Consider the following 120,425-nt stretch of genomic DNA (forward strand, 5'->3'; position numbering starts at 1 on the left):
TACAAGGTGTCAGGATGGTCCGAGGAGGTACCGAATCAGAGGTAAGCCCTCAGGATCAGCCCTAAAAGATGCTACACATTCCACAAGTAAACACGACTGAAAGTTTGCACCTAACATGCTGTTTACAGAGATCTGTGACAAATGCAGGACAGATGTCCTTAATTAGAGGAACAGCACACATTGGCAATATATTGAAGAGAGAGAGAAGGTAATTGACAAGAGGAGGCACCTTTGAGCAATGAAGCTACACACGTCAGCAATACATCACGGTGAGAGAGGATCGAAGCTATGTGCAAGACAGCCCCTCACAGCTACATGCCAAATACTAATCTTCAGCACAGTGAGGGTACCTCCAGCAACATGGTTCCTTAACCACGAGGGAAGGTATGGCCCAAAAAATGACTAGTTTTGTCTAGTTATAAATTTGAAGTCTGATTGGTCCTATTCCTAAGAGAGCCCTGAGTCAGAACTAGTTTGACAGAAGCAGAAGTGAGCATCCTGGAATTTGGGATGTTTCACTCCAAGTCCGGGAGGTAGCTGGGTGGAAATGTTGGGACCGAGACAGGATTGAAATGCTATAGTATTCTTCATAACTGCCAGGCAGGTCTGCAAGTGTACTCAGTGACCTTTGAATTAATTTAGATGCACTAGTCTCTTTTTAGTTTTTTGATGCCATGTGACCTTTACAAAAAGCCAAGTCTTCTTTGCCTCACTTCTGTTGTGGGCAAAGTCTTAGAGAGAATTGTAAGGGATAGGATTTATGAACATCTGGATAGGAATAATGTGATCAAGGATAGTCAGCATGGTTTTGTGAAGTGCAGATCGTGCCTCACAAACCTTATTGAATTCTTTGAGAAGGTGACTAAGGAGGTGGACGAGGGTAAAGCGGTAGATGTGGTGTATAGGATTTTAGTAAGGCGTTTGATAAGGTTCCCCATGGTAGGCTACTGCAAAAAATACAGAGGTATGGCATTGAGGATGAGTTGGAGGTTTGGATTAGGAATTGGCTGGCTGGAAGAAGACAGAGGGTAGTAGTTGATGGTAAAGGTTCATCTTGGAGTGCAGTTACTAATGGTGTTCCGCAAGGATCTGTTTTGGGACTATTGCTGTTTGTCATTTTTATAAATGACCTGGAGGAGGGGCTAGAAGGTTGGGTGAGCAAGTTTGCGAATGATACGAAAGTCGGTGGAGTTGTTGACAGTGAGGAAGGATGTGTCAGGTTACAGCGGGATATAGATAAGCTGCAGAGCTGGGCAGAAAGGTGGCAAATGGAGTTCAATGTGGTTAAGTGTGAGGTGATTCATTTTGGTATGAGTAACAAAAAGATGGGGTACTGGGCTAATGGTCAAATACTTGGTAGTGTGGATGAGCAGAGGGATCTTGGTGTCCATGTACACAGATCTCTGAAAGTTGCCACCCAGGTAAATAGTGTGGTGAAGAAGGCATATGGCGTACTGGCTTTTATTGGTAGAGGAATTGAGTTCCGGAGTCCTGAGGTCGTGTTGTAGTTGTATAAGACTCTGGTGCAGCCGCATCTGGAGTATTGTGTGCAGTTTTGGTCGCCATACTATAGGAAGGATGTGGAGGCACTGGAACGGGTGCAGAGGAGGTTTACCAGGATGTTGCCTGGTATGGTAGGAAGATCGTATGAGGAAAGGCTGAGGCACTTGGGGCTGTTTTCATTGGAGAAAAGAAGGTTTAGGGGTGACTTGATAGAGGTGTACAAGATGATTAGGGGTTTAGATAGGGTTGACCATGAGAACCTTTTTCCGCGTATGGAGTCAGCTATTACGAGGGGGCATAGCTTTAAATTAAGGGGTGGTAGGTATAGGACAGATGTTAGGGGTAGATTCTATACTCAGCGAGTCGTGAGTTCATGGAATGCCCTGCCAGTAGCAGTGGTGGACTCTTCCTCTTTATGGGCATTTAAACGGGCATTGGATAGGCATATGGAGGATAGCGGGCTAGTGTAGGTTAGATGGGCTTGGATCAGAGCAACATCGAGGGCCAAAGGGCCTGTACTGCGCTGTATTGTTCTATGTTGTATGTTCTTGTTCCATTTAAAGAATTGGACTTTCATAAATTAAATTTCTCACACCTGTGGTTCATAGCTTTTATTCTGGTCAAGGCCTAATTTTCATTCTCCTAATGTGTTGTCAGTGGAATATTATTATCTTCTGGATAAGGCCACAGCGAAACCTCACTGAACTTAGATTGTCTTGTTCCTTCTAAAGTGGAGACCAAATCCAAACTCCACATGCCTGGGTTATGGCTGCTAACCTGGAGCTTTTTCCTGGGGCTTGTGTTGACTGACTGCTTGAACTTTTCTTAAAATAACAATGCTCTTTAAAGTGATAAATAGTGCAAATTGGTTCAATCAATTCCTTCGAGTATTCAGGTTTACTTTCATTGTTCATCTCTTCTGGACTTCACACCGTAGTGCCCACTGCTGCCAGCATGTGGTATTAGGCACCGACACCTGCCACGGATAATATTTTGCAATAAGCCTGATGTGTGTGTGTACCAACCACTTGTGACTTGTGGTTGCGATATAATGTTGCCACCAATCCTACTTCCTATCCTGATCCAAAACATTGTTCATGGTACAGGATGGGACACAAATAAGTTTCAGCAGAAGAGGCCCTTATCAGAGATAAGAAGATATAGTTTGTTACATCATAATATCTATGTACAGGCTACATTAACTTGGAGGCCGACTAACTATTATGCATAAGATATAGAGAAGACAATTGTGCTTCCTCATTATTCTTTTTAAAGGCTTGTCCATCATTGAGGTTAAACTGACTGGTGGTTGATAGGTATATCTTTGTACCCATTTTGAATGAGGATGGCACATTTGTAACTCTGTTTTTTGATGGCACCATGTTGATGAATTTAACGAGGATTGAAAATTTCCATCCTATTTCCCTTAATCTCCTTAGATGTGTCCATTAAGAGAATAAATCTGTAATGGATAATGCTCGAGTAAATCTTGATTGTCTTTTTGCAGAGTGAAACATTATGACTGTATTCACCAAATGTCTCTTAAAATGGGCTCAAGAGAAACTCCAGTTAATGCCTACTACCTGCGTACAGCTTTTCTGGTTTGCAAAATGTAATTAATGGGATGCCACGGGATTGCATCCTCGGTCACCAACTGTTGACAATGTATATTGGTGACTTGGATGTGAGGATAGAAGGCACTATAGCCGAATTTGCAGATAGCACTAAAATAGATGGGAAAAGTAAACTGCAATGAAGAAATAAGAAACTTACAAATAGATATGAATAGGTGAGATGAATGGGCAGATGAAGTTTGACATGGCTAAGTGTGAGGTTATTAATTTTGCTCGAAGGATTAGAAATGCAACTTGTTACCCTAATAGAGAGAAACTTCAGAGAGCATCACTGCAGAAGGATCTGGGTGACATGGTGCATGAATTGCAGAAAACTAAAATGCAGGTAAAATAGATAATGAGGAAGGCAAATGGAATTTTGACTTTTATTACATTTATAGATTGTAAAAGTAGGGACATGATACTGCAAGGCATTTCATGAACTGTACAAGGCATTAGTGAGACCACACACAAAGTATTGTGTGGAGTTTTGGTCCCCTTACTTGGGGAGGGATGCAGTTGCATTAGATGAAGTTCAGAGCAGTTGCATTAGATTTATTCCAGAGATGGTGGGTTTGAGAGAGAGGGACAGAGACAGAGTTGAAGTTAAGTTTCTGACCCTTTAGCACCTGAGAAGCAAATGAAGAACAAAACCATTTTGAGTCCATGCCTTTTCTTAAAAATTGGTATAATTCCTGTCTCCACATATCTGATCACACCCCTTTAAACACACATACGATACAACGTTAGCACCATATTCACTACAAATGAAGAGCAGAGACATGGAAAGGGAAAGTGACTCATTGGTTTATTTGTATTCAGTGAGTACGACCTCATTCCTCTTCACATTCAATACGTTCAGTTAAGATTTTAAAATGTGATGCTACCAGAATATCCAGGAATTGATGATTATCAGCTTTAATAATTATTTCTTCCTGTAGATAGTCACAATGCCATCGGCATACTCTTCTGCCAGCCCAGTCGGAAGCATGTCCCTCTGCCACTTCTCCACATAGCGTTCAACAACATTCTCCCATAGCCCCTTGTTCACCAGTTCTTGGATTGAAGTGAGCAGGTTACGTCTGTGATCACTCTCCTCAGCTCTCAGTGTGAAGCAGATAAAACCATCTGTGAGAGAGATGAACATGCCAGAGAGCTACATGTGTAACAAACATTGGTAAGTTAAAAATCACACAACACCTGCACCTCCAGCTTTTTAACTTTGTGATTTTTAACTTTGTCCACCCCAGTCCCACACCGGCACCGACAAGTCTTGGTATGACAAGCAATTCTCCTCAAGAATGCAGTTATACTGCACGATCAGCTCACAGTGTAGCAGGCTTAGGATATGAGAACAGCTGGTAGCACTTGATCATTTGTTCACAGTTCACAAACAATGTTTTTATTCTCTCATGGGACCTGGGCATCACTGGCTGGGCCCAGCATTTATTGCCCGTCCCAAGTTGCTCTTGGGAAGGTGGTGGGGAGCTGCTTTCTTGAACCGCTGCAGTCCGCCAGCTGTGGGTTGACCCACAATGCCACTGGAGAGAGAATTCCAGAATTTTGACCCAGCAACAATGAAGGAACGGTGATACATTTTGGGGTCAGGCTGGTGAGTGGCTTGGAGGGGGACTTGCGCATACTGGTGTTTCCATGTAACTGCTGCTCTTGGCTATCTAAATGGAAGTGATCATGGGCTTTGAATGTCCTGTGAAAGGATCTTTGGTGAATTTCTGCAATGCTTCTTGGGGATAGTACATACTGTGCACCCAGATAAGCATTGGCAATCTCGTATTATCCCTCATTGGCAACATAATGGCTACTTTTTGCTCCTGGCACAAAGTTGGCATGGTAGGTACTCCCTCACTTTCTCCTAGGTACCCCTTAGCACATGCAATCCTATTCTCTCACTCTAGTCATTGTTTAGTTGCCAGGCTGCATGGTTAACCTGTCCTTAGCTCCATCCTGCTCTAAGTCACTGCTTCTCAATCCCAATGCCCACTTGTTGTTGTCCATTGGGGAACATCACATATAGGAAAGCAAGCAGAGAGTTCCAAAGATCGGCTTTAATTGAGGCTGAAGTTCACTCCACAACATGAACCAAATGCTGGTAATTTGACCAATAACTCTGTCACATTCTGGATGGTCTGCTGTACCCTGCTCTCATTGACTGGAACCAGGTGTCAGTCAGCTCGTATCAGTTTGAAGCACCCAATGCTGCTGAGCTCTGTCATGGACAAAGAGAGTTTCCTCTAGATCAGTCCCCTCCCACTTTCTCCTTCTCCTCCTCTGCTTCCTCTCCCTCCTGTTTGGAAGAATGCTCCCATACTGTCACTTCCTCAGCATCTTTCATATTGCTTTGTTGCCTGTTCCAGGGCACAGCACACTCAGTCAATGTGACAAACTCTGTCTGGATGATACTGGACAGACACCCAGACCAGTCCAAGCAGCAGAGCCACATCTTCAGCAGCCCTATTGTCTGCTCCACTATGGCCCTGTTTGAAGCATAGGCAGCATTGTATCTGCATCATTTGGGGGTTACACAGCAGTGGCAACATCCACAACTAAAAATCACTCAACAACAGGTTATAGTCCAACAGGTTTATTTTGAAGTACTAGCTTTCAGACCACTGCTCTTCATTAGGTAAATCGTAGGGCAGGATCATAAGATGCGGAATTTATAGTATCCTGCCCCACTAGTTACCCGATGAAGGATCAGCGCTCTGAAAGATAGTACTTCCAAATAAACCTATTGGACTATAACCTGGTGTTGTGTGATTTTTAACTTCATCCACCCAAGACCAACACTGGCACCTCCACATCATAACATCCATAGTGACAGTAGGTGGTCCTTGTCATCCAGTAACTTGCCTTGCAAGGCCCCTGGACCCTCAAAAGCACCAGGTACACAAGAGTGTTCCAGAATGGAGGAATGGTGGCATCTGCCAGTGTAGTGGGCACACACCTCCAGGAAGTGATAGTGATGATCACAGATCACTTCAACATGAATGGAACAGAAGCCCTTCTTGCTGTTGAATTCCACAGCATTATGTTACTGTCCTCTCAGTGCCATGTGTGTGAAGTCGATGATACCCAGTACCTGGGGGAAGCCAGTTATGTTTCTGAACCCTATTGCCCGGCTGCAACACTAATCCCATCATGATAGATCGAAATGAACTGATATGATCTTGTACAGATGTTATCAGTAATTGTCCTGATGTATTTGTTGGTGCATTACTGAGAGATCCTACGCAGCTCACTATCACTCCCTAGAGGGAGCCAGTCACACAGACATTCAAAGCAGCTGTCCCCTTCACAATCACCAGGAGAGTATGGCCTATCCCTCTTGCAGGTCTCTCTCCAGCATCTGGCACAGTTCCATCACAGTGTCATCGGATGCACAGAACCTGCGTGACACTGCAACTCACTCATTCCCAGAAATAGAGTCAGGGACGAGCAACACTGGGCCTCTTGCAGATCCCAAGCACCCTGGGGACGCTACAGCAGCAATCTCTCCCTGATGTGCGTGCACAGTGAGGCCTGCTGGTGTTGCTGGGCTTGCTGTCAGCTCTGGCCCTCCTGGGTCTGCCTTCACCTCCTAAGGAAGGCAAGCGCAGCATCTCCCAGTGGCTAGGTGCAGGATTCTTGATGGAAATGACTGAGATTGGGAATGTAATTAGTAATTGCTAATTAGTAAACAGGTTCTTAGCTCTGAGAAGAGTCAGTGGTGGCGTACCCTGCAGATGAGGCTGAGCACACTCTTCCACACAGTGAGACATGCTGTGCTCTAATAACAAGGAACACGCCTCTATTATTCATTCAACATCTGCTTCAATGTGAAACAGTGACCATGCAAATGGCAGAATTTAACATTCTGGTTGAGAGGGAGAAACTTGGCTCAGAAGCAATTGCAATAAATTTATTTCTGGGTAATGACAAAGGAATGTGGGCAGAGCCAACTGAAGTAGGTTGGGAAGGGTTTAGCAACAAAAATGGTTGAGGGACAATGGAAGACAATTTACGAAAATAATTCATGGCTTACATCAAAGGCAGGAAAAATTGAGTAAACCAACCATGGTTAACCAGGGGAGTAAAGGATAACATCAAATTTAAAGAAATACATATGCTGTGGCAAACATTAGCCAGAGGATTGGGGAATTTTGAATTAACAACAAAAGGGAACCATAAAACAATAAAGAGAGGGAGGATAAACTTTGAGTGTGAATAGTATAGCTGCCATTGTCTAGAGCTGCTCTATCCATAGAGAGACAGAGACAATTGGTTGTGTTTCAACCTGAGGGCCAGTATATTTTGGGTGAGGGGAGTTTGAGAAGGAGAATTCTTCATGGTAACATGAGCCAGGATAGGTATTGAGCCGAAGCTGTTGGCATCACTCACCAGCCATCCAGCCAACTGAGCTCACCAACCTCCACTTTGACAGTAAACCTGCTAGTAAATCAAGATTGAATGAAAAATATCTTTAAATGTATAAAAAGGAAGAGAACTGGATGATAAACCTCTTAGAGAATGAGACAGAGGAAATAACAATGGGGAACTGGGAAATGGCAGAGGAGTTGAAGAAATACTTCATATCAGTCTTCACAGTAGAAGACAGTATTAACATTCTAAAGTTATTAAATATTCAAAGGGCAAAAAGAAGGAGAGGAAGTAAATCAAACAACTATCACTAGAGAAAAACTTTTCAGAAACTAATGGGGCTAAAGACTGAGAAGTTCCCAAGACTAATAGGGTGTATCCTAGGATATTAAGGGAAGTAGCTAGGAAGACCATGGATACATTGGTAGTAACCTTTCAGGAAACCTAGATTCTAGAGAGAAAACCAAGAAGATTGAAAAGCTGCCAATTGTGGCACTTTTATTATCTGAAAAGGGAAGTAGACAAAAAACAAGTAACTGCCAGCCATTTAACTTAATGCCTGTCATTGGGAAAATACTGGCATTTACTATAAAGCATCTATGGAATAGCAAAGCATTTAGAAATGCATAATATGATCAAGCCAAGTCTGCATTGCTTCACAAAGTGGAGAGCGTGCCTGAAAAATTTACTAAAACCCTTTGAGAAGGTAATTGCAGTGATTGTATTGAGGTCAGCCAGCTGGATCTCATAGAATATGAGTTCCCTGATTGGGGTTGACAGATAAAAAGAGGAATGTCAAAGGTTCTGGAACTTTGACAGCTGACTCTGAATAAGGTAAGAACTCTCCATGTGTAAATAAAGGTGAACTTGGTGACGGGATATTGGCCTTCAGTGGCAAATGGAGTAAAGCACATCTCTTAAAAAAAACTTGCATCTGTTGCCTTGGAGTCAAGGTAAGCATTTCTTACATCATGCCTTTATTTCGAAAGCTTGACTTGTTCGATTTTGCTGTCAAAGACTATGCTCAGTATGTGGAAAGAATGCACTCTTTTTTTCTAGGCAAACGACATTGTGGCAGATGAAAAGCAATGAGAAATCCTCCTGATAGCACGTGGAGCCACTGCTCATTCAGTTATTATGAGCCTAACTTTCCCCGAACCACCATATATTAAAACCTTTCAAGAATTGACAAGTGTATTTAAGAAATATTACAACCCCAACCCTCCTCTAATTCTGAGACATTATTATTTTTACTCAGCAATTCAAGAACCAGGGCAATCCGTTTCTGTACTTTTGACCAGGTTAAGAAGACAGGCAGAAGCATGTGACTTCAGTTTAACCCTCAATGAGATGCTAAGAGATTGCTTGGTATGTGGGATTAATATGTAACCATGCAAAAATGCCGATTAGCTGAAGCCCAACTGGACTTCAAACAGGCGCTACAATTGGCTTTATCATTGGCAAGTGGAGCATGTAAGTTGCAGGGTATTCCGCTCGAAGTGGACACTTTGCCAGGCTGGCTGAGGGGGACACCACTTGAGTGAAGACAATTGCATGGCCTCACTCAGGAATATCCTGATCAGAGTGACTCTAGACTTCCCCACAGCAAAACCCCAAAGCAAAGCAAGCTGCGGCCAAACAGTTAAAACTTTCTTCAGCGTCAGGGCCAGCAAGCCATTGTAGTTGCTGCTGGCATGCGGAATTGAGGCAGCTGAACAGTCCCACTAGACCTAAATTGAGTAATATAACTCACAGTGGGGTATCCAGGAAAGTGTACACCCTGGAAAGTTTACCTACAAAAGGTTTGGAGCAGTTACATTGCTTAGCTGCATCCACATCTGAATCAATTAAAGTAAACATCTGGTTAAATGACCATCCAGTTCTAATGGAGGTTGATGCTGGTACTGCTATTTCAATGATCATGGAACCAGTCTTTAACAAAATTTGCTCTGGACTACAGCCCTTAAGTTTGCGCAAGACTTCAGCTAGGCTGAGAACCTATACCCTGGAACCTTTACAGAATAAGGACACAATTTTGGTTCCTGTCTCTTATGAAAAGCAGCTGGTTCAATGACCACTGATTGGAGTAAAAGGCTCGGGCCCAAGCTTGATGGGGTGAAAGTGATTGCGAGAGATTCATCTAGATTGGTTCAACATTTTTAATTTGGAAAATGGCTGCCTGACAGCCTTACTAAATACCTAGACGATTTTCAGCAAGGACTAAGGGCTATTAGAGGAGCCAAGGCCACCTTGTTTATTGACCAGGAAGCAATTCCATGATTCTGTAAAGCCTACCTCGTGCCATTGGCCTTATGGGAAAAAGTAGAAGCAGAAATCAGAAGGGTGGTCAATGAAGGAATCATCAAACCAGTCCAGTTTGGGGAATTGGCAACACCAGTCATACTGATTGTGAGACCCAATGGGTTGGTTCATCTTTATGGGCCTTTTAGACAAATGGTAAACCACTCTTCAGAGCTGGATAACTGCCCAGTCCCTCATAACGCAGTATGTAGAGTGTCCAACCAGAGGGGAGGCCATATTGGATTTGGTACTTGGTAATGAACCGGGACAAGTGGTGGGCTTGTTAGTGGGTGAACATTTTGGTGATGGTGACCACAATTCTGTGACTTTCACCTTGGTTATGGAGAGAGATAGGTGCGCACAACAAGGTAGATTTTACAATTGGGGGAAGGGAAATTACGATGCTGTAAGACAGGATTTGAGGAGCATACGTTGGGAGCATAGGCTGACAGGGAAGGATGTGGTGGAAATGTGGAACTTTTTCAAGGAGCAGATACGACGTGTCCTTGATATGTATGTACCTATCAGGCAGGAAAGAAATGGTCGTGTGAGGGAGCCTTGGTTGACGAGGGAGGTTGAATGTCTAGTAAAGAGGAAGAAGGAGGCTTACATAAGGTTGAGGAAACAGGGTTCAGACAGAGCAGTGGAGGGATACAGGATAGTCAGAAGGGACCTGAAGAAAGGGATTAGGAGAGCTAAGAGAGGGCATGAAAAATCCTTGGTGGATAGGATCAAGGATAACCCCAAGGCATTTTATGCGTATGTGAGAAACCTGAGAATGACGAGAACGAGGGTAGGTCCGATCAAGGACAGTAGTGGGAGACTGTGTATTGAGTTGGAAGAGATAGGAGAGGTCTTGAACAAGTACTTCTCTTCAGTATTTACGAACGAGAGGGACCGTATTGTTGAAGAGGAGAGTGTGAAACGGACTGTTAAGCTAGAAGAGATACCTGTTAGGAAGGAAGATGTGTTGGACATTTTGAACAACTTGAGGATAGACAAGTCCCCTGGGCCTGACGGGATATATCCTAGGGTTATGTGGGAAGCAAGAGAGGAAATTGCAGTACCGTTGGCAATGATCTTCTCGTCTTCACTGGCAACGGGGGTGGTTCCAGGGGACTGGAGAGTAGCAAATGTTGTGCCCCTGTTCAAAAAAGGGAATAGGGATAACCCTGGGAATTACAGGCCAGTTAGTCTTACTTCTGTGGTTGGCAAAGTAATGGAAAGGGTACTGAGGGATAGGATTTATGAGTATCTGGAAAGACACTGCTTGATTGGGGACAGCCAGCACGGATTTGTGAAGGGTAGGTCTTGCCTTACAAGTCTTATTGAATTCTTCGAGGAGGTGACCAAGCATGTGGATGAGGGTAGAGCAGTGGATGTAGTGTACATGGATTTTAGTAAGGCATTTGATAAGGTTCCCCATGGTAGGCTTATGCGGAAAGTCAGGAGGCATGGGTTAGAGGGAAATTTGGCCAATTGGATAGAAAACTGGCTAACCGGTCGAAGGCAGAGAGTGGTGGTAGATGGTAAATATTCAGCCTGGAGCCCAGTTACAAGTGGAGTTCCGCAGGGTTCAGTTCTGGGTCCTCTGCTGTTTGTAATTTTTATTAATGACTTAGATGAGGGAGTCGAAGGGTGGGTCAGTAAATTTGCAGATGATACGAAGATAGGTGGAGTTGTGGACAGTGAGGAGGGCTGTTGTCGGCTGCAGAGGGACTTAGATATGATGCAGAGCTGGGCTGAGGAGTGGCAGATGGAGTTCAACCCTGCCAAGTGTGAGGTTGTCCATTTTGGAAGAACAAATAAGAATGCGGAATACAGGGTTAATGGTAGGGTTCTTAGTCAGGTGGAGGAACAGAGGGATCTTGGGGTCTATGTACATAGATCTTTGAAGGTTGCCACTCAGGTGGATAGAGTTTGTAAGAAGGCCTATGGAGTATTATCGTTCATTAGCAGAGGGATTGAATTCAAGAGTCGTGAAGTGATGTTGCAGCTGTACAGGACTTTGGTTAGGCCACAGTTGGAGTACTGTGTGCAGTTCTGGTCGCCTCACTTTAGGAAAGATGTGGAAGCTTTGGAGAGGGTGCAGAGAAGATTTACCAGGATGTTGCCTGGAATGGAGAGTAGGTCGTACGAGGATAGGTTGAGAGTTCTCGGCCTTTTCTCGTTGGAACGGCGAAGGATGAGGGGTGACTTGATAGAGGTTTATAAGATGATCAGAGGAATAGATAGAGTAGACAGTCAGAAACTTTTTCCCCGGGTACAACAGAGTGTTACAAGGGGACATAAATTTAAGGTGAAGGGTGGAAGGTATAGGGGAGATATCAGGGGTGGGTTCTTTACCCAGAGAGTAGTGGGGGCATGGAATGCGCTGCCCGTGGGAGTGGTAGAGTCAGAATCATTGGCGACCTTTAAGCGGCATTTGGATAGGTACATGGATGGGTGCTTAATCTAGGTTAGAAGTTCGGCACAACATCGTGGGCTGAAGGGCCTGTTCTGTGCTGTATTGTTCTATGTTCTATGTTCTATGTTCTATATAGAGGATTTATATGCAAAACTGGTGGGAGAAAGGGGTGGGGGAGGTGCTGTACTGCACAAAGCTGGATATGAGCCACGCTTACTTGCAATTGCGTTTACACGAGGATTCGCAGAAGTATGCTACACTTAATACCCATAAGGGTTTGTATCAGTATACAAGACTGTTGCTTGGAGTATCACCAGCTTGTTCACTTTTTCAGGGACAGTGGAGACCAGTTTGCAGGTTGCCATCTACCTTAGGTCACCATTTACCAGGGAAATCTAATTAGGAACAGTTAAAGATCTTGGACATGGTCCTAAGGTGTTTTTCCAAAATGGGTATGCATCTTTGAAGGGCACAATGTGTGTTTCAGGCAGGCCAAATGACCCACTTGCACTACAGAGTTGACAAGACTAGGTTATTCTCTTTGCAAGATAAAGTGAGGGCGATCAAAGGTGTCCAAGGCTCCCACATCTGTCCAGGAGCTGAGGTTATTTCATGGCCTGGTAAATTGTTACAGGAAGTTCATACATAATCTTTTTCCATCGTAGTACCTTTGCATCAACCCCTGGAAAAGGGTCAGCCTTGCAAATGGTCGTATAGTCAAGCCCTCACTTTCAGTGAAGGAAAGAAACATGTATCTTCCTCTCAGGTGTTGGCACGCTATGTTCCCATAAAAGATCTGGTACTGACGTGCGATGTCTCCCCATACGGTATCGGGGTGGTACGAGCTCATATGTGGGCCAATGGAGAGGAACTACCGATAGTGTATGCATGCAGAACCTTGGCTAATGCAGAGTGCAAATAAGCCCAGATAGAGAAGAAATAATTGCCAGTCACATCTGGAGTCAGGAATTTCTTTACGGACAAAAATTTGTGATAATTACAGACCATGAACTGATCAAAGCTGCGGGCCAAATTCAGCAGTGGGCTCTAAGAGTAAGTGCTTATAATTACAAATTGGAACACCGTTTGGAAGGCCAAGTAATGAATGCAGATGCATCGAACTACCTTCTGATAGCAGATATACAACCAGCAGTCTTCCCAATAGAAGAGTTTGTAATGGCATTGCATTTTCTGGACACGCTCCCTGTCACAGCAGACTTTGGACGCAGAAAGATCGAGTCCTTTCAAAACTGAAACAGCTGATGGTGATGGGGGAATCCAAAGGGCCATCACAACCAGAACTGAAACCTTTTTGGATCCGGGGAGACCAGCTCACGGCATATTATTATGGGGACCAAGAATGATAGTCCCGAGCAAAGGTCGCTGCCAGATATTGGCTGAAGAGGGCCATCCGGGGGTCTCCAAAATGACAATGTTGGTGAGATGTTATGTCTAGTGGCCAGGCTTGGACACAGATATTGCCACGTTGGTGGGGCAGTGCGCAAAATGCCAACAAGGACAAGAATTACCACGAGCAGCATCCTCCCATATCCATGGGAATGGCTGGGTAAACTTGGACTCTGAGACTCTGGACTCCAGTTCTAAGGAAGGGTTATTCAACTCAAAACATTCAGTCTCCTTTCTCTCCACAGATGCTGTCAGATCTGCTGAGCTTTTCCAGCAATTTTTGTTTCTGTTTCTGATTTACAACATCCACAGTTCTTTCAGCTTTAAACCCTTGTTTCATTGCCACTGTGCAGATCCTTTCATGGGCTCAATGATCTTAGCCATTGTAGATGCTCACTCAAAGTGGTTGGACATGCATAGAGTCCATTTGTCAAACATGGGGATGACAATAGAAAAACTGCTTGCACCTTTTGCATTACACAGAGTTCCAGATGTGTTGGTCACAGATAACAGTCCATTGTTTACCAGCAAGGAATTTGGGTATTTCCTAAAGTCAAATAGGATTTGACATATAAGAACAGTTCCATACCATCTATCATCCAATGGCCTGGTAGAAAGATCGGTGCAAATGTTAAAGGCTGGATTGAAGAAGTAGCCTACAGCCTTGCTAAATACCAAAGTGTCATAGTTCTTGTTTCATTATAGGACCACCCCATATGCAACTACAGGGATAATGCCAGCAGAGTTGCTCACAGCTAGAAGACTCCATGCCACATTAAATCTGATCCTTCCAGACCCAGGAGCGGGATGGTGAGAGGGGGAGGTGAGGGTGAAACAGTATCAGGAGCACCAGTGCGGGACAGAAGACTCCCCCAAGTGAGTGAGACAGTTTGATACAGGGGAAGATGTTTGGTGTAAGAATCATGGAAATAGCATTGCATGGGGAAGAAACATGGTCGACATGAGGTCAGGACCAGTGATGTATAACGTTCTGTAGGTGAGGTGGTCCTGAACAAGAACATGGACCATTTCAAAGTCACAAATTTGCAAATGGTGTGGGATCAAAATGTGCCCTGTCACTTGGAAAAGTCAGAAAGGCTGCTGGAACCTGTGGGTCCACCCACTCAGTCAAGCCTTGATGAGTCCTCTGAATCGGAGATGGACATGATGAATATAGCCACCATGATGCCTTCGCCATTTGAAGAAGTGAATTTCTAACAAGGTGTTCCGGGGACAAGAGGCAAGCTCCCTTGCATTGAATGTGACCCCTATCAGATGCCAAGCTGGAGGAACCTTTCCCATTGCCAAAATGCCCCATGAGGCTGTCTAAGAAAAAGGCAAAAGTGAGGACAGATGCTGGAAATCAGAATCCAAATTAGAATGGTGCTGGAAAAGCACAGCAGGGCAGACAGTATCCGAGGAGCAGGAAAATCAACGCTTTGGGCAAAAGCCCTTCATCAGACCTGCTGTGCTTTTCTAGCACCACTCTAATCTAGACTCTGTCTAAGAAAAAGGACCAACCTATGTCCATGGACTGGGAGAGAGAGGGATCTAGTGATTGTAATGAGGTCAGCCAGCTGGACCTCAAAGAATATGAGTTCCATGATTGGGGCTTTTAATCTTTTTGCTCGTGTCATTGCAGTTCTCTGATAATATGCGATTCCACTGACTGCTGCTGCCGGCCCGACAGGACTAACTGCTGCCCATTCCCTTGACTGTGTTTGGACATATCAACTGATTGTGACCAGCCCAAGAAAATGACTGACCGTGATCAAGCCCCTGGACTGTGTGTGGACTGTCCCTGTGACTCATGTTACAAGATCACCCTGTAACTAACAGCAATCCCATCCCTATCCTGCTCCCCCCTTGACTGGACTGGGGACTAGCTGACACAATACTTTCCAACACAGAGCCATAGAGATGTACAGCATGGAAACAGACCCTTCAGTCCAAGTAGTCCATGCTGACCAGATATCCCAACCTAATCTAGTCCCATTTGCCAGCAATTGGCCCATATCAATCTAAACCCTTCCTATTCATATACCCATGCAGAGGCCTTGTCAACGTTGTCATTATACCAGCCTCCACCACTTCCTCTGGCGGCTCAGTCTATACACGCACCACCCTCTGCATGAAAACGTTGCGTCGTAGTTCGCTTTTAAATCTTTCGCCTCTCACCCTAAACGTATGCCCTCTGGTTTTGGATTCCCCCACCCCAGAGAAAAGACCTTATCTATTTACCTTATCCATGTCCCTCACAAATTTATAAACCTCTATAAGGTTTATAAAATCTTATAAAACCTCAGCCTCCGATGCTCCAGGGAAAACAGCCCCAGCCTATTCAGTCTCTCCCTGTAGCTCAAACCCTCCAAGCCGGCAACATCCTTGTAAATCTTTTCTGAAACCTTTCAAGTTTCACAACATCCTTCCTATAGCAGGGAGGCCAGAATTGCATGCAGTATTCTGAAAGTGGCCTAACCAATGTCCTGTACATGGTCAAAGCTAGGCAGGGATGCTGTGAGCAGGTAGGTAGGTGCTGAGTGAGTGAGTGTGAACAGAGCAATCAAGCAGCCCTGAGATGTAGTCCAGTGCAATCTTAGAGTAGATGTCCCTGTGTTCAGGGTCCTGGCAGCAGCTTTTTGGTGCTAGTTGCTCTCTTAAGTGTCCAGCAAGCGGATCAGAGAGGAGCCTTAAGGATGCTGAGGGGTTGGCAATTTTCTTTCAGATGCCAATGTCCATGAATGAGGGTGGGTGCATTGTTAGTGCCCTTGGGCTTTATCCTGAGATGTTATTGTCTGGTGACCAACATGGAGACTCTTTGAGACCAGTGGCAGGTTGGCAGGTAACTGATAGGATTCCAATCCTGATTTGCTCATGATGAATGGAATGAAAGGAGACTACATTTCAATGATGCAAAATATGGAGTAAATATGGTGGTTAACAAGCCATTAACCCATTTAATAGTAATCCCAGAATCTCTCCTTAACACCCATGACTCAGTTAAAAGATGCAGTAAGTTCTTCCTGATGTTGAAAAATGCATCACTGAACTTCTCATGGGATTCTGCCGCCATGTTTCTCACCATAGTCCATATTGCTCAGACCCCTATAAGGATCTGTCCCCTCTTCCTTTTTAAGGAGTTACTATTGAGAATTATACCTGCCCCCGAATTTTTCACATTGTAGCAGCCATCTTGTTTAGGTGGTACTTCCTGTGGGATCCCACAAATCTGGACCGATTGGTCGAATAGTGATGGACCTTTCTGCTCACCTGATTTGGTGACCCTCAGCATTTCTGGAAGGATTTCCCAGGGCAGGTGTTGTTGAGCCAGTCCACCGACAATCATCACTAAATCATAGGAATCTACAATAATTCAATCAACAAAGAGTCTGATTAGACTCTGCACAGGCAAATCAAACAAACTGAGAGAAAAACCTTAAAGAAAAATGAGTGGAGTTCCCTTTAAACCCAGTCAGTCAGATTGAACATCCCTTTCTTTCACCAGTGGAGAAACTCACCAAAGATCATTGAAATATTTGGACACAAGCTCCTCAAATGAGCCAAATCTCAGAATGGTGATTGACAGAACAATGGACCCTTTTCCATGGGTTCAATGAGCGCCACTTAGATAAGGGAGATGCGGATGCTTACCTGGTTGTGCAGGCAGTGGGTTATCTGCTGTTACCATGTGATGTGTCAGTCTCTGATACAGACCTTTCGATTCAGCTATTTTCAACATTTGTTTGCTGCCTTCTATCCCATGGAAATGTTTAAATCCCAGCTTCTGCAACTGAAGAAAACACTTTTTTCACATTAGTTGTTGTCTAGCAAGCTGCTAAAATAGTCTACAGGAATTGCCTCTTGAGGATTTTAACAAGATTCATGTTAAAATGCCATACAATTTGAGGCTCTCTGGTGTGTTTAGGAGCAGGATTTTAATCAACTGTACTGAGCTAAAAGCAGATTTGTAAGAAAAAAAGAAGCTTTTAACTCTCTTGCACATCGTATGTTTGATTCTCATTCTCTTTCTCTCTCAGTTAAAAAGCGCTGCTCTAAAAGCTAGTGCTTCCAATTAAACCTGTTGGACGATAACATGATGTTGTGTGATTTTTAACTTTGTACACCCCAGTTCAACACCAGCATTTCCAAATCTTTCTCTCTCTGTCACCATTCTCATGTGCAGTCCAAGAATAAGTCTCACTAATCAAAAGAAACTAGCCTAGTTTGTTTTCCACACAGCCAGTTTCAGAAGCGCGTGCAAGGTGTTAATTGTATAAGTTAAGGAAAAGGATAACCATGGAGAGGGTATTCATTGTTCTAGCACAAATAAAGAAGCACTTCTAAAATCCCTGAATAGGTGGATTGTTGGAGAGGTCAGAGAGGTAGGTTCAGTGGTGGAGATTGGGGAGGAGCCTGTTGGGAATTTACAGGATATTGGATTGGCTCAGGGGCAGTGGGCATGGCGGTCTGAGGCGTAGGCTTGGGGGTGGGGTTAGTTTACTTGTGGTGGGGTGGTCAGGTCAGGTGGATGGTTTGGGAAGTAGTGGCATTCGGGGAAGGGTTATTCAGGGGATTATTGGATGTTACAGAGATTGGAGGTTTTGTTGGGTTGAACAAGGATAATCACGGTGTGCCAGTGAGTTGAGTCTGGAGAAGGGGGAGTCCGTGGGGAAATCAGTTGTATACTAAACCAGGAAGTTGGACACAATTTCTATCATTTTCTGACTATCATTTTCTGGGGAGCTATTTAAGGAACAATTTGGAATCCTCCGAAAAGTCTAAGACTCTAAGTCAGTTTTGGGAATGTTTTCGAGGTTTCCAGATGCAGGTTAATTTCCTACTGGCAGTTTTAACTTCACACACAACTTACGAATGGTCGACGTGTCTTTGGGGAAATCTTTGTTTCTAATCATCTAGAGAATAAAAGATCTGAGCCGTTGTTATCTCTGTGGTATTCACTTACAGTTTCAGCCACTAGCCCTGTTCCACAAGGCACGTCCAGGACCAGAGCACTGTCCCGATCTCCGAGATAGACAGCGTCCAGAGTCTCCACACTGAACCTGGGAGCCTGGTAATCCATCACAGTCATGTGCTAAGGGCAGAAAGAAATTTCAGTTATGTACCCTACCTACTGAAGAGGGTCTGTCCCGTTCATATCTTGGAGCACAGGGTGAGTGGCACTGGCTCTGACGCATTAATTAGACTGGGGGATGTTTATCAACTGGAAGCATCGATTGTGATACTGCAGGTGGACAGTCTCACAGCTCACTCACTGAATCGACAGGTGAAGAATAGCCTGTTGGGTGACCCAACCCTAATCCAAATATGAACTTCTTGCATTGTGTTGATAGCATCAATACCAGCTCCATCTGAGCTCCTTCTTTCACATGCTGGTTCAAATTCTCTTTCCTGTCTTTATGTTCCATCTGATCATACGATTAACCAACCTCATTACTCTGCCTGAAACTGATTACTTCTCTATTCACATAAACACACTTAGTTGTAAGAGGCAAAATGAGCTCAAAGAGCAGAACAGAGATCACCTTAAACAGGAATTTTACTGGCTTGTAAGTGATTTCCAATGGCCTGGTCTTGGGCCTCCTGATTCATTAATATATATTAATAATCCTACCAGATTAGAGTGACAGTTAGAGGCAATGAGGAATTTACAAGAGCTAGGGGGTGCAGTTGCAGGGAGGGAGACAAACTGGAGATTCAGTCAGGTAGAAGGGTTACCTCCAGGAAAGGTAGGAGGGGTTGGCAGGTAGCGCAGGAGTCTTCTGTGGCTATCCCCATTTCAAACAAGTATACTGTTTTGGAAAATGTAGGGGGTGATGGACTCTCAGGGGAATGTAGCATGAACAGCCAAGTTTCTGGTATCAAGACTGGCTCTATTGTGATGAGGGGCACACCGAGTTTCAAGCGATCGATTGTGTCAGGGGAGTCTCTCGTCTGAGGCACAGACAGACGTTTCTGTGGCCAGCAGTCAGAAATCAGAATGGTTTGTTGCTTCCCTGGTGCCAGGATCAATGATATCTCAGAGAGAGTGCAGAATGTTCTGAAGGGGGAGAGAGACCAGCAGGAAGTCATTGTACACATTGGAACGAACGACAAATGAAGGGAAAAGGATGAGATTCTGATGAGAGAATATAGAGAGTTAGGCAGGAATTTAAAAAGGAGATCCCCGAGAGTAGTAATATCTAGGTTATTCTTGGTGCTGTGAACTAGTGAGGGTAGGAATAGGAGGATAGAGCAGATGAATGTGTGGCTGAGGAGCTGGTGTATGGGAGAAAGGTTCACATTTTTCAATCATTGGACTCTTTTTTGGGGGGGTAGAAATGGCGTGTACAAGAAGGACAGAGTGCACCTGAATACTGGCAGGAAGATTTGCTAGAGCTGCTCCAGTTCTACAATCCCTGATATGAGTCGAATGACCCTCTGCTGCACTCCTTGTATATTAAGTTTATTCTTTCTTAAATAGAGAGATCAATAATGTATGCAATACTCTTGGTGTGGTCTAGCAAAAGGGCCTATTTAACTGCAGGACAATGTCTCTACTTCTGACCTCAAATCATCTGGCTATGACAGGCAACATATTATTTGCCTTCAGAATTGTTTGCTGCACCTACCTATCTGCTTTCCTTCCCTAGTGTAAAAGGACACCCAGATCCCTTTGTACAGCTACACTTCACACTATATCACCTGTAAAATAATTCTTCTTTTTGTTTTTCACACTGAAGTTCATAACTCTAAATTTGGCCAAATTGTCCTACATTTGTCATGTGTTTGACCTATGATAATACTGTGATTTTTAAGAGGAATATTGTGTCCTGGACTGTTTTCTGAAGAAGGTTTTAAGTCGGAGGTGTAGACTTGCCTATTGAAAGCTCATAAACACCTTGTGCGACCTTGTCTTCTTCATAAGTTGGAATAATAGAAGCTGCCAGAGAACCAGGACTTTTAGTGTTAGTTTTTCAATAGCAGCTGCCAGGGTTATGAATGTGGAAGCTGTTTTTCCTCTCTCTTGGTTACAGCTTAAAGTTGTAGGTTCTCTTCCTGCTGCTAGTGTTACATGAGAGACAATCTGCTTTACTGAACTTGCCTTTGTCAAGGGTGTGTTTGTGGGATTTTGCTCTTTTGGAACAGTTACTGTTTAGTAGTTAAATAATCTATTATTCTGTAAGTTTTCCAATAGAGTTAGGTTATTCCAATTTGTTTTTTTTTTGTTATACTTTAACAATAGCATAAAAATGAAGTATATTTTGACTTATTCATTTGTGGGATTTGGGCATCGGTGGCTGGCCCAGTATTTATTGTTTGTCCCTAGTTGCCCTTCAGAAAGTGGCAGTGAGCTGCTTCTTGAACTGTTACAGTCTGCCTGCTGTGGGTTGACCCACAATGCCCTTAGGGAGGGAATTCCAGGATTTTGACCCTGGGACAGTGAAGGAACAGCGATATATTTCCAAGTCAGAATGGTGAGAGGCTTGGAGAGGAAATTGAAGGTGGTGATGTTCCCATGTATCTGCTGCACTTGTCCTTCTAGATGGAAGTGGACATGGGTTTGGAAGGTGCTGTCTGAGGATCTTTGGTGAGTTTCTCCTGTGCGTCTTTCAGATAGTATATACTGTTATGACTGAGCACTGCCGGTGGAGGGAGTGGATGCTTGTCCATGTGGTGCCAATCAAGTGCTTTCTCCTGGACCATATCAAGCTTCTTGAGGGTTGTTGGGTCTGCACTGGACCAGGCAACTGGGAAGTATTCCATCACACTCCTAACCTATGCCTTTTGAGGAGTCAGGAGGTGAGTCACCCGCCGCAGTTGTCCTACCTCCTCATCTGTTCTTGTAGCCACTGTGTTTATGTGGTGAGTCCAAATGAGTTTCTGGTCAATGATAACCCCCAGGATGTTGATTGTGGGGAATTCAGTGATGGTAGCACCATTGAATGTCAAAGGGTGGTGGTTAGATTGTCTCTTATTGGTGATGGTCATAGCCTGGCATTTGTGTGGTGTGAATGTCATTTGCCAATTGTCAGCGCAAGCCTGGATATTATCCAGATCTTTTGCATTTGAACATGGACTGCTTCAGTATCTGAGGAGTCATGAATGGTGCTGAACATTATGCAGTCATCAGTGAATGTCCCCAGTTCTGACCTTATGATGAAGAGCAAGTCATTGATGCAGCAGCTGAAGATGGTTGTGCCTAGGGCACTACACTGAGGAACTCCTAGTAACATTGAGAGTTTGCTGTTGATACTCATTAATTCCAGTTGTGCTTGGGCTCCTTGATGCCATACTTGATCGAATGCAGCCTTGATATCAAGGGGCTATCACATTCACCTCATCTTTGCTTAAGGTCAAGTAGTTTGACCAATCAAATTGCATTTGGAACGCAACACATTACACTTCCATTTAAAATAAGAAAATGTTAGGGTCGAGACTATCTTCTAAATATATTTCAAGGGGATGTGGTCTGGTTCATAACAAGGGGACGTGGGCTGGTCCATAACAAGGGAATGTGGGCTGGTCCATAACAAGGGAATGTGGGCTGGTCCATAACAAGGGGACGTGGTCTGGTCCATAACAAGGGGACGTGGGCTGGTCCATAACAAGGGGACGTGGGCTGGTCCATAACAAGGGAATGTGGGCTGGTCCATAACAAGGGGATGTGGTCTGGTCCATAACAAGGGGACGTGGGCTGGTCCATAACAAGGGAATGTGGGCTGGTCCATAACAAGGGGATGTGGTCTGGTCCATAACAAGGGAATGTGGGCTGGTCCATAACAAGGGAATGTGGGCTGGTCCATAACAAGGGGATGTGGTCTGGTCCATAACAAGGGGACGTGGTCTGGTCCATAACAAGGGGATGTGGGCTGAAAATGTGTTGCTGGAAAAGCACAGCAGGTCAGGCAGCATCCAAGGAACAGGAGAATCGACGTTTCGGGCATAAGTCCTTCATCAGGGCTTATGCTGGAAACGTCGATTCTCCTATTCCTTGGATGCTGCCTGACCTGCTGCGCTTTTCCAGCAACACATTTTCAGCTCTGATCTCCAGCATCTGCAGTCCTCACTTTCTCCAACAAGGGGATGTGGTCTGGTACATAAGAAAGGGATGTGGTCTGGTCCATAACAATCTGCACACTCAACTTCTCTAAATCACCACATTGCATTCTCCTCCTAGTTTGTGTCATCAGCAAACTTGGAAATGTTGCATTTGGTTCCCACATTCAGGTCATTTATTTATATTATGAATAGCTGGGGTCTGAGCACTAATCCTGGTTGTACACCACTACCAACATTGACTGGAAACCACAAGTTGACTAGTCATGTAAATACTGTAGCTACTAAAGTAGTTCAGAGCTTAGGAATATTGTAGCTCACCTGCTGTCTCCCCAGAACCTACAAAGCACAAGTCAAGAATGTGATGGAATACTTCCCTGGATGGTGCAGCTCCATCAATATTCAAGAAACTCGATACCATGTGGGACAAAACAGCCAACTTGTATGGCACTCCATCTAATAACTTCAATATTTACTCCCTTCAGCAGCCATACACTGTGACAACAGTATGTACCATCTACAAGATGCACTGTAGAAATTCACTAAAGTTCCTGAGACAATACCTTCGAAATCCATAGCCTTTAGCATCTAGAAGAACAAAAGCAGTAGATACATTTATAAGCTCCCCCTCCAAACCACTTACCATCTTGGTTTGGAAATATACCACTCTTCCTTCACTGAAACTGGGTCAGAATCCTGGAACTCCCTCCCTCAAGGCATTATGGGAATGTAATGGTACAGGAAAGCAGCTCACCACCACCTTCTCAATTATAATACAGGATGAGCAACCAGTGATGCCCACATCCTATGAATGACGAAAACATAAATAAATCTTTGGAAGAATTCTCATTGTGTTGTATAGCAACAAATGCAATGACAAAGCTGCTTTACGTTCATAAACCCTTGCAAAATCCGAGTCAAATTGTAAAATGCTACAGATTTTTAAGAAATTATTTGTCAACCCTCATTCCCAATGCTGCACATATCTGGGATTATCGACCTTTGGGAGGTCATTAATCCTGTTCATAGTGAGTCAAGAAGAAGCTGCATCCAGGGGCTTCTGATATAAACAAAGGAGGTAGGAGTATACTTAAGAGGGAAATCAGGAGACCAAAAAAGGGACATGAGATAGCTTTGGCAAATAGGGTTAAGGAGAATCCAAAGGGATTTTATAAATACATTAAGGACAAAAGGGTAAATAAGGAGAGAATAGGGCCCCTCAAAGATCACCAAGGTGGCCGATGTGTGGAGCAGCAGGAGATGGGGAGATACTAAATGAGTATTTTGCATCAGTGTTTACTGTGGAGGACAACCTGGAGGATGTAGAATGTGTGGGAAAAGATGGTGACATCTTGAAAATTTCCAATATTACAGAGGAGGAGGTGCTGGATGTCTTAAAATACATAAAGGTGGATAAATAACCAGGACCTGATCAGGTGTACTCTGAAACTCTATAGGAAGCTAGAGAAGTCATTGCTGGGCCTCTTACTGAGATATTTGTATCATTGATAGTCACAGTTGAGGTGCTGGAAGATTGGAGGTTGGCTAATGTGGAGCCACTGTTTAAGAAAGATGGTAAGGAAAAGCCATGGAACTATAGACCGGTGAGCCTGACCTTGGTGGTGGACAAGTTGTTGGAGGGAATCCTGAGGGACAGAATGTACATGTATTTGGAAAGGCAAGGACTGATTAGGGATGGTCAACATGGCTTTGTGTGTGGGAAATCATGTCTCACAAACTTGATTGAGTTTTTTGAAGAAGTAACAAAGAGGATTGATGAGGGGAGAACGATTGACGTGATCTATGTGGACTTCAGTAAGGCATTCGACAAGGCTCCTCATGTAGACTAGTTAACAAGGTTAGATCTCATGGAATACAGGGAGAACTAGCCATTTGGATACAGAACTGGCTCAACAGTAGAAAGCAGAGGGTAGTGGTAGTGGGTCGCTTTTTAGACTGGAGGCCTGTGACCGGAGGTGTGCCACGAGGATCAGTGCTGGGTCCATTGCATTTCGTCATTTATATAAATGATTTGGATGTGAACATAGGAGGTATAGTTAGTATGTTTGCAGATGATGCCAAAATTGGAGGTGTAGTGGACAGCAAAGAAGGTTACCTCAGAGTACAATGGGATCTTGATTAGATGGATTAGGGTGGTGCTGGAAAAGCACAGCAGTTTAGGCAGCACCCGAGGAGCAGGAAAATCGACGTTTCGGGCAAAAGCCCTTCATCAGGAATAGAGACAGAGTGCCTGCAGGGTGGAGAGATAAATGAGAAGGGGGTGGGAGTGGGGAGAAAGTAGCATTGAGTACAATAGGTGAATGGGGGTGGGGATGGAAGTGATAGGTCAGAGAGGAGGGTGGAGTGGATAGGTGGAAAGGAAGATAGGCAGGTAAGACAGGTCATGAGGGCAGTGCTGAGCTGGAAGTTTGGAGCTGGGGTGAGGTGGTGGAACATCACCAGCCTTCCTTCCACTATTACCAACCTTCCTTCATTTCCTAAACACCTTGTGAATATTTTAAATTAACCACTTCAGACAAGTTTTGACTCACCAAAGGAATTGAACATGTACCTTCTGGTCTAGAGGTAGGGACGTTATAGGAGTCCTCCAGACACATCAGGATTGTTCCTGATGAAGAGCTTATGCTTGAAACTTCAACTCTCCTGCTCCTTGGATGCTGCCTGACCTGCTGTGTTTTTCCAGAATCACATTTTTTGACTAGAAACTATATTTCCAGATTCTGTCTGAAAGCAGTTCACCTGAGAAAACAGCAATTGAACACTCAGGGAAAATGCTAGAAAATCTCAGCAAGTCTGGCAGCAACCGACAAAGGGTCAGTTAGACTCGAAACATCAGCTCTTTTCTCTCCTTACAGATACTGCCAGATCTGCTGAGATTTTCCAGCATTTTCTCTTTTTTGGTTTCAGATTCCAGCATCCGCAGTAATTTGCTTTTATTTAATTGAACACTCAGTATCCCTTGAGCAAAGTCTCTTCTCACCACAACATCATAACTGCCACATGATAAACTGAGCTTGTAACACCCTAATTTCAGCTACTGTACTCCATACATTTCGTATCTATGCAGTGTGACCCTGACTTAGAATTTCTCCCTTATTCTGAGTCCAGCTATTAACTTATTATTCTGTATTCTAATGCTAGCTGACTCACAGTAATTTGTGACTCACAGAATCCTGTGTATTATCGAGCACTATTGGTGTGAGAAATGCCCAAGCTTGAAAAGATCAATATAACATAAAAACTGGGACTACATCAGGAGACAAAAACTAAAGGTCAGTTTTAAGGAACTTCTTTAAGGAAGAGAAGAGGTTGGGACTAGAGAGGGAATTCCAGGGTTTAGAGTGTAGGCAGCTGGTGCTACGGTCACTAATGGTGGAGCAATTAAAATCAGAGATGTTTAAAACTTCAGAATTAAATGTATGTAGAGGGTAGTGGAGATAGAGTAGGTTACAGAGATAGGGAGGGATTAGCTCAGAGAGATTTGAAAGTAAGGATGAGGATGTTAAATTCAAAACATTGAATGTAGGTCAGGTAGTACAGGGGTGGTAGCTGAATATGATTTGGACTGACTGTATCTGACACTATAAAGGCTTCGGGTTTGTTCAAAATCTTGGTAATTGTATTGAAGAGTTGAGTCTGATCTCCAACATCTGCAGTCCTCACTTTCTCCTAGTTGTATTGAAGACTTGTGCCATGAAATAAGATGTGCCCCAAGCCAATCTGTTCCATTACTACTGCCAGATTGGCGTACTAGATGACAGCAAAGAAATTTGTTTAAGGATGTCTGTCCAAAGAAAGTGATGCCAATCAAAACTGACCAAACACCTTGTTATCAGTATACTCACGACCTATAGTAAAGTGATGGAAGGTATTACCTACATTGCTATCAAGTAGCTCTTAATCATCATAACCTGCTCACTGGCACTTGGGTTGGATTTGGCCAAGACTATTCAGTTCCAACTCAAATTACTCATCATTTAACATCTGCTATTTCTCCAAAAAAGGTAAAAAGAAAACAGAGCTGCATTCCGAGAGTAAGGTGAGAATGATTCAAGATAACATTTGACTGACTGTGGCATTGAAGAGCTTGAGGAAAACTGGAGTCATAGATTCATAGAGAGGTACAGCATGGAAACAGATGCTATGATCCAACTCATACATGCCAAAGAGGTATCCTAAACTAATCTAGTCCCATTTACCAACATTTGGCTTATATCTCTCTAAACCCTTCCTATTCATATACTCATCCTTTTAAAATGTTGCAGTTGTATCAGCCTCCACCACTTCCTCTGGCAGCTCATTCCATACAATCACCACCCTCTGCATGAAAAAGCTGCCCTTTTGGTCCCCTGTATATCTTTTTCCTGTCAGTTTAAACCTATGTCCTCTAGTTTTGGACTCGCTGACTCTGGGGAAAAGACCTTGGCTATTCACCCTATCCATGCCCCTCATGATTTTATAAACCTCGATAAAATAACCCCTTAATCAGTTAGTTAGTTATGTAGAGTTTTTGCTGGTTACTGGAACTGAAAGCTTGAGTTCTCTGCTGCTAGAGTGAAGTCCTACACAGACAGGCTTCCTCTTAAAAATCAAAAAGGGCAGATTGTTACTTTTGATGTTTCTTTCTACTGGACTAGAGAGAGACAGCACATGAGAATAAAACTGTATTACTGAATTGCCTTCACCAAGGATGTATATATGGATGCTGCCTATATTGGAACAGTTGATGATTAGCAGTTAAATAACATATTCACTTATTAAGTAAACCATAGAGTACAGTTATGCCAATTCTTCATTTTGTTGTGTTTTATCTGTGTTTTAAGAGTAAAGTGTGTAAACCAATCAAATCATACCTGGAACACAGCACCTTACATTTGCCATTTATAAAATATAAGAGTTAGGCTATCTCCATAATATACTTTGGGGGGGATGTCTGACATGGTGCATAACAAAGGGAAGTTGATTTCACACAAATGGCAGACAATAGCCATCTCCAATAAGAGGCAATTTAACTCTCTGCTTCACAATAGTTTGCAGTGCTAAATCTTGCGCTACCAACGTCCTGCTCAATGTATGTTCCTATTTTTTTCATGAATATACAGAATGTATTTCACTAACTGTATCAATATTGAGGTGCTGTGCAGCACCATTAGGAGCAAAATTATAGAATATATGGTTTTTAATATTTATTTTTAACAAGTTACATGGAATAAAGATTACTAAAGCAAGGGTTAATTATTGGTATGGTATATTTAAGATGTTAATTTGAATATAAAACCAGCTAACAAGAAAATTAACAGTACAACATTTTCAGTTGCCTTTTAGAATTGTGTATCTTTTATTTCATTGTGACATACCTAAAAATGATACATTTTCTTGACTTAGAAAGTAATATTTTATTAGGGTTGATGCAAATAATGAAATTAGTTTTATGCTTTCCTTATGCTTGAAATTAATAACACTTAGCAACATGAGAAATCTTCACAGCTTATCTCCTGCTCACTGCTTCCTCCCTCCAGGTCACCACCTGAACCCTCCTAAACCCTCCCACTTGCTACATCCATCCTGAACTTTCACCTCACCAAGTGAGAGGGTGGATGAGCCAAGGGGAAGTGACAACCAGATGAGTTCAGGAGGGAAACAGAGAGGCAGGACAAGCAGTAAGCAGGCGGGGTCCCTACAAAGACGTGAGAGAGGTGGCAACCAGGAAGGGAAGTAGTAAGCAAGTCTGGTGGTGAACCATTAGCAGTGATAGCAACAGCAAAGTATGCAATACCTGGAAAACAGGTCAATGGCACTACAAACACACAGCTCAAAAGGAACTTAGATCCTGATTGCTACCACTAACAAGAAACTGAACTGGACTAACCATATAAATACTGTAGCTACTACAGTTTGTCAGAGACTAGGAACATTGCAGTGATTGACTCACTTCCTGACTCCTAAAAGCATACCCACCATCAACAAAGCACAAGTCCTGAGTGTGATAGAATAATCCCCACTTGCCTGGATGAGTGCAGCTCCATCAACACTCAAGAAGGCTGATGACATTGATCAACAAGTGGGTTCTGATATTGAATGTGATACTGTTTCCATCACTGAGACAGGGCTGAGGGAAGGATAGGACTGATAGCTCAACATTCCAGGATACCAACATTTCAGATGTGATGGGGGGGGGGGGGGGAGAGAGAGAGAGAGAGATAGAGAGAGAGACAGCGGTAAGCGTTGGGGGAGCATTATATTATTGGTAAAGGAAACCATTACAAGGAATGAGTGAGGGCATCCAAAAAAGGTCTTCAAATGAGGCAATCATGGTAGAGGTTAGAACTAAAAACGAGGTGACTACCTTGTTGGGATTATACTACGGGTCTCTCAAAAATCAGAGGCAGGTAGAGGAGTGGATAGTAGGCAAATCACAGAAAGGTGTGAGACAAACAGCCAGTCAAGTGGTTGAACTTTCAGTAGGAGAGCACTTTGGGGATAGTGACCACAGTGTTGTAAGCTTCCAAAGAGATAAGGATAGTGCAGAGGTAAGTGTCTAACTCAGGGGAGGGTTGATTTCAGTATCATTTGACAGGATCTGGCAAAGGTAGACTGGGAGCAGCTACTTGCAGATAAGTCTACGTTTGGAAAGTGGGAGTCTTTTAAAAGTAGTATAGTGAGAATTCAGGGACAGTGAGCTCCCCTAAGAGTGAAGGGCAAGGTCCGGGGAATCATTGATATCAAGGGATATAGAGGGTTTGATAAAGATAAAACGCATATGTCAGATGCAGTGCATTCAAAACAGCGGAAGCTTTTGAAAATATGAGGTTACTCAGAAAGGAAATTAAGAGGGAAAAGAAGGGTCCCAAAATATCTTTGGTAGATGGCATCAAGGAGCAGGCTCAAAGGGCTGAATAGTCTACTCTTCCTCCTAATATCCATGATTCTATTCACCCTAAGGTTAGATGCCCCCCAGAGCTGTTCACAGTGCTGTCAGTGTGGTCTAATTCCTTTGTACGAATGAAGGACAACTCCTACCTCCTGGTATTCTATTTCTCAAAATGCAAATGGCTAGCATTCCATTAGACTTGCAAATTTCTTTCACAACTGTTTCTGAAATTTTAATGAGCTATTCAGGTCATTCGGGAGGCTGAGGGGGTAATTGAGAGGAGTGACAGGGAGGTAGTCACACCTCAGGTACAGTCAGGGAACGGAAAGGGGACTGGCAGACAATGCAGGGATCTCCTGCCCTCAATAACAAGTAAACCATTTTGGATACCGTTGAGGGGGATCGACTTATTAGGAATAGTCAGCATGGCTTTGTGCAAAGGAGGTCTTGTCTCACAAATATGATTGTGTTTTTACAGTAAGTGATGAAGATGATTGATGAGGGTAGGGCAGAGGATGTTGTTGACACATACTTTACTATGTCATTTGACAAGACCAGTAGGCCAGTCAGAAGATTAAGTCACATGTGACCCAGTGTGAGTTGGTAAGTTGGATACAAAATTGGCTTGGTCACAGAAGATAGAGGGTTATTGTGGACAGTTTTTTTTGACTGGAGGCCTGTGATCAGTGGTGTTCCAAAGAGATCAATGCTGGGACATCTACTGTTTGTAATATATATATAAATGATTTGGACAAAAATATAAATGGTCTGATTAGTATGTTTGTGGACAAGTAAAAAAGTGGCAGAGTAGTGGACAGTGAGGGTGGTTATCAAGGGAGACATCAGGATATAGATCAATTGGAAAGTTGGGCAGATAAATAACAGATAAGTTTAATCCAAAAATAAAAAGGTGATGTGTTTTGGGAGGTCAAATGCAAGAGGAAAGTAGCCAATGACAGGACCCTTAGAAACATTGATATACAAAGGAATCTTGCGGTCCAAGCCCACAGCTCCCTGAAAGTGGCTACGCAGCAAATAAGGTGGTAAAAAAGGTGTACAGAAGGCTTGCCTTCATCAGTTGGGGCACTGAGTGTAAATGTTGGCAAGTCATGTTGCAGTTATATTCGTCTTTAGTCAGGCCATATTTGAAATCTTGTTTGCAGTTCTGGTTTCCACACTATAGGAGGGATATGAGGCTATGGAGAGGGTCCAAAAGAGGTTTACCAGGATATTGCCTAGATTGGAGTATATTAGCTGTAAGGAGAGATTGAACAAACTTGAATTGTTTTTGGTAAAGCTTAGTTAGAAGTTAGAATCTTCATCAGAGGCTTAGGAGTGTGGTGATTATAATGAGGTCAGCCAGGTGGACCTCGTAGGGGCTGTTAACTTGGTTCAATCAGTGATCCCTGGATGACAGATATAAACAGGAGCGTGTCACCCTGGGCAGGTACTGGGGTGGGCTGCCCTAGAGGTGGTTGAAAGGTGCTGAGGGTGGTTAGCGAAGCCGGAAGGTGGGTAGGCCGTCCTGACTGCTGCCACCCCGGGCGGGTACCGGGGCGGGCTGTCCTACAGGTGGTCGAAAGGTGTGTCAGGGTGGACCGAGAGCTGGAAGGTGCGTAGGGGCGAGCTGCCTTAGAGTGGTCAGAAGGTGGGAGGGACAGGGGTTTGCTGGGTCTGTATTGTCTGCACTTTTGTATGTAACTGGATTGTCCTTTTATGTACAAATGTCATTGTCACTGTCTTTTATATGTGGAACTGGGACTTGAGGTTTGTCCTCATCTCCCTGTAAACTGGTTGAACGGTAGGATTTGGGGCCTGGCTTAGCTGCTCCTCTCTCTTGTAAAATTGCTGTTGTATACAGCTGTAAATGTTAACTGATTTTTGTAAACTGTTTTGTAATTTGTTTAATAAAATATTACAAACAGGAAAAAAAATAAACAGGAGCATAATTTGAGTAAAGATTCATGCACCTTGTGTCTTTCACTGTGTCTCACACCTGCACGCACACACCATGGGTGCTGGGGAAAGAATAAGCACTACCGCAGTTAGACGGTAGTGTGGGGGTTAAATAAAACAAAAGGAGTGTCAGAAAAGAAAAAAAGGAAAATAAGAGAAAAAAATAAACAGGAGTGTCAGGGGAAAAAATAAACAGGAGTGTAATTTGAATAAAGATTCGTGCACCTTGTGTCTCTCACTGTGTCTCACACCTGCACACACACACCATGGGTGCTGGGGGAAAAGAAATAAGCATTACACCGGTTAAGCAGTAGTGTGGGAAAAGAAAAAAAAAACAGGTGTGTCAGAGATGTTCACTCTGTGAGCTGGCTCTGGGGAAGCTGGATCCAGACCAAGGATTTTCATGTGTAAATAAAGGGTGACTTAGTGATAGGCTACCAGCCTCTGTGGAATTATCTTACATCCATTGTCATGTGTGAGAAAAAGAAAAAAAAGATAAAAAAATAAAAAAAATAAAATAAACAGCGTAATTTGAATAAAGATTCGTGCACCTTGAGTCTTTCACTGTGTCTCACACCTGCACACACACAACATGGGTGCTGGGGGAGTAAAAAAAAGAAAAAATAAATAAACAGGAGCATCAGGTGTTCTGCTCACACTGAGAGCTGGCTCTTGAGGAAACAAAAGGAAAAAATATATAAACAAGAGCATAATTTGATTAAAGATTCATGCACCTTGTGTCTTTCACTGTGTCTCACACCTGCACACACACCATGGGTGCTGGGGAAAATATAAGCACTACCGCAGTTAGGTGGTAGTGTGGGGGTTAAATAAACAGGAGCATTTCGCTGTATCTCACAGTTAGGCGATAGTGTGGGGGTTAAGAGGGAAAAAAATAAACAGGACCAAAAAAGAAAAAAAGACAAAAATAAATAAACAGGAGTGTCAGAGGTTAAAACAGATAAACAGGAATGTTTAAAAAAAAGGAATGTTTCACTGTGTCTCACACCTGCACACACACAACATGGGTGCTGGGGAAAATATAAGCACTCCCACTGTTAGGCGGTAGTGTGGGGGTAATAAAATAAAGAAAAAAATAAATAAATAAACAGGAGTGCCAAACTTACTAAAAAAACAGGAGCATCAGAAGTTCTGCTTACTCCGAAAGCCTGCTATAAGGAAGCTGGATTAGTGTCAAAGACTCTTTACGCGCGAATAATGGGTGACTTGGTGGGGATTACTGGCCATTATTGAGTTATTTCAATGGCAGCCTGAGAGATGTATACAACATTATCAGAGGCGTGGAGAGATTGGATAGTTGGAGTCTTTTTTCCAGGATACAAATGTCAAGTAGTAAGGGCACAAGTTTAAGGTGAGAGGGGTAAAACTTAAAGGAGATGTGCGAGGAAGGTTTTTTACTTGGAAGTTGGTAGATGCTTGGAATGTGCATTCCAAGGGGAAGTAGTAGAGGCAGATATGTTAGCAATGTTCACAAGGGATTTAGACAGACCCATGAACAAGCAGGGAATAGAGGCAGAAGCACTATATGCAGGCAGATAAGATTCATTTGGAATGGCATCATGGTCAACGCAGACAGTTGGTTAAAGGGCTTGTTCCTGTCCTGTACTGTTCCATGTATCTATCTATTTATTGTAACAATGTCAGTCTTGGTGCACAGATACAGTCGCGCCTCGACTTACGAACTTAATCCGTTCCGGGACCCGGTTCGTGAACCGAAAAGTTCGCAAACTGAATCAATTTTTCCCATTGTTCGGATAGCATAAGAATGCTTGGACATAGCAACGAACGCTGTTCACAGCGCACACGCCAAAGACGAACTGAATGAGATCACGTGGGGCCTGAGAGCTTTTGCGTTTAACAAGCACGTAGCAAAGCAGGACAATGAAACCATGTGGTCGTACACGGGCTTTTTGCGTTTGTACCTTTGTTCGTACTTTGAATTTCGTGCGTATGTTGAAGCAAAATTTTATGTACAATCCTGTTCGTAAACCGATTTGTTCATGAACAGGGACGTTCGTATGTCGAGGCGCTACTGTAGTGGGGAAATTCTTCCACTCGGGTCAGTTGTATGAACAATAAAATGAAACAGTTTACCTGCTCGTAGTCCTGAGCCCAAGAGTCATAAAAATTAACTTTTTCTTTTGTTTCCATGTTGCTGTATAAAGTGAGGAGACGTGCATTGACCACATCAATTCCAGGCTTTTCCATCTCTGGAGAAAAGGACATGAGGTGTTACAGCAAAATATTTTGGATAAGTTCCTTTATTCTAAATCGAAGGGTTTGAAGTGAGAGAGGGTACAAACACAGAAATTGAAATGGTATAAGTCCATTCACTCAAGGTACAAATTGTGCACTGTCCCATCGTCAGATATTGCTTTAAAATTTAAATGTAACCAAACAAAGTGAAATGGTCACGCTGCTGTGATCAGAAATGTCTCACCTGCTCTTTATATTTATACAACCTCAGTGTAAACCCATACACACCTCACACAGTCTCTCAACAAAGAAACAATGGCACACGTCTTCGGAAGGTGATGACTGACTGTTGAGTTTTCATACTCCAAAGGCATATTATGCGATCTGGAACTGAATCCGTTGATGAGTAACCGATTAATGTGAAGGAAGGCTAGGCAGAGATATCCAGCATATGTGTCCAGATCAACTTGTTCAGCAAACAAATTGGGAAATTGGAGTTTCAGTAGAGTTGTCAACAGTCTAAAAGTATTAAAAATGGATCCCCAAGTCATTACTATTTGCAATTTAACAGGAAACTTTAATCAAATGAAATAAAGTAAAAGTATTTTAAATTTTTTTTTCAATATTTATATTTTTTTAGCACATAAACATTGGAAACTGACTAAATAGTTACTTGAATAACAGTGGAGCTTATGTGATTAAAACTCCGGGAAACATCCTTTTGGTGTTAGCAAGCCAATTCAGAGAGACAGTGACACAATTCACTGCCCAGTGGTGTAATCCCCACAGGGATATAACTGAAAGTCTGCCTGGTTAAACATAGAAACAAAAAGTAGGTGTGTGAGCCGGCTTTTCAAGTCTGCTCCCACATTCAATCTGGTCGTGGGTCAAGTCTAAAAAAAGTTCAAAATCTTAAAAAAAATCCATCTCTTTTTTGAATATATTCAGTGATTTGGCCTCCAGAGCCTTCTGGGATAGAGAATTCTACAAGTTCACTACCCTTTGAGCGAAGAAATATTTCCTCATCTCAATCCTTAATGGCTTTTCCCATATCCTGCGAATGCATCTCCTTGTACTAGACTCCCCACACACGGAAAACACCTTCCTTCTATCGAAACTGAGCACCCTTGTTAGAGTTTTATATATTTCAGTCAGATCCTCTCTCAACCTTCTAAACTCTAGTGAATACAGGGTCAGTCACAACAATCTCTCCTCATGCAGCAGTCCAGCAACTTGGTATCAACTCAGTAAACCTCCTCTGCACTCTCACTATAACAAATGTATCCTTTCTTACGTAGGGTGACCAAAGTTGCACATAATACTCCAGGTGCAGTCTCAGCAATGCCGGATACAATTGCAGTAAAATACCTTTATTTGTGAATTCAGTCCTCTTCCAATGAAGGCCATTTGTCTTCCTAGTTGTTTGCTGCATCTATTCACTTTGATTGGTGTACAAGGACACCAAATCCATATGTACATCCACATTTCCTAATATATCACCATTTAAATAATGTTTTTCTGCTTTTCCCCCCTGAATTATAAAGCCTGGCTTTTACCTACATTGTAGTGTTTTTATTGCCATGTGTTTGCCCACGCACTCAACTTGTCTAAATCACCTTGAAATCTCCTTGCATCATTCTCACAACTCACAATCTCCACTAGTTTAGCGTTGCCAGCAAACTTGGAAATGTTGCATTTGGTTCCTTCATCTCAGACTTTTCTCGATCTAATTAATAGATAGGAGCCAAGCACTGATCCTTCCAATAGTCATGACTTGCCATTTATAAAAAGTCCAATCTATTCCCCTCCATTTCCTGTCTACAAACCAATTCTTGATCAATGCTCACATAAACTAAAATAACTCCACAGAGGCTGGTATTCTGTCACCAAGTCACCCTTGATTTACACGTGGAAAGTCCTTGAACTGATCCAGCTCCCTCAGAGCCGGTTCTCAGAGTGAACAGGATGTCTGACCCTCCTGCTTCTTGTTCTTTTTTGGCCCCTAGACTGAGGAGACCATTGTAACATGCCGTCTTTGACTGTTATCTGGTGTCACTGGGTCCAGAAATGGTTGTGATGGCCCTTTCGTTTCCCCCATCACCACCAGTTGTTTCAGTTTTGCCAGGACCAGATCTTTCCACGTTCAAAATCTGATATTGTCAGCTGCGACTTGAGGCGTGTCCAGAAAATTTAAAAAACCTTTCGGACTTTCCTGTGGCGCTACCATCAGTGGTGTATCTACCACTGGGAGGTGGCTCAATACTTCCCTATTTACTACTTAGACACCTGAATGATTTTCCAATGTGTAATTTTATGTATTTAATGTTACAGCCCACCGCTGAATTTGTCCTGAAGCTATGGGAAGTACTGCCTTGTCCTGTTTAAATGGATCCAGCGGGGGTTTGTTGTCCATTATTATTACAAATATATATGCATAAAAGAATTTTGATTAGATTAGATTGGATTCCCTATAGTGTGTAAACAGGAGCTTCGGCCCAACAAGTCCACACCGACCTTCTGAAGAGTAACCCACCCAGACTCATTTCCCTATATTTCCCCCTGACTAATGCACTTAGCACTATGGGCAATTTGCCATGGCCAATTCACCTGACCTGCACATCTTTTGGACTGTGGGAGGAAACTGGGGCACCCGGAGGAAACCCATGCAGACACGGGGAGGATAAACTACACACAGACACTCGCCTGGGCTGGAATCAAACTCGGGTCCCTGGCGCTGTGAGGCAGCAGTGCTAACCACTGAGTCACTGTGAAGCTCCCTGACTCCAAATATGATCAAGATTAGAGTGGTGCTGGAAATGCACAGCAGGTCATGCAGCATCCCAGGAGCAGGAAAATTGATGTTTCAGGCAGGAGCCCTTCATCAGGAATGAGGCTAGAAGCCTCAGGATCGGAGAGATAAATGGGAGGGGATGAGGCTGGGGAGAAGGTACCTGGGACTGCAATAGGTGGATGGAAGAAGGGGTAAAGGTAATAGGTCCCTATGCAGATTCCCCTGGTTCTGGAATTGCTGAGTAAAACTGATCATGTCTCAGAATTAGAGGAGGCTTGTATGATAATATTCCTTAATTAAAAGGAATATTTAGGCTCCTAATAACTGAAAAAAGCTGTGGGTCCACAAGCTCTCAGAAGAGCTATTCATTGCTTCGCTTCTGCTCCAATGTCATTTGCCCAGAAAAGGTCATGCATATTTTTCCACAGAGTGGGCCCAGCCTTCAGCAGCAGGATTGAAAAAGACAAGCTTTCCAAGTAATGGCATGATGCCAGAGTTGCTAACCCTCAACTGAAAGATAACTGTTGAGGCCAAATTTCTTCAGGAGCGTGCTTTTCTCTCATCGCCACTGAAATACCTCCACAGAGGCAGGTATGCCATCACCAAGTCACCCTTTATTTACACATGGAGAGGCCTTGACAGTGATCCAGCTGCCTCAGAGCCAGCTCTCAGAGTGAACAGGATGTCGGACATTCCTGTTCCTATTTGCCAGTCAGGGATCACTGATTGGACCAGGTTAACAGCCCCAATCAAGGAACTCATATTCTATGCAGTCCACTTGGCTGACCTTGTTTCAGTCACTAGATTAATCCCAGCCTATTGGGGTGATATGTGCCTTTCAGAGACATTTGTTCTTTCCTGTTTCTCTTCAAGAAGAGTGTTGTCAACCTGGTGATGAGGTGTTTGCTCCATGGAAAGCAGAGTAAATAGCTCTGGCAATTTTTAAAAAAAAATTAGACAGAAGAAGCAAAAGTGTTGTCATGCTCACACAGATCCAGAGTTTGAGTTTTGCTTTCACTTGTTGAAGTTGGGCTTTTTTGGAGTTGCCATTGCTAGATGCAGCTCTCTCTGTGCTGCTGCAGAAGTTTCAGTTCTCTCTCTGCTACCAGGTTCATTCTGATGGTGTTCCATCTCCTGGGCTTGACAGCGATAGATATCTACTGTGCTGAATTTGTCTTTGCCAAGGGTTATTTCTAGGATACTGCTATATTACAACAGTTGTTGAGTAGTTGTTAAATAATATATGATTTTGTTAAGTATTTTGAGAGAGTTAAAGTTGTGCAAATTCTTTTCTTTTTTAGTTGCATGTTAACTGTGGTGTAAGAATAAAGCGTGTTTTGCTTAAAGCCTTATAGCTTGACCAGTTGAATCACATCTGGAACATAGCACCTTGCGCTTAGAGTCAAACAGTCATACACCACAGAAAAAGGCCCTTCAGTCCAACACATCCATGCTGATCAGATCTCAATCTGGCCTAGTCCCATTTGCCAGCCTTTAGTCCATATCCTTCTCAATCTTTCCTCCTCATATACCATCCAGATGCCTTTTAAATGTTGTAATTGCACCCGTCACCACTCCTTCCTCTGGGTAGCTTGTTCCATTCATGCACCATCCTCTGCAAGAAAAAGTTACCCTTCAAGCCCTTTTTAAAAATTTCCCCTCTCACTTTAAACCTGTTCCCTTGAGTTTTGGACTCCATCATGCTCGGAAAAATACCTTGGCTATTCACCCTATTCATACACCTTTGTAATGATTTTATAAGCTTCAAAAGGTTAGACTTCAGCCTCTGACACTTTAGGGAAAATAGACCCAACCTACTCAGCCTCTCCCTATAACCTAAAGCTTCCTGTCTCAGCAATATCCTTGTAAATCTTTACTTCACCCTCTCAAATTTAACAATATCCTTCCTATAGAAGAGCAACCAGAATTGTATGCAGTATTCTAAAAGTGGCCACCAATATCCTGAACAACCACTACATTACATCCCAACTCCTGTACTCATTATTCTGACCAATGAAGGTAAGAATGCCATTGCCTTCTTCACCAGCCTGTCTACCTGCAACACCACTTTTAAGGAACTATGAACCTGCACCCCTTGGTAAGTTTTGCTCTGGTTTGCTTTACCAAAATGCAATACCTGACATTTATGTAAATTAAACTCCATCTGCCACTCCTTTGTCCATTAGCCCATCTGATTGAAGTCTGATTGTACTCTGAGATAATCATCTTCACTGACAACTATACCACCTATTTTGGTGTCATCAGCAAACTCACTAACTATACCTTCTATTTTCACATCCAAATCATTTATATAAATGACAAAAATCAGTGGACCCACATGGCACACCACTGGTCACAGACCCCCAGTCTGAATAGCAATCCTCTAATACTACCCTCTATCTCTACCTTCAAGCCAATTTTGGATCCATTTGGTCAAACTCCACCTTGGATCCCATGGTGGACTAACTATACTAACCAGTCTACCATGCAGAATCTTGTCAAATCCTTTGTTGCAGTACATATAGATAGTGTCTACTATTCTGCCTGTATCAATCTTCTTTGTCACTTCTTGAAAAGACTTAATCAAGTGAATGAGACATGATTTCCCAAGCACAAAGCCACATTGACTATCCATAATCAGCCCTTGTTTTTCCAAATGTAAATCCTGTCCTTCAGAATCCCCTCTAACAACTTACCCACTACTTTCATAAGGCTCAACAGTCCATAGTTCCCTGGCTTCTCCTTGTAGCCTTTCTTAAACAATAGCACCACATTCACCCACATCCAGTCTTCCAGCCCTCACCTGTGGCTCTCGATGATACAAATATCTCAGCAAGGGACCCAGTGAAGTCTTCTCTAGCTTTATCTACCTTTATACATTTTAATACCTCCAGCACCTCCTCTTCTGTGATATGAGCTCTTTTCAGGACATCACTATTTATTTCCCCAAATTTCCTGGCTTTCATGTCCTTTTCCACAGTAAATACTGACACAAAATATTTGTTTAATATCTCATCCATCTCAGGTTCTAATCCTGTCAAGGCAGATGGTGAAATTTGAAATCAATAAAAGAAACCTGGAATTAACAGTCTAATCGTGACCATGATCCATTGACGATTGTTAGGGAAAAACCCATCTGGTTCATTCATTTCCTTTAGGAATGGAAACTGGCCTACATGTGACTGCAGACCCACAGCAATGTGGTTGACTCTTAACTGCCCTCTGGGTAATTGGGAGTAGGCAATAAATGCTGGCCTAGCCAATGACGCCCTCATCCTCCAAATGAATAAAATAAATTTATCAGAAGCCTTCTGAAAAATCCAAAAACACCTTGTCCACTAGTTCTGCTTTATCTACTTTACTAGTTGCATCGTCAAGAAACCCCAGTTGATTTTTAAATGTTCTGATACCATGTCTTTTATAACAGACTCTAGCATTTTCCCTAATACTAATGTAGGCTTTTTCTTTACACTTATGCTGGTCATTGGTTTTACTCTGGATATCAATAATCCAAAACAATTCTAACAACAGGATATGCACAATGTTCTTAATTAAAGCAAAATACACTGCAAGAAAATTGCAGAAAATCTTATCCATACAATGCTTACAATCACGCGTTTACCCATGTACATCGACTTGACCGAAGGTCACACCAGAATAGGTGACCAGGCAGTTGTGTCCCAACGTGCAGCTATTGATCAGATGACTCCTATTCCTGAGCTAACTAACTATGCTGTGAGGCAAGCTTTCTTTATATCCTTTCCTTACAAGCTGTCAGTGTTTTCAAACTCTGACACTATCCAGTCTCCAGCAAACGATCAGTTTAGCTGATGGCAAACATCACAAACATGTCATTTACCACTGCCTGTTTCGTTAATTATTTAAGAACACAAAAACTAAGAGCAGGAGAAGGCTTTTCAGCCCCTTAAGTCTGTTCTGTCAATTGACATGATCATGGCTGATCACATCACAGCCTCCACTCCATTTTACTGCCTGTTCACTGTAACCTTTCAACCCATTTCTAATTAAATATCTGTCTAACTCCTCCTCAACCTCCTGGCGTCCATCACACACTAGGATAATGAATTCCACTGATTCACAAAGTAGTGTCTCACCATCTCTGTTTTAAATCTGCTACTGCTTATCCCGAAACTATGACCTCTCATTTTAGATTACCCCACAAGGGGAAACATCCTCTCTACATCTGCTTTGTCAATCTCTTTTCACAATTTATATACTTTAATTAGATCTCCTCTTAGTCTCCTGAACTCAAGAGAGTATATGCCTAAACTGCACCATGACTCTCCAGGAGACATGCCCCTCACCTCTGGAATCAATTGAGTGAACTTCCTTCAACACAATTACATCTTCACCTAAGGGGACCAAAACCTTATGCAATATTCCAGGTTTGGTCAGAATAATGCCTAGTACAGTTGTAGGTGTATACCCTACTTTGATACTCTATTCCCTTAGTAATAAATGCCAGAATTCCATTTGCCTTCCTTATTACTTGCTGCACCTGCAGACTAGTTTACTGCGAACCATGCACAAGGACACCCAGATCCCTCTGCACTGAAGCACTCTGATGTTTCTCTAAAGACATTAGATAATAAATGCCTTTCTATTCCTCCAATCAAAATAGATAACATAATCCACCTTAAACTTCAGCTGTTAAATCTTGGCCTATTCATTTAACTTTTCCATATCCATTTGTAAATTTCTCGTCAAGTTACCTAGTATGGTGACGAAATATCTGAAAAAGAACCTTCCAGCTCAGCGAGCAAACCTACATCCAGAACCTCAACCTGAGCTCCAAATCTTCTCAAAACTCAGTAACCTTTGTTATTTTTATTACTTTTATTTAGTAACACTTTTTTGGTCTTTAAAAAGTTCCCAATTCTCTAGTCTGCAATATGATGCACCTTAGTTTTTGCCCTTGTGTTATCTTTAACTTCTTCCTGAGCCATGGATACCTCCCCCTCATAAACCGCCTTATATTCTTTCTTCTTCTCTGGAACATATTTTATTTGGGAGGAATTGAATACCTCCTTAAATGTCTTCCATTGTTTATCCACTATCCACCCTTTTGGCCTTTCTGCCGAGTCCACTAGGACCAAATCTGTCCTGATGCCATGTGATTACTTATGTTTAACTCGAGAACTCTGTTGTGGAATTTCAGTTTGCTCATCCTCCCAACTAAGTTTGAAATTCCAACCTGCTATGATTGTTTTTCCCTAAAGTATCACGTCCTTTGAGATCCCTAATTAATCCCAATTCTTTACAGAATACCAAATCCAGAATACCTGTTTCCTGGTTGCTTTCTCAACATATTAGTCCAATAAAGAATTTTTAATATGCAACAAACTTTTCCTTGAAGTTACGCTTGCCAATTTGTTCAATCCAGTCTGTATGAATATTAAAATCTCTCATGAGTATTTCTGGAGGAATGATTATTATTGCACTTATCTTACAAGCCCCACTATTTTCTGGTATATAATTAGCCCTACGAAACAACTACCAATAGGAAACCTATAGATGACCCCAACCGGAGACTTCTTTCCCTTGTCACTTCTTATTTCTTAAGCCATAATTGTTTATTTAAACTTGCTTGTGTCTCCCTGGAAAAAAAACCTTGTCTTTTGCTTTTAACAAACTTTGACCTTAGCTTTAGCTTGCTCATCTTTCTGTCATCAAATCAACTATATGAAGTCCTGTAAAATGATTACCTATCCATCCTTCTTCCTTCTCCTTTGTACAGCTGCGTCACCCATTATGCCATGGGCTTGGGCCTGGCTGCATTCCCTTAATGAAACATTACCTTCACCTGTTTCCAGAAAGGAACACCAATAACCAGTCATCATAGACGTAGACCTACAGACCTGCCCGGTTTTGTTAGACTGTCTGGTAGTCACCTATTCTCTCTCTGTCTGTGCGCTCTTAACTTGTGTATGACCACCTCCCTATGTGTACTATCCATGTAGTCCTCTGCCTTGTAATTGCATGACAATGGGTCTAGCTGTCTAGATCTGAAGCTTGTGTAGCTGGTAACATGCGCTGCTGATGTGTTTGGTTACAATGTGAATTATGTCCAAGACTTCACAAATACTCCACTTGGCCCCTCTGACCTGCCATCCCATAGCTCTAAAATCTCTTACAGTAACTATGACCTGACAATGAAAACATTATCAAGTTATTTCTCTCTTGCTCATGTCCTGCTTAAGAGACTTGCAGTAAACCTTAATTAGTTGGCAGAGAGAAGATGGTGGCACTTATGGTGGTGGATTGGAGAAGATTGTCTTCCTGCAATGTTTGGATTCCTCCAGACAGCTGTGACTGCGCTGCCCAGCAAGCAACCTCAGACCAGCCTGGCATGGCCTAGTCATATGGCCTCCACTGCAAGTCCTGGGGAAAGAAGATGTCCTGCCTGTGCACCAGAATTTGAGGGCCCTGCCCAAAAAGTGGGGCACCAAATTTCATCTTGACGAAACTGGCTCATAACCAAAAGAAATTAAGCTTCAGTCAGAGGTATTGTTTCCAATCTAGTCACTTTACTTCAGAACTAAAGGGAGTGCTATTTCTCAGGCTTGCATTGCTCTTTGTTAGAATACTACAACAGGCCCAGGATGGAAAACAGCATCAGAGAAAATGGTTATTTAAATGACAAGCAACTGGAAGGTTGGGGTCCTTTCTCTAAACAGAGTGGAGGTGTTTCACACAGTGATCACCCAGTCTGTGTTTGGTCTCACCAATGTAAAGGAGACCATAGTGTGAGCACCATGTCTCTCTGGGCTCCTCAGTTCAAAATGACTTGCAAAGTTCCTATGCCACCCAGAAGTCAGACCTCCAGTCATCTGTGGACTGCTGAGCAGACATCCCAAAGTGGTGACATGGGAATCATGATTTCTTTCCTGAGGGCGGCGTTGTCAAATCCTGCCTCCCACCAGCACTGACCTTGCAATTACCTGTTAGCCATGCTTCCCAAACTGCTGAACTGTGCAGCCTGGAGCAAGGCCTTTATAAACCATGGTGTCACAGGACAAGCACTGTGCTTTGTGGGAACATCATTGCTCTTCATGGGGAAAGATTTGAAGCGATTGAGTGAAATCTTCTTGGTGGATCTTCTATTCTGGAAGGGAGATGTGAGGCAACAGTACTATAATGCTTGATAGGACAGAATACGCCTCCAAAGCAGTTTGGAGTTAAATGACAACGTGATGCTCCCAGGTTCTTATTTCCTTTCTTCTTGTAGGGCATGTGGATGTCACTGACAAGACCAATGTTTCTTGTCCATCACTCATTGCCCATGAACTGAATGGCTTGCCAGGCCATTTCAGAGAGCACTTAAGAGCCAAGCATATTACTGTAAGTTATATTTAATTGTGAGTTACATTTAGGCCAGACTAGGAAGCAGATTTCATTCCTTAAAGGATATTAGTGAATGGGATAGGTTTTTACAACAATCAATGGTGGTTTAATGATCACCATCCCTGAGACTAGCTTTATGTTTCCGATTCATTAATTGAATGGAAGTTCTGTCAGCTGCCATGATGTCATTTGAACCTATGTCCCCACAGCATTATCTGCAGTCTCTGGATTACCAGCCCAGTGACATTAGCAGAGTGCTCCCATCTCCTCACCTCTCCAGGTGGGAGCTATCTATCTAGATGCTTCAGTGCTTCCAGTGCCCCCCTTTCACTTTCCTCCTGCTTCTCCTCCACTTGTACCCCTTGGAGCTAAACCTCATTATTCAAGAAGAAAGCAGAAGATAAACCAGGAAATTACAGGCTGATTACTTTAACCTCAGTGGTAGGGAAACTATTCAAAGCAACTCTGAGGGACAGAATTAATCTGCATTTGGAGAGGCAGGGATTCAGTCAGCATGGTTTTGTTAAGGGGAGGTCATGTCTGACCAACTTGATTGAATTTTTTTAGAAGAGGTGACCAGGTGTGTAGATCAGGGGTATATTTTTGATCAACAAAGCTTTTGATAAACTCTGCATGACAGTGTAGAATCTATGAGATCCGAGGGAATGTTGCAAATTGGATCCACAGTGGGCTGAGTGTCAGGAAGTAGAGGGTGATGGTTGAAGAGTGATTTTCCAACTTGAACAGTGTCCAATGGGGTCTCATGTGGTCAGTATTGAGGTCCTTGCAGTTTGTGGTTTGTATAAATAATTATGACTTGAATGTTTTAAAGTTGATCAGTAAATTCACAGATGATACAAAAACTGGTGGCGGGTGGGTGGATAGAGTGGTTGGTGGTAAACAGTGAGGAGGATAGCCTTAGACTTGTCTTTATTAGCTGGGTCATAGAGTTTAAGAGCAGGGAGGCTGTGTTGGGACAATGCAAAACATTGGTTAAGCTACAGCAAGACTATTTTATGCAGTTCTGCAATTCTCATTATAGGAGGGATGTGATAGCACTGGAGTGGGTGCAAAGGAGATTTACCAGGATGCTGCCTGGACTGGAGAGTTTCAGTGATGAAGAGAAATTGGACAGAGTGGACAAAGCAGAGATTAAGAAGTACATTTTTGAGATATACAAAATTATGAGGGGCATGGATAGGGAAGACAAGAAGAAAATTTTCCCCTTGGTGGAAGAAATCAATGACCAGGGTTTAAGGAAAGGGGCAGGAGTTTTAGAGGAGATGAGAGGAAAATCATTTCCACCCAGAGGGCGGTGGGAATCAGGAACTCACTGTCTGTAAGGCTAGTAGAGGCAGAAACCCTTTGAACACGGAAGAATAGGATTCTGGGTAATCCAAAATGGAGGACGGAAACAATTTCTTGCTGTAACAGGTTGCTCCTTTTTTGAGGTATTTTACATGTTTGGGCTGATTTACTTGAATTTCAGGAGCAGCAATTACTGTTTTATATGCTGTTGCATTGTTTTCGAACGTCATAGAAAAAAAGTTTAAGCAATGGCACTTTTAAAAGGGTGGGGAACAGACAAAGGCAGCACATGGTCTGTGCAGGAGAGAGAGAGAGAGAAAGAAACCCACACTGCTAACTGTCACAGCAGTGAACCCGCGCAGTTACTGCCTTTGCTGGTGAATTTGTGTATTGCTGGGCATTGGAGTGCGTCTGAGAAAATGAACAAACAGTGAAATTCACAACTGATCTCAGAGGTACTTGTTTGGGAGAGGTCACAGCACAGAAATAGATAAGTGAATAGTATTAAGTGTGGTCTTGCTGTAAGTCTGCAGTAGTGAGTAAAGCGTGTTCTTCCTTGATTATCTGTTTTACTAAAATATGTCTCTTGATTAGACTTAGAATATAAACCATAACTATTAAGTTAGCCTGGAGCAATGTTTTGTAGAGGAATAAGACTGTGCTATTTTCTGGGTCTGCAGATTAGAAGAAGCAAAAATGCCCTTAGTAGAGTAACATGCTCTTCTTGTTGGATGTGAGAGTTTGGGGAGAGTTTACGAGTAACTGAGGATTATATCTGCAATAAATGTCGTTGGTTGTAAATCCTGTCAGATTGAATGGATTGGTTGGAGTGACAGTTAGCGGCAATAAGGAATTTACAAGAGCAAGGAGGTGTGATGGATGGCGTTATAGGAAGGGTGAAAAGCCACAGATACAGTCACATTAATGGGTTAACTCCAGGAAAGGTAGGAGAGACAGGCAGGTAGTGCAGAAGTCTTCTAAGAATATCCCCATTTCAAATAAGTATGCTGTTGTGGAAAATATAGAGAGTGATGGATTCTCAGGGGAATCTAACCCCGAACAGCCAAGTTTCTGATAATGAGACTGGCTCTAATACAATGAGAGGTATGTCAGGTTCCAAGCAATTGATTGTGTTAGGGGACTCTCTAGTCTGAGGCACAGACAGACATTGTGGCCAACAGCGAAAAGTCAGAATGGTGTGTTGCCTTCCTGGTGCCAGGATCAAGGACGTCTCAGAGAGGGTACAGAATGTTCTCAAAAGGGAGAGGGCCCAGCAGGAGGTCATTGTCCACACTGGAACCAACAACATAGGAAGGGAAAAGGATGAGATTCTAAAGGGAGAATATAGAGAGTCAGGCAGGAATTTAAAAAGGAGGTCCTCGAGAGTAGTAATATCTGGATTACTCCCTGTGCTACGAGCTAGTGAGGGCAAGAATAGGAGGATAGAGCAGATGAATGCATGGCTGAGGAGCTGGTGTATGGGAGAAGGATTCACATTTTTGGATCATTGGAATCCCTTCTGGAGTAGAAGTGACCTGTACAAGAAGGACGGATTGCACCTGAATTGGAAGGGAACTAATATACTGGCAGGGAAATTTACTGGAACTGCTTGGGAGGATTTAAACTAGTAAGGTGGGGAGGGAGGGGGGAGGGAGGGGGGAGCAGGACCCAGGAAGATAGTGAGGAAAGAGATCAATCTGAGACTGATGCAGTTGATAAGAGAGTCAAACAGTCAGGGCAGGCAGGGACAAAGCAGAGAACAAGGTGGAACTGATAAATTAAACTGCATTTATTTCAATGCAAGGGGCCTAACAGGGAAGGCAGATGAACTCAGGGCATGGTTAGGAACATGGGACTGGGTTATCATAGCAATTACAGAAATATAGCTCAGGGATGGACAGGACTGGCAACTTAATGTTCCAGGATACAAATGCTACAGGAAGGACAGAAAGGAGAGGCGAGAGAAGGAGTAGTGTTTTTGACTAGGGACAGCATTACAGCTGTACAGAGGGAGGATATTCCCGGAAATACATTCAGGGAAGTTAGTTGGGTGGAACTGAGGAAAAAGAAAGGGATATGGTGCTGGAAAAACACAGCAGGCCAGGCAGCATCCGAGGAGCAGGAGAATCGACCTTTCGGGCATAAGCCCTTCTTCAGGAATTTTTCAACTCTGGTCTCCAGCATCTGCAGTCCTCACTTTCTCCCAATAGGAAAGGGATGATCGCCTTACTGGGATTGTATTGTAGACCCCCTAATAGTAGGCGGAAAATTGGGAAACAAATTTGTAAGGAGATCTCAGTTGTCTGTAAGCATAATAGGGTGGTTATGGTCGGGGATTTTAACTTTCTTAACATAAACTGGGACTGCCATAGTGTTTAGACAGAGAGGAATTTGTCAAGTGTGTACAAGAAAATGTTCTGATTCAGTATGTGGATGTACCTACTGGAGAAGGTGCAAAACTTGATCTACTCTTGGGAAGTAAGGTAGGGCAGGTGACTGAGGTGTCAGTGGGGGAGCACTTTGGGAAGCAATAATTCTTTTAGTTTTAAAATAGTGATGGAAAAGGATAGACCAGATCTAAAAGTTGAAGTTCTAAATTGGAGGAAGGCCTCCAATTTGATGGTATTAGGCAAGAACTTTCGAAAGCTGATTGGGGCAGACGTTCGCAGGTAAAGGGATGACTAGAAAATGGGAAGCCTTCAGAAATAAGATAACAAGAATCCAGAGAAAGTATATTCCTGTCAGGGTGAAAGGGAAGGCTGGTAGGTATAGGGAATGCTGGATGACTAAAGAAATTGAGGGTTTGGTTAAGAAAATGAAAGAAGCATATGTTAGGTATAGACAGGAGGGATTGAGTGAATCCATAGAAGAGTATAAAGGCAGTAGGAGTATACTTAAGAGGCAAAAAGGGAACATGAGATAGCTTTGGCAAATAGAGTTAAGGAGAATCCAAAGGGTTTTTATAAATACATTGAGGACAAAAGGGTAACTCGGGAGAGAATAGGGCCCCTCAAAGATCACCAAGGTGGCCTTTGTGTGGAGCTGCATGAGATGGGGGAGATACTAAACGAGTATTTTGCATCCGTGTTTACTGTGGAAAAGGGCATGGAAGATATAGAATGTAAGGAAATAGATGGTGACATCTTGAAAAATGTCTGTATTACAGAGGAGGAAGTGCTGGATGTCTTGAAATGCATAAAAGTGGATAAATCCCCACAACCTGATCAGATGTTCCCTAGAACTCTGGAGGAAGCTCGGGAAGTGATTGCTGAGATATGTGTAGCATCGATAGTCACATGTGAGGTGCTGGAAGACTGGAGGTTGGCTAACGTGGTGCCACTGTTTAAGAAAAATGGTAAGGACAAGCCAGGGAACTACAGACCAGTGAGCCTGACCTCGGTGGTGGACAAGTTGTTGGGAGGGAATCCTGAGGGACAGAATGTACATGTATTTGGAAAGGCAAGGACTGATTAGGGATGATCAACTGGGTTTTGTGTGTGGGGGAAATCATGTCTCACAAACTTGATTGAGTTTTTTGAAGAAGTAACAAAGAGAATTGATGAGGACAGAGCGGTGGACATGATCTAAATGGACTTCAGTAAGGTATTCAACAAAGGTCCCCATGGGAGACTGGTTAGCAAGGTTAGATCTCATGGAATACAGGGAGAACTAGCCATTTGGATACGGAACTAGCTCGAAGGTAGAAGACACCAAGTGGTGGTAGAGGGTTGTTTTTCAGACTGGAGGCCTGTGACCAGTGGAGTGCCACAAGGATCGGTGCTGGGTCCACTGCTTTTCATAACTTATATAAATGATTTGGTTGTGAGCATAAGTGGTATTGTTTTTAAGTTTGCAGATGACACCAAAATTGGAAGTGTAGTGGACAGCAAAAAAGGTTACCTCAGATTTGTGGGCGGCACGGTGGCACAGCACTGCTGCCTCACAGCGCCAGAGAGCCGGGTTCAATTCCTGCCTCAGGCGACTGACTATGTGGAGTTTGCACATTCTCCCTGTGTCTGTGTGGGTTTCCTCTGGGTGCTCCAGTTTCCTCCCACAGTCCAAAAATGTGCAGGTCAGGTGAATTGGTCATGCTAAATTGCCCGTAGTGTTAGGGGAAGGGGTAAATGTAGGGGAATGGGGCTGGGTGGGTTGCACTTCGGTGGGTCGGTGTGGACTTGTTGGGCCGAAGGGCCTGTTTCCACACTGTAAGTAATCTAATCTAATCTAAAATTACAACAGGATCTTTACCAGATGGGCCAATGGGCCGAGGAGTCACAGATGGAGTTTAATTTAGATAAATGTGAGGTGCTGCATTTTGGGAAAGCAAATTTGGACAGGACTTATACATTTAATGGTAAGGTCCTAGGGAGTGTTCCTGAACAAAGAGACCTTGGAGTGCAGGTTCATAGCTCCTTGAAAGTGGAGTCACAGGTAGATAGGATAGTGAAGAAGGCGTTTGGTATACTTTCCCTTTATTGGACAGAGTACTGAGTATAGGAGTTGGGAGGTCATGTTGTGGCTGTACAGGACATTGGTTAGGCCACCTTTTGAATATCGCATGCAATTCTGGTCTCCCTCCTATCGAAGGACGTTGTGAAACTTGAAAGGCTTCAGAAAAGATTTACAAGGATGTTGCCAGGGTTGGAAGATTTGAGCTTTAGGGAGAGGCTGAATAGGCTGGGGCTGTTTTCCCTGGAGCGTTGGAGGCTGAGGGGTGACCTTATCAAAGTTTATAAAATCATGAGGGGCATGGACAGGATAAATAGACAAAGTCTTTTCCCTGGGGTCGGGAAGACCAGAACTAGAGGGCACAGGTTTAGGGTGAGAGGGGAAAGATATAAAAGAGACCTAAGGGCAACGTTTTCATTCAGAGGGTGGTGCATGTGTGGAAGTGGTGGAGGCTAGTAGAACTACAACATTTAAAAGGCATTTGGATGGGTATATGAATAGGAAGGGTTTGGAGGGATATGGGCCGGGTGCTGGCAGGTGGGATTAGATTGGGTTGGGATATCTGGTCGGCATGGACGGGTTGGATCAAAGGGTCTGTTTCCGTGCTGTACATCTCTATGACTCTTTGACTCTAAGTATTTAGATTATGCACTTGTGATGCCAAAGCATACAACCTGGACTACACCTCCTCCCACCCTCCCTCCTGTAAAAACAGTGTCCCTTGTTCACAATTCCTCTGCCTTCACTGTATCTGCTCCAAGGAGGACCAATTCCACCATAGAACATCCCAGGTGGCCTCCTTCTTTCAAGACTGCAATTTCCTCTCCCATGTGGTCGACAATGCCCTCCAGCACATCTCCCCCACTTCCCGCACCTCTGTCCTCGAACTCCATTCCTCCCAATGCAACAAGGACAGAAACCCCTTCACCTTCCAACTCACCAACCTCCGCATACATTGCATCATCCTCCATCATTTCTGCCACCTACAAACAGACCCCTTTACCAGAGATGTATTTCCCTCCCCACCTCTATCTGCATTTCGGAGAAACCATTCCCTCTGCAGCTCCCTTGTCAGGTCTGCATCCCCCGCCAATCCACCATCCCCTCCTGGCACCTACCCCTGCCACTGCAAACCCTGCGCCCACACTTCCCCTCTCACCTCCGTCCAATGTTCAAAGGGCCTTCCACATCTAACATAAGATTACCTGTATTTCCACTCATGTCATCCACTGTAACCATTGCACCCGATGTGGTCTCCTCTACATTGGGAAGACAGATCGTTTCAGAGAACATCTCTGGGACACCTGCACTAACCAATTCCACCACCCTGTGGTTGAACTTTAACTTCCCCTCCTTCTCAGCCAAGGACATGCAGGTCCTGGGCCTCCTCCATCGCCAAACCTTTACCACACGATACCTGGAGGAAGAATGCCTTATCTTCCGCCTTGGGATCATCCAACCACATGGGATCAACATGGATTTCACCGGTTTCCCCATTTACCCTCCCCCTACTTTATCCCTGTCCCAAACTTCCAACTTGGTACTGCCCTCTTGAATGGTCCTACCTGCCCATCTTCCTGCCCATCTATCCACCCCACCCTCCTCTCCAACCTGTCACCTTCTCCCCCACCTTCATCTACCTATCACATTCCCAGCTACCTTCCTCCCAGCCCCACCCCCTCCCATTTATCTCTCAGCCCCCTTGGCCCATAAGCCTCAATCCTGATGAAGGGCTTATGCCCGAAACGTCAACTCTCCTGCTCCTCAGATGTTGCCTGACCAGCTGTGTTTTTTCCAGCACCACATTCTTCAAATCTCATCTCCAGCATCTGTAGTCCTCACCTTCTCCAAAACATACAAGGTATTGGGTCAAATGGGATAACTCCTCCTCAGCTAGTCACGTGTTAGGAGGCATTCATACTTGTTGACTAACCCAATAAGATGTTGTGCACCCTCTTTGATATGTGTCAAACCAATTGATTTTGTGTTCAGAGTTTTATACATCCTCAGTAAGGGCATTCTTAACTCTTGCTTAAACTTCTTCATCACTTTGGCCCTATGCTTAAGGTGCTGCAGTCCAGAATCCTATGTTGTCCAGCTTGGAATGTTTTGCACCTAAGCCAGCCATATTTCAGTGCGGAAGTCTACTCCTGACATACTTCCCCAGGAAAGCCCTCATTCCAGGCAGTATGCCATGGTTCACAGGCTGGGCATCAATTCACAGGTACCATTTGAGGAACTCTCACTTCCTGTCACCACCTCCAGCTCTTCCATTGTCTTGTTTCACTAGTTCACCAATCAGTCACATTGATCAATGTCTACTGTGCAATCCATCGAACCAGGTTACTTTCCTGGAGTGCTGACAGTAATTATCTTCCACTGAGATCTCTGTGAACTTTGTGTTGCAATTTAACCTATCAAAATGTGCATGTATTTGATTTTTACTTTTGCTAAGATTTGTTGCCTTAAGTTCAATGTTGGCCACTTTCATTTGTCTCTGAGCTTAAAACATAAAACCCATTTCTTAAATGTTTGTAAAATATACACTTCAAGCATACCAGTTTAAACAAGCTGAACGTCGTTTGCAGTAACTGACGTCTGTGCTCCAGTTTCTTCACTGGATTCACAAAAGGAAAGCTCAGGCCGGTGGAATCTTGCCATCATTCCAAATATGTGTCGTCAATGCTAGCACTAAAGTCCGCTTTCAGACACCAGCCCTAACCCCTTCAGAACTAAAAGCTACAGCTCGTGGTGTACGTACAACTGAGCAGCTTGTCTGACTGCATCAATCAGCATAACAAATCGCTCCAGTACAGTTCAAGTAACAGGTAGGCCAATAAACCCCGCTAGGACAGCAGGTTTCCCTCTCTGGATGAATGAAATATATTGATCTTTGTGGAAACTCAGTAAATTAAAAAATTGAGAGAGGGCAGCAGTAAATTATAATATTGGAGATGACAGTTCAACAATATGTTGTAATGAATTTAATCCTGTGTTCCTCTTTGGATTTATTAATGACTATCTTCCATTTGGGGCTCTTTGTTCTGGCTTGGCCACAAATGAAAATATTCTCAACAATGTCCTGAGAAATATTTTCATCATCTTAAAATCTGTAATCGGCCTCTGTGGTAACATGTTCCACAGTTGTTCACCAACTACCTTAAACTGCTGTCTTTTTGCTATTGGGATCAATTTCTCTCTTTCTACTTGGTTCAAAGCCCTCCTGATTGGGGCATCTCTCTCAAATCTCCTCTCACTCTTCTCCCCGTGAAGGAGAATAGTTGCAGCTGTTTCTCATTCCCAGAAACATTCCTGGACACCAGCGATGTGGTAGCCCCAGATGAATACTCCAGTCATGATAAAAGCCAAATTTAATAGCAATTTATCTTAACTTCCTGTCTTTTAGATTATTTGCTTCCATTATAAAGGCCAGGACGCCACACACTGATAGCATTCAGATTATATTTACTTTTGTGCAGAACAGGCAGTAATTTGGAATTCAAATGTCCCTCTACTGAAATGTCAGATGGGAGGGAAGTCAGATGATGCATGTTTTAATGAGTGTGTCTGTAAACAAAGGCTGATGGAAGTGTGCAATTAGAATCCACCTTAGTGATATCGATTTTGTGTAGTTGCTAAATTATACTGTATACAAGTTTACCGTATTGAAAATCTTAAACAGCAAGCTTCCTTTTTGTTTGTTGTAACATGACTTTAAAAGGAAAAATAAAGTCATGGTCAGGAGGAAACCAGGTGTTCCAGAACTTTCTTTCTTAGATGCAAACCACCAAAGCATTCAGAATGGAACAAAATGATTGGCTTTGGGGAAGTGGTCCAATTATCAAATTGTTGTCGAAAACTAGTGCCACCTTTCCTAATAATCAGAAATGGTAAATATTCCATTAAACTCTGTTCCCAGTCTTCAGTCCTGTCACCTTCACGGGGGTCCAGCAATCTGAAATCATTGACCGATACACTTTGAAACTAACCTTCCAAAAAATCTGAATTGCAGGATTTAAAAATTGCAAGAGATATATTCTGGAGTAAAAGGAGAATAGAACAGAATCACTACAGCATGGAAATAGGACTTTTGGCCCAACAAGTCCACGCCAACTTTCCAAAGAGCATCTCACCCAGACCGACCAATTCTCACCTTTTACGTGTCCCTGACTGTGACTGTTCTGACATTGGTAGCCAGGTCTTCGATGTGCAGTGCTTGTGGTTTGTTAATTGTTTAATTTGTCAAAAGGGTGATTTGGTGGTGGGTAGCAAAAAAAAGAACTAGATCCGTCCAACACTATTTGATTTGACCCTTGCCTGGTTTTCCCACCTTTTTGATGGGTGTTATTGTTACACTGTGTTTGTAATTTAATTATTTGGGTGATTTGGTGGCAGGTGGCTACATGGAGCACATGGCGTCTGAGGGCACTATTGAGGATCTTCAGGACCATTGGGCAGCATAGGGATTGACGTACATCCATTTCCCCTCCAATGATATTTTGACTGAATAAGATTTTCTTAGTTTTAAATTGAGCATGTTTCAGTGTCCCCCACCAAAAGTGCTGTATTGCTTCATTTGATTATTTTGTTATGATTTAGTTATTTGGTTTTACTTAAAATGTTTTAAAAAAAAGAGCTGGGACCTTCCACAGTTGGGTGTGGGCTTCTGGACAGAAGGGAGAGGTGGAAACTGGCATCTGTGCTCAACTATAGATATACAAGAAAGCCCTTTAAATCTCTGCAAGTTTTTTTGCAACATATTATTCATAGATCATTAAATCCCTACAGTGTGGAAACAGGCTATTTTGCCTGACAAGTCCACATCAACCCTCCAAAGAGTAACCCATCATAACCCATTTCCCCACCCTATTGCTTTATATAATGCACCTAGCCTACATATTCCTGAACACTATGGGCAATTTAGCAGGGTCACCTAATCTGCACATCTTTGGACTGTGGGAGGAAATGGAGCACCCAGAGGAAACCCACGCAGACATGGGGAGAATGTGCAAACTCTACACAGACAGTCACCTAAGGCTGGAATCAAACCAGAGTCCCTGGCGCTGTGGGGCTGCAGTGCTAACCACTGAGCCACCGTGCGACCCCAACACATATTAAACAGATGGGGTGTCAATGAGGTGGATAGCTTTGTAAAGTTTCTTATGTATTACTACAACTGCACTTATCCAGACAATTAGGGAATATTCCATCACACTCCCAACCTGTGTGGACAGGTTTTGGGGAGTCAGGAGGTGAGTTAATTTGTTGCAGAACTCCGAGACTGACTTGCTCTTGAAGCCACAGCATTAATGTTGCTGATCCTGTTTTTCTTTTGAAAGCTGCGTAATTCAGTGATAGTACTGTGATTGAATGTCTAAAGGAGATTATTAGATTCTTTCTTATTAGAAATGGTCATTGGCTGACACTTGTATGGCAAAATGCTATTGGTCACTTGTCAGCACAAGCCTGCATGTGTTTTGCACTCAGGTACAGATTGCTTCATGATCTGAGGAACTTCGAATGTGTTGAATATCGCACCGTCATTGGTGATCTTCCTCAGCTGTATCCTTATGATGGAGACAAAGTTATTGATAAGGCAGCTGAAGATGGTTGGGCTGAGGACACTACGCTCAGGAACAGCAATGTCCTGGGTTGAAGTGCCCCAACCACAGCCATCTTCCAACCAGTCAAAGGGTTTTCCACCTTTTCTAATGATTCTACTAACTATACCCTTCTGGCAAGTTATTCAGTCAAACTTACTGTTAGTTTTAATCCTTGACTAGGAGAGATCTTAAATCATTGTTATAGCTTAATCAATATTGCTGGTAGAATCTTGAATTAGAAATAGAATTAGCCTTTATTGTTACATATAATCAATGAGTAGGGTAAAATGTTTATATCACAAGTTAAACGCCATCTTAGGTACAAATGTACCCAGGTACAACTTCTTTAGTTACAATATCTGAGACAATAGAGAAATAAAATGCCCAGTATTGCGGAAATAAAAGTTCAAAACAACAGACCACACCAGCAAATTGCATCGGGCACTGGCTGAAGACCCTGCCAGGCTTTACCTTGAGGATATGAGGTCGAGAGATCACTTCAGGCCATCATGCCAGGCTGAGGATGCCACACCAGGAGGCCACTAAAATAGCTGTGCCCTACAATGGGCGGGTCCTACAATGGGCGGGTCCTACAATATCTGGGTCCTACAATATCTGGGCCATCCTATAGCTGGGTTCTACGTAAGGCAAGCCCTCCAGTAGCTAGGTCCTACAATAGGCAGCTCCTATAATAGCTGGGCCCCAAAGTAAATTGTCTTCCCTCCCAGAATTATTCAAGCCAAGCAAAAATACCTCAAAATAAAAGAACCTTTTTAGGTATTATAGCAGAATAAACTCTGAGTTTGCCCTACACCGTATATAAAACTCCCTGCTTAAGAGTTCTAGTGAAAATAGGGTTCTGTGTACCAGTGACTCAATTTTCTCTCCTGTACACATTTATGAAGAGACATCATGAGGGACAACAGGATTTATTCCTGGCCTTCCTTGATCTGGAAAAGGAAGCAGAGTTCACAGTCAGCACTCTCTGCCATCAAAGATTACCACCCTGACCATTGGATGTGCCTGGCACTGTTCTACAGCCCAATTAAGTAGTTTTGATGTGACAGAGAAACAAACTTTGAGGTGGGTTTGCCACGTCTACAGGAGTGTCCAGACCAGTCAATGATAGCATCTAAGAGAACATCAGACTGGGTAAAGTGTCCAATTAGGCCCAGAAGATGAAGGTGGTATAGGGTATGGGTAAGTCAAACAAAGTCCAGAAATCTACCTGATAAGGGGAATATTGGAGGGGTTGTACCTGAAGTGAGAAACAGGGGGCAAATAACATGAACATGCGGAATAGGACCAGGAGTAGACTATTTGGCCTCTTGAGTTTCCTCCTCCATTCAGTAAGACTAAAATTGATCTGGTTACTCCACATTCCTACTACTCCGAAACTTTTCACTCCCTCGCTACCAAGAATCAATGTACCTCTGCCTTAAAACTATTCAAGGGCTTCCACTGTTTTTGAGGAGGAGAGCTCCAAAAACCTCTGTGAAGAACTATTTCTCCCCATCTCTGTCTTAAATGGGCAACTGTGTCTGTTTAAACAGTGACCCCACATTCTAGCTTCACCTGCAGAGGAAATATGTTCACCACATCTGCTCTGTCAAAGTGGTAAATATTTCAAGCAAGTCTTCTTTTACCCTTCTTAAATTCCAGTCACCCCAAGCCTAGCTTATTCAACCTTCCCTCATTTAGGACACCCTTCCCCATTCTGGGTGTTCATCTAGGAACTGCTTCCAGTGCATTTACATCCCTCTTTGAATAAAAAGAAAGAGCCAGGCAAGAGATAGGACCCTGAGGCAAACAATCAGAGACAGAGTTAAATTGATTGGAGCAGATTCAGGAATAATTTGATATTGTTCTTTCTCATCTCCAGTTTAAAGTAAATAGTAATATGTTTAAGGTATGGCAGGACAGCTTGTTTGCTTGGAATGTCTATCCTGTGGCATGTGGGGAGTCATGGACACTTCATGTACCTAGAAGATGACATAAACAAGAAGCATTGACAGCTGCAAAAGTATAGTCTCCGGGCTTTTGGATTCACTGAGTCCATCTGCAAAGCTAAGCGCTGCTGATAGCATGTTTAACAAAATGGTTACATTGTAAATTAAGATTGGGTAGGGAAGAAATGAATAACAACAAAGCAGTTTGAAAAATCCAAACAGGTAGTAGAGGAGTCCCCTGATTGTAATCGTATGTCGTATTGTTATGGACCAGGTCAGACCCCCACAAAACATTTCAAGAAAGTAGCCCGGACCCTAACTTTGATAGTTGTTTTAAGCAGGTGTAGAGTGGATATTCCAGGAGTAATGCAGCTGGCCCGACCACTTTGTTTTAAACAAAACAATGTATTTGCAAGATTACTGAATGAAACACAAACAAAAGAGAACAGAATATAGAATAACTTGACTTATCCAAAAACCCAACAGATTATTCCAAATTAATGATGCTGTTCCAAATTCCTGCAACAATCCCCATAAGCACTCCTTGGCACAAAAGGTAAAATCAAACACAGGGTCTTACAGGAGAGATATCAGAGAGAAAGAGATGGCGGAGAAATTCAGTATGGAACACCTTCTTCCACGGAGATGTTTCTTTGACCAGCAGCCTCAAAACTAACTAGCAGCTCTGAACTCAAACCAAACCAAACCAGAGACAAGCTGGGCTGAAAGAACTGGCTACTCCCCTTTCATTGTACAAGTTTTTTTTAAACTTAAAAGCTTCCTTAAGTAGATCAACCCCAGACATTTCAGAGCCTGTGTCTTTATGGTCTCATGAAAAAAAAGACAACCTAATTTTGTTCAAGGAGTAGCATAATCATAATAGCTAGTAAAGGTTTGAGACTGTTAATTTAAGAATCCTGTGAAAAGTAGGATTTGCTGGAGTTTAATTAAAATCAAATAGTACAGTCTGATAAATAGTCCTTTTCCTTGATAAGGTGTGCAGTACAGTTGTGTTGGATCTTCCCCAGACTCTTGGTCCTTTATCCAGCTCACTACATAATGTGCCTGAGTGAAAAAGGGTCACTGCTAACTTGTCAAGGTTAGTCAGGATACACGTACCCACCTTTCACTTTACAGCATGGGCACTTCTGGTCTGGGACTGTCTGGTTAGGTTGATGGAGGGGTGGACCACAGACTGTCCATCAGGTCTTTCCAAAACTGAGGTGGGGGGGGGGGGGGTGGGCATGGATGCTGCCATGGGAAGGAAATTCAGGAACCTATTGAAGGGCTGCAGGCTTGGGGGAAGTGGGGAATGGGGGAATGGGAAGAAGGTAAAGCATGCAAAGTCCAGGATTTTCAGCTCATAAAGGCTGATGAGCTTAATGCAGTAACTTTTTGTAACTTGTCTCTTTCCACCTGCTATGGCATGTTATTGGAGAGGGTGAATGAGGTGAAAGTGTGTGGCATTTGGTGTTCGTGCATTTGAGTGGAAGGTGGTGAAGTCTCCTGGCAGCTAACAGTTACATTTGACTAATCACTGTGAGACTGAAATAACCAATGATTATTGCTATAGCTTTCTTGTAAGCCTATTCTTAATTAGAGTCATAGAGTCATAGAGATGTACAGCATGGAAACAGACCCTTCGGTCCAACCTGTCCATGCCGACCAGATATCCTAACCTAATCTAGTCCCACCTGCCAGCACCCGGCCCATATCCCTCCAAACCCTTCCAATTCATATACCCCTCCAAATGCCTCTTAAATGTTGCAATTGTACCAGCCTCCACCACTTCCTCTGACAGCTCATTCCATACACGTACCACTCTCTGTGTGAAAAAGTTGCCCCTTCGGTCTCTTTTATATCTTCCCCTCTCACCCTAAACCTATGCCCTCTAGTTCTGCACTCCCCGACCCCGAGGAAAAGACTTTGTCCATTTACCCTATCCATGCCCCTCATAATTTTGTAAACCTCTATAAGGTCACCCCTCAGCCTCCGATGCTCCAGGGAAAACAGCCCCAGCCTGTTCAGCCTATCCCTGTAGCTCAAATCCTCCAACCCTGGCAACATCCTTGTAAACCTTTTCTGAACGCTTTCAAGTTTCACAACATCTTTCCGATAGGAAGGAGACCAGAATTGCATGCAATATTCCAACAGTGGCCTAACCAATGTCCTGTACAGCTGCAACATGACCTCCCAACTCCTGTACTTAATACTCTGACCAATAACGGAAAGCATACCAAATGCCTTCTTCGCTGCAAGGTTTGTGAAGGTTTGTAGCTCAGGTTGAGGGTTAGGGTGTAGGTTTGCTCGCTGAGCTGTAGGTTTGATATCCAGACCTTTCATTACCTGGCTAGGTAACATCATCAGTGGCGACCTCCAAGTGAAGCAAAGCTGTTGTCTCCTGCTTTCTATTTATATGTTTGTCCTGGATGGGGTTCCTGGGGTTTGTGGTGATGTCATTTCCTGTTCGTCGTCTGAGGGGTTGATAGATGGTATCTAGATCTACGTGTTTGTTCCCAACACACACAAACGAAGCTGCATCAGAACACTATTCCAACAAGCCACCACACACTGCAGCACAGACAAACTTTGGAAAACAGAGGAGAACCACCTATACAACGTATTCAAGAAGAACGGATACTCAAAAAATACAGTCCGCAGATTTCTCAGGAACAAACCACAACAAGCAGACCCAACACAGCCAGAAACCCTAACCACCTTACCACACATCAAAGAAGTTTCAGAAATGACAGCCAGACTACTAAGACCCCTTGGAATCCTAGTAGCACACAAACCTACCAACACTCTCAAACAAAAACTAACAAACTTAAAAGACTCAGTACAACCCATGGACAAAACCAACATCATATACAAAATTCCATGCAAGGACTGCCACAAACACTACGTAAGACAAACAGGAAGAAAGTTAACCACCAGGACACACGTACACCAGCTAGTCACAAAAAGACATGACCCTCTCTCCCTCATAGCCCTACACATGGAAGAAAAAAACCCACCATTTTGACTGAGACAACACATCTATCCTGGGACAGGCTAAGCAAAGACATGCCAGAGAATTCCTAGAGGCCTGGTACTCCAACCACAATGCCATAAACAAACACATAGATCTAGATGCCATCTATCAACCCCTCAGAAAACAAACAGAAAATGACATCACCACAAACCCCAGGAACCCCATCCAAGACAAACATATAAATAGAAAGCAGGAGACAACAGCTTCGCTTCACTTGGAGGTCGCCACTGATGATGTTACCTAACCAGGTAATGAAACATCTGGATATCAAACCTACAGCTCAGCGAGCAAACCTACACCCTAAGCCGCCTTCACTATCCTATCTACCTGCGATTCCACTTTCAAGGAGCTATGAACCTGCACTCCAAGGTCTCTCTGTTCAGCAACACTCCCTAGGACCTTATCACTAAGTGTATAAGTCCTGCTAAGATTTGCTTTCCCAAAATGCAGCACCTCGCATTTATCTGAATTAAACTCCATCTGCCACTTCTCAGCCCAATGGTCCATCTGGTCAAGATCCTGTTGTAATCTGAGGTAATCCTCTTCGCTGTCCACTACACCTCCAATTTTTGTGTCATCTACAAACTTAGTAACTGCACCACTTATGCTAGCATCCAAATTATTTATGTAAATGTCAAAAAGTAGAGGACCCAGCACCAATCCTTGTGGCACTCCACTGGTCACAGGCCTCCAGTCTGAAAAACAACCCTCCACCACCACCTTCTGCCTTTGAGCCAGTTCTGTATCCAAATGGCTCGTTCTCCCTGTATTCCATGAGATCTATCCTTGCTAATCAGTCTCCCATGGGGAACCTTGTCGAATGCCTTACTGAAGTCCATATAGATCATGTCCACCACTCTGCCCTCATCAGTCCTCTTTGTTATTTCTTCAAAAAACTCAATCAAGTTTGTGAGACATGATTTCCCACGCACAAAGCCATGTTGACTATCCCTAATCAGTTCTTGTCTTTCCAAATACATGTACATTCTGTCCCTCAGGATTCCCTCCAACAACTTGCCCACCACCAACATCAGGCTCACCGGTCTATAGCTCCCTGGCTTGTCCTTACCACCCTTCTTAAACAGTGGCACCATGTTAGCCAACCTCCAGTCTTTTGGCACCTCACCTGTGACTATCAATGATACAGATACCTCAGCAAGAGGCCCAGCAATCAGTTCTCTAGCTACCCACAGAGTTCTCGGGTACACCTGATCAGGTATACCTGACGTATACTCTTCTCCTATGGTTACTCGAAACAGCTCCCCACAATCACTTCTTTCCTTATCTCCTTCCCTTATTTCTTATCTCTGCCCACGCTGCTTGTATGAGCCGGATCTTATTTATTTTCACTCAGTGACTGTGCTGCCAAGTTTCATGGACAGTTTCTCTAAATGTGGCCTGGCAAGATCTCTTACCTCACCTTACCAAACTCTCCTCATTAAATACTATCCCTCTCATCCAGTTCAAACCCTATCCTATTTCCTGTTGTTCCTGGAAGAATTCGCTACTCAGTGGATATTCCCCAAAACATCAGCATCCCTGCTGCCCAGGCCAGCTTTAAGTCTGCTGTGCTATTACAAAGGTGTGAAGACACATCTAGATAAAGTGGGTTGGATAAATCAGTTAAAAAGGAAGGTACCATAGAGACTGCAGCAGAAACTCATGGACATATTTTAGTAAAATGTATTATGAACAAATTTATGAGCAGAAGTTGGCCATTCGACCCATCGAGCCTGCTCTACCATTCAAACAGATCATGGTTGATCTAGTTGTGGCCTTCATTGTTTTCTTGTCTATTTTCCTTGACTCCCTTGTTAGTCTAATTCAAACTTCCAGAGTACTCAATGATCCTATCTCCACTGCTCTTTAGCGAAGAGAATTTCAAAGGCCAACAACCCTCAGAAACACAAAGATGTTTTTCATTTCTATCTTAAATGGGTGGTGCTGTCTTCATAAACTCTAGTCCTTAGTTCTATTCTCTCCTATGGGGAAATGCCTCTTCATTATGTGCCAACTGTGTTCAGGTTATTAACTAGTTCAATAAGAAAACCTCTCATTTCTCTAAACTTCAAATAGTGCAGGTGCAAACTTATCCAATCGTCCTTCTGAAGATAACCCCTTTATTCCAGGAAATAGTTGAAGAAATCTTCTGTGGACAGTTTCTGACACAATTATGCCCTTTCTTAAATAAAGTGACCAAAACTGGACAAAGTCAGATGTGGGTTCAGCTGCGTTTGTTGACACCACTTACAATTCACACACACTTACTTAAACAGGCTCGGGTTCAGATTTTTAACCAGATGTGGGATGCGAATGGGGATTGATATGGGGTAATGTGGCTGGGTGGAAGGAGAGAGTGTGCTCGGGTGAGGAGTTGGAACAGATGTGGGAACTAGGTAGTAGGGGAAGAGGGAAAGAGAAAGGAATCATCCTTTCCCACCTCCACTATCCCCACCTTTCCCCCACCTCTCCCACGTACACCACAGCCCTCACTCTATTCCTCATCCCTCATCCCCCCCTCTCCCTGACTCCCACATCCCAACCCTCACTCCCTGGCTCTCACTCTCCATCCCCACACTCTGGCCCTCTCATGCCCACTTCCCAGTCCCTACTCCCTGGCTCTTTCACTGTCCCCACCACTGCATTGCTGAACCCTATCTTAATATTGTTCTTCTTCTCTGTGCAATGCAGCCCTTGAGTAGGATGTCATCGAAATTGTACATCATGATGTGAAATTCAGAATTTGAGCACACATGCAGTTGTGGCTGTCAACAGAAATTGCCTTCAATAAAATGCTGGTCTTTTATTCTTCCTGGCAAAGTTCATATTTTCCCACTTCAGTCAAATTTTTCCCCATTCACTTAACCGTCTATATCTCTTTACAGACTTCTCATCTCCCCTTCGCAACCTACCTTCCAATATATCTTTGTGATCAGTAAATATAGCTACTATACATTTAGGAGCTTCATCAAAGTCATTGAGATAAATTAGAAAAGGTTGAGGTCCCAGCACCAATCTCTGTGCCACTCCACTCGTCACATCTTGCCAAACTGGAAACAACACATGCAGACTGTCTGTTTTCTGTAAGCTAACCAATCCTCTGTCCATGTTAAATGTTACCCAGTACACCACTGTTACTCCCTGGAGACTTTAATGTAGCACCCTGTCATCAACATATCTGATGTTGGAAATATCAACACTGACTCCAAGATACGCTGAATATACAGGGCTGGTTTTGCTCATGACCTTTTCTCCAATGGCATTGAAAGAAAATAGTAATAGTGGACATCCTCATCTACAACATTACCACTCAGCTGCAGAGCCACTGTGAGGGCTGGAGAGTGGGGCTTGTAGAATGAGGGAGTGAAGGTTGGGGAGTGGGCATCAGGGGGTGTTGAGGAGTGAGGGTTGGGAACTGAGGTTTGGAGAGTAGGGGAATGTGGGTCATGGAGCGAGGGTTAGGGCGTGAAGATCAGGGAGTGGGGCAGTGAAGATCAGAGAATGAGGATTCAGGAGCAGGGGAGTAAGGGCTGAGAAGGTAATGAATGGGTGTGGTGGAGTGAGGGTTGGAGATTGAGGAGTGGGGCAGTGAGGGTTGGACAACAGAGTGAGGGCTGTGGGTGTGTGAGGAGGAAGTGAGAAAGGGTGACCTCCACCTCCATCCCTCTCCACAAACCTGGCCCCCCACATCTCTTCCTACTGCTCACCCGAGGCCACTCTGCCCCCTCCCACCCTGGCCATGTCACCCCATATCCATCCCTGTTCACATCCGCATCTGGTTAAAAGCCTGAACTTGAACTAGTTTAAATGTGGGTGTGTGAATTCAAAATAGTGCTTAGCACATTTGTGCTGGTGTCAGAAACTGGCTACAAAAGTTTTCTTCAACAGTTTCCTTGAATGAAGGGGTTATCTTCAGAAGGAAGACTGGACAGGTCTACGGCTGCATGCTCTGAACTTTAGTGACATTAGAGGTGATCTTATTGAAATACTTAAAACCCTGGGAGCATTTGGCACTGTGGTATCTTCCTTTTTAACTGATTAACTGATAGCATAGCATTCTCAAAACTGGCCCAGACAGCAGGATGCTGGTGTTTTGGGGAATATCCACTGAGTTGCGAGTCCTTCCAGGAACAACAGGTAATAGGATGTGGCCTGAACTAGGTGGGAAAGATAGGTATTTAATGAGTTGACTTTGGTCAGGTGAGATAAGAGATCTTGCTAGGCCACATGGAGAAAACCTCTCCATGAAACTTGACAGCACAGGCACTCAGCCAAAAAAACATAAAATCCAGCCCGTTCAAACAGTGTGGGCAGAGACAAAAAATAAGATAAGGAAAGAAGTGATTGCGGTGCATTGTTTATAGTAACTACACCATTGAAGAGCATACATCAAGTAAGAATAGACTTCCAAGAAAAGTACAGCAATAATCAGTGGTGATTTCAACCTTCACAGTGATTACACAAATCTAATTGTTAGCTGCCCATTCACTTGGGCTGGAGACTTCACCACCTTTCACCCACATGCACCAGCACTAACAGCTGTGCCACACACTTTCACCTCACTCACTCTCTCTGATAACAGGCCACAGCAGGTGGAAAGAACCAGGATGCGTCCAGTCTTCCTGACATTAAGCTCCTCAGCCTCTATGTGCTGAGAGTCCTGGAGTTCGCATGCTTTATCTTCTTCCAATTCTCCCATTCCCCACTTCCCCCAAGCCTGCAGCCCTTTAATAAGTTCCTGAGTGTCCTTCCCATGGAAGCATCCATCCCCCACCTTGCAACCCCCTCCAGTACCACCCCCACCCCACCCTCAGTTTTGGAAAGACCTGATTGCCAGTCTGTGGTCCACCCCCTCCAACAACCTAACCAGACAGTCCCAGAGAGAAGTGCCATATTGTAAAGTGAAAGGTGTATCCTGACTAACCTTGACTAGTTAGTAGTGACCCTTTTTCACTCAGGCACATTATGTAGTGAGCTGGATAAAGGACCGAGAGTCCAGGGAAGATCCAACACAACTGTACTGCACACCTTCTCAAGGAAAGGGACTACTTCAGCAATCAGGATGTTGGTTTGAAATGTGTACACATCTGAATAAAGATGCACAATAAGGATGTTGTGGCCATTTCAGAGACATAGCTAGAGAAGGGACAGGAATGGTTGTTGTGGATTCTGGGATTTAAGTGTTTCAGTAAGAACAGAGAAGATGGTAAAACTGGGGGAGGTTGCATTGTTAATCAAGGGTAATACTACAGCAGCTGAGATAATGTTTGAGGACTCAACCACACAGGTAGTTTGGGCTGAGGTTAGAAACAGGAAAGGTGAGGTCATCCTGTTGGGAGTTTTCTCTAGGCCTCCAAATTGTCCCAGGAACGTTGAGAAAAGGGTAGCAAAGATGTTTCTCGATAGGAGCGACAGTAACAGGGTAGTTGTCATGGGGGACTTTAACTTCCCCAATATTGACTGGTTCAAGTAGTTTTGATTAGATTAGGTTTTGATTAGATTAGATAGATTGGCCAGTTTTTTGTTCTATGTGTGCAGGAGGCTTTCCTGACACAGTATGTAGATAGACCAACAAGGGGCGATGCCATATTGGATTTGTTACTGGGGAATGAATCCAGCCAGGTGTTAGATTTGGAGGTAGGTGAGCAACTTGGCGATGGTGACCATAATTTGGTTCTGTTTCCAAAAGCAATGGGCAGGGATAGGTATATACTGCAGGGAAAGAGGTATAACAGGGAGAAAGGCAATTATAATGCGATTAGGCAAGATTTAGGATGCATAGGATGGGGAAGGAAACTGCAGGGGATAGACACACTTGAAATGTGAAGCTTATTCAAGGAGTAGCTACTGAGGGACATTGATAAGTACATACTGATCAGGCAGGGAGGTAGTTGTCGAGAGACGGATCCATGGTTTACTAAAGAAGTTGAAGCTCTTTTCAAGAGAAAGAAGAAGGCTTATGTGAGGATGAGACGTGAAGGTTCAGTTAGAGGGTTTGACAGTTATAAGTTAGCCAGAAAAGATCTAAAGAGAGGGCAAAGAAGAGCCAGGAGGGGACATGAAAAGTTGTTGGCAGATAGGATCAAGAAAAATCCTAAGGCCTTCTATCGGTATATCAGGAATAAAAGAATGACTACTAGAGTAAGATTAGGGCCAATCAAAGTTGTGGAAAGTTGTGTGTGGAATCTGGGGACATAGGGGAAGCACTTAATGAATACTTTTCATCAGTATTCACATTGGAAAAGGGAAATATTGGTGAGAATACAGAGATACAGGTGACTAGATTAGATGGGATTGAGGTTGACAAAGAGGAGGTTTTAGCAATTTTGGAAGATCTGAAAATAGATAAGACCTCTGGGCCAGGTAGGATTTATCCATGGATTCTCTGGGAAGCTGGGGAGGAGACGGCAGAGACTTTGGCTTTGATATTTATGTTATTATTGTTGACAGGAGTTATGGGTACAGTGTTGGAAAAGGTTATAAGAGATAGGATTTATAATAATCTGGAAAGGAATAATTTGATTAGGGATAGTCAACATGGTTTTGTGAAGGGTAGGTTGTGCCTAACTAACCTTATTGAGTTCTTCGAGAAGGTGACAAAACAGGTGGATTAAGGTAAAGTGGTTGATGTGGTTTATATGGACTTCAGTAAGGCATTTGGCAAGGTTTCACACAGTAGGCTATTGACAAAATATGGAGTTTCGAGATTGAAGGTGATTTAGCAGTTTGGATCAGAACTTGGATAGCTGAAAGAAGACAATGGGTGGCTTTTGATGGGAAATATTCATCCTGGAGCTCAGTTACTAGTGATGTGTGGCAAGGATCTGTTTTGGAGCCATTGCTGTTTGTTTTTTATAAATGATCTGGATGTGGGCGTAGAAGGATGGGTTAGTAAATTTGCGGATGACTCTAAGGTAAGCAGAATTGTGAATAGTGCCGAAGGATGTTGTGGGTTACAGAAGGACATCAATAAGATGCAGAGCTGGGCTGAGAAGACGCAAATGGAGTTTAATGCAGAAAGGTGTGAGGTAGTTCACTTCGGAAGAAGTAACAGGAATGCAAAGTACCGGGCTAATGGTAAACTTCTTGACAATGTAGATGAACAGAGAGACCTCGGTGTCCAGGTGCATTAACCCCAAAAGTTGCCACCCAGTTTGATAGGATTGTTAAGAAGGCATATAGTATGTTGCCAATTATTGGTAGGGGGATTGAGTTTTGGAGCCATGAGGTCGTGCTGCAGCTGTACAAGGCACTGGTAAGGCTGCACCTGGAGTGTTGCATACAGTTCTGGTCACCGCATTATAGGAAGGATGTGGAAGCTTTGGAAAGGGTTCAGAGGAGATTTAGGGTGGATAGTGAGAGCCTTTTTCCTTGAATGGTGAAAGCTATCATAAGGGTACATAGCTTTAAATTGAGGGGTGATAGATTTAGGACAGGTATCGGGGTAGTTTCTTTACTCAGAGAGTAGTAGGGGCGTGGAACGGCTTGCCTGCAACAGTAGTAGATTCACCGGCGTTAAGGGCATTAAATGGGTATTGGACATATATATGGATTATAATGGAATGGTGAAGGTTAGATAGGCATCAGATTAATTTCATAGGTTGGTGCAACATAGAGGGCTGAAGGGCCTGTACTGACCTGTAACGTTCTATGTTCTATTTATCAGACTTAATAGAGTTTAATTAAAGTACAATAGTAGAGTCTGATAAATATTATTTTTCCTTGATAAAATCTTTCAAGCTCTATCAGTCTTTTCATAGAATGCTTCAATAAACAGTCTCAAATCTTTACTTCTGACATGCACACCCAAGGAGTCACTCCACCCTATTCCATGTGTATTTGAGCTGTTATTCTAAAATGACTGGTAGTAGCCTTTCAGTAAGGCTGGGCAGTGTTCCTTGATCTTTGAGGATTGGCTCATGTTTCAAGATTTGCAGTCATCAGTCATTTGAGGGTGTGTTAAGCTCAGTACCAAGGTTGGCTTCATGTCTCAATCAGGTTGCCTGCCCCCATCCATGCACTGAGGGAGGCTCTCTACCTCAGTGAGAGAGCTCTGGCTACTGGGGCCTTGTTCCTCTACAACATCTCAGCTGGAGTGCTGCAGTAAATGCCTCAGGAAAGGGACTGTCATTTTCCTGGCCTGTGGGCTGGAGCATCACACTGGGCCCTTCAGGGCGATTACTTTTCTCCACCTCTTTCAGGGCAGTTACGCACTGAGGCCTTACTCTCCCGGCCAGGCTGGGGGTGGGGACCAGCCGTGAGTTCAAACCCCTACTAGGATTGGACTTTTCGGAGGTCACAGTTCTTAGCCACAAGAAAACTGTAGAAGCCCTAAACAACAGCAGCTGTCAAAACAGTGAAATGAAAGAAGCAGAGGAAGGTGTATTTTGATGGGAAGGTGAATGTGGTAGTATATGAAGTCGGGTCGTGCAGCAGGTCTGTCAGCCAAAACATTCCTGTCACCCAGGTATTCAGCTCTCCATTATGGTGTGGGTAAGGCAAGCCTGTCAGTATAGAAAGTTATATTGCATTCTGGGAAGACCCGATGATATCACATGAACGAATGAAAGGCAAATGGAGCCCAGAGCCTTAGCCACCAGTTCCATCTGCTTTTCGAGGGAATGGAGGAAGCAGACACCAACCCAATACTGTGGCCCCTGCTGATCCAGTGTCAGCCCTGTCACTGTTCCTGTTTCAATCCTGATCCAGTGTCTGCACCAGTCACCGTTCCCCATCCCGGTGCTGATCCCAGGCGAGCCCCGACACTGTTCCCGATCCTGAGTCAATGCCATCCCTGGTTACTGATCCTGTTTCTGATCTTGGGTATGCCCCAGCCGCTGCTCCTGGTCCTGACACGGTGCCAGTTCCAGTCAGAGATTTGATTTGGTTTGATTAATTATTGTCACATGTCATGAGACACAGTAAAAGGTATTGTTTTGCATCTTATTCAGGCATATTATACCTTGGAGAAGTACATCAGGGTAATAGAACAGAACGCAAAGCACAGTGTTAGAGCTATAGAGAAGAAGCAGAGAGAAAAACTTTAATATTGGAGAGGTTCATTCAGAAGTCTGATAACAGCAGGGAAGAAGCTGTTCTTGAATTTGTTAGTTTTTTTAAAGTTTTGTATCTTCTGCCCAATAGAAGAGGGTGGAAGACAGTATAACCAGGGTGCAAGGGGTCTTTGATGACGTTGGTTGCTTTCCCGAGACAGCAGGAAGTTTAGATGGAGTCAAGGGACGGGAAGCTGCTTTGCATGACGGGCTGGGCTGTGTTCACAACTCTCTGTAATTTCTTGCAGTCTTGGGCAGAGCAGTTGCCATACTGGACTGTGATGCACCTGCATAGGATGTTTCCAGAGTGCATCTATAAAAATTAGTACGAATCTTTGTGGACATGCCAAATTTCCTCAGCCTTCTGAGGAAGTAGTGGTGTTGGTGTGCTTTTTTGAGCGTAACACATATGGACCAGGACAGATTGTCGGTGATATTTACTCCAAGGAACTTGAAGGTCTTGACCATTTCCACCTCAGCACCATTGATACAGACAGGGGCATGACCTACACTCTGCTTCCTGAAGTCAGTTACTAGCTCCTCCATTTTGCTGACATTGAGGGAGAGATTGTTGTCTTCACACCATGTCACTAAGCTGTCTATCTCCTTCCCGTACTTTGTCTCATTGTTGTTTGGGGTCCTATCCACTATGTGGTGGTGTCAGCAGCATGTTTGTAAATGAAGTTAGAGGAGAATTTGCCCACCCAGCTGTGAGTGTGTAAGATGTACAGTAAGGGGCTGAATATGCAGCATTGAGGGGCACCACTGTCAAGGATTATGGTGGAGGAGGTGTTGCTGCCTTTTCTTACTGTTTGTGGTCCAAGAGTCAAGAAGTCAAGGATCCAGTTACAGATTGGGGGAGGAGAGTTCCTAGGTCTTGGAGTTTGGAGATGAGTTTGGTTGGAATTATGGCATTGAAGACAGTGTTGTGGTCAATTAGTAAGAGTCTGTACCCGATCCAAATCCAGATCCCGGCCCTGTCACTGATCCAGGTCCTGGCCGTGACCAGTTCCTTCTGATGCATCGACCTCAGTACAAAGCAGCTTCATTGGAGATGTAAACACTACTCATTCTGAAACAATGTGGCTGTTAGCTCATGGCCAGGCAATTCCAGGCCTGTCTCATTTTGATGGGAAGTTGGTTGTCCACAGCCCGGCTGTATGAATACTCAGTTGGAGACAAAAACAACTACAGGTGCAGGAATCCCAGGTAGACAAGCAAGAGGCTGGAAGAACACAGCAAGCCAGGCAGTATCAGGAGGTGGAGAGGTCAATGTTTCGGGTGTAACCCTTCAGGACTGGGGGTGGGTGTGGGGGGAGCTGCAGATAAATGGGTGGGGGGGCAGGGTGGTGAGGTGTATGAATACTGTTTGCTGCAGCTCTGAGGTTTGCAAATTGCAGAACCCAGCTAGATTTAAACTTGGCTTCTACACTCGCGTTTTCTTTTGTATCCATGCCCCATGAAAAATATATCAATATTTCTGTAACAATCCTGGAGGTTATGGGTCACCTGACCACAGCCAGACCTTTGCTAATGGCAGTATGTATCTCCAACTGGGTCAGCACCAACCCGTCTTACCCCCTGCACCAGTCAAGCCACTATGGCACCACACAGTCCACAGCCCAGACTGCAGATTTAGATTAGATTACATTACAGTGTGAAAACAGGCCCTTCAGCCCAACAAGTCCACACCGACCCGCCAAAGCGCAACCCACCCATACCCCTACATCTACCCCTTACCTAACACTACGGGCAATTTAGCATGGCCAATTCACCTAACCTGCACATCTTTGGACTGTGGGAGGAAACCGGAGCACCCGGAGGAAACCCACTGCAGAGGTACAAAACCCCTGAATGCCCCAACCAGATGCCTGACTGTGACGAATCCCGTGTAACTGGTGAGACAAGGCATACATGCTGTGAGCATGCAGGTAGGTGCTTAATGAACAAGCAAGTGAGCAGCCTGCGAGGGTGCAGCCATGAATTTATGGAATAGTGGAAGAGGGGCCGAATGGCGTACTTCCGCCCTGATCCATATGGTCTCATGTCAAAAGCTAATGGCCAAAGACAGGCATGAGCTATTCAGGATGACCTGAGAGCTGACAAAGTCACGACTGAAGTTTGGGTTGAGCATTACCAACAGCAGGACAGACTCAAGGACAATTCATAGAGAGGGCAACAGGATGATTCAGTCCACAACCATCGCAAACATAGATCCATTTCAATTTCTGTGGATGAAAATGTGCTGTATTGGTATTCAAGCTTGTCATTCCATGAGGATGATGAGAAGGGTACAGTTTTTCAAATGGAACTCAAGTTAAAGTGGCTTAGAATCAGCTGGCCAGAGCAAACAGCCAGTACCTGTGTGTGTAGGAAAATCAGAATCTGAGCATCTGAAGTGAGAATCTGTGTTGACGTTAATAGAAGGTGGAACTTTGAGAAGGACTCAATGGGTAGATATTATGAGAAGGCAAAAGTGAGTATTACAGATGCTGGAGATTAGAATCAAGAGTGTGGTGCTGGAAAAGCACAGCAGGTCAGGCAGCATCTGAGGAGCAAGAAAATCAATGTTTCTGGCAAAAATCCATCATCAGGAATGAGGCTGGGAACCTAGGGGGTGGAGAGCTAAATGGGAGAGGGGTGGGGCTGGGGGGAAAGGTAGGTGGATGGAGGTGAGGGGAAAGGTGATAGTTCGGAGATGAGGGTGGAGCAGATAGGTGGGAAGGAAGATGGACAGGTGGGACAGGCCATGAGGACACTGCTGAGCTTGAAGGTTGGAACTGGGGTAAGGTGGGGGAGGGGAAATGGGGAAACTGGTGTTATCCACATTGATGCCATAGGGTTGAAGGGTCCCAAGGTGGAAGATGAGGCGTTCTTCCTCCAGGTGTCGGGTGGTGAGGGTTTGGTAATGGAGGAGGCCCAGGACCTGCATGTCCTTTGCAGAGTGGGAGGGGGAGTTGACGTGTTCGTCCATAAGGCGGTGGGGTTTGTTGGTGCAGGTGTCCGGGAGACGTTCTCTAAAGCACCCTGTGAGTAGGCTCCTGTCTCCCCAATGTAGAGGAGACCACATTGGGAGCAACAGATACAGTAATTAACGTGTGGAAGTGCAGGTGAAACTTTGATGGATGTGGAAGGCTGCTTTGGGGCCTTGGATGGAAGTGAGGGGGGAGGTGTGGGGCGCAGGTTTTGTAATTCCTGCGGTGACAGGGGAATGTGCCATCAGAAGGTTCATACAAGGAGGAATGACAGGGCCACACAGAATTGAAGGGAACAGAGAGAGTTGTCCATCAGCACCTGTGGGCAATGGTAATTATAGATGGACTGAAACCCTGCCACAAAAGATGGCCGGGAGAGTCGATGGAGACTTGTCGCTTGACAGGAGTAAAGTACTCACCATGGCACCTATGGGAGAAAAACAAATACTCCTCAAATAGCTCAGAACACATGCCTCCATGCTGTTTCTCCACTAGCGCATGTTGATCTGCAAATTTGTCAGTTGAATATTTGAGTTATTCGCATTACCTACTGCTTTATTGGGTTTTTTATTCATTGCATTTGCTCTATGATGTGGGTCTGGACTTGCAAGGGCAAGCCAGACATTCAGCTATTATTCCACGGAGAAGATAAACTGTCTAAACTTTTCTATTTGTGTTTTGCTGTCTTGAGAACAGTACCTCTATTAGCAAACCTTTGGTATGCTTTTATTTCAGACACCGAGCCTTAATCGTGAGAAATTCACAAGAACTAACAAGTACCTTTGAGGCAAGACCTGTCTTAATAATGAGGTTAAAAGTAAGAAAGAAAGAAACATATAGAAAGTGTTCATAAATTGTTAGTGAGGAATATTTTGTCTACCTCAGGTTGCTGCATGTTCAGAAGCATACCCAGGCTAGCCTGTACCTCAGTGCAGAGCAGATTTGCTACACTAGTACGGTTAAGGGACATTAGTTATATGGAGATGTTCAAGAATTAGTCTCTTTAGACCTTGGGTAGGTTAAGGGAGATGTTCAAAATTTCAAAGAAGTTTGAAAGTGTCAATAAGGAGATACAAGTTTACATTAAATATCAAAAAAAATGTGGTGTCAAAAATACAGCAATTAATCGCTGTTATGGCATTTAATGCATGATATGAGAGTGATGGCTACATAGTTAACTGTAACTTTCAGATACTGGATTAGTGGTGCTGGAAGAGCACAGCAGTTCAGGCAGCATCCAACGAGCAGCGAAATCAACGTTTCGGGCAAAAGCCCTTCATCAGGAATGAGGGCTTTTGCCCGAAACGTTGATTTCGCTGCTCGTTGGATGCTGCCTGAACTGCTGTGCTCTTCCAGCACCACTAATCCAGTATTTGATTTTCAGCATCTGCAGTCATTGTTTTTACCTTGTAACTTTCAGAACTGAGTTGAATGAATATTTGAAAACAGAAATATTGCAGGACTATGGGCAAACAGCATGGAATGAGGTGAATTGAGCTTTCAATGAGCTAGTACAGGCAGGATGAACTGTATAGCCTCCATTTGTATCTTTGATGAAATGCAGTCTGAAGAAATGTTGAAATGAGAATGTTCCAAACTCTGATCCCACATAGTCATTGCCTTTGGCTGAAGCTGAGGACCTGCTGAGTTCCATATCCATGTTCAACATCTCCAACCACTAATCCAGTGTTCCCACCTTTTCCCACAAATTGAAATTAGAAACTTATCATAAGTCTTTAGTGTGAGCTGTGAGAATGGAGTGGGTGAGAGCAGGGACCTGTTACAACCTGAGTACAGCTGTTCTAATGCAGCCACTGCTCCATGGCAACCATTGCTGCCTCTGAGTTCCGCAATCCAAAATGTCAGCTCCCCAAATTTGGGAAGCTAATTATTCTGTCTCTTCCACCTTGTGAGTCAGAGGAACAGCATTGACAATAGTTTATCAAGGTCAACATGATGAGAATCTTCCCCAGATCCACATTGTCAAACGAATCATGAAGATAAATACTTCTGATTCATAGCACATGTCCTTTTATGATCACTAATGCATTAGTACACTTTGATCACTAATGCATAAATAGGAATAATGGCAGCAATCTCAATAAGAACCGTTGTGTTGTTTTTATTATACTTTCTCAGTCTTTATGTAGTGTAATAAAATCAAACCTCACACTTTATTATCTTTCCTTATTATCTATAACTGTTCAAACACAAGATATCTGTAGGTTTCTGTCTTATTGTTATTCCTGTATTATACTTGTCTCTGTCCAATATTTATAGACATTATAATCTGAAAAGTTGTAATTGGAACAGTGGATATATGGAGACGACAGCAGATGAGATTAAAGATATAGACCATTATTCAGAGCAGTTGGACTTGTGTCAGGAGATCTCATGATGATCAGTTCTGCAGACACTACTTTTCCATCTAAGTTTTAAACAGTTTGAATAAAGGCTAAGAGAGAATGATGTTAAAATTTTCATGATACCAAAATAGAAACTGAGCGAATTTAGAAAAATACAGAAATGTGTAAACATTGAAATGTAGAAACCTTCAAGCCTGCTCCACTATTCAATACAATCGTGGCTGATCATGCAATCTCAGTATCCCACTCCTGCCCTCCCCCCCCCCCCCCCCGTACCCCTTGATCCCTTTAGCCCCAAGGGCCATGTCCAGCTCCCTCTTGAATCTATGGAATGAACTGACTCCAACAGTTTCCTGTGGGAGAGAATTCCACAGGTTCACAACTCTCTGAGGGAAGAAATTCTTCCTCGTCTCAGTCCTGAATAGCTTACCCCTTATTCTTAGACTGTGACCCCTAGTTCTGGACATCCCAACATCGGAAACATTCTAGCCTGTCCATTCCCGTTAGTATTTTATATGTTACTATGAGAGTTCCCCCTCCGTCTTCTAAATTCTAGTGAATACAAGTCCAGTCAATTCAGTGTTTCCTCATATTTAGTTCTGTCATCCCAGGAATCAGTCTGGTGAATCTTCACTGAACTTCCTCAATAGCAAGAATGCCCTTCTTCAGATTAGGAGACCAAAACTGCACACAATACTCAAGGTGTGGCCTCACCAAGGCCCTGTATATCTGCAGCAAGACACACATACATCAAAATGCAAAACCTCTCGCCATGAAGGCCAGCATGTCCGTGTTCAGCGATTGTTCCGCCATGACACCCAGGTCGCGTTGCACCTCATCTTTTCCTAAATTGACACTGTTAGGGACATTAACAAGATGGGAAGCAGTCGAATGAATGACAGATCAAATTCAATGTCATTAAATGTAAGAAGATAGAGTTTCACAGGAGGGTCCACAAGAGGATGTTTCATGGGAGAAGCAAATAGTAACAACTCCACTCCTCTCAGAGAATTGTGGGCCTTTGGAAATCTGTCTCAGAAAGCAATGAAAAAATGGCCACTGAATATTGGTCAGACAGAAATAGAGAATCAGATAAGGGAACCAAGACAGTTGAGAATGTGGAATTTGAAACAAACAGATTCATCATGATCTTATTGAATGATTGACAGGCTCCAAGGGGCCAAATGACCTACTTACACTGTGAATGCGAGTGTTTATACGCCTGTTCATAAGTAACTCAGGTCCTGCCACTCAATGGGATTGTCTGGCTTCACAAAGATAAGGTGTTATTGATAATAACTCTCATACCTTAAACACATGATTGCCATCTCATCCACAGACATCCACTCCCTCCACCACTGACACTCTGTGGCTGCAGTAATTCACCGAGGATCCTCAGTCAGCACCTTCCAAACCCATGACCACTTCCATCCACAAGGACAAGTGCAGCGGATACGTGGCAACACCACTATCTTCAAGTTCCCCTCGAACTTGGAAATATGTCTCCGTTGCTTTACAGTTACTGGATCAAAAACCTGAAATACTCCCTAACCGCATTGTGGATCAACCTACAACACACGGACTGCAGTGGTTCAAGAAGGCAGCTCACTACCACCTTCTCATGGGTGACTGAGGGTGGGCAACAAATGCTTGGCTAGCTAGTGATGCCCATGTCCCACAAGTGAATTTAAAAAAGGATTACACTTCAAAGTTCCTGTTAGATAAAACATTTGAATTCTGCACTCATGAAATAAAACTAAAGAATGTAAGTATGTTGCTTCTTTAGAAATGTTAAATCTTCAATCAATAGCAGATAGAATGGTTTTTCAAAGATAGTCCTGCCTATTCATCAAAAGCTGTGACAGCCAACTTCAGAACTGCACTACTGAAACGTTTCAGTCAAAACGTCAGTACCAGGTGAAACATGGTTTCGTACAACAGGTTTGCGGACAGGAGGTGTAGCCCTCCATCAGAATAAATGAAACATAGCCTCTAACCAATCATATATTATCTATAATGAATACAGCATTGGGCTGCACAGAGTAAAGGTTTGGATTCTTCTGCACTTTAATAAGTAGTGGAGACAATTCCTGAGATATTTGAATGCGGAGAGTGATATTACAAATACAAGTTGTTGTGAACCTCAATTCTTTTCAGCTTTGACCAGCTGTTCCTAACTGGAGACCATTTCTCTTCAGAATGGCAGAGTCTGGGAGAGATAAAGACAGTTCCATCCAGAACATCCGCACTGTGTACAGTATCAAGAACCCTGAGGAGAAAGTAAAGTTTTATAACACATGGGCAACAAGATATGAAAAGGTGATCTTGTCCTGTCAATCTCTCTCTTTGCTTTAATTCTCTGCTCCTGGCATCATTTTCAGCTTGAATTAGCTCCGTTTGACATATTCATTTCATTTCCTGACAAGTCATAGAATACAAGCTATCATCAGCCGATCACCTATGACAATTGCAAGACTCAGATACATCAGATTGCATTCACAAGTATTTCTAAACAACCTGTTCAGAGACATTATTATTCTGCCTCTGTAGCAGGTGGGACTTGAACCCAGACCTCCTGGCTCAGAGACATGGGCATTATCACCATGCCTCGTGGTCCCTGGATTGATGCTGCTTGTTTGTATGGGAAGTGAAGGTTGTAAACATTAACTTGAAGGTTAACTCCCCTTGTCGGGAGAGAAGAAAAGGGACATAGACAAGTTATGATACATCGATAGGAAAGAAAGCCATAAAGCTAATGCTTATGTTATTACTCACTAAAAGCATAATAATTAATGGCTGTATGTTGGCCTTTAGTGCAAGGGGATTGAAGTGCGAGAAGTAGAGAAGTCTTGTTGCAATTGTACAGAATGGTGAGACCACACCCAGAATACTATGTGAAATTGTGGACCCAATATTTAAGGAAGGATGCTCTGACATTGGAGATGGTACTGTAATGGTCAAGTGGTTGGTCCCCAGGATGTGAGGCTTGTCATGTGATAAGAAGCTGAATAAATTCGACCAATATTCTCTGGAGTTCAGAAGCATTAGAGTTGATCATACAAGAATCATGGCCTTATCAGAATAGACACTGAGAGGTTGTTTCATCCAGCTGGGAATCTAGAACATGGACCCAAATTCCCAGGATGAAAGGACCGTCATTTAGGATTAGGATAAGGAGAAATTTCTTTGCTCAAAAAATTCTGAGCCCACTGAGTTGTGGATGCTTCATCATTGAAGTATCTAAGGCTGAAATAAACAGTTGTTTGGTTTGTTGAGGAAATTGAGGGATATGGGAAGTGGGTGGGAAACTCAGATTGAAGTCTAAGATTAGTTACTGTGGTATTGTTTATTGGAGCAGACTCAATGGGCCAAATGCTTTCTCTGTAATGCAGCTCTGGAGCCACATTAGAACAATTTCTCTAGCACTGTAATATTGTAAGTTAGGAAATAGAACTGAAAAATGCAAGATATTAAAGTTTTACTGAGATTCATGGAAACACTGACTAAGTATTGTTCTGTATGTTCTTACAAACCTGTCAATGAAGGGAGAACAGAAATGAATGCAGTATTCCAAAAGTGGCCTCACCAATGTTCTGTACAGCCACAAGACCTCCCAACTCCTGTACTCCATGTAGTGGCCAGTAAAGGAAAGCATACCAAAGGCCTTCTTCACTATCCTATCTACCTGCGACTCCACTTTTAAGGAAATATGAACCTGCACATCAAAGTATTTTTGCTCAGCAATGCTCCCCAGAACACTACCATTAAGTGTATAAGTCCTGCCCTGATTTGCTTTCCCAAGATGCAGCACCTCGCATTTATCTAAACTAAACTCCATCTGCCACTTCTCAGCCCATTGACCCATCTGCCATACAGTCATAGAGTTGTACAGCACAGAAACAGAACCTTCTGTTCAACTCGTCCATACCGACCAGATATCCTAAATTAATACAGTCCCATTTGTCAGTACTTGGCCCATATCCCTCTTAAACCCTTCCTATTCATATACCCATCCAGATGCCTTTTAAATGTTGTAATTGTACCAGCCTCCACCACTTCCTCTGGCAGTTCGTTCCATACACACACCACTGTCAGCATGAAAAAGTTACCCCTTAGATTCCTTTTAGATCTTTCCCCTTTCACCTTAAATCTGTGCTCCCCTAGTTTTGGACCCTGGGAAAAATTACCTTGTCTATTTATCCTATCCATGCCCCTCATGATTTGATAAACCAATATAAGGTCATCCCTCAGCCTCCGATGCTCCAAGTAAAACATCCCCAGCCTATTCAGCCTCTCCTTATAGCTCAAACCCTCTAACCCCGGAAACATCCTTGTAAAAATTTCTGAACCCTTTCAAGTTCAACAACATCTTTCCAATAGCAGGGAGACCTGAATTGAATGCAGTATTCCTTCTTCACTGTCCTCTCTACCTGCGGCTCCATTTTCAAGGAAACATGAACCTGCACATCAAAGTATTTTTGCTCAGTTATACTCCCCAGGACCCTACCATTGAATGTATAAGTCCTGCCCTGATTTGCTTTCCCAAAATGCAACACCTCACATTTAGCTAAGTTAACCTTCATCTGCTACTCTTTGGCCCTTCAGCCCATCTGATGAAAGTCCTGCTTTCCTCTGAAGCAATCCTCCAGTCTTTGAGCCTCTCACCCCTGGCTGTCAATGATACAAATATCTTAGCAAGGATGCAGCAATCAATTCCCTAGCTTCCCAGAGTTATCTGGGATATAGCTGATAAGATCCCTAGGATTTATTCCACCTTTATGTTTTAAGACATCCAGCATCTCCTCCTCTGTAATATGGACACTGCTTCACTACTTATTTCTGCAAGTTCTCTAGCTTCCATGTCCTTCTCCACAGTAAATATTGACACAAAATACTTGTTTAGTATCTCACTCATCTCCTGTGGTTCCACACATAGATGACCATGTGATCTTTGGGCCCTATTCTCTACCTAGTTACTCTTTTGTCCTTAACATATTCTTGTAATCTCTTTGGATTCCCCTTAAGCCTATTTGCAAAGCTGTCACATGTCCCCTTTGTGCCATCCTGATTTCCCCCTTGGGGATACTCCTGCTGTCTTTATTCTCTTCTAGGGAATCACTTGATCCCAGATGTCTATACCTGACATACAGCTGCTCCTTTTTCTGAATCAGAGCCTCAATTTCTCTTGTCATCCAGAATTCCCTACACCTACCAGCCTTACTCTTTGCACTAACAGGAACCGATTGGCTCTGAATGCTCCTTGTCTCATTCATGAACGCCTCCCACTTTCCAACCATCCCTTTACCTGTGAACAGCCTTTCCAAATCAACTTTTGAAAGTTCTTGCCTAATACCATCAGAACAAAGAATGCATTTGAATCATGTTGAAATGTTTGAGGATTTGGAAATTGAGAAATAGTTGTTGCGAAAGACCAGTCCTCTCAATGAACTTCAAATATGTTGGAAAGATGCCAGATGACACTGAGCGACTGCATTTATAAAAGGAAGATCAACAATTTTTAAGATCGTTTTCAACAGATTCTTGCTAATTTTGTCATGATCAGGGGTCTTAGTGGTCTTGAGTGATTTGATGATTTTCAGTAGGAGTTAAAAACAGTGGGCAGAATTTTGCCTGACTCTGACCGATGCAGACAAGAAAAGTGTGTAAATCAGTGAGACTTCAAGTGAGGCCCTTCTTGATGTCAAGACCAAAAAGTTGCACTTTCCAACCGAGTCCTGCTCGTGAGCAATGAGAGGCTTGTTAACATGAAGTGTCACTTATTATCACAGTCACTATTAACTGATCTTTCCTTATTAATATACACTGTCCCATTCACACCAGTCATTTATCATAGAACCCTCACAGTGTGGAAGCAGGTCATTCGGCCCATTGAGTCCACACCGACCCTCCAAGGATTATCCCTCTCAGACCCACCCTATTCATATAGCCCTACGTTTCCCATGGCTAACCCAGCTAACCTGCACATCATGAGCAATTTAGCATGGCCAATCCATCGAACTCACACGTCTTTGGACTGTGAGAGGAAACCGGAGCATCCGGAGGAAACGCACACAGACATGGGGCAAATGTGCAAACTTCAGATAGACAGTCACCCGAAGGTAGAATCGATCCTGGGTGCCTGGGTCTGTAAGGCAGCATTGCTAACCACTGAGCCACCATGCTACACCCTAAGTCCTATTCTCCCACTCCTTGCAGGGGTAGTCCTCACCTGCTTTTGGGGTGCCATGGAACTTTGACATTGGATCTTGATCTGAGGGACATACAGCAGCAGAGATGGTAAGTGCTGCATGAGAACTGAATCCACAGCATCCCAACTGCATATCACCCCCCTGAAAGGAATCATTACATATAGCAGGCTGGTGAATTCTAACATTTCAAATGGGAAAGAAATCAGTTCCATGCTCCTATGCACTGTTAACAAGACCTTCTATCTCTGATGGGGATAGGTAATTGACTGAGTTTTGCCAGAATATTGTTAGCGTCCGTTGCTTTTGCAGTGTTCAGTGCCCCCAACCATGTCTTAACGTCATGTGGAGTGAATCGGATTGGCTGAAGACTGGTATCTGTAATGCTTGGGAGTATTAGGGGAGGCTGAAATGGATCACCCACTTGGCACTTCTGGCTGAAGATTGTTTGCGAAAGCTTCAGCCTTACTTTTTGTACAGGTGTGCTGGCATCTTCCATCATTGAGAATGGGCATATTTGTGGAGTCTCCTCCAGCAGTGAGTTGTTTAATTATCCACCACTATTCACCACTGGATGTGACAGGAGTGGGGAGTGTACATCTGATCCATGGGCTGTGGGGTCACTTAGCTCTATCTACATGGTATTTGGCATGCAAGTAGTCCTGATGGTATCTTCACCAGGCTGACACCTAATTTTCAGGTACGCCTGAGTAATCTCCTGACTTCCCCTCTTCCTCTCTCCATTGATCCTCTGGCTTGGTGGTAATGATTGAGAGGGGGAATGCTGAGCAATGAGGTACAATTCTGCTGCTGTTGACGATGATGGGTGCCCAGTCTTGAGTTGCTAGGTCGGTTCAAAGTCTGTCTGATTTAGCATGATGATAACACCATACAACATGATGGAGGGTGTTCTCAGTGAGAAAGCAGGACTTCGTCACCACAAGGACTGTGCTGTGGGCAGTACTACCGATATAATTGTAGACAGATGCAAATGCAGCTGGCAGATTAGTGAGGATGTGGTCACATATGTTTTTCCCTCTTGTTGGTTCCCTCACCACCTGCCACAGATTCAGCCTAGCAGCTATATCCTTCAGGACCTGACCAGCTCGATCAGTAGCGGTGCTGCTGAGGTACTCCTGTTGGTGGACATTGAAGTCCCCCACCCAGAGTACAATCTGCACCCTTGTAGTCAGCTGTCAGTGTGACAGGACATAGCCAGAGATGATAATACTCTCTGGGACAAGGTTTGTAAAAGTATGATTCCGTGAGAGAGACTATGATCTGGACTCACGTGAACACACATTTCCTAAAGGACATTAGTAAACTAGATGGCTTTTTATGAAGTTTAAATTGTTTTCATAGTCATCACTAAACTAGTTTTTTTTTACTTTAAAGCTGAAGGCTTTCATTAACTGAACTCAAATTGCACCGTTTGTCACGGTGGGATTTGAACCCAAGCCCCAGATCATTAGCTGGTGCCTCAGTATCGTTCAGTGACAATAGTACTACACCACTGTCTCTCCTCATCTATACCCCGGCACACTCGTGCAACATGACTTGATTCGCTCCCAAGTGCACAAGGAAAACAATTGTGTCCTTCACTATTGAACACTTCTCTGATGGGAATTATCAAATGAAATTAATAAAGATAACTTTTTTCCTTTTTTAAGGATCTTGCATTGATAAATTATCAGGCTCACACCTTTGCTGCTGAGATACTGGATCCTGTATTTCCCAAAAAGCGAGAAGATGCTCTCGTCCTTGACATTGCCTGTGGAACAGGAGGGGTTGCTGAACAGGTATCAGACCAAGCATCAATCAAATCAACACATGTTTATTTCAGGTTCTTTTGTTATATATAGAATTAGAGATAAATGGTAATCTTCCTTCTGACCTGCTCAGTAAGCTTGATCTGTATGCTATGATTGACAGTCCCAGTTAATGTTTGAAGCTATCAGTGATTTCAGATGTTGTCGGCCACATGGAACTGGGGGAGGACAGTTACAATGGAGACCTGCTGAACCATGTGTTATACCAGCTGACATTATTACTGGACAGGTCAGATCCCAGACTAGAACCTGGCTACATCGATCATGCTTTGGTTTGTTTTGGTATTAACAAAGTTATAAGTGCTCAATGCCACAAGATAGTTTCTTATCAAAACAAATGAAGACAAAATAGAATAAACAAAACTATCTACTGATAATACAAATTTGAAGATTTCTAATTGTACAGTAAAAGTATCCTTTCACGACTTCTGAAAACACTCCTTTATAAATTGAAAAGACACAAATAGCTTTTCAACAGTACCAAAAACCTCATTCCTGAAGAAGGGTTTATGCCCGAAACGTCGATTCTCCTGTTCCTTAGATGCTGCCTGACCTGCTGCGCTTTTCCAGCAACACATTTTCAGCTACCAAAAACACATCCCTGGGACAGCACACAAAACACCATTCATGTAGAGTCCTGTTATGAAACATCTCTTTAGGTTTAAGTCTCTTGTGATTTCAGCTTTTAAATGCAAATAACCTCTTCCTGGGGTATTAGATACCTGCTTAAAATTACTAAACTTTAAGTAACCTCTTCAGTGTTTTATCCCAACATTTCTAGTCTGGGATTAACACCCACTGTTCACTCTAAAGTAACTGAGTTCACAATATATCCATTCTTTTTCAGGAGTAGCAGTCTACATAACCATTCTATTTGAAAGGCTTCACAAGAATGTTCTGAACTCAAAGTTAAACTAAAAAAACTTCTCTCCCTGAGCCATGGCTGTTTTCTTTAAACTTTAAAAAAGCAAATTCCAGGTGACTTCAAAAACACTTAAAAATCTGGACACCCCGTTATTTAGTTTGCTTAGTCACAAAACAGTCTAAAATAAATAAAACATTAGAAGTGCAAACAAAACCCATTGATTCTAAACCAGACCTCAACAAGCATATTGAAAGAAATAGCTGCAGAAATACTTACAAGTTAATTAATTCCAGACACACAGAAAACCCATCAGTTGCTGACACAAAAACCAGAAACCCAAACGTACAGTAAATTATTTATATGTAAATATATAGATCACTCAATTTGTATCACACATGCTTCTGCAAATAGTTCAATTAGCTACTATTGTTCATTGCTATGTATCTATGTTCACCAGTGTTATTTCCAGTTCCAGAGGAGCAGAAAGATTTGAGAGATCATGTATAGTGGGCAAATACAAAAAATAATTAAAAGGTCTAATGCAATGTTGGCCCTTTTTTTTTGAGATACAAGAAGTTAGGAAAGGTTTTTCATAGTTTTCTAAAGCATGGTTAGAATCCACCAAACTAACCCCATTCAGCTGTGGGCACCACCACTGAGGAAGGATGCACTGTTCTTAGAGGGTACGCAGCTTCACAGAAAGATTGTAAACTCCTGGCAACCATGTGAGACGAAAGCAGATTGTTTATAACCATAGGATCATAAAGATGAGAACCCAGTGAGATAAAGCTGTCAGCGTTAAGGTTACCTTTACTGGAACATGTTTGCCCTGTACCCTTGCTCCTTGACCCTACTCTGACATTGTTTTATCTGCAATTGGCTGTTCTTTGTCCACATTGGTCAAATCATATTTTCGTAAAGTTTGAGTGAAACCCATTGGAATAGTCAAGAGTAGAAATAACATCAGTGTAGTTAAACATATCAGTATGAAATGAGCTGAAGTAGTGACATAGATTTTCCATGTATCACATTCAAAAGGCAAGAAAAATGATTCCAAGATTTTTATAGAAAACAACATTCTCATGTTTAGATTACTTACAGTGTGGACCAACAAGTCCACACCGACCCGCCAAAGCACACTCACCCATACCCATTCCCCTACATCTAACACTACAGGCAATTTAGCATGGCCAATTCACCTGACCTGCACATTTTTGGACTGTGGGAGGAAACCCACACAGACACGGGGAGAATGTGCAAACTCCACACAGTCAGTCGCCTGAGGCGGGAATTGAACCCGGGTCTCTGGCGCTGTGAGGCAGCAGTGCCAACCACTGTGCCACCATGTCGCCCATTGTTTTAAATTTAAAACAGACGGGCACTGGACTTCAGATTGATTTTATCAACTGCATAATGTGCTTCCCACAAATCTCTGATGGACAAAAGCTAATTCATCATTGTCCTGGATTTTCTTGCATTGCGTAGACATTCCAGTCAAACCAGCGTAAATGCACAATAGATGAAATGTCTACCTCACCCAGTTCAAAACGAAGGGAGGGCTATTATAACTCATTTCACTTGAGGTGTTGCTAACGGCCCCAAGTTATCTCCAGAAACACATATGGTTTACACCAGATACATCAAAACCATCTCAGTACCTGAACTGAATTATCCTGGAAAGCTGGTCCTGTCATTGACTGCTGGTTTTTGAATGACCTTAATTATATAGCTCTGACCTCTTGGCTTGGATTTTTTAACATCTGAACAGACGAAAGCAGCTCAGGATCCAGTAAAAGCTAGCCTTGATTTATTTCAAACCCTGATTGCCAGGAAGAATCATGTATTTCACCTGAAAAGTGAACTAATTCCCAGCCTATAAGAGTCATATTGCTCAACATTTAATAGCATCCACCTGCATCTGAGCTCTACCAAAACAGGTCACTTCAAGAATCACCAGTGGAGTCTAAGTCACAGAAATTGAGAACTACGCCTTCTTCATTTTTAAATGTCAATCAGACGAAAGGAAAGTTGTTGTAGGTTATTTTGAAATTGGACTTCATGGACAAAGGCTGAGGGAAGGATGAGGGTTGGGAGAGGGAATTCATAATGGTGCATTTCAAAAGGGAAAGAAATGAGACAAGAAAATGACATTCAAATCCACCTCTGTTATGGACAGAAGAGGTAGACTGTCAAAAGAAATTTGATTCACTTTCCCTCTCACCTGCGACACAGGTTATAGAGGTGCAAAGTTGGCTCTCTTCATGATGTTCCATCACATCAAAGGAGCTCTCTGAATGTAATTAGTGATCGATGCCAGGTCTAACGAGGCGAGGTTCTGAATATAGGTAACATAGGCTCAATCTTAGTCCCTCTGTGTATAGAAGATTAAGAGATTACCTCGTTGAGATGTTTAAGACGATTAAAGGAGTTGAGAAAGTAAATAGAGAGAGAGAGAGAGAGACTGTTTCCTCTGGTGGGAAAACTCAGGATAAGAATTAAAGTCAGAAAGGAGTGAAGTCAGGAAGAACTCCTTCAAACATAGGCTGGTGAAAATCAGAATCTCTCTCTTCCAAAAAGCTACTGAGGCTGGAACAGTTACAAATTTCATAAACATGTTGCATATTCAACACAGGTATTAAGAGTTAGAGAAGAAAGGTGAGGAAATGAAGTTAAAATATAGATCAGCCATTGAATATTAGATCAGGGCCATAGCAATCTCATGCCCTAAAGAAGACCTGAACTCAAGTGAAACGTCAGCAACATGGATGATGGAGCTCCGGAGTCCTGCAGCACTTTCAATTCATGATTAGGTTGATATAACAAAAGAGTTTATATTTGATTATCTGATACTGATGTAGCTGATGTGACTCTGACAACAGTAAGAGAGATTGAGAGAAGATGTCAGATTACAAGAAACATGTGAAGAGGAGGTCTTCACACCACACTACAGAGCTATACAGAGTAACCCGCAACATACAGCTGGAAATACAGGTGCTGTATAGTACTTGTGGAGAAGCCTTATCTAAAGATTAAATGTGAGTACTCTCTGATACAGTACTTGTAGGTACCCATGTCCCAGGGTTACCAAGGAACAGTACCGAGATGTGGAGGAAGCAGAAATAACATAAAGTCATGGAGGTGCACGGCACAGTAAAAGGCTGTGCCAGCCTGTACCAGTTAAAAGCAAGCATCTAACTATTCTAATCCCATTTTCCAGCACTTGTCCCATAGCCTTGTGTGCCTTGGTATTGCATTGTAATATAAAGCACGCTGTAAAGCACATTTTTGTTTTCTTTAGCTGCAGAAACGGGGATTTAGGAATTTCCACGGAATAGATGGCAGTGAAGGGATGTTGAAAATAGCTGAATCCAAAGGGCTGTATCAGAATCTGAAGAAGTGTCTGATTGTTCCAGGTGAACGACTGCCTGTGTCTTCAGGTAATAAATCTGTCCCAGATTCACAGCCATTCAGCCCAGCTGGTCAATACTGAGATTTACAATAAGAGTCCCAGAACTGACATATTTCTGGAGACTTGATCTTATGACATTTGACTCGATGTCATTCAATCACATGACATTTCATTCACAAGATTCACTGGTTGCAAATATGTTTTTCATTTACCTTGAGAGGTTAAATGTCACCAAGCTATGAACAAAATATCTGTTTTTCAATTTATAAATTGAAGGGACAACGTAAAAGTGAAGAAATATTTAAGATTAAGTGAAATAGCAACTCCTTCTGTGTTTCTACATTATCAGCTACAATGATAACATTGAGTAAATGTAGCAAAAATGTTATCAATAATAGCCACAATTGATTTCTTTCAATTTTACAACTTCTACAATGCTTAATAAATGGTAAAAATCATAAATTAAACCAAAATTGAAAGTAAATTAATCCACTGATTTTCCCACCATCCCCATTCTTCCCCCCCACCTCATTCCTCACTCTGTCCCAACCCACAGTCTGCTCCAACCCCACTTTCCTCAAAACCACAGTTCCTCACTCCCACCTCACTCCCAATCTCCCAAACCCCACACTTACCCCACTCCACCCCACCCCCCACTCTCCCCCACCAGCACTTCCTCAACTCATCCCCTTTAAGCGAAAATGCTTAACCTTAATTCAGCAAAGTTGACCAAATATGATATTGCCTTTACAAAATCAACGAAAACTATTTTTGTGATTAGTTTCTGATTCATGTAGGTGTGGTGATTGGAAAGAGGTCAGCCAGGGTGGACTTCACAGGAAGGTCGATGTTTCGGGCAAAAGCCCTTTCCTGATGAAGGGCTTTTTCCTGAAATGTCGATTTTCCTGCTCCTCGGATGCTGCCTGACCTGCTGTGCTTTTCCAGCACCACTCTTATCTCGACTGATTTCCAGCATCTGCAGTCCTCACTTTTGCCTGGACTTCACAGAAGGTGAGTTCCCCAATTGGGGTTGTTAATCTGGTCCAATCAGGGAGCCCTGGCTGACAGAAATAAACAGGCATGTCATGGGTTCTGTTCACTCAAGAATCTGACTCTGAGGGAGCTGACTCAGTGTCATGTACCATGCACGTGTAAATAAAAGGTGACTTTACTAAGTATTACTCTATTTTCCCACTGCCTATTTCTTATTTCTTATATTTCCTACTAGAATAACTGAGTTATGTTTATTAGCTTTTTTTTGAGTCCACTTTCAAACCAATTAAACAAGGCCTCTGATGTTATTCCACTTTTTGAAGCACATTTCCCTGCGCAATCACTTCCCTATACATCTTTATATCAATCTTTACATCATTACATCCGACGATAATAATGACAACAGCAGAATCTTTATCGGCAGGTCTGACAACCCACAAGAGTTCAACCTGAAAGAACAGAATGAGGCAAGTTCAGAGGGAAATGGGTTAGATGGGGTGAGGGGCACAGTCATATTAAAGAGGAGGAAGTGAGGACTGCAGATGCTGGAGATCAGAGTCGTAGACTGTGGCGCTGGAAAAGCACAGCTGGTCAGGCAGCATTTGAGGAAGTCTCTTCCTGCTTCTGCTGTCATCACCCCAGACTGCCTGCTCCCACTCTCACCACCACCGACCTCCCCAGGCTGCCTGCTCCCACACTCACCACCACCGACCTCCCCAGGCTGCCTGCTCCCACACTCCCCACCCACCCCCCTCCCCAGACTGCCTGCTCCCACACTCCCCACCCACCCCCCTCCCCAGGCTGCCTGCTCCCACTCTCACCACCCACCCCCCTCCCCAGGCTGCCTGCTCCCACTCTCACCACCCACCCCCCTCCCCAGGCTGCCTGCTCCCACACTCCCCACGACCCCCTCCCCAGGCTGCCTGCTCCCACACTCCCCACCCACCCCCCTCCCCAGGCTGCCTGCTCCCACTCTCACCACCACCGACCTCCCCAGGCTGCCTGCTCCCACACTCACCACCCACCCCCCTCCCCAGGCTGCCTGCTCCCACTCTCACCACCACCCCCCTCCCCAGACTGCCTGCTCCCACACTCACCACCCACCCCCCTCCCCAGGCTGCCTGCTCCCACTCTCACCACCCACCCCCCTCCCCAGGCTGCCTGCTCCCACTCTCACCACCCACCCCCCTCCCCAGACTGCCTGCTCCCACTCTCACCACCCACCCCCCTCCCCAGACTGCCTGCTCCCACACTCCCCACCCACCCCCCTCCCCAGGCTGCCTGCTCCCACTCTCACCACCCACCCCCCTCCCCAGACTGCCTGCTCCCACACTCCCCACCCACCCCCCTCCCCAGGCTGCCTGCTCCCACTCTCACCACCCACCCCCCTCCCCAGGCTGCCTGCTCCCACTCTCACCACCCACCCCCCTCCCCAGGCTGCCTGCTCCCACACTCCCCACCCACCCCCCTCCCCAGGCTGCCTGCTCCCACACTCCCCACCACCCCCTCCCCAGGCTGCCTGCTCCCACACTCCCCACGACCCCCTCCCCAGGCTGCCTGCTCCCACACTCACCACCCACCCCCCTCCCCAGGCTGCCTGCTCCCACTCTCACCACCACCCCCTCCCCAGACTGCCTGCTCCCACACTCACCACCCACCCCCCTCCCCAGGCTGCCTGCTCCCACACTCCCCACCCACCCCCCTCCCCAGGCTGCCTGCTCCCACACTCCCCACCCACCCCCCTCCCCAGGCTGCCTGCTCCCACACTCCCCACCCACCCCCCTCCCCAGGCTGCCTGCTCCCACACTCCCCACCCACCCCCCTCCCCAGGCTGCCTGCTCCCACTCTCACCACCCACCCCCCTCCCCAGGCTGCCTGCTCCCACACTCACCACCACCCCCCTCCCCGGCTGCCTGCTCCCACACTCACCACCCCCCTCCCCAGACTGCCTGCTCCCACACTCACCACCCACCCCCCTCCCCGGCTGCCTGCTCCCACACTCACCACCCCCCTCCCCAGACTGCCTGCTCCCACACTCACCACCCCCCTCCCCAGGCTGCCTGCTCCCACACTCACCACCCCCCTCCCCAGACTGCCTGCTCCCACACTCACCACCCCCCTCCCCAGACTGCCTGCTCCCACACTCACCACCCCCCTCCCCAGGCTGCCTGTTCCCACACTTACCACCACCCCCCTCCCCAGGCTGCCTGCTCCCACATTCACCACCCACCCCCCTCCCCAGGCTGCCTGCTCCCACACTTACCACCACCCCCTCCCCAGGCTGCCTGCTCCCACTCTCACCACCACCCCCTCCCCAGGCTGCCTGCTCCCACACTCACCACCCCCCTCCCCAGGCTGCCTGTTCCCACACTTACCACCACCCCCCTCCCCAGGCTGCCTGCTCCCACACTCACCACCCACCCCCCTCCCCAGGCTGCCTGCTCCCACTCTCACCACCCACCCCCCTCCCCAGACTGCCTGCTCCCACTCTCACCACCCACCCCCCTCCCCAGACTGCCTGCTCCCACTCTCACCACCCACCCCCCTCCCCAGACTGCCTGCTCCCACTCTCACCACCCACCCCCTCCCCAGGCTGCCTGCTCCCACACTCCCCACCCACCCCCCTCCCCAGGCTGCCTGCTCCCACTCTCACCACCCACCCCCCTCCCCAGACTGCCTGCTCCCACACTCCCCACCCACCCCCCTCCCCAGGCTGCCTGCTCCCACTCTCACCACCCACCCCCCTCCCCAGGCTGCCTGCTCCCACTCTCACCACCCACCCCCCTCCCCAGGCTGCCTGCTCCCACACTCCCCACCCACCCCCCTCCCCAGGCTGCCTGCTCCCACACTCCCCACCACCCCCTCCCCAGGCTGCCTGCTCCCACACTCCCCACGACCCCCTCCCCAGGCTGCCTGCTCCCACACTCACCACCCACCCCCCTCCCCAGGCTGCCTGCTCCCACTCTCACCACCACCCCCTCCCCAGACTGCCTGCTCCCACACTCACCACCCACCCCCCTCCCCAGGCTGCCTGCTCCCACACTCCCCACCCACCCCCCTCCCCAGGCTGCCTGCTCCCACACTCCCCACCCACCCCCCTCCCCAGGCTGCCTGCTCCCACACTCCCCACCCACCCCCCTCCCCAGGCTGCCTGCTCCCACACTCCCCACCCACCCCCCTCCCCAGGCTGCCTGCTCCCACTCTCACCACCCACCCCCCTCCCCAGGCTGCCTGCTCCCACACTCACCACCACCCCCCTCCCCGGCTGCCTGCTCCCACACTCACCACCCCCCTCCCCAGACTGCCTGCTCCCACACTCACCACCCACCCCCCTCCCCGGCTGCCTGCTCCCACACTCACCACCCCCCTCCCCAGACTGCCTGCTCCCACACTCACCACCCCCCTCCCCAGGCTGCCTGCTCCCACACTCACCACCCCCCTCCCCAGACTGCCTGCTCCCACACTCACCACCCCCCTCCCCAGACTGCCTGCTCCCACACTCACCACCCCCCTCCCCAGGCTGCCTGTTCCCACACTTACCACCACCCCCCTCCCCAGGCTGCCTGCTCCCACATTCACCACCCACCCCCCTCCCCAGGCTGCCTGCTCCCACACTTACCACCACCCCCTCCCCAGGCTGCCTGCTCCCACTCTCACCACCACCCCCTCCCCAGGCTGCCTGCTCCCACACTCACCACCCCCCTCCCCAGGCTGCCTGTTCCCACACTTACCACCACCCCCCTCCCCAGGCTGCCTGCTCCCACACTCACCACCCACCCCCCTCCCCAGGCTGCCTGCTCCCACTCTCACCACCCACCCCCCTCCCCAGACTGCCTGCTCCCACACTCACCACCCCCCTCCCCAGACTGCCTGCTCCCACACTCACCACCCCCCTCCCCAGGCTGCCTGCTCCCACATTCCCCACCCACCCCCCTCCCCAGGCTGCCTGCTCCCACTCTCACCACCCACCCCCCTCCCCAGGCTGCCTGCTCCCATCACTTTGCAGCCTGTTCCTGTTCCCACTCTTGCTGCTTTGGGCCACCTGGTCCCACTGATGCTACCTTGTTTCACTTCAGAAAAGATGAAAACAATGAAGATTAAAGAGAAAAGAAGAAGGAAAAGGAGATGGAAGAATGCGGCTGGCCTGGTGCTGGGGAGAAGCCTACTCTGCCACCCTAGTATCTTGTGGATCTTGTCACACTGTGTGCAAAATACATTGAGGCGGGGGCATAAAGAGATGAAATTGAGTCCTTTGCTGAGTTATGGGTTGTTCAGCATCAGAATGGGAAAGGTCAGTGTATACCTCTCCTTTTCCACATCCCTGTACACGTCAATACCCAATCAGGATGGTCTGAAAATGCTCCACTTCTTCCTTGTGCTGTGTTTCTCCACCATTTTCAGTTTTTGATTTGGATTTCCAGCATCTGCTCTGGTTTGCTTTTACTTCAGACCTGCACATTAGATCAAGAATTTACTCAAAGGTTGCAGTAGAATTCATTCCAAGTATTAGAAACCACAGTGAGAGTTGCATTCATTTCAGTTCTAAATCAAAGCAAGATGAAGGCTATAGCATGTAGCCTCATGTCATGTCGATTAGTTAACCCTTTTTGGGCCAACAGACCAAAAAACGCCTTCCTAGGTAACAGACAGCAATAGCAGTCCATAATTGCTGCAACGTCAAGTTCTTCACTGAGAAATGTATTGAATAGTTTGATTTAGAGTTTGATTATTTTACCATGGGACAATAGTGTGCTGACAGTTTGGAGTTTTACTTTTTAATGTGTTTCAGATGCCTATGATTTAGTGGTAGTTGCTGGTGCTCTGTCCTATGGACTACTGTCTTTGGATGTCCTTCCCGAGTTGCTGAGAGTCACAAAGCCAGGTGAGCAGAAAGCCTTATGTATGTAAGACTCAGCAGCAAATACTGGTGCAGAAACATGTAAACTTCAACACAGAAGGAGGTGAAGGAATGCATAGTCACATGGGTTTGAACAGGTTCAGACAAGGCAAAGTCAGAGATAGGTTTGCCTCTTCATGCTGTAACATGGTGGATCACACATCCTGCTGCAATATCTGTCCTTCAAAAACCTTCTTTGGAGTTGCCCCACTTGTTTCCACTCTCTCTATCCAATTACAATGAGAGAATCCTACATTCAACACCCATTAGCTCTGGAACCATCTAAGGACTAATATCCTCCATATCTACATGCTGGGCCCTGGGTAGCACCTACAAATATGAGATCAGAATTATGTCAAAGAGATTGGGCTGAGGGTCCTCTTTGTCTCCTTCAAGCTCTTTCTTGTATCTGTAATATCTGATAGCCAGTCTTGGGAAGCAGCTCGAATCCAACACTGAAAAGACTACAGACATCCTTCCAAGCTCTGTACTCTTCTCATCATTTTCATATCCACTTAACTATTGTCTCAAACTGAGCAGAAAATAGAATAAAGTAACAGGACTATGTTTGATTTGATCTGAAGCTGAATATCTGACTTCACCTCAGTTCCGTTATAAAGCATACCTACCTCCCATTCCAGACATTGCTTGTGAGATTTCCCAGCTTCCATCCTTCATAAAGTTCCAGTTATTTAAATGTCTGATGTTCATTCTTTAATTTCCAGCAAAATCTGCTCACCTATTAACTCTCTACTCACCAACCTGTGACTGCTCCCAATGCCCCAAAACCTCCTCATTCTCAGGTTCCAAACCCATCGCTCCCTTATTGTCTCCAGTTTTATAATGTCTCTGAACTCTCTGACCTGCTCACTTGGTCATTTTTCATCTTATTGTTACTTTAACTCTCACGTTGGTCAGAAAATTGAGCTGGAAAATAATAACATAAAATTGTTAGTGATACTCAGCAGGTCTGGCAGCATCTGTGCAGAGAAAATAGAGTTAATGTTTCAAGTCCAGTGACCCTTGTTCTTTCCCTTGCTGTTTTTTTTACCTTCTACCCAAATGGACGTTACATCAGCTGAATCTAGGTTGGATCTTACTACTGTCCTCAGCTCTTCTCTTAACGGTGTCACTGCACCACCTTTTCCATTCCTCCTGTCTTTCCAAAATTTCAAGTCTCCCTGAACATTAAGCTCCCAGTTTTGATCCTATTTCCATTGCGCATTTACATCGATTTGTGCCGCTGCATTGTCTACCTTACTCTGAATGCTTCATGTATTAAGATACAAAGCCTTTAACTTTGGTCCATTGTCAAATTTCACTCCACTTTCATGGTTCCTTCACACAATCTGCCCCTTCCTTTTGTTTTCTGACAACAATCAGCCCCGTCCCTAACTTGCAAAGACTATCTCCTCATTTACCTTTGATTTTCTAATCTCCCATGCAACTGAAGAAATCTGAAGTACCTGTGGAGTTGTGAATGGTGCTGGACATTGTGCAATCATCAGAGAACATCCCTGTTACTGACCTTATGATGGAAGGAAGGTCATTGATGAGACAGCTGAAGATTATTTAGCTTTATAATAGCTTACAACAGCAACCACTTAAGTGCATACTTATTTCTAAGAACATGCAGTGGAATTCATATTCCCACTTCAAGGAATCTACAACCAGTTGGAGAAAGGTCTTCTGATACTCCAGATGGCTACCCTGCCTGTAAGCCAAGAGCTTGAGGTTTAAGTCCCATTCCAGGACTTGATAGAATGAAGGTGCATTTTTAATGTAGCCAACAGATTGTATAGCAACTTCTAAGCCCTTCTAATATCCACAATAGCAGACAATAAGATGTTCCTGATCAGCCATGTGTTTGGATGAAAATGGTGCCTATACCATCACTGTCCATAGCTCCAGGCCACAAGTTACACATAAAAGTGTATGTTACCATAGCACCTATGTCTCATGAGCAAATAAAAGACATGGACTGGATGCAGGACATAAGGTGGTGTCACCTTATACTAACCACAGCAGAGATTATTGTGCAGGGCTTGGAATTTGTCATTGGGCTGAGAATTCAAGAAAAAGAATCATCTGGAGTTATCAATTCATAGAACATTACAGCTCAGTACAGGCCCTTCGGCCCACGATGTTGTGTTGTCCTCTGGAACCAATCTGAAGTCCAATCTAACCTATACTATTCCATTCTTGTCCATATGCCTATCCAATGACCATTTAAATGCCCTTAAGTTTGACAAGTCTATTACTGTTGTAGGCAGTGTGTTCCATACTCCTGCTACTCTCTGAGTAAAGAAACTGCCTCTGACATCTGTCCTACATCTATCACCCCTCAAATGAAAGCTATGTCCCCCCGTGCTAGCCATCACCATCCAAGGAAAAAGGCTCTCACTGTCCAACCTGCCAACCCTCTGATTATCTTACATAATTGAGGGTTATTGGGAAATCTAAATCCAATCAAGAAATAGCAGGCACCATATTGTAATATTGAGTACTTGAGAAATCGGTCACCAGCTCCCATTGTGTAATGAAAGCCTTCGGACCAATGTCAACAAACAAGCATTAGCAATGATTTGTTTTAACAATCCTGGCGTAATTTTCAAAGATTTAAAGGGCAGGTTGTTTAAATGGCTTGAAAATTGGAAAGTTTCCCAAAACAGTAGGTTTTGACAGTAGGTTTTGACACTTTTGATCATTACTTTTGGGAATTGCTCTGATTTATATGGGTATCTACATATCCAAAATGCACACGGTGGAAGTGTTCTCTGCCCGTAACTTCACCCCTGACAAAATGATAGGTGTCAGGGTCTACAGAAGGGACTTTAATTTTCAGGCACTTCTGTTATCTGCATCATGTGGGAGATTTCCATTGTGAAAATCTAGGTCCTTGTCTCAGACACTCACCTATTATAACTCTTCCCTCATTCTAACTATTCTTCCTTTCGCTTTCTGTTGCTGAATCTAACCTTCCTTTCCTTCCCTCTTTCTGTTCCAAAGTCAGTATTGAATTCACCCATTCTAATCTCCTGCTTTTCAGTGCTTCTGTTGTTTATCTGTCGTTCTTTATTCTTTCATGGGGTGTGAGTGTTGCTGGCCAGGCCAGTATTATTGACCATCCCGAATTGCCCTTTAACTGAGTAGTTTGTTACGCCATTTCAGAGGGCAGCTAAGGATCAACCACATCATTGTGTAGGCCAGATCAAGTAAGGGCAGTAGATTTCCATCCCTAAAGAACATTGAATGGGATTTTATGATGATGGTTGAGATTCACTTTATATTTCACTGTTAACAATTGAGTTTAAATTTCACCAGTTATTCAGGTGGGATTTGAATCCATATCATTTGTATTTCTAGTTCAGCCATATTACAACTATTATTCACCATCTCCCCTGTTTATTTTCCAATTCTTAAATCTTATTGAAGGTTGAGAAGATCTCCTGTTATTTCCCTCGTTCACTCAGATCCCACGGTCCTAATTTCCTCATTGTGCTGTTGGCAGTTCACTCTGTCAAAACTTCTTTCTGCTGAAGGTGAAGTGAACGATTCTAACAAGTTGTACATTCCATCAGAACATGATGCTATAGAAAAATGTACCCCATTACTAAATACAAATTGAGATGATTCTAACAAACTGCCCTAAACAACTTTCACTACCTAACCTAATGGCAACACCTTGTCCTACAATCAGATCGTCTCGGTTCTTTGCTTGCTAACCTTTCCCATCTCTAGAGGAATCCATCAAACAAATTAGTGGTGAACAACTTTAAACAAGTTCATCTGGTACCACTGCCAGTTATGATGACCTGAAAATAGCAGTTTGAATACATCCTTTACATTTCTCATAGAGGCTGATCAGGCTGGAATGTTTTCCTTTGAATGTTGGAGGCTGAGGGGTGACGTCATAGAGGTTTATAAAATCATGAGGAGGTAGAAAGGGGGAATCGCTAGGTCTCTCTCCCAGGGTAGGGAAGTCTAAAACTAGAGGGCATAGGTTTAAGGTGAGAGGGGAAAGATTTAAAAGGGACCTAAGGGGCAGCTTTTTCACGCAGAGGGTGGTTCGTGTATGGAATGAGCTGCAAGAGGAAGTGGTGGAGGCTGGTACAGTTACAACATTGATGGGCATATGAATAGAGAGGATTTAGAGGGATATGGGCCAAGTGCTGGCAAATGGGACTAGATTAATTTAGGGACATGGATGAATTGGACTGAAGGGTCTCTGACTCTATGACACAATATTTATGTAAATACATTCTTATTTGGGGTTACAGAGTGAGGAACAGTTAATAGTAGAAGTGCTGTCATCTTTGTCAATACACTAAGCCTATGTCACAACGCCAGAAGTAAACTTGAGATGCCTCACAGCCACCTTGGTTGAAATCCCATAACTGAACATAAACAGGCAATCAAATCAGGAGACTTCTGGACTATGATTTTACCAACTGCACCTATGAAAACCTCTTGAGGAAATGGGAAGGATGATTGATCAGGGTAGTGCAGTGGATCTTGGCTGCATAGATTTTAATAAGGTATTTGAAGAGATTCCACATGTCAAACTGACCACAAAATCAAAGCCCACAGGGCAGAGGGGAATGTGGCAAATTGATCCAACATTGTCACAGTGATGGGTGGTTTTCCATTGGTGTTCACAGGCTTAGTTATAGTTGCTTGTTGTTTGTCGTCCATATTAATGACTTTGACTTAAATGTGGGAGGCATGATTGGGAAATATATGGACAACACAAAAATTAGCCACATAGTTGACCATGAAGAGGGTGGCTGTCGATTCAGGATCTTACCAATGGTTCAGTTTAATGGGTAGAAAAGTGGCAAATGGAAATCAGGCTGAAGAAGAGTGAGGTGATACATTTGTGGAGGACAAGCAAAGCAAGAGAATACACAAGACTAAAGAAAGAGACTTGAGAGAGGTGGAGCGAGAGACCATGAAGTTCATGGTTCACAGAGGTCCCTGAAGGTGCAGGACAGGTAGCCAAGGAGATAAAGTCAGTATATACAGTGCTTTCCTTTATTGGATGAAGTATAGAATATAAAAGCAGGCGTGTAAAGCTGGAACCATATAAGACACTGATTAGGCCACAGCTGAGATTATGTGCACAGGTCTTTTCACCACATTACAGAAGGAGATAATCACACTAATGATAGTCCAGAAGAAATTCCCAAGAATATTGCCAGGACTAGATAACTGCAGTTACAAGAAAAGGTTAGGGTTGTTTTCGTTACAAAAGGGATGGCTGAGGGATGACATAATTGAGCTACACAAAATAATGAGGAGAGAGGCCATTTGCCAGATGCCCAGATGTAAGGTGATGGTGGAGGGAACAGGAGGAAAACCTCTTTCATCCAGAGGCTGGTGGGTATCTGGAATTCACGGTCTACTTTGCTGGTGGAGGCAGTAACCATTTAAACACCTGGATTAACACCAAAAACAATGTAATCTATAGGCTACACACCAGCTGCTGAAAGACAGGACTGCGATGGGTGGCAAGTTTTCTTTCAGTCAGCACAGACATGGTAAGTGGGATCTTCCTGTGCTATAAGCTTTCTATGGTCCTAAATTAGATATCTCTTTTGGTTCCTTCATATAATGGGTCAAACAGGCAGGCACTCTCTCCAGTATGTGTTCTTTCAGGAATATGATGTTATGTTTATGAATACTGTCCAGCATAATGTGAATGTGGATTAGAATATAACTGAGGATCGCACTGAGGTGAAGCTGCTTCCTATGAATTCAAATATTTATTTTTCTTTCTCTCAACCCTTCACCTGTTTGAGCTACCCATTGATAAGTCCCATTGGCAAGTTCTGTAATTGATGTAATGTCACAATTTGCTGTTTGGATACTAATGTCTTACTAAAGTAGATTATGTGCCCTTTCTCCCACATTGAGAGGAGGGCACATTTAATTGGAAGAGGACTTTTTGGAAATTTCGACAAAAAAGATGATTGATCAGTGTTTTGCCATTTTCCAGGAGGTTATCTCTGTTTCTCTGCAAAAGATGAAAGGGACAGTGATTACATGCAGCAGCTTCAGGCTTCCATGGATGAACTGGAGAGCAAAGGTCTGTGGACCAAGGTTGTGAAGCAAAATATTGAGAGTTGGCAGAAGGTTGTGCTGGAAACGGAACCAAGCTCAGAGTACATCCCAGGACTTGTGGCCATTTATAGAAAAAGTGGTTAACATTCTGTCAGTTGTATTTTTCAATCAGTGCTATTATCACGTATATTAGGCACACTGGTGCCGATGTACACAACAAAATACAACTATACTTCGGTCAAAACACCAATCTTGTGCCAATGGTTTTGTGTGTGATATTCTTACATGGAGGTTCCCTCCCAATACTGGCAGATAGCCAGTAAATCTCAATACTCTATGCTGGAAATCCAGTCAGACTTTTCAGTCTCCAGGCATACCCTGACAGATACATTGTGGGACTCCTTGCAGGTCCTTAAGCACTCATCATTCAATAAGTGCCCAGGAAGAGTAATAACTAACCAGCAATTACCTGGAACCTACAATCCTCTGAGAAAGAGCCCGGTCTTTGAGTTAGAGTCAAAGGCTTCAGAGGGTTCTGACTGATTTACCTGAATAGTCGCACAGAAAGAGTTTGGACTTTACAGCCTTCTCGAAATCTAGATGAACTTTATATGAACACACAGCACACCTTTACCTGACCCAAACTCTTTGTGGTAAAAACAATGACCGCAGATGCTGGACGCCAGATTCTGGATTAATGGTGCTGGAAGAGCACAGCAGTTCAGGCAGCATCCAAGGAGCAGTGAAATCGACGTTTCGGACAAAAGCCCTTCATCAGGAATTCCCTGCTCCTTGGATGCTGCCTGAACTGCTGTACTCTTCCAGCACCACTAATCCAAACTCTTTGTACCTGACCCACTGACCTTTTACCTGCACCCCTTTACCCACCTACCACCTGACCCCCAGATTCAATGCCATTCTTTACCTTTATTCACCGCTACCTCCCTTCCCCACCCACCTTCTACCCTTTTACCTTCCCAGCACCCTAACCACTCATCAACCCATCCATATTCCACCCCACTCCCTCACCCAATTAACTTCTCTCCTTGTCAAAGGGACCTTAGACCTGTAAATTCTGAGAATACAGCAGTCACTGGGGGCATGGATTGGCCTCTGGCTCTGGGCCTGCACTTTGCCGAGACGTTCCCAGATCAGGTACACTGCATGTTCCTGAAGAGGCCTGAACCACAAGTTCAGGCCAGAAATATGGAACTCAGGACCTGGGAAAGTAAAGAGCAGGCTGGCAATTTGACTATGATTGTACCTTTTTCAGAAGCTCATGGTCTCCCTGGCTGCTGTCAAAATCTTCTCTCAGTACACAGGTCAGGTTATTGATACTAAAAGCAACTCATTTCAAACAAATACAGTTCACTGCAATCTTAGTGATAATTGTAGTTTCTTTGAGAATACTTAGAAATGACGGAGATTTGGGAGAGAATTTCACAACTTTAGCAGCTAGAGGCACAACTGCCGATAAAATACAGAGGATGGAAATAACAAAAGCTTTGTAGTTTTGTAAATTTGAGTGTTTTACAGGAATTGGAGTAGAGTCTAATTTGAATGGGATTTAAAAACAAGTTTGAAAATTTTTTACTTGAAGCATTACTTTTCCAAGGAAGCATTGTAGCGCTGATTGTTTACAGTATATGATATGGAATAGGAGGCCACAGTGGGAAATGTACAATGATATTGAACAATCTGTACAGGTTGACTTCCATCTTGTCATCACACTGTACACATTATTACTACTATCTCAATTTAAACAGCATAAGCTGGCTTTCTGTGACATATTTATCAGAATTTCCTTTGTTCTGGTAATATTAGGATAATGACTGTGGTTAACTAGCGTGTCAATAGGCTTTGCCATTGAGATGGATCAAGAATATTTTGTGTTGTTTAACCATCTGAGCTTTGTGATAATGAACGCCACAGTATGTCCCATTGTCACAAGGACTACAACAGGAGGAGATGGTCCAGGACTGAAAGTAACAGGTTTAGGGTAGACAGCAAGATAAGTGCTTTTACACAGAGGAATCGGAGATTATCGTGCTATAGATTCAACTAAAGTCAAGATCAATGAGGCTTGTCGATTGAAAGGAACATTGTGAGGATAAGTGAACACACTGGATAAGAGTGCACATACAGAGGAGAATGATCAACAAAGAGCTATGTTGGAGGGATGTTGTAATCTGCCTTCTATGTTACATATTAACAGTGATAGAATTTGATAAGAACGGCTGGGTTATTTATTATAGGAACTGAGCTGCTCTAACTGTGCAGTAAACATAAAAAGACAGTTTTCAGAGTTTATGAGAAACGTGACCTGCTATTTGCAATCACAAAAGATGTTAGGCAAGGAATAACTTGTATTACGTAGAGTAACTGTCTATCAAGATAATGGCAAACACTAGAAATCACAATGAAAGTTCAACAGTGCTGAAACATCAGGAATATAACGTCACTGTGCGGAGACAGTGATGGAAACTTGTCAAAACAACTTTGCTGGAAGTCTTTGCAAAATCCTTTGTTGAACAATAATTATGTTACAAAAGCAGAAAATAACCATCTACAATCTATTGATGTGCTCATTATCCCATTTTAAAGAAATTGCACTTATGAGCTCATGACAGTATTTCATTTGTTTTTCAAAATTAACACAGTTGTCATGGAGTAGTGTGTGGCCTGGCAGGAGCTGGATTCAGACAGCAGGAAGCTAATATAAAAACTGCAGGAATGGAGCTGATCATGATTAACAAACCCGAAAATCTTCGTTTAGCGCTGTCATCAACATTTTTCCCTCTTTTGACACCATCAAAAAAACAATTAGATGAGGTAATCATTGAGATGCTCCCCGTGGAACCTTGCTGTACACAAAGAATGCTCTAATGGTCTACACACCACCACTCACTGTGGTTCATTGTAAATTACATCCTTTCCCATGACACAATTCAACAAAATTTTGTTTTTTTTAAAAGCATTAGATTGCTACACTGATATCCCAGATGAACTCTTGTTTCTTCCATACCAATTTACCTAGTATCCATCAATGGCCCAATCTTAAAAGCCACACCTGGATAAAATAAATAGATGTCTTCATGTCTATTTGAGGCCTTACTATAGTAAAATAAATCTTATTCATTAAAGCCCATTTAAAACAACAAAATCCCCTCAAATCCCCATAAAATCAAATAATCACATTCATAACAACACATCAAATACAGTGAATCCTTTAATAACCTCTTTTAGCTGTCAATCAAACTATGAAGATAGGATCCACCTGCTGAGATAACGATAGGTTGTGGAAAACAGCCACCTCTTAATAATGACATTATAATAGCATTTAAGGCAAAAGCCACAACATCTTTTCAACTTTCACTGCCAGCGGCAGTCGAATTTTTTTTTAACAACAGCTGATTTAAATAATTTTACAACTTGAGTGTTTTTTAACTTCTCATTAATCGAATTTTTTAATATTATTTTAACGGGCAATGGATATTTTAAAAAATGTTCGTCGTAGCTTATTCATCATACACAAGTGTTTACACCAACTCTAAAAATGTGTCAAAAATGTTGGGACTTCAAGGTCCGAATCCCACATTTTATAGTTTTGACTTTCACAACTCAATGTGGGAATGACCTGGAATCAAACCTCACCACTCCCAGAGTGATCACAAGCCTGAAAAATTGAGTCAACCTTTCCAAATCCCAAAATTTCCCTGTCTGATGAATGAAAGTTGAAAGGCATAGGAACATAAATAAACAATTAGGCCTATCTGATGGGAGTAATTCACAAGCTTGCACAGGACAGAGTGGGATGATGTTGGATAATTTCCCCCCTAATGAAGGAGCGGCTGCTTTTTCAGTCCAAGGAACTAAAATCGGGTGAGTTCCAAACCTGCTTGACCAAGTTCCACTCAGCACTGTGCAGCTCCAACATCCTCATCATTCACGAAATGGCAGTGATATTCAGGAGGATAAATGCACCCACTCTTGTATTAATGTCCAAATGCGTTGTTTCACACAGAAAATGGAGAACAGTGATTGCTACTCTTTGTTCATTCATTGGCTGGGCCAGCATTTATTGCCTGCCACCAGTGGCCCTTGAGAAGGTGGTGGTGAGCTGCATTGTTGAACAGCAACAGTCCTATACGTTGACCTACAATTCCCTTAGGGAGGGAATTCCAGGGTTTTGACCCTGTGACAGTGAAGGAATGGTGATATATTTCCAAAATTAAAAATCACACAACACCAGGTTATAACCCAACAGGTTTATTTGGAAGCACTAGCTTTCAGAGTCTCCGAAAGCCTGTACAGGTACACAATCCATGATCCGAAACTCTCAGGGCCAGCTGGTTTTGGGAATTCAGAATTTTTCAGATTTCAGAATAAGTGACAGTTTCACAGTGAAATAAAAAAAATCTTATTGAACAGCAGATGCACCTGTGAGCACCACAAGCACTGAGACAGAATTGAGGCCTACCAGTGCTGGACCACGCCCACCCATGTCACATCTGAGTGAAGGGGGTCGAGTGGGTGTGGAGTTGGGTTAACTGTTTATATGCCAAACAACCTTGTTGTGGGGAAAAAAACCCTTCATGAGAAAACTTTGCATTTTAGATTCCGGACTTTTGGATACAGGGTTGTGTATCTGTGCTTCCAAATAAACCTGTTGGACTATGACCTGGCATTGTGTGATTTTCAACTTTGTCCACACCAGTCCAATCTGGCTCCTCCACGTAATGTATTTCCAAGTTAGGGTGGGTGAGTGGCTTGAAGGTGAACTTGCAGCTGGTGATGTTCCCATGTATCTGCTGTCCTTTTCCTTCTAGATGGAGGTAGTCGTGGGTTAGGAAGGTGCTGATTAAGGATTTTTGGTGAGTTTCTGCTGTACATCTTGTAGATGGAACACACTGTTGCTACTGAGAGTCAGGGATGGTCGGGAATGGATGTTTATGGAAATGGTACCAAACAATTGACTGCTTTGTTCCGGATGGTGTCGAGCTTCTTGCCTGTTGTTGGAGCTGCACCTATCCAGGCAGGTGGGGAATATCCCATGACACTCCTGACTTACAATCATAGAAACATAGAATCCCCACAATCTGGAGGCAGGCCATTCGCCCATCAAATCCACACTGACCCTTCAACAAGCATCCCACTCAGACCCAAACCCCTACCCTGTCCCTATAAATTTGCATTTCCCACCCACCTAATTTGTGCTTTGTAGATCATGGGCAGGTGTATGAGGGGTCAGGAGGTGAGTTACTCACTGCAGGATTCCCTGATCTTGTAGAATCGCAAGTCCAGTTCAGTTAATGGTCAATTGTAACCCCTAGGATGTGATGGTGGGGAATCTGGTGACGAGAACACCAGTGAATGCCAAGGGATGATGGCTGGGTTCTCTCTATTAAGAGATAGTCATAGTCTAGCATTTTGCATAGTGTGAATGCTATTGTTACCTGTCAGGCCAAATCTATATATTGTTCAGATCTTGTTGCACTTGAACATGGACTGCTTCAGTATCTGAGGAGTTGCAAATGGTGCTGAACGTTGTGCAATCATCAGCGAACATCCTATTTCTGACCATATGATGGCAGGAAGGTCATTGATGAAGCAGCTGAAGCCTAGAGCTTAGACCTTAATGGATACACACACAGAGGGACTGGATATTGCAGCCCAACACATAGTCACCCTCAACTGAAACAGAAACTAATAACTGGCCATTATTTACTGCTGAAGGGGAAGCAGTTCAAGGTTGAAACACTGGCTCAGGGTTACTGAGAGTTTAGGTTCATCGATAAGCAATTCAAGGCCCTCAGGCAGTTCAACACTCTCAGAGATTGCTGCGTATCTTTTCTGCTTTGACAAGGAAGATTGTCACATTTCATTTCCACTATGCCAAGCAGCGTGCATTTCGATAGAGCCTTTCAATTTAACATTCACAGAAGCGTCATCAGACTAAAACGAAAACGGAGCCAAAGAGGAGGACATTTTAAACAAATGATTAATTGCTTTGTTCAAAGAGTTAACACCTCAAAGAGCATGCTGCTGCATTTTCACTGGTCTGTAATCAATACCTTCTTAGTTTTAGTATCACCAGACACTCCCTCAAAAAAAACATCTTTCACTAAAAGGATTCTACATTTCCTGCCCAATATTCAGCTCAACAACTGTGGGCTGGGGTCACCTAACACAACTTCCATTGGATATGATGGACACAATGAGCTTGTTCACTGAGAAAGAAAGGGACTTGAGGTGGAATGTTCTGCTCCCTGTGTCTGTGTCATAGTGAGAAATGGGGAATATGGTGAAAATGAAAAAAATCACGCTCTTGATGTCAAGAGAACAATTTCAGATTCTCCTCGTGATGTTTAACCGTGTGTTCAGAATCTCATTATTGAATGACAACTGCATTATCTCCATGTATACTTAGTAAGTTTGCACGTGACACCAAAATTGGAGGTGTAGTATACAACGAAGGCACCTCAGAATACAACAAAGTCTTGATGGGCCAACAGGCCAAGGAGTGGCAGGTGAAGTTTAATTTAGTTAAATGTGGGTTGCTGCATTTTGGAAAGGTAAATCAGGGCAGGACTTATACATTTAATGGTAAGGTCCTGGGGAGTGTTGTTGAACAAAGAGACCTTGGAGTGCAGATTCATAGTTCCTTGAAAGTGCAGTCACAGGATAGTGAAGGGGGCATTTAGCATGTTTTCCTTTACTGGTCAGAGCACTGAGTATTGGAGTTGGGAGATCATGTTGCGGCTGTACAAGGACATTGGTTAGGCCACTTTTGGAATATTGTGTGCAGGTCTGTTTTCCCTCCTATAGGAAGGATGTTGTGAAACTTGAAAGGCTTCAGAAAAGATTTACAAGGATGTTGTCAGAGTTGGATGATTTGAGCTATCGGGAAAGGCTGAATAGGCTGGGGCTGTTTTCCTGGAGCATCGGAGGCTGAGGGGTGACTTTATAGAGGTTTACAAAATTATGAGGGGCATGGATAGGGTAAATAGACAAAGTCTTTTTCCTGGGGTGAGGGAGTCCAGAACCAGATGGCATAGGTTTAGGGTGAGAGGGGAAAGATTTAAAAGAGATCTAAGGGGCAACTTCTTCACGCAGAGGGTGGTGCATGTACAGAATGAGCTACCAGAGGAAGTGGTGGAGGCTGGTACAATTACAGCATTTAAAAGGCATCTGGATTGGGTATATGAATAGGAAGGGTTCAGAGTGCTGGCAAATGGGACTGGATTAATTTAGGACATCTGGTCAGCATGGATGAGTTGGACCAAGGGTTTGTTTCCATGCTGTACATCTCTATGACTCTTATTAATGATTCAACTCAATTAATTTCTGTGCGGCTTCCAATTCACCTATTCTGCCACAAGAAGCCAGATAGCGCCAATCCCCAACATTGAAACTCAGCATGGTTACCTGGCAACAGCAGTTTCTCTGGGCCACCAACTCACTGTTTTCATCACAATGTCCCTTTAAGATTCAGAAACCCTGTCTTTGTCCAACCTTCATTCCCACGTCTCCCCAACGGCAAGCCACTAGCCTCAGTAACTCTCACAACATGTCAGTCCTTCAGGATTTCATGTTGAAGCTCAGTGCTAACTTTGTTTTGTTCTGCTTTAGTGGGGTCAAGAGGGAATTGCACTCAGCTAAGGCCTTGTCCAATCCCAGGGTTGGCCACTTTAAGGTACCACCAGAGTCTGTGTCCTTCCAATGCAGGGGCTGGGCCCCAGTCAGTCTGACAATTACAGCTAGGTCAGCCAGACTGCTGTGGAGACATCTCCTGCCATAGAACAAAGGGACGAGCTGAGTCTGATAGAAGTGGATGGAGCAGCAGTCAATGGTGATGCAGGAGGGGGAGCTGAGGTGGCCCCAGTGAGTGAGTTGGAAGCACAGACAGTGGGAAAGGTGAGTGACCTGAGAGAATGAGGTGGGTGAGAGCTGGTGAGTGGACAGGATGCAATACTGAGCATTGTCGCCTTTTTGTGCAGTGGCAGAGTCTGACCGAATGGTGGTGCTGTGAGTGTGAGGAAGCAGAGAGAAGATGGTGGCACATACTCTTGTGGAGTGCAGAAGGTTAGTGACCTTCTTCCTGCTCTGCTGTACATTGTGCCTCACCCAGAACACTGCACTGACCTTGGGCAGCTATCTCAGTCCAGGCTGACTGGTTCATGTAGTACGGTCTCCTTTGCCAAAGAGACAGACCTGTCCTTGTCTCCACCAGCACCTTCAAGTCCCTGTTGGTGAGCCAAACTTTCCTATCTGGTCAGTTTCCTTGGAAATGAAGATGCAGGACCTCTGTATGAAAGTTTACAGCTTCTGGGGTGCTGTGGATGGGGGTTTTAAACAGTGAAGTGAATGCCTCAAAGCCCCATCCACATTGGCAATGTCTGACTCTCCTCCTTCATGATTTCACATGATAGACACCACACAGGCTGGTTCCACAATTAATGAGAGACAGACAGATTGTTGCTTCAGAAAATTCACCATGACAGTGTTGGACTTGAATCTAATTCAAAAATATACTCTGCCTCAAAATGGAAAAACTGAACCTTTGAGACTGAACCTTACCCTTCCTTTGGTCAAGAGTGCATTGCTTCAAATTTTACGGAGGGCTTTTTGCCGTGAGGTCCAGTGAGTTTTCGAGTTGTATTTTATCATACTCATTTCATTGACTACCTGCCCTGCCCCATGGCAACGTCGGGTCCAATTCCAGATTCATTTTACAATGTGCCATCCCTAGAGAAACTGTCCACTTGGCAAATATCCCAAATCCACTGGGTATCCCTGGCATTGGTGCCATCTTCAAAATCCTGTTTTGCTCTTGGACAAGTGCAGAGCTGTCCTGCCCAGTAATTAGTTCCAGACACAGCAGATGAGGGGTAATCAGTCCCCTGCTTTGTGGGCAAGGATCTGGAGGTTCTTGCCAAAGAGGATGGCACAGAGCTATGCTGTCCATAAGATCATAAGAAATAGGAGTGGAAGTAAGGCCATTTGGCCCATCAAGTCCACTCCACCATTCAATCATGGTTGAATCATTTCAACGCCACTTACCTGCACTCTCCCCGTATCCCTTAATTCCCTGTGAGATTAAGAATTTATCAATCTCTGCCTTGAAGATATTTAACGTCCCGGCCCCCACTGCGCTCCATGGTAGTGAATTCCACAGGCCCATCACTCTCTGGCTGAAGAAATGTCTCCTCATTTCTGTTAAAAATTGACGCCCTCTAATTCTAAGGCTGTGCCCACATGTCCTAGTATCCCCGCCTGGTGGAAACAAATTCACAGCGTCCACCCTTTCTAAGCCATGCATTATCTTGTAAGTTTCTATTAGATCTCCCCTCAATCTTCTGAAATCTAACGAATACAATGCCAGGATCCTCAGCCGTTCATTGTATGTTAGGCCTCCCATTCCAGGGATCATCCGTGTGAATCTCAGCTGGACATGCCCCAGTGCCAGTATGTCCTTCCTGAGGTGTGGGGCCCAAAACTGGACACAGTACTCCAAATGGGGCCTAACCAGAGCTTTATAAAGTCTCAGTAGCACATCACTGCTTTTACATTCCAACTGTCTTGAAATAAATGACAACATTACATTTGCTTTCTTAACCACGGACTCAACCTGCAAGTCAACCTTTAGAGAATCCTGTACTAGCACTTCCAGATCCCTTTGTACTTTGTCTTTATGAACTTTCTAACCATTTATAAAACAGTCCATGCCTGTGTTCTTTTTTCCAAGTGCAAGACCTCGCATTTGCTCACATTGAATTTCATCAGCCATTTCTTGACCATTCTCCTAAATTGTTTAACTCTTTCTGTAGCCTCCCCACCTCCTCAGAACTGCCTGCCTGTCCACCTAACTTCGTATCATCGGCGAACTTTGCCAGAATGCCCCCAGATCTTCATCCAGATCATTTATATATAAAGTGAACAGCTGGGGCCCCAACACTGAACACTGCGGGACACCACTTGTCACTAGCTGCCATTCCAAAAAAGAACCCTATATCCCAACTCTCTGCCTTCTGTCAGACAGCCAATCCTCAATCCATGCCAGTAACTCATCTCGAACACCAAGGGCCCTCACCTTACTCAGCAGCCTCCCGTGAGGTACCTTATTCAAAGCCTCTTGGAAGTCTAGATAGATAACATCCACTGGGTTTCCCTGGTCTAACCTCTTCAAAGAATTCCAACAGGTTTGTCAGACACGACCTCCCCTTACTAAATCCATGCTAACTTGTTCTAATCTGACCCTGCACTTCCACGAACTTAGAAATCTCATCCTTAATGATGGATTCTAGAATTTGACTGACAACAGAGGTTAGGCTAAGTGGCCTATAATTTTCCATCTTTTATCTTGATCCTTTCTTGAACAAGGGAGTTACAACTGTGTGATTTTTCAATCATCTGGGACTTTCTCTGACTCCAGTGATTTTTGAAAAACGCCTCCGTTATTTCCTCAGCCACCTCCCTCAGAACTCTAGAATGTAGCCCATCTGGGCCAGGAGATTTATCAGTTTTTAGACCTTTCGGCTTATCAAGTACTTTCTCCTTTGTAATGGTCACCATACTCAAACCCTGCCCCTTGGCTCTCCTTAATTGTTGGGATTTTACTCATGTCATCCACTGTGAAGACTGACACAAAATATTTATTAAGTTCTTCAGCTATTTCCTTATCTCCCATCACTAGCCTTCCTGCTTCGATTTGGAGCAGGCCAATCTCTACTTTTGCCTCTCGTTTGTTTCTTATGTATTGAAAGAAACTTTTACTATCATTTCTAATATTACTGGCTATTTTACCTTCGAATTTGATCCTCTCCTTCCTTATTTCTCTCTTTGTTATCCTCTGTTTGTTTTTGTAATCTCCCCAACCTTCTGATTTCCCCGTGCTCTTAGTCACTTCATATGCTCCTTCATCAGCCATGGTTGTGTCATGCCACCATCACCATACTACCCTCTGTGTGAAAAAATTGCCTCCTAGGTCTCCCCTACATCTTTCCCCTCTCACCCCAAACCCATGCCCCCCAGTTGTGGACTCCCCAACCTCAGGGAAAAGACCCCGCCCATTCATCCCATCCATACCCCTCATATTCCTGCAAATCTCCATAAGGTCACCCCTCAGCCCTCGAAGCTCCAGGGAAAACAGCCCCAGCCTGTTCAGCCTCTCCCTGTAGCTCAAATCCTCCAACCCTGGCAACAACCTTGTAGATCTTTTCTGAACCCTCTCAAATTTCACAACATCTTTCCGATAGGAAGGAGATCAGAATTGCACGCAATATCCCAATCGTGGCCTAACCAATGTCCTGTACAGCTGCAACATGACCTCCCAACACCTGTACACCACCCCCCCCCCCAACTCCCCCACCCCCAGGGCTTAGGCTCTACCCTTCTCACTATTACCTGCAACATCTTCCCTCACTCACACTCACTTCCACCAACCCTTGACATCACTAACCCTGCATGCCCTCTCTGCTGCCCACTCACTCATCTGGGGTGCCTCCCCTTTTGCCCCAACAGTAATAACAGGCCTCCCAATTTTATCTCCCATAGGACCTTCTTCTCTCTCATTCCAGGAGAAACCCTGCACCCAATAGGGCAGAAAGATGAAGGGCTGCTTAACATTGAGTTCCTCACCCCTTATCAGTCAGCTGACAGACCGTGTCCAAGTAACAGGACTGCATACTGAAGGCCGCCCTTGACTTACTGTGCAGAAAACCACTGAGCAAAAGCAATTCCACTTGACTTGACTGAGACCTGCAGCCAGCCATGACAAACTTCCTTTCTTTGTATCTGCACTAAATGTCAAGGCAAGGCAGTAGAAACATGACCATAACTGCTCTGTCTGAGGAGCAAAGTGATGAAAGGCAGCAGTGTTGGTGAGGTACATAGTGTGTCCTCACTGTTTATGTGAAAACTGACACTGTCTTCAGATGATGTCAGTGAGGGGCAGCAAGTAGAGGGCCGAGGGCAAGGATTTGGTGACGGCACCAGAGGTAATGGTGCTGAAGAGGAAAGAGAAGGCATTGCTTGGCAGTCGGTGAGAGCAGTCAAACCGAGCCAGGTCTGACATTGACAGCTATCTGTATCCTTCAGGTTTGAAGAAAGACTGGCTGGAAAGCTTGGTGTGTGTCAAAGATTGGCTCCCATCACTGACAAGGTTCAAACCAGAGCTCAATCATTGCTGCTTCCCTTGGCATTGCTCTGCTGCTCCTTCCTGCAGCTACTTTAAATGAAGCTCATTCTGACACCAAGGTGGGAACAATTAGCAAATGTATTGGGAGAATTCCAATTATTCACATTTCCAACGGCTTTAAACATTCAGTCAAAAATAATACTGGAAAATAACCCTTTGTAAAGTGAATCTGGGATGTTCTATTTGTGGATGCAGGATGACTCAGGCCTCAGTTACATCATTAAGGTGTCGTTTGATGACACAGCGACAGAAGGGTCTGTTTCCATGCTGGACATCTCTATGACTCTATAAGTATCCATCAAGGTCCTGAGGTATAAACACTCCTGATTGGTCCACACTGGTTCTGCTGACACAGTGTAGGTAATTGAATAACCATAAATCAGAGAGTAGGCCTGAACCACATCCTTCACATCGAGCCTAAAGTGACATAGTGGGGGAGGTGATGGTGTAATAGTAATATTATTAGATTACTAACCTAGAACCCCAGGCTAATGTTCTAGGGTCTTGGCTTTGAATATCACATGGCAGATTTAACGTTTTAAAAATCTGGAATGAAGAGCGAGCCCAATCATTGACTTCCTATAGTGTAGAAGCAGGCCATTCGGCCCATCAAATCCACAATGACCCTCCAAAGAACATCCCACCCATGATGACCATGTAACCAGTACCAATTGTTGTAAAAACCCATCTGGTTCACTAATGTCCTTTAGGGAAGGAAACTGCTATCATTCTGTGGTCTGGCCTCCACTTGACTCCGGACCCACAACTGATAGGCAATAAATGCTGGCCCAGCCTGAGACATACACATTCTGCAAATGAATTAAAATGAACTTCATTTGACATTATTTCATGCTTTAAAATTTGAATCTGTTTTAAAATTTGATTTTTTAAAAAAACTTTATTTGGTTTAGTAGGTGTAAAGGCTTTTAGGCATCAATGTTGAATAACAGAAATAATTACCCTCCACCTTGATCAATCATATATTTGAACAGGACCATTCTTCAGAAAATCGCGATACTTCCTGGAAAAGTCTTCCCACAATCCACTAAGCACCCGTTCATAAATTCTAATCAACTGCAATATCTTCCCTCACTCTTAATTGTTAATTACCCCAGTACAGAAGTCTGTTCACTGCAAACAGAACAAGGAAACTAATCACTTAAAAGCCAAATTCTTCAAATGCTGGAAATCTGAAATAAAATGAACACAGGAATTGCTGGAGAAACTCAGCAGGTCTGGCAGTATCTGTGGAGAAATAGAAACAGAATTAACTCTTCAAGTCCGATGAATTCCTTCTGCAAACATGCCATGTACCTGCGGACATTCACATTAACACCTCCAGCAGCACCTTAACATTATCGTTTAAAGCCTCCAAACGCTATAAATAACCCAATATAAGTTCATCAGTAAATATGAAACCTATGTTGCTCCCAAAACATTTGTGTGCATACAATAAAGAACAGCACTGGTCACAGAGTTGAGATATCCTGTGGTGAACTGAATAAATAAGGAACCAGGTCAGGCCAGCTTGCTCATGGGACTGCCCTGTTTTTCACTGTTTGCTATGCTTTGGAAACCGTGCAATATGAGGATTTCATACAAAGGCGTACCACCTTCTCTGGGATAGTGTTACAGTGTAAATTAATCCTTCCACATGAGCAGTCTCTCAGGTAGCAGCCTGTCAAATATCTCTGCATGTTAACAGCTGGCTTTGGGAACTGTGCAGCTACCAATAACACGTGTACAGCAGATACTACCTGAACAGACTGACATTTCACCAGAAACATTATAGTGCAAGGTTTCAAAGAAACGATCTCACCTCAGAGTACAGCGTGCATGGAGATGGAATGATCAAACAGTGGTAATAGCAGCAGGAGGAGGCCAATCAGTTTCAGGCCTGCTCTATGATTCAAACAGACCATGAGTGTTCTGCCTCAGCACCATTCCACACCCCCATCCTCATATTCCTTTGATTTCCGTATCACTTAGAAATCTATTGTTGTCTGTCTTATACAAACTCAATGATGGAACTTCTGCAGATCACAGAGTCACAATCTTACAGCACAGAAACAGACTCTTCAGACTATACCAGTCCATGCTGAACAAAACTAGTCCCACCAGCCTGCTCCTGGCCCATATCCCTCCAAACCTTTTAAACAGAAGAAGGGCTGATGCCCGAAACGTCGATTCTCCTGTTCATTGGATGCTGCCTGGCCTGCTGCGCTTTTCCAGCAACACATTTTCAACATTGTAATTCTGCCAATTTCTACCACTTCCTTTCCGGTCTGATCCCCAGAGGGTCAAGGCTGGTTGGAAGACTCTACCAATGATCCATTCAGAACAAATCAAAGGTTATTCTCAGATTAAAGACACATTGCATTCTGGAGCCGGGATCTACCTGTTCCCAGCAAAGTCTATCACAGGAAGGCCATTCACTTGGTTCCCTCAGCGGAAGGCAGCAGTGCAGAGATCAGGCTAACTGCAGTGCCTCATACAAACATTTTGTCATCCACCTGTGGATTCCACCTCCCAATGTAACAGTAAAATACTGATAATCTTATCTAAAACTATAGTTTCTTTAAAGAGGGATTTATTAACAGGATGAAGGAGTCACTGGTGAGCCCAGCATTTATTGTCTATCCCCAACCGTCCTGTAGAAGGTAGCGGTGAACCACCCACAATGCCGTTAGGGAGGGACTTCCTGGATCTTGACTCAGCAACAAAATATATCAGTGAAGGAACAGTGATACATTTCTAAGTCAGGATGTTTGAGTGCTGATTTCACAGTGAGGCAGGTTTATCAGTCTGGGTTAGTCTAAAGTTTCAGGAAGAGGTGGCCATCTCCAGGCAAGAAAATCGGTCTTTGATTTGACCTTCACTCTTCAATCTGGACTTGGAATTTTCTCCGTGTTGTTTGCTGTTTCCTGCTGTAAAGGTAGAAGATTGCACAAAGTGGGTTTGGTGCTCATATGATGTGGTCACAAAACCATATACAGAACATACTTTATGAGGCTAATAATCTGGAGAGGGTTTGAGTTCAAATTCCACTGCAGTTATTTGGAAATCTGAAATCACTGTTAAAAATTTGGAGGTAAGAAGCTGATCTCAGTAATGGTGAGACAGATTCACTAACATTTTCATTATTAGCCAGTTATATAGAGTCATAGAGATGCACAGCACAGAAACAGACCCTTCGCTCCAACTTGTCTATGCCAACCAGATAGCCTAAATTAATGTAGTCCTATTTGCCAGCACTTGGCCCATATCCCTCTAAATGCTTCCCATTCATATACCCATCCAGGTGACTTTTAAATGTTGTAATTGTACCAGCCTCCATCACTTCCTCTGGCAGCTCATTCCATAGACGCAACACCCTTTGCATGAAAAGGTTGCCCCTTTGGTCCCTTTTAAATCTTTCCCCTCTCACCTTAAACCTATGCCCTCTAGTTCTGGACTCCTGTAACCTAGGGAAAATACCTTGTCTGTTTACCCTATCTATGTCCCTCATGATTTTATAAACCTCTATAAGGTCACCCCTCGGCCTCCAATGCTCCAGGGAAAACAGCCCCAGCCTATTCAGCTCTATAGCTCAAACCCTCCAACCCTGGCAACATCCATGTAAATCAGTTCTGAACCCTTTCAAGTTCACAACATCCTTCCTATAGCAGGGAGACCAGAATTGCACACAATATTCCAAAAGTGGCCTAACTAATGTTCTGTACGGCCTCAACATAACCTCCCAACTCCTATTGAAACAATATGTGACACCAGTCCCACCTCAGTGAGGCACATGCTCTTAAACTGCTCTTGGAAATGGCCTAGCAAGCTACTCAGTTGTATCGAAGCTGTTACTGACATTTTCAGAAAAATACCCATCACCACGAGGCAAGAGGCTGAAAATGTTAACAACAACCATGTTCCAAAACAAAAGAAACAACCCGAGCTTTTCACAGAGTTTGATCCCAGAGGCTTATTCTGGGGAAGGCCAGGCCCAGGGGAGAAGGATGTTGAGAGTGTGGTGCTGGAAAAGCAGAGCAGGTCTGATGAAGGGCTTTTGCCTGAAACATGGATGTTCCTGCTCCTCGGATGCTGCCTGACCAGCTGTGTTTTTCCAGCGCCACACTCTCAACTCTAATCTCTAGCATCTGCAGTCCTCACTTTGCCTCAGGGAGAAGGATTGCAGGCCTGGGGGTGATCATGTGTCTGGGGTGAAGTCTGGGGCCTGATGCAGGGAATGGGTTTGAGGTCAAGGGTTCGGGTGGATTAGAGACCTTTGGAGATGCTAGCAGGTGTTCTTAGTTGGAATAGAGGCCTGGCCTGAGACCTCAACCCTCTCATTTGAACAAGGAACAGATCTGTTCAAAAGGACATTCTCCCTGATGTGAAACATCAAATCGGGTCATTATGTGAAGGTGAGACAGTTCCTATCAGTGTTCTTTGTCTGTTGTGTGGCATCACAACACACAGAACATGGACCATCATCAGAAGAAATAAAGAGCATTCCCCAGAATACTTATCAAATCTTATTTATCAATAACACTACCAGACAAATAACTAAAATGAGTTGATCTGAAGAAAGGCTAGGCAGACCAGGCCTGTATTCTTCTGATGAGTGAGAAGTGACTTCAGTTGGAACATAGAAGATCCTGAGGGGACTTGATCAGGTGGATGTTGTTCAGTGATCCAAACAAAGTCAGCTAGATGGACCTCATAGAAAATGCATTCCCTGATTAGACCAGATTAACAGCCCCAATCAGGGCACCCTGGCTGACAGATAAACAGCAATGTCAGATATTCTGTTCACTCAGAGCTGGCTCTGAGGGAGCTAGATCAGTGTTAAGGACTATGAATGTATAAATAAAGACTGACTAGGTGACGGGATACTGGCCTCCGTTGAATTGTTTCAGGGGTGACATGAGAAAAGAAAGCTCCCAAAGAAATTCACTCCCCACTGCCATCTGCTCACCTTTAAAGGTGTCTCTGTGCTCTATGAGTGTATATAGTGCTGTGACTCTGCCTGGGGAATTAGCCTATTGTGAGTCTGTCGGTGTGCAGACAAATTGACGAGGTTGAGCAATGGGTATGATGTATATGGATTTTAGTAAAGCACTTGGTAAGGTTCCCCATGGTAGGCTCATTCAGAAAGTTAGGAGGTATGGGATACAGGGAAATGTGGCTGTCTGGATCCAGAATTGGCTGGCTGAAAGAGGACTAAAAGTGGTAGTGGATGGACGGTATTCCGTCTGGAGGTTGGTAACCAGTGGTGTCCCATAGGGATCTGTACTTGGGCCTCTGCTCTTTGTAGTTTTTTATAAATGAGTTGTATGAAGAAGTGGAAGGGTGAGTTAGTAAGTTTGCCGATGACACAAAGGTCGGTGGTGTTTGTAGATAGTGTCGAGGGCTGTTGCAGGCTACAACTAGACATTGAAAGGATGCAGAACTGGGCTGAGAAGTGGCAGATGGAGTTTAACCTGGATAAATGCAAAGTGATTTATTTTGGAAAGTTGAATTCGGATGCTGAATACAGGGATAAAGACAGGATTCTTGGCAGTGTGGAGGAACAGCAGGATCTTGGGGTCCATGTACATAGATCCCTCAAAGTTGCCACCCAAGTCAATAGGATTGTTAAGAAGGTGCATTGTGTTTTGGTTTTCATTAACAGGGGGTTTGAGCTTAAGAGCTGCGAGGTTTTGCTGTAGGTCTATAAAACCCTGGTTAGACCACATTTGGAATATTGTGTCTAGTTCTGGTCGCCTCATTATAGGAAGGATATAGATGAGGGTGCAGAGGAGATTTATCAGGATGCTGCCTGGATTGGAGGGTTTGTCTTATGAAGAGAGGTTGGGTGAGCTCAAGCTTTTCACACTGGAGAGAAGGAGGAAGAGAGGTGACGTGATAGAGGAGTACAAGATAATGAGAGGCATAGATAGAGTAGATAGCCAGAGACATTCCCCAGGGGAGAAATGGTTGTCACGAGGGGTCAGAGTTTTAAGGTGATTGGAGGAAGGTTTAGGGGAGATGTCAGGGGTAGGTTCTTTACACAGAGAGTGGTGTGTGTGTGGAATGCACTGCCAGCTGTGGTAGTAGAGTCATTAGGGACATTTAAGAGACTGCTGGACAAGCACATGGACAGCAGTAAATTGAGGGGTGTGTAGGTTAGGTTGATCTTAGATTAAGATAAATGATCGACACGACATCGTGGGCCAAAGAGCCAGTACTGTTCTATTTCTATGTTCACACACACAAATCAGTTGGCTTGCTGTAATGTCTGTTTTATAACTTTTACTGTTTTAAATAAACTAACCCACAGAATTGGTCAGTCCCTGAAGAGTAATTGTTATTCGACCAAAATTACTAACATGATAGATTACACCTCACAATTTGGATATATGTCAAAATGTGTAGATGATGCCAAATTCAGGGATTTACCTAATAGTGTGGGGAGACTACAGAAAGATGTAGGAACTATAAACTGATCTATAGAATGGTGAAGAAATTGCAAAGGAAGTTCAATATAATAGAATGAAGTGGTTTGTGTTGGTGGGAGCTATTAATAATCACTTCATCCTGGGAGGATATAAAATAAAACATAATGGTAGAGCGAGGACACCTTCAAACAGAGTCATGGATTGCTAAAAGTGTTTACACAAATTGGTAAGATCACAAAAGCGAAACAAAGATACTGGGATTCATTTCGAGAGGAATAGGACACAAAACCGGGAGGTAATAGCATTTACACAGAACTTTGGCTGAATCAGATTTGAATATTGCATAATTCCATTTGTTACGTCACAAAAAAAAGAGGAAACTGTAGTACTGGAGACAGACGTGGAAAGATTCACAGGGAACTGAGAAAGATCATACAGGTTGAGAAGGTGGTTTCTGGGAAACTGGTGATCGAATAGAAATCTTTAAAGCTATAAAAAGGTTTGACAGGATGGATGTGGGGAAACTTAGGAGGGAGTTCAAGATAAATGAAACATAAACATACGACTGCCAGCAACAAAGGACAAGGAATATTTCGGAGAGTTTGCTTCACAAATAGTGGTTAATATTTAGGGAGAGGCCTGATGCTTATAAAGGGAATGAGGTGTTCGGGAGCCTTCGGAGATGAGGACAGGAAATTACAGTAAAAAGGAATTTTAAGGAACTCTCTCTATAGTAGAAGAATTGGATTGAATGTACTGCTTTTACACTTTAAGGAGCTTTATGATACATAATGGTTTCAGAAACGTGACCCTAACCAGTCTGAACGGTTTGCCCCTCATAGTCACAGCTCTTCCAGCTTGCTGACTGGGCAAGATGTAGTTAGCACCCACCTGCACACGAAAACTGGGCAGGTGCCAACAAGTCTCCCGGAGATACTGGCTCCTGAAGCCGGTAATCTGTTTGATCTGATGGGTACACAGCCCTGCTACCTTTGCAGTAAAATCGAGGGTAAAAGCAAACTTGACCAGGTCGGGGTTCTCCTGTGTCACTTTGCTCCTCACTTCAGTTTGGATGTATTGATCTGCCAGTTCTTTGAAGGAATTGTAGCTGATGTCCTGGAAGAATGTGGAAAGCAACACATCTCCTTGGAGCTGTCGGGGATAAATGAGAAATGAGGAACTCAGTGAGACTTTGTGACTGAAACTACAGATTTTACATGAACGATCTTAATTGATAATAAACTAATCAAAGCAAAGTTATTAATAATTACATATACAGCAAAAGACGGGCAAATACAGAATATTTCTCCTGTTATACAAATGTGTCCATATCTTATTTTTTAAAAAATCAGCTTTTGGCACATTTTCTGTCATTCAATCTTTACTACCTGTTGCTGTGACACAATCACATCTCTTGTATAGTTCTTCTCAGATTCCTCCGTCCACTCTGATAATGGAAACTGTCTTTGGAAACATTGGATCAACTTCACCTTTTAGAGGAAAACCTTCCTTTCAGCCCAGCCAAGGAATTTTCCAGGGTCAGTGTGTATCAGATTTATGCTTTCAATTGTGAACCACAAAATGTTAGTATCTAAGTTCAGCAGCTCATAGGGAAGGCAAATGGAATGTTGGCCTTTGTTTCAAAGGAGAAAGTGAGGACTGCAGATGCTGGAGATCAGAGCTGAAAAATGTGTTGCTGGAAAAGCGCAGCAGTTCAGGTAGCATCCAAGGAGCAGGAGAATCGATGTTTCGGGCATGAGCCCTTCTTCAGGAATGAGGAGGGTGTGCCAAGCAGGCTAAGATAAAAGGTAGGGAGGAGGGACTTGGGGGAGGGGCATTGGGAATGCGATAGGTGGAAGGAGGTTAAGGTGGAATGCAATAGGCCGGAGAGGGGGTGGGGGTGGAGAGGTCGGGAAGAAGATTGCAGGTCAAGAAGGTGGTGCTGAGTCCGAAGGCTGGGACTGAGATAAGGTGGGGGGAGGGGAAATGAGGAAACTGGAGAAATCTGAGTTCATCCCTTGTGGATGGAGGGTTCCCAGGCGGAAGATGAGGCGCTCTTCCTCCAGGCGTCGTGTTGCCATGGTCTGGCAATGGAGGAGGCCAAGGACCTGCATGTCCTTGGCGGAGTGGGAGGGGGAGTTAAAGTGTTCAGCCACGGGGCATTTGGGTTGGTTGGTGCGGGTGTCCCAGAGGTGTTCTCTGAAACGTTCTGCAAGTAGGCGGCCTGTCTCCCTAATATAGAGGAGGCCACATCGGGTGCAGCGGATGCAGTAAATGATGTGTGTGGAGGTGCAGGTGAATTTTTGATGGATATGGAAGGATCCCTTGGGGCCTTGGTGGGAAGTGAGGGGGGAGATGTGGGCGTAAGTTTTGCATTTCTTGCAGTTGCAGGGGAAGGTGCCGGGAGTGGATGTTGGCTTAGTGGGGGCTGTAGACCTGACGAGGGAGTCGCGGAGGGAGTGGTCTTTCCGGAACGCTGATTGGGGTGGGGAGGGAAATATATCCCTGGTGGTGGGGTCTGTTTGGAAGTGGCGGAAATGACGAAGTGGAGGATATGCTCTGGAGGTTGGTGGGGTGGTAGGTGAGGACTCTGGAGGTTGGTGGGCCATCCCATATTCCCAATTCCTTCGCCTCGGCTGCATTTGCTCACAGGAGGACAAAATCCAATACCGAACAACCCAGATGGCCTCCTTCTTCAAAGACCGCAATCTCCCCCCAGACGTGGTTGATGATGCTCTCCACCGCATCTCCTCCACTTCCCGCTCCTCCGCCCTTGAACCCCGCCCCTCCAATCACCACCAGGACAGAACCCCACTGGTCCTCGCCTACCACCCCCACCAACCTCCAGATACATCGTATCATCCTTTGTCATTTCCAACGAGGAAAGACCTCCATGTTTTCTTTGCAACAGTT

At 44.0% G+C, this 120,425-nt stretch overlaps 2 protein-coding genes across 7 annotated transcripts; one reads left to right on the forward strand and one right to left on the reverse strand.

The window, feature by feature from the left end:
• Positions 1–3,907: 3,907 nt before the first annotated feature.
• Positions 3,908–84,218, reverse strand: LOC140467087 (methyltransferase-like protein 27). 5 transcript variants are annotated; one of them, XM_072563148.1, is made up of 6 exons: positions 84,155–84,218; positions 33,629–33,744; positions 18,572–18,700; positions 17,260–17,398; positions 16,879–16,971; positions 3,908–4,244 (listed from the first exon to the last, which is right to left on the reverse strand). In XM_072563148.1, exons 2-6 carry the CDS (start codon positions 33,740–33,742, stop codon positions 4,042–4,044), a joined length of 678 nt encoding a protein of 225 aa, XP_072419249.1. In that variant the 5' UTR covers positions 33,743–33,744; positions 84,155–84,218; the 3' UTR covers positions 3,908–4,041. The 5 variants fall into 5 exon arrangements, with proteins under 5 accessions (XP_072419249.1, XP_072419250.1, XP_072419247.1 ...); XM_072563149.1 differs by lacking the exon at positions 84,155–84,218 and adding an exon at positions 34,019–34,131 and having other exon boundaries at positions 17,323–17,398; XM_072563146.1 differs by lacking the exon at positions 84,155–84,218 and adding an exon at positions 34,019–34,131.
• Positions 45,274–99,118, forward strand: LOC140467086 (methyltransferase-like protein 27). 2 transcript variants are annotated; one of them, XM_072563145.1, is made up of 6 exons: positions 45,274–45,337; positions 76,822–76,942; positions 82,500–82,628; positions 86,822–86,960; positions 92,715–92,807; positions 98,821–99,118. In XM_072563145.1, the coding sequence occupies exons 2-6, from the start codon at positions 76,823–76,825 to the stop codon at positions 99,027–99,029; spliced, it is 690 nt and encodes a 229-aa protein (XP_072419246.1). In that variant the 5' UTR covers positions 45,274–45,337; position 76,822; the 3' UTR covers positions 99,030–99,118. The 2 variants fall into 2 exon arrangements, with proteins under 2 accessions (XP_072419246.1, XP_072419245.1); XM_072563144.1 differs by lacking the exon at positions 45,274–45,337 and adding an exon at positions 52,387–52,471.
• The last annotated feature ends 21,307 nt before the right edge of the window (positions 99,119–120,425 follow it).

This window comes from Chiloscyllium punctatum, chromosome 45 (genome assembly GCF_047496795.1).
Source record: "Chiloscyllium punctatum isolate Juve2018m chromosome 45, sChiPun1.3, whole genome shotgun sequence".
NCBI lineage: Eukaryota > Metazoa > Chordata > Chondrichthyes > Orectolobiformes > Hemiscylliidae > Chiloscyllium > Chiloscyllium punctatum.

Bases quoted from the DNA above. Each gene is read 5' to 3' on its own strand.
- LOC140467087 (XM_072563148.1), bottom strand. From the start codon at position 33,742: ATGGAAAAGCCTGGAATTGATGTGGTCAATGCACGTCTCCTCACTTTA. The intron at 17,399-18,571 runs GTAAGTGAATAC...TGTTTTCTTCAG, and splicing joins CAGGGCTAGTGGCTGAAACT to TTGCAGAAGCTGGGATTTAA. The intron at 4,245-16,878 runs GTGAGCAGAAAG...TCTCTCTCACAG, and splicing joins GCTGAGGGTCACCAAATCAG to ATGGTTTTATCTGCTTCACA.
- LOC140467086 (XM_072563145.1), top strand. From the start codon at position 76,823: ATGGCAGAGTCTGGGAGAGATAAAGACAGTTCCATCCAGAACATCCGC. The intron at 86,961-92,714 runs GTAATAAATCTG...AATGTGTTTCAG, and splicing joins ACGACTGCCTGTGTCTTCAG to ATGCCTATGATTTAGTGGTA. The intron at 92,808-98,820 runs GTGAGCAGAAAG...GCCATTTTCCAG, and splicing joins GCTGAGAGTCACAAAGCCAG to GAGGTTATCTCTGTTTCTCT.